Source organism: Cavia porcellus, unplaced genomic scaffold (assembly GCF_034190915.1).
Source record: "Cavia porcellus strain 051 isolate PalLab524CR breed Dunkin Hartley unplaced genomic scaffold, mCavPor4.1 scaffold_12, whole genome shotgun sequence".
Lineage (NCBI taxonomy): Eukaryota > Metazoa > Chordata > Mammalia > Rodentia > Caviidae > Cavia > Cavia porcellus.
The window spans coordinates 50916753-51057764 of NW_026947495.1; the positions used below are offsets into that span (position 1 = coordinate 50916753).

General features: G+C 34.7%; 2 protein-coding genes across 4 annotated transcripts; both read right to left on the reverse strand.

Annotated features, from left to right (window-relative positions):
- Positions 1-15382: 15382 nt before the first annotated feature.
- Positions 15383-24022, reverse strand: Gcg (glucagon). Of its 2 annotated transcripts, NM_001172952.1 has the most exon segments (6): positions 15383-15852; positions 16359-16502; positions 17817-17954; positions 19638-19799; positions 20882-20982; positions 23912-23945. In NM_001172952.1, coding segments are annotated over 5 exon segments (543 nt in total). In that variant the 5' UTR covers positions 20974-20982; positions 23912-23945; the 3' UTR covers positions 15383-15845.
- A 13718-nt stretch (positions 24023-37740) lies between these two features.
- On the reverse strand, positions 37741-114963 carry Fap (fibroblast activation protein alpha). Of its 2 annotated transcripts, XM_063259166.1 has the most exons (26): positions 114748-114927; positions 114338-114422; positions 91739-91837; positions 90660-90754; positions 89723-89797; positions 88573-88625; positions 85100-85172; positions 84340-84460; positions 83306-83460; positions 79688-79791; positions 77375-77510; positions 74952-74996; positions 68802-68906; positions 68633-68703; positions 66492-66545; positions 65104-65228; positions 61184-61231; positions 56052-56150; positions 55517-55586; positions 54572-54766; positions 49716-49770; positions 41621-41720; positions 40469-40533; positions 39912-39984; positions 39523-39596; positions 37741-38106 (listed from the first exon to the last, which is right to left on the reverse strand). In XM_063259166.1, exons 1-26 carry the CDS (start codon positions 114751-114753, stop codon positions 38005-38007), a joined length of 2283 nt encoding a protein of 760 aa, XP_063115236.1. In that variant the 5' UTR covers positions 114754-114927; the 3' UTR covers positions 37741-38004. The 2 variants fall into 2 exon arrangements, 1 of the variants encoding a protein (XP_063115236.1); XR_010050817.1 differs by lacking the exons at positions 37741-38106; positions 39523-39596; positions 39912-39984 and adding an exon at positions 42933-46175 and having other exon boundaries at positions 114748-114963.
- Between the last annotated feature and the right edge of the window lie 26049 nt (positions 114964-141012).

Consider the following 141012-nt stretch of genomic DNA (forward strand, 5'->3'; position numbering starts at 1 on the left):
GAATTCATCTCTGAAGCTATCTGGGTCTGAAGATCTTTTTTGGGATTTTTTTTTTTTTTTTTTTTAAGCGACAGACCCAATTTCTATTATACAGCATAATACATTAGTCAAGTTTTTTCTATTTTTTATTTTAAAGTGAAACAATAAAACAAAAACAGTTAAAACTACATTGAATTTTAAAAACAAGACAGAAGGAAATCCTCCAGAACTGCTATATCGTGTATTGTCATCCTCCAAATAAATGTTCAGACTACCTACTGGCTTTATGTCTGCAAAGTCAAACAATTCAAACATTAACTTTTTAAAAAACTCATTTACTATCATCTCAGCCTCTGTTCCTCCAAATCAGCTTATTGTTTACTGTGTGGGGGTCTTCTTGTCTCCTGGCCCATGTGCTGGATGGCCCATGGAAGGGTGCAGCTTGATTTCTTGGTTCCCTGCCAGCCAGCATAGCTGCTGCTGGGTTACAGTGGGGTGCAAATTGGCTTCTGGCTTCTCCTCTTGGTCTTCATGGCTGCTTCTGGCTCACAGGAGGGCATGGCTTGGCTTCTATAGTATATATATATAGCATTTTTATAGGAATTGATTTATCAAACTGACAAATTTATTAAGTATACAATACTATATAGTGTGTGTGTGTGTGTGTGTGTGTGTGTGTGTGTGTGTGGTACTAGGTATTGGACTCAGGGCCTTGCTAGTCGGGACCTTACTAGACAAGTACTCTACCACTGAACTAGACTCCCAGATCAATATTATTCTTGTACTATCTGTAAGATCTTTATAGAGTTGTCCACCTATGTTTCTCTAGTCTCTTTTTTATCTGCTCACCTAGAACTTACTAAGTTTGTTATTCTATTCAAAGAACCAATTTTGATTCTTAGTACAAAATTTTCCTGATTTTATTATCTTTCAACCCTTATTTTACTTTGGGAGGTTTGCTCTCCCTGTCTCTTTTTTTTTAAGGAGAAAAAGGAAAAAAAAAAAAAAAACAGAAAAGGGTACAAGTAATATAAAATTTAAAAATAAACAGTAAGAAATCACTAGTTAATAGATTACATATTCTCATCTTAGAAATAGTTGTTCAAGTTACAAAATTGAAACATATAAAGTAGACTTTCAAACAGTGAGAGTGCAAACAGTTTTGTTCAATGATCCAAAAAAACACTCAGTAATATGGTTATCTATCTTATACACTTAAATATATATGCAGTTATAACCTTTAGAGAACTTTCTTTTCTTTTTTTTTGTAGAATAACAATTACACATTTTGGGTTTTATTACTCCCACAATTCTTATTACTTTTTTTTGAAGAGAGTAAAACCAAATGCAACATATCAGAACAGAGTCAGTCAAATCAAAAGGATGGGCATAATAGATAATGTAAAAACAAAATATAAGGTGATCAACAATGGTTACCATACTGCCTCTTGCTATATTAAGAAGAATTGGCAGTTATAATAAAATTGAACTAAACAGGAAAGAATAAAACCAAGCATTGGAGACAGTACAGGATTTTAAAAGAAAATAATAGTCAACCGGAATGGGCTTCATAATGATTCTTGTCTTCACAGTTATGCCTATACTTTCGATCTTGGTACTATCAAGCAAAGCAGAATAGAGGAAAATCAGTCAAAACAAGATGGTGAGGGCAATACAGGATTTCAAATCAAGTTAATAGGAAATCATAGTAGGTTACTAAAATGTATCCTGCTATTTTTTATTTATTTTCCCCTTAATTAAAAAAATTAAAAAGTAAATAATTTAAAAAAAGGGGGGGTTGAGATAAAAGAGGGCATAACAACAGAACAGCGCAGGTCAAATCATAACCATTTAAGCAAAATAGTGTTTCACCACACGATATCCTGACATAAAAATAGTTACTATAATGTCTCTTTCCTTGAAATCTTTGAGTATAACTTCTTATACCGTAGCACCAAACATATCAAGACACTATAAAACCATTCAAGAGAATGACAGTATTACAGGGTATTTAAAACCAACTGACAGAAAATGAACAATGGTTTCTATATAAACTCCTTGTGTATAAAAGTTTTTGCTTATATTATCATATACAATAAAATCCAATAAGACAACCTTTTAAGACCAATGGAGACCGAAGAACACACGTTTGATGGGACTTCAAAACAAGATGATACTAAATCAGCCCTAGCTATTATGATGTCTTGTTTTCTCCAAAACAGCTGTTCCTATCTTCCAATCTTCTCTGCCTCATTTCTGTTGAGCTCTTTTTCTGTCATTTGTTGTCAGTTTGTCTTCTTCATTTTGTTTTCTGCTCCATTCATTGTGGCCTCTCTGCCACTATTTCTGGAATCTTGGTATTTTCTTTTTTTAGACTATCCTGCAGTAATCTCTGTAGAGTTGAATTAGTGGTTGCAAATTCCCCTAGTTCCTCTTTATCCTGGAAGCACCTTGTTTTTCCATCAATTCTAGGGACAGTTGTGCAGGATATATCAATCTTGGCTGGAGGTTATTATCTTTCAAAGCTTGAATTATTTCGCCCCACACTCTTCATGATTTGATAGTTTGTGCCGAGAAGTCTACTGTAATTCTGATGGGTGTTCCCTTGTAAGTAATCTGTTTCTTGTCTCTGATGGCTTTTAATATTCTGTTCTTATATTGGATTTCTGGAATTTTGATTATTATATGCCTGGGTGTAGCTCTGTTTGGATTGTAGGTGGCTGGGGTCCTGTATGCCTCATATATCTGAGTATCTTTACCATTTGCCAAATTAGGGAAATTCTCTTGGATTATTTCTGTGAATAGCTTTTGTAGTTCATTTGTTTGTGTCCCCACTTCTTCTCTTATGTTCTTAAATTATAGATCCTCTTCTAGTTTTTGTATTGTTGCTGTTTGGTTTTTTGTTATTTTTAAGAAGTTTTTCATTTCATGCTCCCATATTACAAATCTGCCCTCCAGTTCAGATAATCTGTCCTTAGTTTCTTTCAAGCTGTTATGCCAGTTTTCAATAGAGGTTTTAGTTTCCTGGCAATCTCTTTGAACCTGCTTCATGTATGTTTTCTCTATCTTCTCCATCAAACAATTCTCCCCTTTTTTTCTGTTCTTCCATTCCACCATCTGTTTTTTCTTGGGCGGTGCTTAGCATTTCTCTAACTATTCTGCTTATGTCTTGCTTCAGGTCATTAATAACTTCATTCCTGAACTCGTCTATGAGGCTCTGGAGATAGCGCTTTATATCTATTGGTGCCATGTCTGCTACTGCGTGTTTCTCAGGATTGGGGGCCGAGGACCCTTTCTTGTTGCTCCCTCTTCCCATATTGTTTGTTCCTTATATTTAAGCATGTATAGGAGGCCCAGTTTCCTTCCCTGTCGGTCACAGTCTGTTTGAATTGTGCCAGCTAGGTGTTTCTGCCCACTGCAGTGTACTAGGGACCCACAGACCTGGGCAGCCTATTCTGGGCCTGCCCCTCCAGGTCAACCTACTGAAGGCTTCACCTCTAGGGTGCACCTTCCGGTGCTGGGACCTGAGTTGGGCTGGCCTATTGGGTCTCAGCCAGCAGCGTCTCACAGGCCAGGCACTCCCCACCAATCCTGCTTGAGAGGGGGATATGTGACTGAAGTCACTGCAGCTTCTCATTCTGGGAAGTCTGCCTGGTCTGAGTATGTCCTCCACTGAAGCCTCCTTCTCTATGTAAGGGTCCCGATTTGCTCACTCACCGCAGGTCGATGCAGGGCATCTGGCCAATCCTGCTCCCAACTCCTTTCAATGCTTCCCACTCTCCAAGCTTTCGTTTGTCTCTCCCTGCTGTGACAACCGGGCCGCAACAACGGCTGTAGGTAATTCAAATCGCAGTTTCCAGTGGTGTGGGTCCAGCTTCCGTGCTGAGACCTTATCTGTGCATGCTGTCTCACCAGGATTGTGTTTCCAGATGGTATCTCTTAATTTAGTTCGTTCCTGGGCCAGCAAAGAATATCCCCCCCTTGCCTGGGACTTTCTGTCCAGCACCATTCCTAGATTTCAAGTGCGGTTTCTCCGAGAGCCTCTAGGCTGCTGGTATCTATCCACCATGTTTTTCTGGAATCTCCCTGTCTTTTTCGAGGTGAAATCTTAACCACTGATTTTCGTACTTTCTTTTCTGAGCTATACTTTCTCCTGCTTTAACTGTGTATTACGTTGTATTTATAGTATCCTCATTGTTAGGGAGTTCTAAAACTGGGTACAATGACATGCTCCAGTAATCCCAGCTGTTCTGGAGGCTGAGAAAGGAGTGACATAGGAGTCCACCTTTTTGAAAAAGATTCCAGTCTGCACTGCACAGTGGGCACATGCTCCGTGGCTGCTGCAGGCCAAATCAAGTTGGTGAAACTTCATGGATCCAGGACAGGGTTTGAATGGAAAACTCTGATTCCTCCTTCCCAGCTTCCCTGTGTCTCTCATGTTGTGTTGACAAAACAGGACATAACAAAGCAGATCAGGACAGAACAATGTAAGCAACACAGTATTTCACCAGAAGACAACCCATAATTAACAGTAACTACCATAATGTTTACATTAATGGCTGTAACTGTTATATATTGTTTTATTGTTGACATGTTATCTTTTTGCTGTTGTATCTTTATCTTCCCATTCTGTTTATTTGTCTGCCTTGTTTAGTGTTTTTTTTTTTTTCCTATGTGTCTTTCAGTATTCTTTGCAGGGTTGGCTTGGTGATCATCAAGTTCTTCAGCTGTTCTTTGTCATAGAAGTATCGTATTTCACCATCAATTTTGAATGATAGTTTTGCAGGGTACATCAGTCTAGGTTGGAAATCATTTTGCTTTGGGATCTGGAATACTTCACTCCATGCTCTTCTTGACTGCATTGTTAGTGTTGAGAAGTCTGCTGTGATTCTGATAGGCTTTCCTTTACAGGTGATCTGTCTCTTCTGTCTAACAGCTTTTAATGTTATATTTGTATGTTGGATTTCTGGGATGGTGGTTATTATATGTCTGAGTGTAGTTTTATTTGGTTATGGCTATTTGTAGTTCTATATGTTTCACTAATCCCAATGTCAGTTTCCATTCTCATGTTTGGGAAATTTTCAGCTATTACTTCTGTAAATGGCTTCTTGATATCATTTATATTGTCTCCTTTTTCATTGATCCCTATCAATCTTATATTATTTTTCTTTGAGTCATCTTGCAGCTGTTAAATTGTTGTTTCCTGATTCCTTGTTATTTTTAAGAGATCTTTCCTTTCCTGTTCACTAGCTGCAATCTTGTCTTTGAGATCTGAAATTCCATCTTCACTTTCGTTGAGGTGGTTTTTGACAACTTTCAATGGAATTTTTGATTTCCGATATGCCTCTTTGAATCTGCTTTCTGTACTCTGGTTGTTTCTTATATTATTCATCCAGGGATTCTATTTTTTTGTTTTGTTCCTCTAATTTTTTAACAGTCTTCTTTAGATGTGTTCAGCATCTCTTTCATTATTTTTATCATTTCTTCTTTTACCTGGAAGATTATTTCTAGTTTGAATTCCTTTAAAGCTCCCTGGAGTTGTTTCTTTATTTCACTTACTATGTTTTCAGGTATTTCAGGCCTATGGCATATATTTTCTTCTATGTACATGGCTCCTAGACTTTCTTGGGATGGGCTGGATGTTTGAGATTGCATTTTGGTCTTTCATTTTGTCATTTTCCTATATTTCCCTGTTTTAAGTGTTGTTCCAAGGCTTCCCCTGGGCATGTTGGAAATTGTCACCTATGTCCTGGGCTCCTGGGAATCCTTTGGCAGCCAGCTCCCTCCTTGGGCCGTGAGGCCCCTGGATTAAAAGAAGGTTACCAGGCGCAGCTCAGGCAGGCGTAAAGCCTCCTCGAGCAGCTCAGCTCCCCCACTCCAGCAGTGAAGCTCCCCAGACCAAAAGAAGGCCATCAGGCCTGGCCCAGGAAGGGCCAAAACCCACTGAACCCAAGCTAGTGTGGTCACAAGCCAGGCAGGTCCCCAACCACCCAGTGCAAAGATCTCAAACTCTACTGGGGTTTGGATGGTGTGCAGGCACCCACCTCCTTTGGTGGCAAAGCTCCCCGGGCTGAATGAAGGTTGCCAGCATGGCCTAGGTAGGCCTCCGCAGCATGGCTCCCTCCTCTAGGCAGCGGCGACTGGGCATACTCTTTTAACAAGTGCCTCTAACTTTCTCTTGCACATCACTTATAAAGATGTGGTTATGAATTTTCACTTTGTGTTTTCTTTTTGGAAAATGGTTTTGTAAAAGACAAGGTATTTACCATGCAGAATCTATTACAACTCATTAAAATCAACCCCACACCCAGTCTCTACAAATCACTGATTTCAGATTTGATAAGATAAAAAAAAAAGATTTTTAAACATTTCTTAAAAGAATTGGCAGAATATCATTAAACTAAAGAGAATAGTGATATAGAGACTCAAACAACTGGGACTTTTTTTTCAAGGACTATTTGCTGGGAACTTCTAACTTATCCATGTTCAATTTACTGATGCTTGTCTTATGTCTAAAGCTGGAGTCTATACAAATAAATGAATATTAAAAAAAATAGAACAGCATCATTCAATAGAAATGTGTTAAAAACTGAAGTATTAAGAAATGCTGAAATAACAAAATTTAAAATGAAAGGAAAAGAAAGTATGAGGATTAGTTGAGTTCCCGAACAAATGAATTAACTTTTCAGGCAAAAATTGATTTCCTCATTTTTCAGGGAAAAGATACTCCTGAAAGAATTCAAAAGTATCAAGAAATTGAAATAAAAGAAATGCATACTCAAAAGTACATTCTACTAAAAGATAGTAATTTGTTAATGGAAAAGAATTAGAGGTAAAGCAAATAATTGAAGCTTTTGAGTTGACCTAGAGGATCTAAGATGAAAAAACTTAAACATAATAGAGACATGTCAGAGATCAGAATACAAAATATGGAAGAGATGGCTGAAGGATCAAGTATGAACTTTTATCAACTTAGACTAGAGGACAAGGACCTCACTAGAACTAATAGACTGAGTAAAGACAAATGGATAAAGAAAAAGTTATTTAGTTGCAAGAGCTCATACTGTTAATTCAAAAAAGAAATAATCCAAACAGTCTGCAAAAAATATGAAAGATACATGGGCCCATGAGACTCAGTTTTTGACAATGACAGAACAAACCATATGCTGAATGAAAAGGTTTAAGAGATGAGTAATTATTCATAACTGAAAAATGAGGAAACAAGTGATTCCAGTAAAAAATTAAATTACTTCCACAGTGGAAAGAATGTAGAAAAACTTGCATCTTCTAAACCTCATAGCTAAACCAGCTCCTGAACTGTTGATGTTCCAGAAAGAATTAAAGAGTGCAGAATATATTGCAGTGTTTGAGCCTAACGAGTTTGAAACTCATAGGCAAGTTCTGCAAAAACAGCTGCAAACTGAAACTGAACATACTGCACAACTAAAGGCCAAGATAGTGAATGAAGATGCTTGTTTAAAGAGGTTAATTATGCAGGTTGCTGATTTAAAATTGCAAATGACATGGCTCAAACTGTGCTGGAGAATGAAGTGGCCACAGTTTTAAGCAGTCTCTGAGCCATCACTGTGTGACTGGATTAATAAGTGGCAGGAGGTGCCTCACAGTGACATGAGTAGGGAGGTTCTTGAACAAGAAAAGGTTATGGCAGCTGTTGTTACAGAAACCATCACAAATTATCTAAACATAGAGAAGGAGATTAGTCCCTCAGATTGTGACCTTGAGTTTATAGCAAATAGGTGGGGTAAAAGAGCACGATCAAGAGGCTAAATACCTTCAGAAATTACCACAAAAGTCACTGGAAAGCCTACTGAAAACCACTCTCAGTAAAGATAGTCATCTCTACATATGCCAGTCTCTCAAAAACATCAATTCCAGTTCCCTGGAAAGACATGTTTTTACAGACCAACCTGTCTCTTAGAAATCTCAGGAGGTGCCCCTAAAGAGTGATGCCTCCAAATGCCCTCCAGCAGCCACACAGGAGCACTTCCCCATGTGCCTCTCCTCCTGCGCCTCCCCAAAACTAGAAGTGATGATCAGGAAATTGATCTAGAAGGTCTGGGTAGGTCATGGACCTGACAGTGCCCCAGCAAGCACTTGCTGAATCGAGGCATCCTCTTCTGGCTGTCTCTTATCCAGTGCTTTGCAGGAAAAGGCCATGCCCTACCAGAGACAACTGACGTTGAAGAGAAATGTGAATTTGCAAATTTCGACAAACTAGCTTTTTAGGATAATGAAGAATTTGAATCATCTTTTGCATATGTAGGGAATAGGCCTAGGCAGTTTGAAGCAGATGGGCTCCATCCTGTGGGCATCATGCCTCCCACGGACATTGTCTCACCTGCTGAGCCCGCCAGACCCATCCCATATCACTCCAAGGGCAGAACAGAAATGAACCGGAGAACGAAAGGACGAGGAAAATGTGGAAAAAACATAGGAAAGAACTAAGGCAAAGAGAAAAACAAAAACAAGAGTGACCAGTAAGAAACTCTGGAAAGGGAACAAAGAGAACTGGAAAAAACCAGAACAGGAAATGGCTGGAGAATGAAATGGAAAAGCAATTAGCAATGAGTGTGCAAGCCATGAAAGACAAGTCAGTGTGTGGTGGAAATTCTTCAGAGAAATATGTGAAACTCTTCCAGTGCGTGCTGCAGTCCAAAAGTCTGCAGATAAGAGCACAGAAAGGTCAGAAAATGCTCCCGAGTGGATATGCTGCCATCTAGTGATGAGGATGAGAATTTCCCGGGCCTTTCCCGTGAAGACCCAGGTGACATTTGGTAATCACATTAGCTGGCCGGCTTCTTATACACAAGAACCTCCAAAAGATTTCTAAATAAAGGTTTGCATTCAGACGAAAGCATTATAGATAAGTGAGTGCCAAAACTCAAGTATTTTTAAATCTTAAATTATCTTTTGACATAGATTTCTAGCCTAGCTCCTTTGTGGTCAGAGAAAGTGCTCTAAATCCAGTCTTGGAGGTTTGGTGAAATTTTTCAGCATAGCACACTGCCAATATTGATAGATACTTTATGTGAAACTTGGGAAGAAAATGTTAATTCCCTTGTTTGGCATGACACTTTATGCATGTTAAGTTTAGTTTGTTGATTGTTTTTCTCTGTACACTTGTTAGCCATTCAGTAAGTCATCTACTTTTACTGCACATTAACAAGGACTTTCATTATTTGACATTCGAAACCTCAACTGTTGTTGCAGCTATGTTATTTTCTGTGAAGATTTAGGATTATCATATATTCCTAGACAATTATTTAATAGTTTATCACTTTTAAGTGCACCTCTATGTCTAATTTATTTAGAGCCTATTTTTAAAAATAATTATCTCCACACAATCTTTGTGTTAATGTTTACATGTTATAAATGTAATCTTGACATATGCTCACATGTTTATATATAAAATGTCTTTTATAATAGTTTGTGAATTTTTGTATTCAGTTGAATGGCATTAATCTTCAGTTTGGATGTTTAATTCATTTATATTTAGTGTAAAACTAGTATTCTTAGGATAACATCAGCTTATTATTCTGGTTGCCATATAAAATACAGTGAAGACTCATTATTTCCAGATTCCATGTTTGCAAATTCACTTACTAAGTTTTTATTCCAATCAGTATCCATAGCACTTCCCTGGTTATTCATAGGAAATTTGGTGAAAAATTTGAATTATCCAATGCACACATTCCAACTGAGGTTTCAAAAAAAGTGCTGGTCTACTTTTCAGTTGTAGCTCACATATTGTAAACAAACATCTTTCACATTTTGTATTTTTTGTTGATGATTTCATTGTTTAAAATGGTCACCAAGCATAATGCTGAAATGTTACCTAGTGTTCCTTAGCAAGTGGCTAAGTTTGTGGATTCATTAGATTACTCTTATAATGGACAGCATTGTTATGAAGCTGCATGCTGAAGTACTAATAGTCATGGCATTCAGGGTCAAGAAAATGTCAAACTTTCTCCAGCTAGCAGTGGCTGGTTTGCATATTTCAAGAGGCAACACAACAATACAATTGTTAAACTTGCAGGGAAACCAGGCAGGTTCTATAGATCAAGAGGCTGCAGAAGGCCCATGTGGTGGTACAGCACCTGTTATCCCAGCACTCAGGGAGTCTGGGTGCAGCAGGATCATAAATTCAAGCTCAGCCTGGACAACTTATTAAGATTACATATTAAAATTAAAAAAAAAAAAACTAAAAAGACTCTGAATTTAATCCCCGGCTAAAACAAACAAACTCAAAGCAGAAAAACAGCCTTTTAATACATTAAAGCATAGGTTCCAGAGGAATTTTTAACTACCTCTAAGATTTTTCAGGAAGGAGGAATTTCCAGTGTCTATAAAACTGACTTATTTCACAAAGAAATTGGGAGAAAGCCTCTGTAAGGCTAAAGGGCACTTTTGCTGATGAAAATATTACCTGAAGTGTGCGTGAAACTACATCTGTACTTGAGTATTTACTAATTCAGTGTTTATGGTGATTTTATAGGCTGTAATGACTACAAATAACAATAAGTGTATTTTCCCCTAATTTCTTTTCTTTCTGAAATCTGTTCATTCTGTAGAGTTATTTTATATCCTTCCAACTGACTACATTTTCTTATTATTTTCCATAGGCTACTTTTTCCACTGGTTCTTTTCAGTTCTTCAGATGCACAAATATGTGCTTAGAAAGATACACTTTTACTATACTCTTCCTGATTAGGTATGTGGTCTTATTTGTGTTTTTTAGTAACTCTGAAACAGTGTCAAATAATACAGCCATCCTTCCTTTAATGTCTGAGTTCTGCTCCTGCAACTAGATCACTGACTGAGTTGTTCACTAAATGAGGACTTGTATACAGTATGTACATTGTAATATTCAGAACAAATAAATGATCAGACAAACTCGGACTTGATGATTTGACTTTTCTTGCATGCACTACTGGAGTGCATAACAGAACATAGAACCCCAGCAGTATAATATACAGTACAACCAACAAAAAACACAGCACTGTAGAAGCCACCACAGGGCTGCACTGCTGCTCAAATGCCTGAGTTGTAAATTCGAATGCAGCTTGTAGCTCAAACACCACACCTCCATAGTAAGTTGCAGTCATTGAACAAGTTACAAAAATAGTGAGTATCATTTCTTTGTTTCGGACTCCACTGAGACTTATTTCCTACTAAGTGAACTGGAAACTTTTTAAGCAAAGTGTATGATTTATCATATTAAATTTATTCATCAACCACCATTTCATCATGGATGAGAATTTAACATTTTCTAGGTACTTTGAGTATCTTAAAAGAAGATTTTGTGGCTTTCTAATGGCTATTAATATAATGACTTAGAGGATTTTCTATCAAATTATTTTACATAATACCATAATTCTCCTTGTCATTGCATATTATTTTTAACATATTCTTTTGTTAGAATTTTAAGTTATTACATCTATATTCACAACTGAAATTCACCTGTAAAGTTTGGCATAATTTATTTTCATTAATACAAAACTTATTTGTCTCAGAAAAAGATTTACAAGTTTTTATTTCCAGATTAATTAGTATTTACAAGTTAATCGACTGTGAAAACTTTTGGTTCAGGGACTTCCATGCAAGGAGGGCTTTTAAAACTGCTTTTCTTCAGTGGAAAAGGAACTCTTCAGATTGTTCTTATACGTTAGGGGCAATTTTGGTAGACTATATTTTCTGATATAGTTTCTTAACCTAAGTTTTCAAATGTAACAGTTATTCAAATTAACCTCAAAATTTAAAAACTCCTTTACCTTGATAATTAATTTCTGTTTGTTACTGTTCGTTTTAAAATTTGTGCTTTCCTGTCTTCTTTAAAAAGAAAATTTTTTTCAGTAAATTATTTTGCTGAATTTTCTCTTCAAAAGACCAAAGATTTTATTTAATCATGAATTACACTATTTATATTTTCTATCTACTTGTTTTTTTGCCTTTTTAATTGATTTATCAATTTCATTTTTATTTATAATTACTTTTAGTCTTTCCGTGGCTTTTAGAATTCATGATTTGTCTATTTATTTTTATTGATATTTGTTCATGTTTTCCCAATGTTTTATAGTAAGAATTTCTCTTGCAATCATGCCATAACACTGCAGTTTACATTCATTTTTGATTATCTTATCTATTCTAGAATTTTTCTGTTGTGATTTTGCTTTGAATAAACTCATGTATTTTAATGTCCAGGTAAAAAGAATGCTGTTAAAATATGAGTTTTAAACTCATTTTTAATTACATTGTCATCAGTGAGCACTGTACAGTCTTTGTGTTTTGGTATGTGATTGACTTTGTGCATGTTCTACGTACTTTTGAAAACATGTATCTTACTTCATCAAAATTTTGATATGTATCTATAAAATCAACCTTATTGATTAGGGTAGAGATGGTCTGTATCCTAAATTTTGCTTCACTGGTATCATATTGGACTAAGCGAGGAGTGTTAAGATTTTTCTATTATTAATATATCTCTCTTTCTCCCTGAATTTTATGTAGTTTGTTACAAAAATGATTGATATTTGACTGGATATCAAACATTATATGACCCTTCATTATAATCATAGTATTTAGCATATTAAAGTACTCAATTCTTATTTAACTTTTTTCTTAAGCTCTATCTTTTCTGGTGTGAAGAATAAAAGCCCTGCTTTCTTATCTATCTAACTTTGCCTGGCTGCCTTTTGGTTTCATTTTTAGTTCTTTCTGTATTCCTGGGTGTTTCAGGTGTGCCTCTTCTATACAGTGCATAGTTGATTTTTTTGTTAATGCTTAATTTGATAATATTTTTCTTTTAATGAGTGATTTAAATTCGTTTGTTTTCGTCTTACTTTTACAGTATTGTTTTATGTAAATATGGGTAGTGACCTTGTGTTTTATATCTTAGTACCACCATTAAAGGGACAAGTCGCCTGTGTCGGTCTTCTGCTGAAGTCTCCGATATGATTTTTGTTGGGTGTTTCATCCATAGTATTCATAATGAGTCCAGCATTCTGTAAGCCAGACTGACCTTTAATTATATGAACAGAGCTTCATTCTACAAAGATGATGCTAAAAGGAGCCTTGGGTATTTCAACTCTGATTGTAATTAAATGCCTTTTGATTTTAATAGCCAACATAATCTTGAGTATTCTCTTTTCTTTATTAGTAGAGTTTTGTATAAAATGAAGCATGTCCAGTTGCAAGAAAGCATTTCTCATCCTCCCTTATAATTAACATGGGTCATAACATACATTTCTAGCCAAAACAACATAACTGATAATCTTCTGGGGATTCCTGGTGATGTTTACTTTTCCTAAATTGGTGGATTCCCTTTTCTATTGTCAATTCTCCTTTCTTAGCCCTCTTCTTTTTTGTCTTTCACTTTTTTCTTGTTCCTTTCCTGCTTGTTTTTCATCTTCTGTGGAAAGACGGAAACTGGGAATGGAGTCTTTCAGTCTTTAGGCATCCATGGGAGGATCGCCATTGGTTAATGATGGTAGAGCAAAGAAAGAAAGACCTCGGGTTGTCCTTGACCTGTTTGCCCTTGGTCTTCCTTCCTGAGTGCCTCTTGTTTAAATCTTGTAACCTGAGCAACTACTTCTAAAATAACAATATGCATTATATTAACTGTGTTACAGACCATCTCTACCCTATAATGTTAATTTTCTACCATTTTTTAAATTCTGTATTGTTTTTACTCTTTTTCTGTGTAGCTTTTTAAAAAATGTTAAAAACTCTTATATTTTTTGGGTTCCTGTGGTTGGGTTTGTTTCACACATAGTGGAACATTGTATCTAATAAATTTAACTTAACACGCATATGGCTTCTTCATTCATTTTTCATTGTCATATTTTGTTTGCTCCCAGATTTTAAGGGTTGATTCATCTTCTCTGATTTGACCTTTGGCAGATTTGACCTTTGGCCTGGTTCACACTCACTGTTTTACATTCTCTTTCATACACTCCAGCCAGGTCCAAGATTTCTTATCCATCTACCTCCTTTGTATGGGAATATTCTGTGGTTCAGAAGGCTGCTTATGCAGAGATACTCATGAGATTTTTGACCCTGGCCTCATGAGCAAACACATTCAGATTTCAAATCATATTTTAGTTCTTGTTCACTTGGGGGAACGGCATTATGTAAAATGATTTGCGTGAAAGGAAGCATAGCAAACATTAGTGAATTACCTTGAGCTCCTCAACTACAACTTTGGAAAACACAATTCTTTGATCTTTTTGGTGAATGGATTAACAATCAACACTATCATCTTATACAGGTAAAAGGCGCATAAAGAAAGAGAAACCCTGCTTTGAGAGTAGTTAAGTAGCCTGCGAAGATTCTTCTTTGAGATACTTTGGTAGTAGACATGATGGTTTGGGTTCTGGACAGGCTGGAAGATAAGAGGCTGGAAGAGGCTGGTATATAATCTTGTTATATACCAAGGTAATTTTTGCTCTGAGATGTTCCATGACTATTTTAGGATGAGTACTTCCGGGTCCCATAAATACCGAAACTTCGTTATGAAACAAACACAAGTGTTATAAATACTGATGATTGTAAGACCTGAAGTTGCTTGCATGATTTTAAACTTACTTTTTCACATGAAGAATTTAAGCCCAAAGAATGTAAATGACCTGCTCAAGATCCTTCAGCTAGCACTAATGTTACTTAGGTTCCTCTAGATTTAAATTTTCCATTCAGCTCAGGAAAAGATCATCATTGTGTAAATGAGCGAGAGTGAATTAAGGGTATCAAATTTATTATTGATAAAATACACAAATTTACAAACTTTGTAATACTATTTTAAGGCAAGTCTACTTTATAAAAATGCTTTAATATAGAGAAATAAAGGTGGCAATGCTATACCTAGCAGAGAAAAATCTTGAATATGTTGATAAACATCAGTCTGGCCCATTGGTATTAAGCACCACAGATCAAGGATACCAAGTACTGGGAATTTTTTAAACAAATTTAGATTTCTGCTGGTGCTAGACTGATGAGAGTATAAGTAAACTGGGCTAGAGGTCAGTATCTAGACATGTACATCGGTACATAGGTAGGGTCTGTGGGTATAGACAGCTTGTGTTATAGGCATGCGTATGGGAGTAGGGGACATTATAGGAAGAATCTAACCCTTTTGAAGATGGAAGTTACTGTGTAGCTTGCAAGGAGATTTGCCTTGGTGACTCACTGATCAAAAAATCAGTAGAAAAAAATTCTTTCATAGAAAATACTCTCATTTTTCAATGTTAGCTCAAAATGTTAAAGCACTGTATAGCTACTCAAAACATGGAGACGTATTTGTGCATTAGACTTGAGTAGTGAACTAACAGTTTAGGAAGAATACATGTTTGGATCAGCATGCAAACAGAAAACAGACAATAATAGCAAAGAAGCTTGAAAATTTTATTAATTCAATCTTTGAGACATTGAAAGCTGAGCATTTTTATGAAAAAGGCTTTAAGAAGTTCTCTTTTCAGTTTCACTGCTGTGGCTACAAGGTTTTCATTTTTCCTGATATTGCATGCAGATATTTTCAGATTGGATTAATTTACATCTACAAAGTATATAATAGAAAAATAATTTCACTGCTAAATTTAAACAAGTTGGGGTACTTCAACCAAAATAAGATAAAAACAAGAGACAGGACTTTTATACTGTAAAGTTGATATTTTAGCAATATTCTGGCGATAGTTTATTCCATTTATAATCATTTGGCTATACAATGCTAAAAAATGTTTAATAGCCTGCAAAGAAATACTCAGAGTACAACTCTTAAAATTACAGAACTTAAAATTTCAAACATTCCAAGTGGACGGCAGGTGATGTGAAGATGGTCTTGAAGAGTGACATACTTACTTCCTACAGATAAAAAATAAAAACAATGATTTAAAATGATTATAATAAATAATGTAGTTAACTCATCCAGGAAACATTTCAATGAGTTTTGATACAAATTGTTTACCAATCCTTTTATTTGTAAATCTCTCAGTGTTTTGGATTGCTAATGTATTTTTCATTCAAAAATGATTTATCTAAACTTTGCCCATCAAAAGTTATAAAGATTTATGTATGATTTTTAAAAAGATCAATAGTATTGATTACATTCATGTCTCATTTTTACTACTTTGCTTAGTAAATTGAGTCAATTATTTAACATACGATGGTATTTCAGCTTGTGTTAAAATTGCAGCATATATAGCACTTTTAAAAAAACATTAATATGTGAGTGATTCAATGGATTTAAACATGCTTTTTTATCGTATAGTAACAGAGTACAGACTCTTCATATGGGGAATAACTTGTAGCAGTTGATAAAATTTATGAAAGATTTATTGGTTTTTAGAATTAACTGAAAATGTAATCACCTGTCAGTGATTTTGGTCTGAATAAGCCAGTTGATAAAGTCTCTGGTGGCAAGATTGTCAAGAATAGTGTTCATCTCATCTGAGAATGAGCCATCGGCATGTCTGCGGCCGAGTTCTTCCACAATGGCGACTTCTTCTGGGAAGCTAAGAAAACGAAAGTTAAAGTTACCATTTAGTTAGACAGTCTGAGTAAACACTTATGGATTGTCTACTTTAGCTAATGTGCAAGGGCTGTTGTATATTCAGGACAGGATTCTGTGTGCAGAAAGCTTAAGAGAAAACCCCTCGTAAACACCCATGTGACCTGGGGACTGCTGTAAAGGTATAACGTTGCAGAGCTGGGATCTGAAACCAAGTCTGTTTAGCTTCATGTCATTTGCAATATTCCAGGTTGATTCAAAGACTTAAATATCTTGGGTTATACAGAAGCTAATATGAGACTTAATTCAGCTATATCTCTGTAAAATATATTCTATCAAAAATCCATTATTAATAATGCTTTGCAAAATGTAATATTAAGAGATCAAAACTTAATTTAAGATTTTTCTTTCACTGATTTGCCTTAGCAGAATTTTGGGTATCCTTTATAATCATGGAAAATATCCTTAAGTGGAAAACAATTATTTTCCCATTGAGTCTTTGAGTTTGGTTAATGTTTTAAAAGTCAGCCACAATGCAAATTTCTTTTTGTTTTCTGATCTTTTTAAATTTCAATAAGTATGCTTTAATTCCGATTTAATGATCAGAGTTGAATGCACATTTCTTGCCACTTATTTACCAAATGCTTATTAAAATGGTTATACAAAAATGAGACAATTTGCGGATGTTTGTATTCAAGGAAGTATCTAATCATCTTAGTCTCACTTTGAACTTTGTTAACTTATTTGATATCTATATGACACCACCATAAAAATGAGTATGTAGTTCAATGTATGATTGTTTCTATATGTCTTTAGTTTGAGTGTTACATTTTATGTTAAGTTTTTTTTTGTCTTCATCAGATATCTGCATAAATATTTATTAACACATGACTAAATGTTAATCACACATGTAACTATTTCAAGTCAAACATCAAGTAAAAAAAGTTTTATTTAAATATTGAAATATTTTAAGTTTTCAGCACAATTTATTCTTTCTATGCTATCCAGCTTTCTTGGGTCTGTTGAAATTTGTTGTCCCAGTGTAGTTATCAAAAGGATACTATTTACTTTCAAAGATGCCTCATCTGTATGAGTCAATACCTAATTAAAACAAACCCATAGTGGGAGATGGGAATTACTGTGATAGACTCTGGTAATATCTGCTAGCAAAATTTATCATTTGTGGGAGCTATTTACTTACTTGGTAAAAATATACTAATTGCTTTTATAATCCTGATATATATGTAAATGTCGGACTATAGAGTTACATTTTCTACATCAAGGAGAAGAAAAGTCAGGTAAGAATGTACAGACTTACTCTCGCCTCCCTCGGCCTTTCACCAGCCAAGCAATGAATTCCTTGGCAGCTTGGCCTTCCAAGTAAGAACTTACATCACTAGTAAAGGTCCCTTCAGCATGTCTCTCAAATTCATCATGACGTTTGGCAATGTTGTTCCTGCAAGAAACGTGAGAGTGAAGTTGATGTTCTACATCTTTGGCATTCGGTTCTCACTGCTAATCAATGGCAGCCTGGGATTTAGAATATAATGTAGCAAGGACTTAAAGACTTTGAGAGATGAGGGTATTCAAGAGATTCATTTCCAATTTACATTAATAATCTGGATTAAAGAAGGGCGGGAGAGGACTAATAATGAATGCTCAGGGATTTAATAAAACACTCCTTCCCTTCCCAGCATTCCTATTTTCTCCTCCCTTGCTTATCTGTGTCATTGGTTTCTAAAACTGTATTACTTTTTAATTCATTCTCACTAGATGAAAATGTAAACTCTCAATTTTCCTCTGCTACTCAAAAGTAAGGTAGATGTTCATTGCTAGTGCCTGTAAATATGGGGTCACAGTTAGTTGATGCAAGGGAAAGCAAAGGACAATCTTGAAATGTCATCAGAAATCCCATGTAATAACATATAAATGAAAATGTATGATTTTTCTGGGAGGAAAGCAAAGAAGATCACCACGTCTCAGCTACAAGTGAATGCAGAGTACTGTCAACTGTCAGTCTCCCTGGCAAATGTTACTCTGGAAGGATTCATCTTAAACATACAATAAATACCTAAGGGAAGAATGTTTGTATTATGTTATTAAGTTACAGCATGTCCATGTTAAAAAATGGGAAGAGTTGTTTTTATTTTTACGAATTTGTGATTTCTCACATTTCTCTGAGGGCCTAAGTGTAAACCTTAACAAGAATCTCTACGTATCTCTGATCTGACCATGATGCCATCCGTCTTCCTGGCACTGGGACCCTCGTCTTTCATGTAACTTTGGTTTGCTGTTCTGTTCCTCATATTTTTCCTGCATGTTCCCACTCTCTCTCAGGCTTGCCTTTCCTCTTTCCCATTCTCCATTCTATTCAGACAAATCTATGTCCTTTTCCTGATTTTTAGATTTCTTCAGCTACTTTGTATGCATAGCTCCTTTCCCTTTATGGGCTGTCCTCCAAAGGAATTGTGAATCTCCGCTATCTCTGTGAAACCTTTGTGGATATGGATAATTTTCTCTAGTAGCCGAGCAGCAGTTAAAACCCCAGCACTCTTCAAAGAAAATCCAACATTAAAATGTCTGTCTTATGATAGGTTTGTGTTCTTATTTGATTCCTTCTTTTCATGCTGTTCAGCTAGCTAGGCTGTAATTTTAAATGCATATCTTGGATTTTATTCTGCAAGACATAGAATGCATCTATTTCCATTTCTTACCCTGATGAATTTGACTAAGGGATAATTTTAATATCATCAAAGTTGTGGATTTGAACCCCATAAAGGAATGCTGAATTTGCTGTATGTTTTAGTTAGAAATTTGATTCCTAACCTTGAGGTTCCACAAAACTCAGTTTTCAATTTTAAGGAAGAATGGATGAAATGAAGTATTTCTAACATTATAGTTGGTGATACAGTTTGGAAAATAAAGTCTGTGCCACATTGGATTGTGGGTAAGGTTTGGAGGATTGGAGGGTGAGGTATTCGGAGAGATAGTATGAAAGACTGTGGTCCCTAACCCTGGAAACCATCAAAGACCTTATGGTAATTATTTAAGGAGCATGATAATTGAAGAAAGTCAGGTATATAAAATGTTAAGCACATTTAATACACTTACAATTTTTGGGACATGTTTAAATTCTTACCTGTTCCTCTTGACATTCAACAGCCATTTCAAAAATTGTTGAGCACGCCTGGAATCCAAGTACTTGCTGTAGTCGCTGGTGAATGTGCCCTGTGAATGGCGCTTGTCTTCGTTCATCTGATCTGGATCATCAAGCATGTCTGTTTGGGAGGCTGAGACAGATCTATGGAAAACAATGGTTGGTGCAATGCAAATCTCTTCAAGAGTAGACTTACTAAAGACACTTCACTACAAAATATAGATTCCTGTGAATCTAAGATGGGTAATTCAGTTGCTAGATTAGAAAGACCTTAGCTTTTCATGGAAACCTCCAGTCTTTAGTATAGTTCAATACACTCTTACTTTGAATTCTAGTAATATGTTCCTCAATTGGTTTTATTATTTTCTGAAATAGGATCAAATATTCCTCAATTAACTAATCTACTCAGGAATATGCCAAAAATGATGAAGAGAGCAGTGACTTGGATATTTTAAAAGAGTAATGGATGTCAAACTGTTTGACACAGCAATTCTATTGTTAAAAACCTACAGCCAGGTAATCGAAAAACTCAAGGAGTAGCGTATGCAAAATATTATTTTGTAAATAAAAATTTAAAGTTGTCTTAAATATTCTATAGAAGACAAGTATCTAAATAAGGGTTGTATATTTATAAGATGAAATAGTCCGCAACTGTTAAATATACATTTAGTATATATTCTAATGATATAAGAAAAAGCTAACAGTACAACATTAAGAGAAAAAGCATGATATAAAGCCCTATAATAAGCTGAGAGATTTTATACACAGTAACATAAAATTCAGGAGGGCAATACATCTTTTCTAAAACTTTGAATAGTTTTCTTTGGAGAACAGAAATTTGAATAATTTCTGCCTATTTTTCATATTTTACATCATGAACACATATGAGTTTTACAATTATCAAGGAACAGTGTTGTTTTTAAAATGGAATTAAAAGGAAAAAATAGAACAATTACAATGATCTACAGAGTGTATAAGTTATGAATGGATAGGTAGGATATTCTGCAGAGCTATGGTTTTCCTTATAACGTGTTTTTCAGCATTTCCCACCACCCCTTGATTCTGAAATAAAACATGCTTTGGTTTATACTCTGAAAAAGCTTTACTTTATCACAATGATGCTTTAATAAATTGAAAATTGTGCAGAATATTCACTCCATTTTACTGAGATCCTAATCAGTTCTCATAGATTTTATTCTAATCAGAGTGCTATGTTAAGTCAATACCTGGGTTTCTCTTCTGTGTCTTGAAGGGAACGTTGCCAGCTGCCTTGTGCTAGCATTATGAACAATCCAGCCACAAAGTAAACGCTCTTCATTTTTGCTACCTGTCAGAACACAGTGGGGGGTGGGGGGGGCAAATAACCAGATTTAAGTTTGTCAGGGTGAGTTTGATTTGGGCTAGGTAAATATTATGAAAAGAAAGAAACAATCATCTTTTCACTTCTATCATGATCATATTTTTCAGCTTAATTTCAAATAGTAGATGACATGTTCCCTAGATTTTTGGAGGTAAAAAAGACCACAAAAGATGCCTTGTACCATTAAGCTTTTTCATTAATGTAGGACACTTCTGTTAATGATTAGAAGGCACATTTCCAGACTTGAAATAAAAAAAAATGTCCTCAATAAACATTTAAAATATCCACTGTAGATGATATGCTACATATGGTTAGCCTGAATGGCACCTTATCCATAATGCCACCCCCTTCACTATCAGTCTGGCTTTCAATTAATAGTCCTTCACTTCCAAGCGTTTACATTATACTGCATTTCAACCATCTTAAAGCAGCCTCAGGCTACAACTTGGCATACCAGCTGTCGGTTCAGATGTATTATTCATTTATATTTTAAATAGTGTAACTTGGTCTAGACTTTGTAATTATAAAGCGGCCAACAGATTTGAGGTATTTTAGGGTGCTTTGACCTGTTCTAAATTAAAGGGAAAAATCATTTTAAAGACAAGCAATTTGCAACAAGAACTAATGCTTCTGGCAACTTGAACAATCACCTCTAAAAATTAAGAGATTAATAACATCAAGAAAATTAGTGCTTGCTTCTGAAGTCTCGGAGGTCTTTAGATTTGTGTGTGTGGATTTAGTCCAGGACATGACATTTTCAGTTAGTGATATCATAGACCTGGTTTTAGAATATATCTGATTTCTTGTTTTTGTGTCAGAAGCAAATACCCCTGAAACCATAAAATGCCAAAGATGTGATGGAGCAGTGTGGTTGGGTTGGGGACCACCACAAATGGGGGCAGAATGTCCCCACAGAACTAGCACCTCTATACCGAATGAAAACCACAATTTCAGTCTTTGTCATGGATACCTCTCTGCTAATTTCAAACTCCACCATTCCTGTTTAGCTTTTCTTTTTTCTTTTTTTTCTTGAGAAATTGGGATTTCAACCCAAATTTCCTTATGTTTATCCATAAATAATTTGAACAAGTATTTTTAGCAAAAGACATTTGGTTTGAAATAAGGATTTTACAAATATTATCATTTTAAACTATCAATCTTTTCTATAACATTCTAGTCATATTTACTATCTTCCTCTGGCACCAAAACACAGAAACTTCATACATGGTAATACATAGTAATACCTGCAGTGGTAATTTTACTTTGAAATTTTAAGGGCTTGCAGATTAAGTAGCCAATTAGATCAAAGCAACATAAAGGGAATTATAAATTCACCCTTCTTGTTCATCAACATCCAGTAACTGAGCATTTTGTTATGCTTCTGTTTAGCCAGTTTGTAAGTGGTAGAAGTTGTATATTTGGGTATTATCTTCTGGTTATAATTCCCAATCATAGTATCTTTTAGGAATATTTAGAAATTAAACTAAGCACTCTTTATTTGAATTATACTTTTGAAAAATTTTTGGACTGATCAGTGTAAATCTATTTCTACATAATAATGTAGAAATGTAGACTTTTCACCCAAAGTCTCTAAAACTTTGACAATATCTTAGGTTATATTGAGACAGATGTGGAGCAAGAAGTGTTCCACTGGGAGACGATGGGGAATAAACAGCTATAAAGGAGAGATTATTCAGTCTTCTAGTACAATCAAATGAGGAAAGAACTGAGCTTTTATAAATTTCATATATTCATTTTTTAGTAAATTCATAGTTTGTGTCTCATTGCTAAGGAAATAAATATTTTATGTTCATTTTATGTTAGCTTATATTAATTTAGTATCCCAATTTTATTTAATAAGAATCTCCTATTATTTTTTCCCATCTTTTAGTAGCCTAAAGAAAAGTATGTTGTTTCTTAAGAATTACAAATTTTTGTTCACATTTAAAAGAAAAATACGGCAATGGTAGTAATTGTTGATGTAGGAAGTCTTTTAGAAATATTAATCTTAGATCTAGGAAAGAAGACCTTATATCCCTAAATATATTGATGGTTTAGGCTACATAAATACTTTAAAAATTGGTTAGGGCATTTCCTAATAGGTTTGTTTTATTGAAACATATACCACTTAATCCCTTGTCCTATGGAGGACCTTTGTAAATGTGTTCTTTGTCTTTAGGAACTTAAGTACTTTAGAACATCTACAATTTCATTTCAGAGTATAGTTATTTAGTTATTTATTACTACTGGTCTTCAGTCATAGTAATTACTTATTAGTTTCTGGCATTACTCATTTCTATCTAAAGAAATCTCTGGTATTCAATGATTCTTCTCCTCAACACCAAATATGTGATGGCTTATTTTAAAAAGCTGATTTTGTAGGCTTTGATTTTTGGTTAGACTTATCAGACATTTTAGAATATTTGAAAGGCGGTAACTTAATCTTTTCTTTTAATAATTAGAGGTTTTAACTGAAAGGAAAAATTACTGTTATATATTCTACAATGGACACATTTCTGTTGACTCTAAAAGGCGCCTTCTGTTCAGAGTGGTACACACATAGATCAAATCCAAGAAAAAGTATTCATTGTTCAGAATATTTCTACTTATCTAAAAACACAGTTCTCATAATGGTTAAGTCTTGTAACAAATCTATTGTTATGAATCTTTGTTTTCCTTCTGTTTTAAATCCTTGCTTTGAATTGCTGCTGTGAATTAGTTTGTCACTTCATTATGTTCAAGTAGTATAAATATATTTGATAGTTTTTCATTTCAATTCTGTCCTCATTGGTAAAGAAAAAAATGAAAAAGCAACCCCTTAACTTACAATACTTAGAAACACTTCATGATCCCCCAAACAGGCTTCACAATTCTGATCCCCCAGTGTTAATCTTACCTTCTGCTCGTAGGCTGTGGCTAGAACGGGTGCAGCGCTGGCCGGCCCACCGTGGACCTTCGTATGTGCTCTGTGCCCTGAGCTCTGCACATCTGCACCAACGTGCTCTGCTTTTATAGACCCTCCAGCTCCGTTTAGACTCACAGATATTACGCTGACAATATAAATTTCTCATCTGTAAATAATGGATCTTTGTTACAAATGGTTTCACTCGCCCACTCACTTTGCTCATCTACATTCTATGCTTATGTTAGATGGGACCTCAGGGACTCGGAAACTTTTTATTTACTCTTGTGCCTTTTTTTTTTTTTTTTTTTGGTGTTGTTGGGAACTGAAAGAGCAGCTTAAAAATTTACTGTCTAATCTCTGTCAGGCATGAAAATAACTTACGTTCTCCAAAGCGAGTTTTGACTTGGAAGAACATGGCATCATTTGAAGATCTTTGTTTTGCTCCTTATCCATGATGACTTTACCTGAATTCATTCATTCTTCTAGCCAAATAACAAATCACTTATTAAGTGCATACTTAGTAAGACTCCTCTCAACACTCCTATTTGAAATTGACTTGTGTTATTCTTGTAGGGAATTTTAAAGAAAAATGCAGATCTAATATACGTTGTTTTAATTAATTGAATGTTAGAGGATAAAACTAAATGAGTATGAAACACCCAAGATAGGTGATGCTAACAAGACAAGGTCTAGCTACTCTTTTTCTGTCTACTGGACATTAAAAATCCAATTTCCTGATAAGAGGGTGGGGCACTGGGTTGCAAAGAATAAGATGTGAGGAACTGTGAGGATAAGACGCACAGTCATAGTTCCTACTATTTGTGATTGTATACATAATGATCTGTAGCATTTAGCAGATATGATTCTGTTACTTTGAAAGATTATAAAACTGGAAAAAAATTTGGACCGACAGTGTGAGAGCTCTTGTCAGCCTAATTAGATTTATTCCTGCTGCTCTGTATAAGCTGTGTGACCTTGGTCAAGTCACGTATTCTCCTCAGGCCTCCCTTGCTGACTGTAAAACTAGAGAAGTGGTTCAATGTTCCATTTAATATACAATCTCATTCCATATAACAAACCATCGTAGTATTTTTTATCTAGATTCCAGTATTTGAATGTAGTCAACAGCATGGTTATGACATATGTGGAAGTAGATTACTGAAGTAACTACAGAAATATTCCAAAGGAAGTTAAACTCTTTCATTTGTGAATCACAGCAGCTACTAGATACAGCTTCATAAAGGCTGCAGATATCAGATTGCTGTTAGGCTAGAAGGTCTCACTGAGGTATTTTGTGTTAGTTTATTATTTTGTGTTAGGTTATTATTGATATAAAAGTATTCAAAGTGTGAACAAAAAGTCCAGCATGAGCTGGGAACTTGCTACCATTGAAGAATCTCATGTCACAGCCCCGACTTACTGAAATAGAACCTGGATATTAACAAGATCTCCTGAAGCAAGTTTTCATATTGAAGTTTGAGAATCACAGATTCTTGAAGCATCCACCTCTCTCTTCCCCTCATCACCCATGCTGCTGGTCTTGATCTGAGGGCTGCTTCTTGGCATTACCAGCAGAGGGGGTGACAGAGCAAAGGAAGATGTCAAGCCTGAGGTCTCTCTGGAGTAACACCAAAGTAGTCAAGACTTTGAAGGGTAGATTGGTTTAATATGATCGACCTTTTCTGTTTTTCATAATCATAGTAACTATATCTTATTAAATGTTTTGGCAGATTTAATTCTTGGCTTATCCCTGGATATACTTCAGGTCTGTCAGGGAAACTGCAGTGGACACCAGTCAAGCTTTCCCAATGCATTTATAATTCCTTTTCTAATTATTGGAGGTAATCTGAATATGCTCTGCTCTTTTTAGGTTAGGATACTCTCCTCCAAAATAGGGACTTTCTGAAAATAGTTATAAACCGTCAGAAGATTTTTAAAAATGGAAAAATAAGAACAGCATTTGAGGGAAATGTTTATATCAATTGAGATTTTTATTTAGCTTTAAAGATAAAGAGGTCATCACTTAAACAGCAATCTTTGAAAATTCAAAAATTGCGTACATAAAATATAATAACTGGATGCCTTTCACATCTCTATAAGTGAATTGATGGGCTCAAGGATGCAGGGGTAATAAAAGAAAAACTTCCAGGGGGAAGTTCTGAGTTTGCCAAAGGATGTGAGAAATACCCTTCCTGAGAGATACTAAGGATTAGTTCATGACCCATCCATCTGGAATGATTCTGAGGAAGCCTGCAGGGGGAGGGGAGACTTCATAATAAGATCAATGGACATTCTTCCTGCCCTGAGGCTCTGAGACCCTGCAGACAGCTCGCTTACAAGTCTGTGCAGGGGACCGTGTGGCAACATGGTTTTGCATTCGTTGATTTTATCTTTTGCAAGATCCTTGGTATAATGAGATGTTTAAAATTGTTCTAAGTTTCACTTGTTATTTTTATTCCTAAAGGGAACAAGAAAGAGAAAGAAAACAAAGTTACATTTGTACAAAAGAATCTTATCTCATAATTTATAAGCAGAATATATATTTATATGTATAAATACATATATATCATTGAATACATGTGTTATGCTACTATTTTTCGCATATTGTAGCTATAAAAAACAAACCATATGTCATTGCATTTATCCAACCTCTTGCTCATCTGGAAAGACGTTTTCTTTAGGCTTCTAAGAGTCTTTAATGTGAACCAATTAAATCACTGCAATTTTCAGAGTCTTCTGTTAAAAAGTTTACCTCAGCTATTAGGAAATTTAAAATTTGAAATCTGGATACTAAAAGAAACGTAGAAAATTGAAACATGTGGCGTTATAAACTCACTTTTTCTAATCATTATGCCTTGTAATCAGATTTGACCCTTGCTGAAACTTGTTCAATGTTTCCCAATTCATATTCAATCAGATGTTATAGAGATATGCCCAGTTCTGGGTGATGTTGGAATGGTATCAATATATAGGATGATTTATACAAAGTAGGATAACACCTAATTTTAAACAGGACTTTATTTAATGTTTTAATTCATGGTTTTTATAGTTTTACTCTTTGATACTATTTATTTTGCTATCTCATTTTGTGATGAATTACCCAAATAATTTATGTGCTCAGAATCCTCCAATGGCCAGAAATTTTCCAAGTTGTATTCTAATCCCCTTTCTTGCTGAAATTTAAGTCACTTCTTTCTTGCTATGTTGTGGAGGGCATAAAGTTAGACTTTTTACACCCAGTTTTAAAAGTCTTTTTCTTTTCATGAAGTATAACAGAATATAAAGCACAAACTCTTTCAAAGGCTCTTTCCCCTTCATATGTCTGGTCCATGAGAATCAGCGTCATTTACTGTAAGTTTGATGAGTAAAACTCTAGAAGTCAAAGACCATAGAAATCACACTTTTAAAAAAACACTTCCTTCCCCACAACTACTAGGTACAATGCATAGCAGAAAAAGAACTTGTTGCAATGAATATGTTAAAAATTGGCATGATTTGTTAAGCATCTACTGTTTTTATGGCTTATTTGTCCTAAATGAACATGCCACTTAGAAACACTGACAATGATGCAAAGAATTAAATACAAAGCATATATTTAGAGCTATATTTGGTTAACCACTTTTTTGAAAGTGCAACAATCATTCATTCCATTGGTTGGTTCTTAACATCAACCTGCAGATTAGTTGATTATTATTTTCATTTTTATCTGAATTCATTTAGAGGTTTAATTGTAGGCTACAGATTTTAAATGTAACAATGAATGAAATAGAAAATATTTTTATTATTTAAGGTCAGATTTTTTAATACCAAAGATGAAGAGTAAGCCCTCTGAAAATAGAAATAGCTACCGTTTATTCCTGGCAAAATTTTCTAAGCATCTCAGAATCTGCTCTGACTGCTGTCTAAATCTCCCAGATAGTTTAGATAGCACAACAATTGGCAAATGGCATATTTTTTTAGTTTAGTTTTCTTAGTGGATGAGTCTGCGATTTCTAGTAAATTCAAGCAATATCCCTTGTGCCTGATGTCTTGGACTTTGCATACTGTTTTCCAAGTTCAGCCATGCCACAGCGGGAACAGTGAGTCATGGCTTTTTATGACTGAACAATATTCCATTATATACATGTATCATATTTTGTGTACTCATTAACCATTTGATGGACATTTGGGGTGTTTCCACTTTTCAGCTATTGTGAATAATGCTACTGTGAACATCTATGTATGAATTTGTCTGCTGTATATTTTTAATGCCCTAGGTAAATATCTTGGAACAGAATTCCTGGATTTTATGATAATTTCTATGATTGACTTTCTGAGAAACTGCCAGTTCTTTCCAAAGCGATAATGAAGATTTCTGCTTTTGAGAATCAGAACCATGAGTTTTGACCATGGTGCACAATTTAATTTTCACTCTTTTCAATAGCTACAGATCTCACACAGGTCATTAAAAGAAAATAGGATTGAGAGCCCAATGGCAGGCAAAGCAATTGTTGGCAAAGAGAATTCATCCTTATTGTTTTCTCTGGCCAGATGTGAACACAAACGTGGAGAGACAATTAGGAAGAAAGATAATCCTGGAATGGTTGAGAAAGTCTCTTTGGAGGAGCTTCCCTGCCAAGTTTAGTGGAATAAGAACCTGGATGACCAGAAAGCTGAGGCCAGAGAAGGGAGTTTATTGTCTTTGCAAAATCTAAGCATTTTGAGTGTGCACAGGATGTAAATTACGAATCCAGAGGTACTGAGGTCTTGAATCGAAAGGTCTCCTCTGTGCTTTGTAAACAGAGAGGTGAGGTTGGTGTGAGTGGAAACTGATAAACTAAGTATAATTTAAATTTAAATTTTCACTTTACTTGAGAATGAAAACATATCTTTTATTGGCAATGGGAATGGATCAAAATAGATACTTCTAAAAAATCAGAAAGTTCAATTTCCTGGAATGTACTGTTCTCTTACATCAGAGTCTCAGTGTACAGATTCCAGAAATGATGCAAATAATGACTGTGACTTGATTATACTGAGAATTACTATGGAGGACAAATTTTAAATAAGATTTTAAAAAATTATGGGCTGAACAAAGTCTACCCTTTTAAAGTGGACAGCTCAGCAGCATTTATTACCCTCACAGAATTGTGCAACAAACACCACTGGTACGAAGACTGTTCACCCCAGAATGAAAATCTGTATCCATCGAGTACTTTCTCATTTCCTTGTTCCCATCTTTTGGCCTTTACAAATTTGCATTATATCTTTACTGATTTAAGTGTTTTAGACCTTTTGGATTAAGTGAAATATAAAACGGTTGTTTGTTTTGCATTACTATATATATATATATATATATATATATATATATATATATATTTCTTTCTTTCTTTCTTTCTTTCTTTCTTTTTTTGGTACCATCGATTGAACTCTTGACCTAGCACTTGTCAGGCAGCCACTTGTGCCACTGAAGTAAACCCCCGGCCCTGGTTTAATATATATTAGAGGTTCTTTCTTGTTATAAGCAATATTTCATTCCTTTTTATGGGTGAATAGTACTCTGCTGTGAATATGTCTCATAATTGTACATGTTGTAGACATTTGAGGCATTCGCACTTTTGGCTATTGTGAATGAAGCTGCTGTAGGAATGAGTGATCTCTCATTATAGATTTGATTTGTGCTTTCCCAGTGATGAAGTGTGCTGAACATCTTTTCATGTACTTGTTGGGTATTTGCATATCTTCTTTGGAGAAATGTCCATTTACAATCTTTACCTCAGGTTTTAATTATTTAACTTTTTGGTCAATGCTGCATTATAAAAGTCCTTTATATATTCTGGGTGTTAGACTTCACAAATAATTTTATGCTCATGTACATATATGTAATTATATATGTACACATATCTGTAAAACATATATAATATGTATATAATATACTTTAAAATGTTTTCAAAAACTGTGTACAGTGATAGACTATACATATTAACGGTTAGAATTCCAATTTCATAGCCTCATATTTATGGTCTAGAATATATGACACAAGGCTACGAGAATACTGAGTTCTTTTTATGCTGTTTATTTCAAATTTTAACAGTTTAAGAAATTCCTAATTTTTATTAAGAGGAAATACTATACAAACAGCCCTAAATACATCAAAGCTGACGGTATGAATTTCTGTAACAGGTTTCATCGACATGACTTTTTCACTAAAGAAGATTATGTAAATAATATATTATAGCTCTTGATACTGCTAGTTGAAAAGTAAATAATAAATATACTCCAGATAGTCTGAAAGTGCTTTGTCAACGTGGAGGTGTACATGTGATTTTGTAAAAGATACATTTATAGCCACTAACTAAATAGGGGAAAGACATGTAAAACTTATTTTATATAAAATCTTCTAAATTTTACTTTTTGTCTTTCTAAAAACTTAATCTGGAGGAATTACACTTCAGGTTTGCACATTCATTGTTCTTTATTTCTGGAGCTTTTGCTTTGGCAGTGTGAGTGTTGCTGGCACGATGCACCGATGCCAATTTGGAGACCATTCTTGTGTGATATCTTGAAAGCTTTTCCCCACCCTGCCCCCATCAGTAGTTCCATGGCCGTGGTGTGGGAGCTGGCAGGGGAGCAAGTGTGGGCAGACACAGTACATGGGTAACATCGGAGAGGAGACATTAAGAAGGAACGCTGACGAGTGGAGGAGAGGTGATGGGAAGATTGGAAGGCTAGCAGCATTTTGAGTCCAGTCACGAACTAGATTTACATATTGGATGGCTTGGCTCAACACAGATACAATTTGCTGAGGCCAGAAACAGAGTATAGACCCTGTAGAAGTCACTTAAATTGCAAAGAGGCACAAAACTCCATTTTCAAAACAAACCTGTAAATGTTTACTTAACAGTCACTTAATGGATATTTTTACTGAGTAAGTCAGGGAAAACACTTCAACCCCAGTGTTTCCAAGGGATCTATGACTGCTGTCCATTTCCTGTGTTATCCCTGTAAACAGAATCTCACAAAGACCCACTGGACTTCCATACTGAGAGGGAACAGTGGAACTAACCACTATAATTCAGAAGATGATTAGATGCAGGGAAAAAAGAGACAATTTAAACATGGTATTGACACCTATTAATCATCGGATTCAGATTTTTAAGATGGTTTACTGCTTAGGAACTGTCTTGTGCTCTCGCCTAACCAGACACCAAATTGTCAGGGTTTAAAAAGTATGGTTTGAAAGCTATAGATCTAGCCCATTTCCTTTTGGGACACAAAGGGAATAACTGAATCTGTATAATAAGAAGGAATTTGTTCAGTTTCACAAGAACTGAAACTCAGTTTCCTTGATTTTGCCTGGTTGCTTTCCAGACACACAAGGCTATGCTCAGCTGCATTGGTGGGATCATAGAAAGTTCAATTCACTTATGTTAAATTGTCAACTACAAAGATATGATCTAAGATGTACAACTTTCAGAAAGTGTATTTTATGAACTTACTTTGCATTGACTTCAAGTTTATAATCCAAATTTAAAAGAACAAACCAACCAAAATTTCAGTATCTGAATTTAGGGTTTAATATATAGATAGAGACCATATAAGGAATGGGTCTCTTTTAAAAATTTAAAATAAATCATTAGTATTTACAATATATCTATTAAGTAAAATATACAGTGCTGTGCATCATTTTAAAAAACAAATAAACTATTTACGTGATCTGAAAACACACCAGAATAAAGTATTTTTAAAAATAAAACCTGTTGGAATATTCAACAGCATTTCAGATATTTATTTGACTTCTTCCAGACTGAACATTTGTGCTAAACCTCCTGAGGCTTTATGTAAAGGTCATCTAGGGATTCATTTAGAGGTTGCAAGTATCTAGGTTTGGACAACACAAAAGACTGTGTTTCCATTTCTGAATCCAAATTATTTCTGTTTCAAAAGACCAATTTATTTTACATCTCTGGATAAGACTCCTGTCCTCCTTCATCCTATTGTAATGATTGGGTTACTTGTTTTTTGGGGGGATATTTTTCTTATTCTTTTCTTCTCTTTGAGGGGACAATGGCAACTTACTTAGTAAGTAACTGTTACTTACTAAGTTCCAGAAAGGTAAGACAAGTTCTACCTGGGAGATTGACATGAGAATTAAATTTCCATGGGGTCTACTATCCATGGAATGTGGAGATACATCTAACACATACTTGTTGAACTTCTACCTAATTTCTAATTTCAGGTCCTATCTGGGTCTTATAAGCAGAGCTGAAATGACAGATGAGGTCTAATATTAGAGTGGGAGAAATATAAGACACGTAAGTGTATGTATAAATAAAATTTCTGCTGTTTCTGAGGTTTTTTATTTTTTGGTACTGGGGATCGAACTCAAGACCTCACACTTACCAGGCAGGCACTTGAGCCAATGAGCTAAATCCCTAGCCCATTTCCAAGGTTTTTAAGAAAACAAAATTAGAGAATACGGTTGGAAGTGTCTGCTCATAGTCTGAACCTTAAGGAGGGATACCTAAGCAGAGAGCTAGATACAAAGGATATAATTAGGAAAAAAGTAGAGAAAAAGTGTTCTAGATCATAGTAGAATTCCGGTTGGGGTGCACAAACACTAGTGAGGAACTACAGTGAGGGCTGTAAGAAAGCCATGGAAATAGGGCCCAAGAGGAATCTCTGTGGTGTAGTAGATATTGCACAGGAGACTGAGTGTTGGCTACGTCCCTCACTTACACATTGCCCCAGAGGTTTGTCTTCAAAGGTGATTCTCTAAAGTGTGAAGCTTCTTAAAAGACACTGCGATGCAAGAATAAATTACTCAGGGTTAGTGCCAAGGTAGATGAGCTTTCTTAGACTTTTATAGATTTGGTATTAGTTATTCCTAAAAGCCCACATTGTTTCAGAAATAGACATTTCTTTAAAAGTGATTGAGAAATATGACACATTAAATTTACTGAGATGAGAAAGAAACTTTTGGTTTTAGACTCCATTAATTTTGAGAATAAATATTTTTGAAATAACAACTAAATAGCGGTTTATTTTATATTTCTAACAAACAGCTTCAAAATATTTGCTATATACCAGGCTCACAACTATTTTAAACCTGCAATCACCTCTACAGGACAAAAACTATCATTGTGTCTATTTCACTTATATAGAAACCAAAGCAGAGAGAATATGTGAAAATTGAGCACAGTTATATGATTGGTGCATTACCGAATTGGATTCAAATCAGGTAATCTGACTTTGGTACCCACCCCAGGGCCTGGTACAGTGTTACGCTCTAAAATGTGCTATTTGCATGTCATATTTAAGAAATTGACACTTGAGATATGCTGTAATTTATTTTTTAAATAAAACAATTTTACTAGAAATTATTTCATTAAAAACAATTTTATTAAAATATTAGAAAATACAATTTACAAACTTTTTTGGGGGAAGATATCAGGAATTGAACTCAGGACCTCATGCTTGCCAGGCAGGTCTTGTACCACTGAGCTAAATTTCCAGCCCACAATTTACAAACTTAAGATGTAAGATTCAATAGACCCCAGCACACTGACAGAGTTGGACAACCACAACTATAATTAAACTGAAATCATTTTGTTGTCCCAAATCAAAGCATTCTATCTACTTGACATAATAACCCAATTCCCTTCTATTAAATCCAGGTGACCACTGTGCTACTCTCTACTTTCATAGTTTTTCCCCTATGATAATTTATTTTTTAAAAACCCAAAATTGTAATATTTTAAAATATCATTTCAATCTTTCAGAGAAAATGAGAGAGCAGCACTGTACCCTATAGGTACCCAAAGCACTTACAGATATTAAATCATCATCACTTTTTAATTATCATTTCATTAAATTGGACATTTATCTTAGTGTCAGTGTGAAACTAGCAAATATTATAGCATGTCTAAAATCTTTCTATTATGTCCACTAGTGCCTAAAACAATGTTTCAATAACAACCTAAATAAATAAATCAATGGATAGTATTTTTAACTACCAAATACTTTTCCATTCTATTAAGTGCTTTATTAAGACATGTATTTAAAAATTCATTTTCTATAACACTGAGAAAAATTCTGCTCCCAGTGATGAATGGCTAGCAAAGATGATCCTGGCTCTGTGGTTAATGAACAGTAATTACAAAAGAAAAGAGAGGGGCTGTGAAGCCACTGTGGCATGACCTTGACTTGACTGTGCCCCTCCCACTTACAGCATATAGGTTTTCTGTAACCACAGATCAAAGAATGGTGTGCTATGCTAATGAACAGTTGTTAAAACATATAATGTCAAAGCAAATTTTTAAGTGAGCAGAATTAGCAGTAATGAAGTATTAATTAGAAGCCAATAGAATGAAATCATACTTCTCTAGCTTGCCAGAGACATCACCTGTATGTCAAGAAGTGTTTATGGCCCGCATGTTAGCATTTCATGCCAATAATCTGAGCAGGTGGTCATTAGAGGTTTTTGCTAGAAGCCAGATCATTTTCCCCATGAATAGCTTGGTGAGGTCCAGGCACTTATTTTTCCCTGAATTAGATATCATTCTACTTCAGATTGCCAAGGTACCTGTCCACAATGCCAAGAAAGTGTTTTAGTAGTTCGCTGTTCACAAGCTGAGAATGATTACTGCATTCAGAATTTTTCAATGTGTTTTATTGAATAAACTCAGAATATCTGTTTTATTGAATAAACTCAAAATCTCTGTTAGAAGCTTTCTTTCTTTTTCATAAACACTATAATTGAAAGTATTGTTTTGGTAGAATTATTTCAGAAGACCACATGATCACTATTTAAATTAGCCCTAATTCATTTTACATTTGCTTATTTTACTGCTAACTTTCCCAGAACTATTTTTTTTTTACAATTAGAACATCTGAATTTTAATTACATTACCATCAAGAAGCTCATTAAAGTCACTTAATTGGCAACATTTCCAAAAAAACCTTAGCTGGGTTTAATATATTTTAAAGAGTTACTGTCAAAGTATAATTTCACCATTACAAACAGCTTGGCAACAACATTTGCATAAAGATCTGTCAGTTTCTGAAAAGTGCTCAAATGTTGGGAAAATCAGATTCGTTAAGTCGCTTTTCTTGAAGCAGCCTAGAAGAGGAGGAATTATCACACATACTCATTCTAGTAACCCCTGCAGTACCCAGAGTACCGCCATGCCAGCACAAGTCTTCAATAAATGTTTGTTGAAGGAAATTAATAATACATTTTATAGTTTGGAGTAGATTTTAAAACTATAATGAAAGCCCCCTCATTTGTATTAAGTTTAATCAGATACCCATATGCTTGCTGTCTTTTTAACCTAAGAAATATTACATGATCATTTAGAACTTCAAAATTTTTATACATGGCTCTAGAGCCAGCATTCTGGAACTAAAATTTGCAATTAATTTTAGAATTTGTTTTGTTGTCCCCTCTTACACCTACCAGGATTTTCTTGTCATCCATAGTATTTAAACAGTGACTTGCAAATGTATTTGTTATATGGATGAATAAATGAAAATCTCAAATTTGTGGTAGTCAAAGAATTAATCTACTTTACAGCATTGATTAGGGTATTGGGGCACCATTGTGCAAAAATTATATCCAGATGAAATGGGGTGAAAAATAACTATTATTACACAGGAGCTTTTTAAAAATAGAAAAATCAAGATGTTCTTAAATAATCCCTTTTAGTTCAGTATTTTTTACTGAAAATCTCTTTCCTTTGTACTTTGCACACCTTTTCAAAACCTAAAGAAGAATAGTAATTCCAAAAAATGTATGTAAACCTTTAAAATTTGCTGTCTTATTTTCCACAGAGTGTTGTCCTTGTCCACTGTCAGGTATGCAATCAGGCTCGACAAATGTTTGTTGAATAAATAAATGAACAGATATACTGTGACAGCCTTGAGAAAGATCTGGATGATACTGAGGCTCAAGAGAGACAATGCTGAAAACCTCAATCTTCTGTGATCAAAGAATCATTCATTCACTGAAAAATTGGAGAATTTTCATGATATGGTATATAGATGGGCCATAAATATTTTTTTGCTGTCCAATAGTACTTTCTTTGCTGATGGCACTGTTTTTGCATCTACACTGTTTAACATGATAGTCACTAGCTATATGTAGCCAGTATAACCAGATTGCTGAATTTTATGTCATTTCAACCATTTAAATTGTAATAGCCCTGTGCGGTTAGTGACTACCACAGTGAGCAGTCCCACTAGGATTTTACAATGTGTAGAGCTGTGGAAGAACATGGCACATTTGAAGAAATACAGGACTTTTAGCCACTGATGTCAGAAGTAGGGTTTGGAAAATCTGCATGGGGACAACTTGTCAAAATCTCCAGGTGTCATACAGCTGAGTTTACATGTTATTTTGCAGACAATGTATAATCACTGGAGGTTTCCAGGTGGGCAGTCATATGATTAGATTTGTCTCCTAGAAGTTACTTCTGTGGCCATGGGAGCAGAAGTCTAAGCTGGAGACTAATTATTACACATGGATATTAGCACCCAGTTTTCAAATTCTACAGGGGCAGAAAATAAGTTGGTACAACAAAATTATATTCTGTAACTTACTTGTAATTACCCTGTGGTCTCCCTAGATAGAGTATTAGGAAATGATGGTTGGTTATTTATCTTTGTCAGAGGGAAGGAATAAATGATGAGAAAATTAGGAGTCTGTCTCTTGGACTTGTTCAGAGGTTGTTCTATGGAAAACAGAAAATGTAATAGCTTTCTTCGACCCTCAGGGCCTTAACCATCACAGCAAGATGGAGAAGGGCTACAGGCAATACTGAATCTATGATGGTGTTTTCCAGCATCGTTGAGCAGCACAAGGTACCCCTGCCTCCTGTGTGAGGTGAAGCCATGTGGTCTCCATGGAAAGTACGGTTTCAAAAAGCAGCAGTGGAAAGAGTGCTGGACTGAGAAATATCTAAAAGTTTTAGAGAAGACTGTGGTCTATGATCTTTAAAGCTCTTTCTTGTTGTAACTAATGTACCACGTCTGGATAAGTTCTTCTGGCTATGGGACATTAGAGTAGGCACAAGGGCACTCTGTCTGCACCTGCAAAGAGAATTAATCTAGTGATAGAAGACTTCTCCATTGTGGTCCAGTACTGGGAAACAAATCAACGGAAAGTCCCTTAGACAGTGGCTTGGTGATACTTGCAATGTTCCTTCAAGAACATCTTCATGTTACCTGGTGTGGATCTGTTTAATTCTGTGGCAGTCGTGGAGAGACTGTAATCCATTCCTGGTTTCTAATTAGCTACTGGAATTGTAGTATGATAGCTTTTGTTTTAAATAAATTTTATAATACAGAATGTAAATCTCAGAAAAATGTCATAGGTATGTAATTGCCCTTTCAGTCATGATGTCCACTTATCTATTTATTTAGATTTATAGTCTAGTAATCCGAAGGTAATTACTATTTCTAAAAATCGAGATGTGTTGTGGAAGCATTTCCAAATGTGTAGCATTTCTTAAAAGGAGCCTGAATTCAAAAGTCTGACTTTATCTTAACCAAATATTTTTGGCAATGCTGAAGAAATTTTCTGAGATTAATTTAATAAATGTTTCCTGAAGGGACACATAGAGTGCAAACATCTCAAACTTGATTCATTACATTTTTCAACTATGCTTTTGCATACTCTGAGCTACTTGTTTCAGCATTTGGTGTTATCACAAAAATCTTAAACCACTTCTAGAATTCTCCCCTTCATCATTACTATACTATTATTCGTGTGCTGGACCGGGACAAGCATCCTTTCTATGATATAATCTGAACCTGTAATTAAGGAATGCATGAACACGATAGCACTTGAAGTCTGACTTTATTTTCCCCTCATACAAACAGCTAATAAGGCACTGTTAAAAACGAAGATACTTCCTTCTTTTTCCTTCACATAGTACTTGAAAATGTAAACAATATTGATCTTGAACTTCTGAATCCTTCTACATTTTTATCATCCTTCAGATCAATATTCATTTGTTGGTGTATACCACTAGTTTACAGTATAAAAGCAAACAATCTGAGGGCAGACTTTTCAATTGTGTAGCAGGCTTGTAGTTGCACTTATTTTAGTCTGAAGAAGAAAAACACTGCTTTAGGAAATGGGTCATGTGGGTGTATAAGTGGTTCGTGGAGATCCCCGATATGCCGTGGTTCTGGTCCGAGTACCACTGAAATACAAAAGAAAGAAGCTTGGTATATTCTGCAGACACACAAAATGCACCTAGATTTGACTTTTTGTGTGTGTGTGTGCGCTCTCAGGACATGATTTTTTAAATAGTCTTGGGAAATTCTACCTAAAAACCACTTTAGTAAATTAGTTTGCATGTAAACATTTAAGGGAAGAATATTTAAAGAGCTTTAGTTAACCTTCGTGACTGTCTGATATTCCTTAAACTTGTATTTTAAACCTCTGCTTTCACAGCAGTCACACCCCAGCACCCTAGGGAATCAGGAATCAGGTATGTTGGTTCTGGCACTTTGAATCCCTGGAGCTTGGTTCATCTGAAAAACAAAGGCTGTGGATTTGTTTTTCCCTAAGACTGCTTATAGCTCAAAAATTCTATGAGGCTCTTAGCCTGTGAATCTAGCTCTTCTCTGCTTCAGAAAATTCACAATATAATGTGTCACATGTAACCATAAACACCCTTTATAGGTGTTAAAAATCACATTGTAAAAAGGGGGAATAGTATAACTTAAAATTTTTTTCTTAGGAAATGTCAGAAAGATGATTGTTTGCAGTGAATAAAGGTGGAAATGGTCATGATGTAATGCTATATGTTTACTGAGTTAAGTTTGCTTCTAGGGTGGGGAGGGAGAGGAGAGTTGCAATTTAAATGGTCAGAAAAATCTCACCTCATGATTTGTAAGTTAATAAGAAAAACACCAACTATCAAGAGATGGAGTTCCTTTCCTTTAACACAGTCTCATTTAACACCGGGGACTGAGGCAGAAATTATGTTTGCCAAAGAGCAGACAATGTGATTACCAAGCATTGGCCTTCTTTGCCTCAGCTTTTCTCTTATTTTGTTCTGTTTCTATTTCTTTCTTTGCAAAACCTGAATTTGACTCTAAGCTTATTCATTCATTCATTTACTTTGAAAAAAATTAAGCTTCTTTATTGGGTCAGGCATATGCCAGGTGCTCAGCAAACAGAGACGAAAGATTGTCTCACCCTGAAAGAACTGTTGGAGGCTCTGAGGTTCCTATAACATTTGGCAACTGCTTCTTACTGAGTTAACAGAATTTTTTAGCTGCTTTGGGACTCATAGGCTTCATAGGTACTCTAAGAAAATAACTGCGCTTACATAAATAAGACTGCAGAACCATTAAAGGTTTGAGCTAGATCATTTATTCCATAAGCTCTCTTATTTTATATGACCTAAGTGGAAACCCTCCATGTAACCTGGCTAGTCTAGAGTCCTTCAGAGCATTCATAAAGAAGTCAGTGTTTGTTTGCTAATGTTGTGTTCACTTTACTCACCAGTCTTCTTGTCAGGTTTTACCAAAAACAATAAAGGATAAGACCCTGCTCTTTTTAGCTTGGAGGTATAAGTCCACGAACATGAGTAAAACAAAATAATTACCATTGCCTGGAAATCCACTTGCGCATTAACCAGAGCTTTAGCGATCTGTGCTGAGTTTTGGAAGTGCACATTATCTGCAACAAAGGAGAGAGAGAGGGAGAGAGAGAGAGAGAGACAGAGAGAGAGAGAGAGAGAGAGAGAGAGAGTTAAAGTGTTGTTAAATACCAGAAAGCATAGAGTGACAATGTACTGCCTGGAAATGAACACCAACAATTATCTAGTCATGCATTTGACATTGTCAGCAGTGAGTAATCACACTCAGATATGGAAATGTCCCTGACTCTTAGGTACTGACCCTGATCATAGGCATAGGAGGATGCTTAATGTTTCTTAAACAAAGTGATGCTGGCTCAGTATTTTTATGTGTAAGAGTCTTGCTTAAACCTCACCATCTGCTGTTCCGTGGATGAGAAGATAGTCTACATTTCTGAAATATTCTGCTCTTGCCATCACAGTTGAATTCTGGAAAAGAGGAAAAATTAACATTTTAGTTGCTGTGAGTTCTAATAGAAAACTAGCTAAATCATTGTGCAATGGACTTAGCACCAATACTGAAATTATGTATTGCTTTGGTTGATAAATATTTAAGAGTCAGAGCAACACATTTTCATCATCATTTGCATTACTTCCATCTGATTCTTAGTTTGAAAGACTGAAAGTTTATGTGTCATATGTTACATATGAGTGAGACCTTAGGCATAAATGATGCCCGCTCAAGCTGTGTAGGGGCTGAGGGTGGGGAGGAGGGTTAGGAAAAGGAAGGTTAAGGAAGGGGGCTGGTGAAAGAATACACAGAATTCAAAAGGGGTAATATCCCTTTTAGTGAGGTGGTTTGCAATCAACACAAGACCATCATTTTTGAAAGAGTAAACTCTGAATTACTGCTTTAAATCATTTGACACATTTGAAATGAATTAACCGTCTAAATAAAAAGGAAGATGCTTACTTTATAGTGTGCAAGGTTATCGTCCTTTGTTGGCAGACCCATGAATCGCTCTGTATATATAGATGCTGTAAAATACATATGAATATGTTGTTTGCATGTTGTACACGTCATTTGATTAACCAAAAAGGTGAATTAGTTTAATAATTGTTCCTCAGTTACATTATGGGAGGTCTAGAGGTAAATTCTTGCTCCACTTTGTAAAATGGTTGGCCTCAATGAAAGTATGGCATTTCTGAACTTCGCCTCAGTAGGTGTGATAAATATGTAGGAGGAGATTACAGAAGCAGGAACTCCTGTATGTTTCCTTTCCTTTCCTTCCTCAGCCTTTTTCACTACTACCTTCTAAAGGACAATATTGAAGTGGGGATGACCCATAGAATAACCTAGAGAATGATTTTCAAAGAAATCACAGACAACCACCTCCAGTGCTTTTATTGGTATCAGATTTCATCTGGGATGAATATATGTTCCCAAGTCAAGTCCATCCCCCTCAGCACCACACACACACACACACACACACACACACACACACATACACACACCCCATATGCTTTTTACTTTCTGAGTATTCTCTACAAGTCACAATTGCCTCATTTTTACTGCAACATAGAAAAGAGGACCTCATGGAGGCAAATTTTTGTATAATCCTTAGAGCTACTTTCAAATAATCATTCTGCATTAAGGTTAGTTGCAGAAACAGGCATGTACAGAAGGGTGCCTCCAAGCATAATTTTCATTTCTCTTGATTTCTGGAGCAAATGAGTTGCAACTGAAACCTGCAACACAAAGGTGAATTTCTTGGCCCCTAGCCTGCTTTTGCAAGACATTTGCTTTAGAGCCAGCAGTGCTGTGACTCTGCGTTTAAAAGCACAGAATTAGCAGTGATTTTAAAGACTTCATTCAGGTGGAGACTCAAAATTTCTGAGAGAAAATAACATATATTAGATTTTAGAAGAATCCTACCTTTGAAAGTATCTTTGATTGCTACAATGTGATTACAATGAATCACATGAACAATCTCATTTATAGATACTTTTTCCCAATGACACTGGGGTGATTGTACTGCATAATTTGTTTTCCTAACAACATCAAATATAAGAGTAACTGCATGCTAAATGTTTTCATGACAATATTTATGAAATGTTTCCATACCGTAATATTCCCAGCTGGAGACTGGAGCCACTGCTATTCCACATTTAAAAAGACCAGAGCCAGATGCAAGGGTCAGTGATGAAACATAACCTCCATAGGACTGTGGAGACAGTTACGTGTCAGTACCAGAATTACTTTCAGAAGATCCTCCATATTTTTATAACAGTGCTACTCATAGTCATTACTGAAGGGAGCAGGGCTCATGCACCAAGGTACATTAAATGGCAATCTGACACCTTGGACAGCAAGGCCCCACCAGGAGTTTCATCCATAACAGACCAGAAATAATTGGTGTGCTAATCCGAGTAGACTCTCTGAAACCAGGAGAGTATTAAGAGCCAGGTGTAATTATAAGTCTTCTAAAAAAATAAATGTCTTCTTTTCATCTATACCTTTCCAACAAGGGCCTTGCTAAAACAGAAACAGTATGCTACTTGAAAAAGATGCATTAAACAAAGGAAATTATTCCCAAAATGTAAATGTAAATCACTTTCTACAGTTACAAATGGCCTGTGAGGCAGAACTTATATTGATATGTTTACTTAGTTTTACAACAAAACACAAAAAGAAGGAGCTGAGAACCTTTCAGAGATTTTAAGACACAGTCAGAAATTGTGAATTCTGTAGTTACATATTCTATTTTGAAGACTTCTGAAATAGTAGCTCAAAAGAGAAAAATATCATTGAGATTTTTAAAAATCTTTTATTTCTTCCCATGAATTTAATAGAAAAGCAAAGAAATACAAAAGGAGATGCATAGTGTAGAATCAGCAGTAGGGTTAGCCCTCATAGGGGTCTTTTCCCCAAGGAATCAACAGAAATGGGACCCTTGTAGCAGAATTTCCATATTACTTAGATATTTGAACCTCTGGCTAATTACAGGGACAGGAACAGGAACAGGACATCTCAGTGGGGCTGCCTGTCTTCCTGAAACTCAAATTAGGCCTGTACAGACCTACTGGGTGAGAAGTGTTCCTCTTAAAAGCATGGCTAAGCAGTCTTCTGGAACATTAATCAAGAACAATGTGTGTAGTAAATCATGAAATAATTTTCAGTGTTTTTTTTCTTGCTTTGATACAAGAATATCTGTAGACCTCATAAGGAAAGTGGGTGACATTCCCACTAAAACTACCCCTGAGTTTCAGGTCATACACAACCTTCCTCAGATTGTAATACATTATATCTTTTTTTTTTTTAACCTCAGAAAAGACACTCTTTGAAAAGGAGAACAGTGAAAGCAAGGGAGAAAAAGAAGACAAAGACAGACAGACAGACAGACGGCAATGGCAGCAGGTCAGCGGCCAAGGTCTACCTTTAATCTGTGAAATACAGAGAGTGGAAGAATAAGCTGCAATTGTGTTGAATTCAGCAGTTAAATGAAGAATCCTCTAACTAGTTTACAGTTTCATGTTTCCAACTCTGGTGAATTTATTGAAGGCCGTTGGCTGCAAAATACAGAATAAAAGAGGCGGCTCCAATTATACCACGGCCTCTTTTTATTATACTTGGAGGAGAACTAAGCCATGTTTTAATAGGGGAAAATTATATTTTAAAAACAGAAGGAACATTTGCATTTGAAAGTCATTTTGGTAAGTGAAAATTTTCTATCTCATTCAAACTTTCACTTATAAAAATAATTTGTTTTGATTAGTAGGTTAGCAAGAACTATTCCTAAAATGGAAGGGATTTCCTTCCTTTTTAATTTTAAATTTAAATAAGAGTAAACTTAAGGCCTTTAGAAAATGATTATTGTTCATGATTTTATTGGAAAAGAATATTTACAAAAAATAAAAACACTAGGTCTTGCCTCTTGTCTTCAATGCCCCAGAGCAGAAAATAGCATGAAGTGAGATTGGATACAGAAAGATTTTGCATATAGTAAAAAGTTTCTTGAACATTTCTGCTAAAAATCCTAGGAATTATTAATATGTATAGGCTCAGAGATTAAGTGTTAGTGCTGTATTTAAATATAATCTTCCTGTTTTCATAATGAATACAGTTTTTTTCTCTAGGGATTTATTAGGGCAAAAGCTACTGTATTTGTAGCACAATAGAAGAAGGCTATGCTTTGAATTTCCAGGCAGCTTGGAAAAGCTGTGCCTATTGTAAATGAAGGGGGAGAGAGGCCCATGCTGACTTTTTATGCTCTCCCATGAGTGGGGCTCCCAGCCTGAGTGGGTGACTGCAATAGGCGAAGAACCTACAGAGCAGATTGGCCTTAAGAATTCTAGAACTGTGTCCTTTGCACTTAGATGCCTTGCCATTTTATTTAAATGAAGAATGTCTTTTAAAACATTCTTAGAATGGCGCAGAATTTTGAGAGGTCTTATGGAAGATTTTATATGAGCCATAATGCACATTTTACCTACAGACAGTAATAATAACTAGTTAACATTTTTCTGACCAAGCTTATTGCATTGGTCTTCTGGGGGCCCACACAATCTGTCTCCCTTCTCCCTCCTTACACCTCCTCCACCTGTCTCTTCTGATTGCTCATTGGCTCTCCTCATGTTCCTTGAATTCTCCAAGCATTATCTAGCCTCAGGACGTTTGCAAATGCTATGACCTTCTGCTTGGTGTTTTTTATTCCGAAGACAGTATGACTCACTTCCTTTTTTCTAATTCAAATGTCACCTCTCTTCTCTGATCTTGTAGTTTAAGCTTATTCTCTGCACCCCTCCTTGTTTTGTTTTACATTTCTCCATGGCATTAACACCATTCCACATTCTATAGTTTACTTATTTATATTGCTCGTTGTCTTGGTCCTCAAAGATTCCAAGCTCTGTGAGATTAATTTTGTCTGTCTTGCCAATAAATATAACCTCAGCCTTGAGGATCTGGACTAACACAGAATAGGGATAGAAGTAATATTTGTTGAATATATGACTTTGCTATGAACTCAGGTAATCCTCCCAGTGACCTAGCAAGGAAGTGATTGCTGCGTTTCACAGTGAGGGAAGTGAGATTCAGAATGAACTATGGGCTCGGTAAGCAGGAGAACGGAGGCTTCAACACAGGACACCTAACTCTACAACTCAGGGAATTTCTCCTGTATCCCTACACTAGAGCATCTTCTTCGAAGGGAAATAATAGTCTCATTGCAAGTGCAATTGTCCTACTTTTACGTTGTTGATCAAGCACAGCAATTCAAATTGCTGACAATTAGTCAGTGGAAGAGAAAGGAACTAAGATTAAATAATTAACTAATGCTTATTCAACACCACCTGGCTAGGTCTATATTAACAAAGCAAAGCCCCTAAATGAGTCTGTTCTAATAATTTAGGCAAAATTTCACAGCTCTATAGTTGTCAGAGCAATTGCTTCAATTTTTCATTCCATACAGGGTTTTAACAATTTTGGTATTTTGGGTTAGAGAGCTCTTTATTGTAGGGTCTTTGCTGCATTGATGGAGGTTTAACAGCCTTCCAGGCTCCTATCTCCTAAATGACAATGACCCTCCCTAGGTGTGGCAATCAGAAAGGATTCCAGACATTGCTTAATGTTCTGAGGACAAATCCACCCTACTTTTTAGGCACCATGGCGATCACATAGTAGATATTTAATAGCCGCCTAAAAGCCAGGCTATTCGGTTTTGCTTTATTTGAGCCAGAAAAATGAAAGGGGAAGGTGGAATTACCTCCTTCCCTTTTTGGTCTGGATAATGGAGAAGCATGTAGGATTTGTCTTACTGACCAACTGATTCTGGAAGAAGTTAAGTTAAACATGATGTGTCATGCAGACCACAGAAGTAACAAACATTTCATGACAACTGATAGTTTGTCCCCTAACATGGAATACATTAATAGCAAAATAACCTTGTGATCTTCATCAATGTCTTCCTCTTTTTTGCCTCCAATTTCTAATACATTTGTGGTTATTAGTTTGTAAACAAACGATCAGAGCTGTGGCATTTTTCCAATCTCTAGTTCACTAGCGTACATTAGGTGCTTGGATCCATATCCAATTCTATCCCTTGATCCTTCCTCTTCTACTGTGTTAGCCATCCTCCACTCTCCACCTAAAACGATCTTTCTAAAATACCAATACCACTCCTAATTGACTTTAACATCCCTTTTTCTATAAGTGTCCATGTTGATGTATTTGGGGATGGGTGAGGAATAAAAAATTGTGGAATTACATACTTCTTATAATGTTATGTTACTTGTCCTCTATTATACCTATATACACTATTGTAAAACATTTAATGATTTACTAAATTACTAGACCACTGGTTGTTCCTAAAAAATCTAGTCCTAGTAAGATACATTTTTGGAGAACTCTGACTTATCGGGTTAAATTCAGTTTAAATAGCATCAAAATATTTGACATGGCTATATATTATGCTAAACATTTGAAAAACAAAGTTAAGAAAAGATAGTCCGTTCCATTAATGAATTCTCAGTCCTATAAAGAAAAATATAAAAAGCTATAGGAATGCAAAATCAAACCTGAGTTGAGTCTTAAACAGCAAGTGGAAGTTTTCCATTTTGGAAGGAGAAAGAGGTAGGAAATAGAAGAAGCAAGTGGCATGGATGGACACTGCAGGTGTGAGGAACTGCATGGAAAAGCAATATGGTAAATGTTATTCTTTTAATGACAATTTTACTTATAACATTGGCACTTGTAAGGGCAAAGTACAGGGTTAATTAAGAAACAATTGCATTGGGCTGGGGATTTAGCTCAGTGGTGTAAGTACCTGCCTGGCAAGCAGGAGGTTGTGAGTTCAATACTTGATACCATAAAAATAATTGCAATATTTTGAACAGGTGCTACCTACCCTATAGTCCATCAGTGCAACACAGGATCTTGTTATGTAAAGAATGCAAACTTGGGCCCCACCCCACTACATCAGAGTCTCTGGTAGCAAGGCCCTGGCAGTGATATCTTAACAAACTCTTCACATGATGCTCTTGTATCTGAAGTTTGAGAAGATCTGATCTAAATGATGTATGAAAAAACTCTAAAGCATCATTAATGGGAGTGGAAAGAACTTAGCTGTCTGGAGGTAGAAGGGATAGAATTTACAAACCAACAGCATGCTGGAATTCAAGAGAGAGAAGGATTGGAAAACAACTTTGATCTTTCTAATTTGGGTGAGTAGGAGTGTGGTGGGCCTTTAATAGAGATAAAGACTCGCTTTAAAGTTTAGTTTGGAGTATACTAAACTTCAAATCCATGTAACTTTTGCGACAGATGATCAGGAAACATTTGAAATATGAGCTTAGAAGAAGGTTTGATGTTCATGACAGGGATCTGGTGATCATCATTATCTTTGAAACTATAGAGTCTGCCTAGAAAAATGGGGGATCAAGGTCAGATGCAGAAACAAATTGACATTTAAAGAACTAATGGAGCATAATTATCATAGATATGCAAAACATAAAAAGAAAAAGGTGCCAGAGTCACGCACAGTCTATTTTCTTTTATGTGGCGGAAAAGGTCCTTGTTATCTGGCCACCTGTCTACTATAGAACTCATATTCTACATCCTCCTCATGATTATTTAGGCTTGTGAAATTTCATGTAATCCTGAGCAAGCTACACATGCCTTGCTAACAAAAAGTTAGCTCAGGAACGTGGCAACATGGTCTTTGCTGAGCCTGGAATGCCTCAATATTAATTTATCTCTGCCAATCTCAAGTACTAATTTATTTCTGAATTCTCTCTTAACATCTACAGCAATAATTAATTACACTTCTCTCTGTCTTTCTCCATCTAAGTTATAACTCTCTTAATACTTAAAAAATTGTTGATCCATAGCCTTTCTATGGTGTCCCCCCAAGAAGGGGGTGGATATTTATCCTCTAAATATCTAACTAAAAGACCTACTTGTTAGCCAATGAAAACTCATACAAGTGAAAAAATTAATGTGCAGGGGTAAGACAGATAGATTAGTAAATGTAAACTTGTCTAAAACCTGAACAACTAATAAAAGCAGAATGGTTTTTGAAGTCTTTTCTATCTTCCATTTGCATTGCCAATTTGGGATCTGCTTAGGTATTGAGTCCATTGGCAGTTTACCTACTGCTTTTTCTCCCAAGGATGCTTTCAAAAGCCTACTTTATAGTCATTGCCATGTTGGAAACCAAGCTAAAAGGAGTAAAATAAAACTATGTCTTTCAGGGAACTTGGAAAGTAGATGTGGTAAGAATCTCTTATTGAAGAATGTCAGTTGATGCAGATATACTTTGGGGTGATAAGTGGGTTCCTTAAATCATCCCACATAGATGGTTATCTACCAAACTAATATGTAGGATATTCTATAAATGAAATAAAAAATCTTACATTATGCTTACTTCAGTCTGTAGTAAAAGCAACTACTAAAGATTCTATATATAAAGGCTAATAAAAATACAGTATGTGCTCAAATTAAAAAATACTGTCAAAGGCATACTGTCGTTAATGCCTCTCACTTTGAACACATTTATCCCATTATTCTTTTGTTGTTGTTGTTTTAAGGCAAGGTATGGCTTTGTATTGCAGGTTGGTCTTGAACTCACTATGTAGCCTGTTGGTTTTAAACTCATGGTGATTTGACTGCCTCAGCCTCTCCAGTGATGGGGTTACAGGTACCTCAATAACACTTGGCTCTTATCCCATTCTTCTTGCCATTTTCTTAAGCATTTCTGAAAGTCTTTACTAGATGTGATCAAAAATAAAGTGAGTGCTGCTTCTGACTGCCATCCAACACAAAAGCAGGCTGATAAAGTTATAAAATGTGTCCTCATCCGCCGCATTCATGGATCTGGTACCTCCGGACTTCTAACTCTTCTCCAAAGTCAAACTGGCCATGAAAAGTGGGCGTTTTTTTCAGCTGGCTCAGGACACTGAGCCAATCGGGACAGGGCACCTAGATTTGAAAGAGGTCTTTCAGAATTGCTTCAGAAAGTGGCAAGAGTGATAGAGTAAATGTGCTTGGAGCAAAGTGAAATATTTTGAGAAGGATTAATGGCAATGTGTCTTGCTGTAATAAGCAACTGCCTTCACTGTTGTTTTTGATAACAACTTTTATGTGCTCAGTTTGAAATGAGAATCTTTCAATGATTTACTTTAGGAAATTTCATTAAAATGGATAATAGAAAAGGTCTTATCTGAAATATTTCGCTATAAAAATATTTTGTTTATTTCAACCCATTTGATTTTCATTCTGTTTAGATATTTAACATTCAATAGTTTTAAGAAGGACCAAATGGCTCGAAATAACAACTTACTCCAAATTTGTAACAGTCCTCATCTGGTCACTGGGCTGAGAATTGAGCCGAATTCTGCAAATTCCCTTCAATACTGGTTTTCATTCCCTCTGTCTTGTGCAGGCCGCTTTCAGAGAAAACAGCCAAGAAAAACAACCCAAGCACAACCGGCTGCAAATTGACTTGCAAATGTACAAATTCAGACCAAAAAGTGAAGCAGGAAATCTTCTTGAAGGGTAATTATCATAATTTATAATGGGCAAACCTAAACTCTTTCCAATATTTCTCCAAACTTTCCAGTGACTTCATTGGCTATGACTGACAAGTGTTGCCACTTTTCTGTGCCTCCATAGGTCCTTAAACTTGGGAAAACATGCTAAATAACTAGAAAAACAAATAGTATTTCTCTTTGGTTAGCACAAGTTAGTAGGCCTATTAAAATGATTTGCTTGCCATGGAGAGACTTGTGTGACACGGAGAAAGAACTCTGATAGGTTGGATATGACCTCACTAGAATAAGTAACAAAGAATGTATATTCTAAAAGTTTCTGTAGTGCGGCTTTGCATAAAAATGAAACATAGAAGATATGTTTAAGTTTAAAATGACAAAGGTTATTATACTTCTGATGAGTGCTGTTTAAGTGTGTGATAATTTGATATCAAAAATTAAAGTTTTGCCTATTATGAGTTAATTGGCTGTACAAGGGAGAAACTGAATAATGGGGGTGGGAAAAAAGTACTTAAAACCACCACTTTGAAGCCCAAATTATCCAAACTGACTGTTTCCATTGACAGATTAAATTATGTTTCAACATTAACATTTCATGAGAAACTTTATAAGCGAACACTTAGAAAATGATGATTGCTGAACTGAATAACAGGCTTAAAACATATAAAACAACTCACCCAGCCCCATATGGCTATTCTTTTTTCATCAATGAAACCCATTTCTATGAATTTTCTAAAGGAAAAGAAACAAATTTTTAGAATTTTAAGTGTGTACACATGACATTTACTTCATTACACAAGCATATTTAATCCAAAAACTTAATAGAAATGCTACATTTTCTTTGTTTAAACACATGCATAATTAGGCTGCATTTACAAATAATTAAAATAATATTGCAATATTTTCTGCAAAGGATAAAGAGATCCCCTTGTACATTTATTGAGTAGCGATCTTAGCATTGCAAGCCCAGTGTCTTAACCTTGCTGGGTGAGTTACCAGAGACAGGCATGCAGACTAGCTCATAATAACCTAAGATGTAACAGCCCACGCGGGTACCACTACACTCCTAAATTCTTAACTTTTGGGAAGAATTTTAGTTTTGTTGGTGTTTTCAATATTAATTCGTTATCATCTTTTTTGCTTAGTTGGTGATAATCATCATTTCAGTTTTAGACACGTTTCATATTTAGATACCTTTAGTTCATAGTGTGGACAGTTGCACGCATCTTTTAAAATACAGAAATGATTCATTTTTGCTCTATCACAGAAAAGCCTCTATTTGAAAACTACTTTGAAAATAAATGTTCTCTTAGAACAAATGTTCATGAGAAAAATAACCTTTAAAAAGTTATGGGTAACCTTCCAAGTCGATATAAAACAAATATTTTAGGCTAGCTTATAACATGTCCCCTGTTGGCAGGTGATGTAAAGAAAATGTGGTTTATTTGGGGAATGATTTGGTAACTACTCTAGGATGCTTCAGAGAAATCGAAGCAGCACTATGAAGAAGCAGCTGATGTGCTGGATGAACAACTGTAAGGGATGGATAGGAGGAGACCAGTGAACAACACCAGCCTAGAAAAAATGCCAGGGTTTTGTTTCCTAACTCAGGTGCTACCAGTGCCCTTCCTGGTCCGTTCTTCTCCAGCAGCAGAACTGAGTGATTTTCATTAGTTGCTTCTTAAAAGGATTTTACAGCAATCATTTCATTTCACTCATTGCATTGATTCAACTTGCACGTTTCTGATGCACGGAAGAGTTGGGCAAGTGCCCGGGACAAACAGATGGGCAGAGGCCCCGTTAGTCACAGCTTTCCCGACACTGATTCTGAAGGACACTGAAGAGTGTACATGGAAGAAATGCAGTAGCAAATGGAGAGTTGCTACCTGTGATGCAGCTCAGGGTAAAGCAAGCAAATGAGAAGCACACTGTGGCCCTTCAGCTAGTCCTCCAAAAACTCCAAAACCCCAGGGAAACGAGAGAAGGTTCAGGTTCACGTTAAAAATGTCTTGCTGCTACAGATTGAAGATAGTTCTGAACCATAAAACCAGCCGAGATTTTATGATCCCCCAGAAGCTAGCAATCATACTGCTTGCATCTGGGATAAAAAGCAAATAACAGGTGATACATGAGAACAGGAAATTCTTTACGGCTCCCTTCCTAGGTTTATTCTAAAAGGATGACATTTACAGGAAATGATAGTACAATAGTTAACATGGAAATGAAACATTAACACTTAATGTGGCAGAACTGGGTTAAAGGTTAGCTAGATAATCTCAGCACTTTGTGACCAGCAAGGCCCTATAAAGTTCACCTCCAAATTCTGAAAATCTTCCAGGAAGTTTATCAAAAATACAATTGATATTATAGTTAAAGCAACATAATATAAGTAACAAACGAATTGGATGCTTTCTTAACCTCAGAAGTGAACTGAACCTTTTAATTTTCTCCCATAAAAATGATTGTAGGCAAAAGTGAACTCAGAATCCTACTCACCAATTACTGTCCTATTTTAGGAGTGTTTGGATAGATACTATCTGTAATACTATGATCAGCTCTTCCTTCTCATATAATTCTTCACCATTAATTCTCAAGTTGCAAAAAATTAAAAGCTGTAGGAATGTCAATAATGTCAAATATACCACTAATGAAAGGACTTGATCCTACAACCACTGAAATTTTATGGTTTCCTTATATTTGCGAATTTTAGAAACACTTGAAGAAAACCTTTTTCCGTTTCACATATGTTTGTGAGTTTGTAGGCATCCTCTTAGAAGCATTCTGTTTTGCATACATAAAAGTTATGAGGATGGATTGCCTCTTTTCTCCCCTTATCTGTTTAAATCTATTTGTTGGACTTGATTGGTGCTTACTGTTGTTTCCAAATACATATGTATGATTTTCTCTTGGTCTAAAACAAATTTAGTTAGATTATATTTCATAAAATAATCAAAGGGACATAGTTGATCCTCTGGCAAAAATTTGAGGGTTATAATGTAATGAAATCCCAATTCTTCAGGTCAGGTATTCAGCAGCCAACTCCTGAAACACTTCTTTGGGGGATCCATGGTTGAATCATTCTCAGGATCAGTGTTATAATGGTAGCCACTTTAGTTTTCTCAAAATATTAGGTTCTTAGGCAGTAGTGATTTCAAGCAAAGCCAAGGCCAGCCCTGAAGATACGTATACTGCTAAATATATTTTATGTTTAGGCCACGCAGCCATCTCATCTTCTTGGGTATCCACCATAAGTTCTGTGTAACAGCAGGGCTGTTACTTCAGAGTGCAGATGGTTCATCCCCTTTTACCAGACTGTAAGTGCTTTGAAAGAACTGATTGCAAATTGTGCAGTTTCATCGTGAGTGTGGATATGTATTAATATTTGATTGAATATTAATTGTGGTTGAATTAGTTATATTTAAGTTAGGGAACAGATGAGTGAATATACATATATCCTACTACTTCAAAACTTCTTCAGGTACTACCCTAAAATGTATCAGAGAAAGTAGTTACCACCACTGGTGCATCTTCAGTGCAGTTTTGTACTACTGTGATAATCAGTGGAAAGTAGAATTTGTGGCCTGGTGTCCTATATATTAAACATCAGAAATAATTTTTTATTAAGGTCTACACATGCTGTTCAGGGTTGAAATTTCACTAAACCCAAAGAAGACATTATAAAGGCATTTTTTTCTTATGCTCGAGTGGTGATTTTATGGTGGTAAATCATGGCACAAAAATATGATGTATTTTGTTGTTTTTGGTAGGCTGATGATGATGTTGATCATTATGATGATTAGGACAGGAAGATAATTATTTTTTTAACTAACTCCAAAACAAACCATTTTTAGCTCTACCAATTTTGGAAAAGATCTAACTGAATTACAAATAAGGAGTAGTTTGTATTTTGTGCTGTCTTGGAGTACTGTATTACATATCCTTAGTAATTATTGCATAGTTTGAATATAAATAAACATGACCCAAGGTGAAAACATACCCGATGGAATTGAGGCTAGAATCCTGATAATGGTGTTAGCATTCCTGTTAAGGAATATGCAATCTTTATATAAGAAACTGGATATTTTTGCTTTTAAATTAACTTTTCATTGCAAAAATTACCTCCAAAGAAATTAACAACTCAAAGCTCAAAAATCTGAATCATTGAGTATTATGGAGTCTCTCAGAATTAAATAATTAATGATGGTTATAGATTTTGGTATTGTTTAATTAAACTATCAATGTGCCATGTTTTGTTCAAATACACTGTTTTTAATTGATTTTTTTTTGTTTTATATAACTATTCACAAAAGAGAATAAATATTTTTAAATGTATGTGTTATGACTACTTTCTTACTTGTAAAAATAATTTTTAATCTAAACTCTTGTGGTTTGATTTGATACAAAAATACAAAGAACGTCTGGGCCTAATCTGTGTCATATATGTTACATTGAAGTTATTAGCTTTTAATGACATTAAGGTTGTAAAAGAAATATACAAATGAATCTTTTAAACTGATCCTTTTTTATGAATTGGTGTTTAACATACAGCTGTCACACACAGAATTATCCATCATCAAAATACAATAAACCTATAACTTTAGATTTATAAACAAGTATTCCCTACCTTCATCTGCTCACACTATTATAAAGAAACTCGACAACTAGAGAAAAAGCAGAGGAATTCTGCCATGTCCCCAAAGCAGCAGTAATTCTGGTGACAGTTCTCTTATTGTTTGAGGAAGAGATGGCTGAACTTTAATTGTGATTGATGATATAATCTGGCAGAATCAGATTATGAAATTGTATTTTCTCTAAATGTTTTCATAGTATTATTTCTATCATGGAAATTAAATATATTTTCTCAAATGAAAACTGTCATTTTCATGTTAGCATAAGTGAACTTGACAGCTAGGTTAATTACAAATGAACACCCAACAGCTGAATGTATGGGGTATGCATGGAGTCTTGAGCCATTTCCAAACTTAAAACGTAGAATTCACAATGCATAAGCAAATTCAGGTATTTTGCTTTCTGAAGATCATTGCTAGAGCCACTCAGAATTTCCCACTAATTATGAGCCTTGGTAATAATGAATGGGTATTGAAATGACTGACATATTGAACGGTCTATTCTTCACAGTGCTATAAGTCACTTTTTTACACATTTAGCACATCTCTTCCATAAATATTTTTTCCATTTGACAAAAATAGCCCTGTAAGAATAATGATAACTTTGGATTAAATGAGGAAAATAGATAAAAAGAATTAAGTCATTCAGGATAGGGAAACAGGCCTGGGGGTTTAACTTGGTGGCAGAACACATGCCTAATATGCACAGTGATCTGGAATTCAATCCCTAGCAATAGCAATATAGAAAAAAGAGAAACAGAGAGACAGCGACAGAGACAGAGAGAGAGAGAGAGAGAGAGAGAGAGAGAGAGAGAGAGAGAGAGAGAGAGAGAGAAGAAAAAGCACGCTTGGGTTGCATGGAATTTGTTGTATGTTGACATCAATGTGAATGAGAAGGCGCTCACCTGACAGCTGTAATCTGATCCTCAACTTCATAAACACCCAGCTTTCTATACACTGCATACAATATTTTGTCACCTTGGAAAGCTGTCCCTCGACCATCCACCAAGGCAATGACTATGTCTTCCTTACTTGCAAGATAAGATATCCAGTTAATAGAGAATATAGACTTCACACTCTGGGTACAGGGACCACCATACCTAAAGGAAAGGAAAAAATAAATAAAAATCAAAAAAATTCAGAATGCTCTATAAAACTCAACTTCTAAACTGGTCTCATATTACATATAGTAATTACCAGTACAATAATGGGATAAAATTTCAATGACAATTGCATTAGAGCTGGCTCAAAATCAAGAGAAGATCAGGCTTTGCCCAGAGGTTTGTTACAAGGAAGTTGTTTTGGGACACAGCCTCTCCTATTCCCCAAAACGGATACATCTAGGGTTGGCATTTCAAGGAATATGTGTGGGTTTTTCGTCATTTCTGCCACCTGCCACTTGCTAAAAGCAGACATAAGATATACTAAAAAAATGCATGGTGTTTTAAGCAAATTGTGTGTAGGTCAGCACTGATTTTGGGTGTGATTCCACTAAATGTATTCCATTCCTTTATTTCTTTTCTAACTCAATTACATAAGATGTGAAGATGATTTACAATGTTTTTTTGGCTGCAATTTCTCTATCTCAAAGGTATTCAGACACATTTGGCAATTTGCCACATAAATAAAATTCAACACAGCTATACAAGCAAGTCCATTGAAAATCTCAAAACTTCCTCAATCTATTTTAAATAGCCATATTTTATTTACTCTGATTAGTTGAGGAATACATAAAAACAGCATCAATAGGAACTGTTACCAAGGAGAATGGCTCATTCTATTTTATAATTCTGTATTTCATTCAACATATTTTCAGTAAATAGTTTTAGACCAAGGAAAATATTACATACACTTGAATTAGCAAAGGATACTTCTTTGATCTGTCAAATTGAGGAGGAAGAATCATCTTGTACCATAAAGCTTTGGAAAACAAAACAAAACAGAACAATCTTTATTTCAGAATACGTATGGAATCATTTAAATGCTCTAATAAAATATACATCACAAAAGCAGTGATTAGTAGTTGTAAAATGTTAAGAATAAGAATATATTTTGAAAGGATTTTTAATATATATTTTAGGTTCAATTTACAAATGACTAGAAATGTTGAATTCCTGCTTGTTTCAGAAACACAAGCTGTAAAATTAAAATTAAGCAAGTTCTTTTTAAAAAAAGGTCAATGTTGAAAGAAAGCTACGGAAAAATTTAAGATCAACTGTATCCACAATCATATAAAAAATTTAGCGAAACCAAATACTGTTAGCGTAAAACTGCTTTTAAAAAGATCTTGCATCATAGGATTTGCAATATAACATTTACACTGTAATTTTTTAAAACCAGAAAAGTGTTTAGTTTTATAAGTGAGAAGTTTTTAAAAGATCTTACTAATTTCATCCACTTCAAGTTTCTTAATTTCTTCTTTAGGCAGCTGGATATGTTTTAAAGCATTTTCCAATTCCTTGTTGTCTTCTAGGATTTTAATTTCTTTAAAAAGTAAAATGTTGATTTTTAATTAATAATATTTCCATAGCATTTTTCTTAAATTCCTTTGTTTTTAACATGGATGAAACTGAAACTGGGTAAGTCTCCTTTAAAGATTTTCATATTGACAAACAGTTTGAATCCAGTTTTCAGGGCTGATATAAATGTAGACAGGACATTATGCTTCAATTGCTATCTCCTACACAGATTTTTATTTCCAAAACACATTTTGAGAATAATTATAGACTCAACAATATTAACTCAAGCATGTTTGTTTCCCCATTTTAAATTTATTCATTTTTTAACCTAAAGCCACAACCTGACCAAGTAGATGACATTTTACTTATTATCTATGAAAATATATAGTAGATGTAAAATCTATACCATCAAGTCTTCAAATTTAAAATAATTATGTAGTTACAGAGTTTTTAAATTTTCAATGAGTGAAGCCATGTGTTACTTCTGACATTTTTATGATTATTTCTTTAACCTTTCACTATTGTTTTTGATGAGTATAACAAATTCTCCTTTTTCCCCCCACTGATTTAATAACTGTGTACAAGATTTCTTTAAGTTTTATCTCCCAAGATTTTCAGATATCTCAGCATAACAACACATTTATGCTGTGGTCTGTTTTGTATCTTTAAAAACATAAAATCTGCAGGTTATACTTGAATTTAGTTTCATTTTAGCTTTTAATCTTTGAAACCGACAAATCCATTGATCCTCTGAATGTGACAGACTGATGATAGATGGAAACTGGCTTTAAGCAATAGCGAGATTTTTGTAAGCTTTATTTTGAACTGGGATTGTTAAGTAAGTATCTGAGGGAAAAGTAAGTCTTCTTATGGTCTGTGGATTTTGTAGCTTCATTTTACAATACAGTGGGCTAGGTGACCTGTGAGATGTAGTAATTATTACAAAAGAAATTCTGAAGAATTCCTGTTTGTATGCCTTTTTGAAAAAGTGGTCCCTGAAAATAGCGAATTGGAGACTTGTAACTACATTAAGTTTGCCAAACCATTTTTCTTGTGACTCTCAGTTTTCATATACTCATGGCATTTTGCTCCAACATGTTATATTTAATCTTAGTACAAGTATAGATGTTTTGGGTAAGATTTGTATAAAATGCATAATAATTTTCACATCATCTTTGGGTAATCTTAAGGAAAGAGATACTTGTGACACCTTAAAAGTTAAAACCAAAAAAAAAAAAAAAATACACAATTCTTGTAGAGCAGACCAACTCTTCACTCTCCTTGTGTGAATACTGTATGAGGAGCTGGGGTGGATAATGGGAATCCTGTGTGGAACAAGCACATTGAATGGTATGGCTTTGACTTCTTTTCTTTCTGAATTATAGTCTTGAACTTTTCTCATATACAGCCTAATGAAATGCCAAATGTAATTAAAAAGCAAATCAATATTTCTATAATCAGAGTTCCATGAGTGAGAAATTTTCCCACATCTTGAACAAATGGAATTCTGTAGGGCCATAGAGAGAGTGAGAGGTGACAACTGGACATTCCTATGGAGCTTTGCATTATAAAAGCTTATTTAATCTGCAAGGGGTGGTACGGTCCAGACTGTGACTTTTACTTTTCTTCACCAATCACTGTATACTTAGCACCAAGTATATTCAGTACCTAGTATATGGCATTCAATAAGTGCCTCTTATGTATTTGTAGACCTTTTATTATGAGACAATTAAGTGGTAAGAAATACTACATTTGATATTTAATTAAATCATGTTAAAATGTTATACTCATCAATTAAATTATGAAAAGAATCTGTTGAAAAACTGATAAATGCGATCATTCAGTCAGATAATTTTAATGGTAACTTGGTGTGTGCAAAGCAACTAATCCTCTGTTGGGTCTTCAGTGTCAAGGGCCAACTCTTCTGGTTAAAGTACTATCTGCTATTTTCAAAGTGCTGTCCTCTTTGCAGGGAAAATGAAGCCTTTGAATTGTCTTCCATAGAGTCTGCAAAATTCTATACATTATGCCAATAGTTTCTTCATTCTATCTTGCCATAACAAAAGAGGTAAAGTCTTCCCCTGTCTCTGAACTCTGCCCTGTTCCAACTTCTTAGGGACCTCATTGCTCTACTTTTTTTTAGATTCCTTTTTGTCTCCTAAATTTCTTCCATTAGCACTTAGTCATATTCAAATATTTATCATCATACAAGAAGAAAATGAAAACTTCATCAATTGCTTTCAGTCATTACCCTCCTGTTGCCTCCTTTGATGCAGTCAGACCCACTGGAAACTGTTAATTCTAGTTTGTCTCCTGGCCAGGTATAACCTTACTCAGTCTGGCCCAGTGAAACCGCTCTAGCAGAGATAGCATGTCCTCTTTGCTAAACCCACTAGTGCAGAGCATGTCTGCCTTCGTTTTCTTGCACCTCTGGTTTCTTCAGCTCTTGTTCTCTTTTTCTCTGCTCTCTAGGACACCAGGTCCTCAAGCTTGCTCCCTTCCTGCTGTTCCCTCTTACTCTCCCTTATAGGCTCATTTTTTTTTTTTTTTTTCATTACTGGAGCGTTGGTGTTCCACACAATTTTGTTCTAGGCCTGTGATGGTGAACCTTTTAGAGACGTGGTACCCAAACTGCAACCCAAAGCCCACTTATTTACAGCAAAGTGCCAACATTGCAATTAAATTTGAACACTGAGGTTTTAGTTTAGAAAAGCAACTCATACACTTGGCTTGTGTGCCGAGAGGAGGCACCTGTGTCATAGGTTCACCACTCTCCACTAACCCCATCCACTCTCATTTTCCCGCCCCAACAACTCTATTTCCAAAGCCTTCATAACAGTGTATTCTCTAACCCTGATTGTCATCTATAGTACAAACTAGTATTTTGACATCCACATCCAAAACACTGTTGCTGCAGGAAAGCTCCTCTTGGACATCCCATCAGTACCTTGAACTTCACATTCAAAACAAAATTCACCGTCTGTTCAAAGGTGTGCTGTACACAGTGAGTCCAGTCTTGCAGTCAGAAAGAATATATTTTAATCCACTTAACCAAGCCACCCATCCAAACCGTTTGGAGTGCTCTTTAGTATTCATGAGTCTCAGGTTAGATGTGGCCATGATTAAGACACATTTTCTTACTACATCAAAAATAAGAACATACGAGGTGCACTGTCTATGTGCTCTCATGTTTCTATCTTTTTCCTGTCTTAGAAATTTATCGTGCTGTCTCATAAATGCCTGTTCACACATTTGCATCTCCCAGGGATCTATAATCTCTTGGAAGATAGGGATATGTCTAACTCAGCTTCTATTATTTTATTGATCTAGTTCTGAACACGGTATCTGGTTTAATTTTGTAAGTACCCAATAAAGATCTATTGACTTTGAAGATTTCTGGCACAAACTGAAATGTCAGCTGGGTAGAAAAGCTACAAATAAGTAGAAGATACAGTAAATCTACAGTAAAACAGCAGCTGGACACTTATGCAAAGTAATGATTCCCATGCACAATCCAAGATTTACTGGATTGGAACCTCTGGGGAAGAGTTGAAGTCCTGTATTTATGATAAACATATCAGAAGAGTTTTATCATTAGGCAAGTTTAGGAAATGGTGCTGTAAAAGTTTGAATTTTGATTCATGAATTATAAAGTATAAAAAAAACACGTGATGGGCATGAGAGTGGCTTCAGCATTCATAAGCATTGGATGAGGTTAGGAAGCTTCAAAAGCCATATAGAGATTAGTATTTGCCAGTAATATAACATGGATATTAAGAAAAATGCTATGATGTGGAAATTCATGCTATAGGAAAAGGGAAGCTGGGTTTTATTTTAGTCAGTATAAAACTGAATTATATATCTATGGTAATTTCAATTAAAACAAAAACATAAGGACTTGAAAGTGAATTGCTTTACAATTTTCTCTCACTGAAGGTTGAAATGAGCCAAATTAAGAAATATAACCTACTATGTTAAAGAATATTTCATCATCAGACACAAAGTTAAAACAACATCAAAATGAAACTAAATTCACTGTTTCATGTTACAATTCCTGCCCTGCACGGGGAGCCTGAAATGACTGTTTCTCCTTATGGCTTTATTTTCACCTATCCTTGAGCCATTGAGCTGACAGCCAAGCTAATCCCAAAGCAGTGTCCTGACTTGTCACCAAAGCTGTTCAGGGACAACTGCAGGGATGAGCGGGGACGGAAGTGTCATCTGCGTGTTCTTCATTGGAGCCTCCTCTCCCCCAACTCCAACCCTATAACGATGTTTAATAGTAAATCGGACAGTAATGGAGAGCCAGCAGGATGTACATCAGAGCCACTGTACACTTGCACAACTCTCCTGAGAGCAAAAATGGTCACTTCTGAGCTGTGAACTATTTTGAAGCAATATCACAAATTCAGGAAGAAGGAAGACCGCCTTGATAGCAGTTGAAAATGGAAAGAGCTTCCGAATTTCAGGGTTTTCATATGTGGTAACAATGTGATGTAGCTGTTAACGAAAAAAGCTAGCATGAAAGTCACCCTCTGCTCTGAACCGAGCTGAACTGGACTGAACTGGAAAAGTTACATCTAGAATTTGTCTCCAGTTTGAGATGCTACAAAACAACGAGAAAAAAAAAAAAAAAAAAAACACTCAAAAAACAAAAGCCTCCCCAAAAAGAAGGAATTCTTTTTTGAGGAGAGTGTACTGAATATGCTAAATTTCTTTCCATTTCTAATCTGTGTTTTTTATGAGGCCAGTTGGAGAAGATAGAATTAATTCCTGTGGTAGAACTCATTTGTGTTACGCCAGTTTCTCACTGCAAATCATCATTAAATTTCATATGATCGGGTTTGACCTGACATGCAAATGTGTGTAATAAGAAGCTGCATACTAACAGGATTTCTTCACCATTCTTTGTGTGTGTGTGTGTGTGTATGTGTGTGTGTGTGTGTGTGTGTGTGTGTGTGTGGCAACAGTCCTGTTCTCTCTTGTGGAATATCACAGAGAATAGATAAGACAGTAGCTTTAGGTAAAATACGACACTGGCTTGAAGGAGAAGAGTACCTTGGTCAGTACGGCCATCATGGAGGGTGGAAATGGGGAGGCCTGGACCTGCAGGCAAGATGAAAAAAAAAAATGGGTTAGTCTCGAAGTAACTGTGTTCAACAAGGACTTCAGGTAGTATTTCAGATTATCGTCAAGCTTAAGTACAGTTTTTAATTCTTCAGTAATTTTTTTTCTCATAGAGTGGAAACACATTATAAGTTACATTTAAATGACACATGCCATCAGAGTTTAGTCAAAGAACAGATTCTAGGGAAGCATTTCCTGTGTATTTTTCCTAAAAGGATCCTGAATAGACACAAAAAGATCCTGAATAGACACAAAATGGCCTCAGAAGCTGCAGCAGCAAATGACATTATAGGAAGATGTCACATTATAACAGTTTTAGCTGTTTTTTTTTTTTTTTTTTTTTTTGTCAAATAACCTTCACCAGTTCCCAGGTTATGTTTTAAATTTGACTTTTTGTTTCAATGGTCAGTTTGCTTTGGTGGATAAAATCCAGCTATTCTTTGTGTAATTAACACATGCAGAAAGCAATTGTTAGGAAACATATTTTCTTTTCAAATAGGCTACGTAAACTCATGTTCCCTGGGAAATACATGAAAGAATGTTTGTGGGCCAGATGTTTATGTCTGGGAGGTAGAGGTGGTATTGAGATGCACCCTAAGCTATGGGGCTAGAAGAGGAAGGACAGGGAAGGAAGGCGAGCTTCTCAGAGAACCAGTCAAGCCTCAAGGAGCTAGATGGCCTTCAGAGTCATCTCAATGCAACAGCAGGGTAGGCTTTTATCTCCCAGCACAAAACATAGTCCCTGGATGGGACTTGGGACTACAGCGATCTCTAGAAGGGAGCTTGGCTATAAACTGTCAGTAACTAACACTCTCAGGAGCTGTAGAAATTAATGATTCAGTCCTAAAGGTGGAAGTTCTAATGGGTAGTGAATCAATGCCTATTACAGATTCCAACCTGGAATTTAGCTTATCTAATACAAAAATTGGCCATTTTATCAAGGTCTGAAAACCATTAAACACTAATTTTCTATCACTCACTTGAATTATAGAATTGAGTAATAGAGAAGCACCTTTAAATGATGTGCTTACTCAGGAAGTCAAGTTAAAACATGATACAAACGAAAGCTGAAGGGAGATGCTCTTGTCACCCTGACATTTTCTGTCACATTTCAGGGAACACCTTTCAAGTAATGCTTTTGGCTCTACCCAGTCCTGAGGAGGGATGTTTTTCTGATCAGGTCTGGAAGGTCTGTGTATGAACACTTGCTTCTGTCTTGCCCTTGGCATAGTTATGCACTCACAGACATGCTTTTTGTCCAGCCCTCAGAAGCTCTAAGTACAATTAAGCCCCATGTGGAAACATGCAGCCATTTTACCTGCAATTGTGCAATTGTAATTCTGAGGTGCAGTATTATAAAGCTACATATTTTGGCTTTACAGATAATAAAGCTAACATCTTTAAATCCTGTCTGACCATTCAGCTGAATTTGGGAATGGAAAAAAGGGGTATTACTAGATTATCTAAAAACTCAACAGCTCTTGTGTGATATCTCAAAGGTTCATAGAATGTAGTCGCAGAGATTTTCATTTGTGTAAGCTTCTCTTCAAGGTTATCCAAAAAGACAAACAGGAATATTACACTTTTGTCCCAAAGAATAAGAAATGAGACATAAATCTAAATTGCTAGACTTTAATTGATCTGTATCTTTCCAATGGGATGTTCATGGGTGTTCAGTTTCAGTAAAGAAAAATTCCTTTAGTTTTTGTCTAAAATACGAGGCAAACTAATGATCAACTGTCCTTGACACAGTAGACCAAGAATATAATCCTAGAAACCCAAGCATCAATGATCTAGAATTATTACTTTGCATTGCTTTTTCTCTATCAACATTGTCAGTGTGCTTCATCGGCTTTAATCCTGTCATCTGGGACTTATCATCTCTTTGGAGAGTTTAAAGTTACATAATGAGGCTTTACTCCTGGTCTTAAAGGGAAAAATTTCAAGGTTTTTCCTATGATGGCGCAGTGACTCATTTTACTGGAGCTTCAAAAACACCAGACGATGTGATGCTTCCCACACAGTATATTTTTTGCTAAATGGGAAATTACCATACTGCCAAGGAAGAGTGAGTGGTGGAAAAGTCAGGCGATTCAAGTTCTAGAAAGGACTCTTCCACCAACTTTTGATGAAAGCTTAATCTAGATTCTATATTTCTTCTTCAGGGAGTACTTATGCTAAAATAGAGATTAGAAAGGCAAAGTGGTACAAACCATGGTAGACTGCTTTATCTAAATGTTAAAATTATTATTTAATAACAATAGAAATGCATATATATCAGTATAGTGTCACTGTGTCATTGATACTTCTATCAACAAATCAGCACATTGCAAGTTTCTTGGTAGACTTTTCAAAGGGTAGCAATGCTGTAATATTTCTTAACATTTATTTCTTTAAGCATCAAAAGTCTATTATATATTAGATATTCTCCTAGATTTTATGACTATAAAGATTAAATAAATCAAACTCTGTCTATCAGGAGAGAAGAATAGATCAACAGATGACTCGGCATGGTCAGTTCAATCGTGCTATGTGCCTGGTGTGTAAGCTTTCAATGCATGTTGCATAAATACAGAGTTTGGGTTGGAAATGTTGCATATAACTTGAGAGGGACATTTAATGTATACCTTTAAATGCCATACCCACAATCAGCACATATGGTCATGAACAACAATCTCTTGACATTTCAAAGATGCCACTGACCAAACATTTAGTGGAAGTGTTATTTTAAACTGACATCATGTGCCATCTTGAAGGGAGCTTTTGGGTTACAAAAGCTATATGCATATAGTCAAAAGAGCTGTGGCTCAGATTCTAGGGTCAGGTTGCAGGGTGTCCTTCATTCTGGTTCTCTTTATGGGAAACACACACAGGGCTTCAGCAGCTGACCAGGAATCTCAAACAGTCAGGCTCTGTTTGTTCTCTAAGCTGATCACCCCGGTTAAGGAGTTGATACCAGAAACAGGAAGGTGACATGCATTTTAGACCCCCACTTGCCAATTGCCCCATCCCCAACCCTAACTGGGAATTCACTAAGAGGAAGAGATCGAGATAGATAATTAGACATAGGCTATTTCAGTTTCTCAAACCTCCCTGATGACTAAGAGCCCAATAAATTTCACTGGTGTATAGTGTTTACCTTGTTTGATTGCTTGCCACTCATTCAAGATAAAATTTTGTGAACAAAGTCAAAATTATTTGGAAAGAAATTATTCACAAAACATACAAATGGTCTAAACAACTGGGAAACGTTTCAATGATTTTATTACCTATAACTTTTGTCATAGGTAATTTTCCAGATTTTGAAAGGATATACTGAGGGACAGAAGTTCATTTTCTATCCCAACTGAAACTGCAGTTCAAATAAAGATAGGCCTCCCGGAGAAGGTATAAGCCCTGAAGGCCATGTCTTTTTCCACTGGCTGTAGGAGTTTGGTACTTCTTCAGCAGATGAGGCCAAAGTCCAGCAATATTTTATCAAAGAACACTTCTTTTTATGGTATTGCTCCTGTTGTAGATAGCTGGCAGATTGCGTAAGCACACAACGTCATAATGCTACAGAACATGCTAGTTATAAGCATGTGATTTAGTAGCAACAGACTCTAACCCCAATCCTGGCTGATGCTTATCAGCAGTATACACCTTTGGCAAGTTACTTTGTTTTCTCAAATGTAAAAAAGTGACGATAATACCTTCCTGCTTTCCTTTCAATTTTCCCTTAGGTGTTAGAGGAAGCCTTACAAATAAAAAGTGCTCAGTAACAAATAGCTAAAGACTGTTCCCAGTGGTGGTGACAGGCTGATTACAATGATAGTGGGGATGGGAGTGCTTATGTTAGGTCCATCACCTACCATAGCAGATGAGTGCATAGTACTTGGCATAGTAACTGAAACTTGCTGTGTAATATTGGCACCTTTCTTTCCTTAGATGGCAAGTAACACACTTCTTGCTTGGAGGATAGCTTCCAATGCTAATTCTAGAGGGAAATGAAAATAAAACTAAGCTGAAATTTTGAGATTGTATTTATCAAAATGTACTACTCCATGTAAAGTGACTAATTTACATATTGACATCAAACCCACTCTATTTTTCTGTTGCCAATATCATTTAAAGTAAAGGGGAATCACAGTGTTTTGATATAGCTTGATTTTTGATTCATTTTTGCCTGAAAAGGCACAAAATTTGAGGGAGAAATGCTCTGTGGTTTTCCTGAAGTAGGAGAAATAACTAACATTTGCAGTAGGAATGAAGTTAAGCCCTACAACCATTAACCTATTACACTTTGCAAAGTGGTTATACACCCATAATGCTTCGTTTTGCCATCTCTTTTTCTACCCCACAGCAAAACATCCACGGAAGATCTGTCAGCATTGCCAAGAAGGGGTCCTTGGCTTTATTCAACATATGGAAGAGGCAATTAATAATAAGCAAACAGGACTGAGGATGTAGCTCAGTGGTAAAGTTCTTCCGTTGCATACACAAGGCTCTGGGTTAGAGCCCAGCATCACACACACAGACACCCACCCACCCACCCACACACACATACACACACACATAAACAAGTGGGGAACAAGAAGTTACAGTTTGTGTGCCTCCTGTGGCTTTGTTCTTGCAGAAATTTTGACTCATAGACACCCACTTTGGGAATGAGCCTTTTTCACATCCTTGCCCAAGACAGTTGCACCTTCCACGGTGGTCCCAGCCTCACCCCAGTGGTTACAAAAATAAAAACAGTGACTGGCACGCAGTAGATATTCAATAAATAAGTATATAAAATAAATAGATTTCCTCAATGTTAAATAAATCTTCTCAATAATTACTAGATTGGGTTGAAATATTAATATTATTTATATCAACATTAGAATTCCCTGCTTTATTTCCTTTTGCTAACAAATACTGAGTTGCCGAACATTTAAGAGCTTATGCTTTATGCTGATATGATAGTATATCTTCTTCTCTGAAAGTTTTATTTTGATTGATAAATAATATCAGCATGAAAGGAGTCTGAGGCAATAGGATCACAAGATCAAGTGACCCATGGACAGGTTGGCAGAACCTCTTTTCCAGATAAAATAAAATAAAATAAATTAGACTGAAAATGTAGTTCAATAGTAGAGATCTCTAGTAACACACACAAAATAAGATTGTCATCACATTTCACAGTTTAAAGCTTTTCCACACCTCTTGCAGACTATGACGTTTTCTTTTAAATATTTGTATATGTCAATACCAAAGTTACCTGTAGATATTTTTCCTTCCAGGGTAACCTTCAAATTCATTGCTGGAATAAAACCTGAAAATATATTCAGAAATTATTTAGCATTGATGATTCAATAAATACAGTTCTGTTACAAATGGTACATAGTAAACAATACAGGCAAACATTAATCTAATGAAACTATTAATTGACACTTATATACACAAACCACTGCTGCTCATAACTGAATTTTGGGTTTTTAATGTGATCTCTAAATCATCTGAGAAAGGTTAAACTGTGTATTCTTTTTATCACAGATATGTTCTGTTTCGTTATGAGTCATATAAGATAAAATGTGATTTCTAATTAATATTACATATTTTTCCCATGAGTAGTAGCAGTTTACTAGCTTCACTGTTTTTTTATTATTTTTGTCTGTGATTGAAAACACATTTTAAGTTTATTTTATAGAAGCCCTATTAGTAGATAAGTTTATCATAAATCAGAGACATACATCCAAACTGGGATTCCACACACTTTAGGGCCTGCTAATGCAACCAGATGCAAGACAAATCCCAAGAGAATACACTTGCTATGTAAGTATTTAGGTAGCTTTTTAACCTGCCTGAATATAGATATAAAGTGGGAAATTCACTTTAGTGAAATGATTTTCATTCCTCTGTAAGTTTATACAACAAAATAACTGTCACATTTTTTTTCAGTTTTTGCTAGTCTCAAGAAGAATGAACAGAATTCAGCTCATTCCTAGTACCAAATTTACATTCTAAACATGCATATTTCTGGCTTATAGCTTTACTAAAGTCACATGACTCCAATCATCTTTTGCTTGCCTTTCCCACATAATTTCCAAAAACCTGTAAATAAGTTGCTTAGTGCCGTTCCCAAACGACTTCCTGCAGCTTTCCTGTGATGCCGCTTTCCCTGATTGCTTTCATCTCTGACAGTGTAGCACAGTCTGTTCTCCATCTCTCCCCATCACCAATCCTGATCTGCCTCCACCTGACTTAACCATCTCATTCATTTATCAAATGTGTATTGAGCTTCTCTGTGTCAGGTATGGTGCTAAATGCTATAGATTCATAGAAAAGAAGGCAGCATAGTTTTGTCCTCTAATTCTATATTCCATTGCTGTGATTCTAGTTTGAGGCTCTATTGCCTAATACCAACATTGTGACCATAGCTGGCTTTTCTTGCCTTCAGTTTTCTCTACCTCCTAAATGCATTATGCCTAAAGTTAATCTCCCACTTCCTTTGCTTTAATGATTTTCATAGTTGTTTCATATAATGTCCAAATTCCTTTGCCAACCATTAAATAATTTCACAGATTGACAACAGAGTTCTCATAGAGTCTCTGCAGTGAGCTCAGACTAATGATCCTGTTCTTTTGCTTCTCAAATTTTAACTAACGACATACAGAACATGAGCACTAAGAGGCAATCCCTGGATTTAGACTACATAAAAGTGACACATAGGAAGTGTTATCTTCCTGATTAACTTAACATTCAACGACTGTTGCAAAATGGTTAATTCAGATACTATGTAGGATAAATTGAAAAGGAAAGAACTGAAAGAAAGGAGACTTCTATTCATATTAAAAACAAAAGTCTTAGATTTAATGTGGTTTAGATCTGAATCCTTGTCTGCCACTATCTGACTGGCCATTGGCCAAGTTAATTAAAATTTCAGAGTATCAGTTTTCTCACCTGTAAAATGAGATAATCATTTCTACTTTCCAGTATTTGGTACACAATAGTTTTTCAATAACTGACAGATCTTACAGTTAAAAATATTAAACAATAGTGAATCATTTCAAAAATCTGCTATATCACATGCCCTCCATTGAATTTTGAAGCTTGCTTATTTTGCTAACGAAGAAAATCTGCCTTTAAATCATTATTTGAAATTTGTGTACTTTTTATATAATTACTTATTAAACACCAGAAGAGAAACAAGTACCTATTAAAGAGCACAAAAGGAATTCACATTAACTAATCATTAAGAATGTACAATCTTAATGGAAACACAGCTGTCTGAACTAAACTAGGGAGTAACGAAAATGCTCCTTTTGTAAACTAAGAGAGATGCAGCAAAATCGTTTGTACATCCATCAGTCAGTGCTAATTAAAACCTGAATGATGTATCTTGCTTCATGGAATACTTACAGTGAATCCTGTGTTACTCTGAGTATATTTATGGCCTCCCACTTGCCACTTGTAATTTGAATAGCATTTTCCTATAAAAAGACAAACATTATGTTGTGTGAAGCTAAGCGTTATTTGAGCAACCTCAAGTGAATGATCTTTGAGGAGATAAATTTTAGAAGGAACATACCACAGTGTCTTTGATGTAGTGAATATGTTTGTAGCCATCCTTGTCGCTAAATATTTTGTAGTATGAAATGCTATCATAGCTAAAAGTTGGTGCTGAAACAAAGAACTGAAAGAAATTAACAGAGGCTATGTTAAAAAAATAAATAAAAAACAGACCAAACTAAAACCATTTTTATGTGGTGTGTGGTCCTGTTTATAGGAATCAGACTACCTTGCCCTCCCTATTATCCATCATTGGCATCTGAAGTTCCAGACTTTCAAGAGACAATTATTTCAGTGATTCTAATGGGTACTTATATTCTCCAATGGTGCTTGGTTGTTACTGCTTACATGTGAGTTTGTGATGGTAAAATTGATTAATTTTCTATGTTTTATAGTTATGTTCTTTGAAAGACATAAAAGAATTACAAACAAATGCTGATATTTTAACCAACTCAAACTTTAAAGTGAGATATTTGAGCAAAGTGTGGCTTTTATTAAAGCTTATGGTACTTTTAATTTTTGATTTGTCTAATGCCAAGTACCTAAGGTCAATGATATAATGAAGATATTTTAAAGATTAAAATGTCTTGAAGGAAATTTACTCCTTGAGACAGAAAACCTGCCTACCTTACTTAGTATGTGATGGGAATCACATAATTACATAAGGCAGGGTTCCCAAACCCTAAGCTATGAACTGATACTGATCCATGGGCTATTAGGAACTGAACCACACAGTAGAAGAAGTCATGGGAGAGAAAGCAAACTTCATCTATATTTATAGTTGCTCCTATCATTTGCATTACACTTGAGCACAGCCTCCTGTCAGATAAGCACAGCATTTGATATTCACATGAGTTGGAACGCTTTTGTAAACTGTGCATGTAAGGGATCTAGGGTTTGTACTTCTTATGAGAATATAATGCTTGATAATCTGAGGTGGAGCTGAGGCAGTGATGCTAGCACTGAGGAATGTAATTATTATACATAACAAACATTTATTAATAACAAATAAAGAAACAAAAACCCCATTAATTTTGGTCAGTGGAAAAATTATCTCCAATGAAACTGAACCTTGGTGCCAAAACAGTTGGGAGCTAGACATTCCTGTGTGGCTTGGAACAGAACAAGACATACCTCAACATCCTAAACAGTGCAGATAATTGAAATTCTGCAAATGTCCTCATACCAAATTTCTACAAATAGTATGTTTCTCCCATTGATTTGTCTTATACTTTATAATGCTTTTGGAATTTGTAACATAATTAAATGAAGAGAGAGCTACCATACATCATGCAGATTAGATATTTCTGTACATAATTGGAACCATGCTTCTTTAGTTGGTATCCCTCTGCAAGACTATAGACCATGTTCTGAGTCAGGCAACAAAAACAACAATCAAAACCTACTAATCACCCAAACATACAAAAAAGTATCTTTCAGCTACAAATCTGAATATCCTGAGACCTAGTCTGAAGTCCATTTTTGATTGAGATTAGAGGAAGTTATAATAGGCTTTTTAGTGGTGGTACCATATGTGATTTGATACTTCTTGTCTATTAATGAATTAATAATGTTTTCCTTAAAAAGATGATAAATATTTAATACTAAAATACACCTTATTTTATGTATCTGTAGTGATGTATCTGAATATTACCTCCAAATTTATTTCCACCAGGAACATCAGATTTTGTCTGAAAATAGGGTCTTTATATATGTAATCAAGGTAAGAATTGATCATACTAGATTAGTGGAGATCTCACATCACTAAAAGATGTGGAAGGATGCTATAGGAAAGCAGAAGCAGAATTAGAATGATAGAGCTATAAACTTAGGCAAAACATCAAAGGTGAACAGAAACTATCTGGAGCTAAAAAGACAAGGAAAAGTCAATCCCCAGAGACTTCGGAGGAAATATGGCTGTGTTACAGCCTTGATTTCAGGCATCTATCTCCAATGAGATGAAAGAATTTTTGTGGCTTTGAGCCAACACATTTGTGTAATTTATTATATTACCCCTAAGGAACTAATACAGTTAGTTAAGTCTGGGCACATTGGCTGTGGACACCATTAACCTAAGGTTGTCTCCACACTTTGTGTTCTGTATAATGGACTGCAACCTAACAGCAAAATCTAATTCAAGAGTATCATAAATAGTTGGGTTTCAGCCAAATGCAGATAGAAAACACATCACAGTATGCCCAGAAAAGGCAAAACCCTAGAAAAAATAAGGTGATTTTTTCTACTTTGCTCTGAGTTCATCTTAGTGTTTGCATTCCTAGGTGGAATTCTCTGGAACACTTCCAGTTCTGAGGGCTGCATGATTTATGAATTATCTTTTGCTCAAATAAACTCAACTAAATTTGTCTAAAGGTTTTATTTTAATAAATCTTTAACATAAATAGAATAATTAGGAACTGGTGTCTCCTTATATTATTCTTCCATTAGTTTCATGAATAAGATCAGCTTTGGTAGGATTTTTCATAATGAGACCAAAGAATTTAGGTGAAGTTAAGAGACAAGAGGGTGAGTAATAGGAAACTTATTTGTATTTTGTGGATGGATTTTTTTTAACATATGACAAAATCATACTTTTATTTCAGAAGAAAGTTTTCCAAAATGGTGATATAATTACATACTAGTAGCATCTTTACAGTGTCTACCTCTTAGTCTTTAATATGAAAGACAAAAATTGGTTCTGCATTGTTTTAGTCTTTAAAACGTAAATGAGTCACAAATCACTTTAAGGTAATGCATTAAAAAAAGCAAAAACAAAAATAAAAACAGAAACAAATTATTCACAGTATTTGCAGTGAGTTAGTGAAGGAACTTTTAAAAAAGTTTTATTCTGAATTAAAACTTAAAATTTTACTTTTATTGAGAATAAAAAAAATTTAAAAGGAAGAGTACTATGTTTTAAAATATTAGAATCAGGCAAACAGGAAGGATCCTTTTGCTAAGCAATGACTGTTATCTTTCATTACGCACATTGAAGACAGCTGCTTTTGATGAGCAGGTAACTTGGGCGAGGTAAAGAGAGTGTGAAATATTTCCGCTCTCACCTTGCCAGAGCTGGGCACATAATGCACCCTGAGTTAAGTGCTTCTTGCAGTGTCACACCTGGACCTTAGATAAGCACGTGCAGTGAGGCTGTCCTCAATTTTAACAAGTCTCCTATACTGGTCCTTGGATTTTCTGATGTTGCGCATTTCCAGGTAAAATGCAAAACCTTTAAAAATATTTTCCTTGGGAAGTAAATTATTTACCACCCTGTTCTATTTTGTTGTTAAATGGCATAAGGCTGATGCCTAAACTGAGTTCACATTTAGTCAAAGCTTAGACTTCCCATTATTAATTAGAAAATTCAGTTGTTTAACCAAGAGCTTTTATCAACAGTCCAGAGGAAGTATAGGGTTTTTTAAAAGTTATTTTAAAATAGCTTGAGTGTGGCTTTACTGTTTATGAATTAGGTTTTCAGTGTTTGTTTTCCAAACTGAAAGGATTAAATACTAAATTCTTTCATTAAAACTTCCTCTTTGGGGGCTTGTATGAGAAGAAATTTAGCTAAAACAAATTTGTTATCTTTCTGACCAAGTATCGAAAGAAAATCTTAGGTTGTTTATCCCAGTTAAGAGAAAGAATGTGCCATTAATGGAGGAAATACACTGAAGGAAAGTCACTGGCTAGCTCAGAGCCTGTAAGTCAGTTAATTTTGGTAAGTCACTTAATCTCATTTAAAAATCTTACCAAGTATTTATTAATTCACTAATTTTGGTGGGAATTAGACCCCAAGTCCTCATGCAAGTTAGGTAGCTGCTCTCCAACCCCTATTATAAGTCATAGATGATTTCCAAAATTCTCTTTCAGTTTAAAGCTCTGATAAATTCTACAGGAACCACTTGTCTAAAATTGTTCTTTACATTTATACCAATATCACTAGCCTATGTATTTTTTCTGAGGATTCAATAAATATTTAAACGAGGGCTGGGAATGTAGCTTAATTGTAGATTGCTTGCCTGGTTTAAGCCCCACCATCACAAATGCATGCAAACACTATCTGAACAAACACGTAAATAACAGACATTTCTAGTTGTTTTCCAGCTTATTTCATATAGTCATTTGTTTATAAGTTATATGTTATGACTATGTTTGTGCCCTCTTTCAATGGGAACAGAAGAGTTGACAAGGCAGGAGGCTTGAAAGGATGTGAAAGCTATTACATAGTTTGACAGTTCTTTTAGAATTTAGAAGGTTCACTGACAGGTAAATTTTAAGAGATTGAAAGGAGTACATAAGAAAAATCAATTGTTCCCAATATAATTCTAAGGCTACAGGAACATGTGATTTGTCACAAAAACTACATGTCCCAGACAAAGAGCTGATTTTTTTCCTAGATTTAACCGGGCTTGACTTTAGACTTAATAAAGGGACCTCATCTCTCAATAATGCTCTTCCACTGTATTTTTTAAAAATTCTACAATTTTACAAGGCATTAGTGCATTCATTCATTTTTCCAACTCATGTTTAATAAAGTAAGGTCGATGCAATATGAATTGTAAAAGTTTTAAGAGACAATTGATCTCAAGAGTCCTTTCAATGGACAGATTCTAAAATGTATCAGAGTGTGGCTCTATACATTTTCAGAATAAATGTACATGAATGTCCAAGATAATATCTTTGAGAAAGTTGTTGGCACCAATGTTGATCTATTTGTAAAATCATACCATTCAATAGTACTTTATAGAAAATCTAGTTGTATTTTAATCATGAAGAACACAAATGTTTTTAAGCACTTCCTTCTCACTTTTCCCTAGAAATCTTCAAAATGAGATACGAATGAGTAGATTAACTGTCCTCTTTCTTCAAATTTTTAAATACTGATTTAGGAATAATCCAGTTAACCAAACATGTAGAAAAATTTATAGAATATCTTTCCTTCATTGAATACTGATAACTTTTCCAGTAATAATATAATACAGAGGCAAGTAAATTTGGATAGGACTTACTTTTTTAAAAAAAATTATTTACCTATGCTTGTTACTTTAGGATAGAGTTGCATTTAAAAATAACAACTGCTCCCTAGTTAATGAAAATGAGCATTTTTCAATGAAGACTTAGTATGCAAACAATGGCGTACAGGCCCCAAAACTATTGGAACAGAAAATATACAGCAAAGAGATGTTAGTATCAGAAGACTTTTACTTCGTATTTATTTTTCCTTAGTCATTTTATTCAAATTTTATGAGACTTAACATATTGGAATTGATTTTCAGATTTTTTATGTCATGGATTAATGTATGAAACCAAGTTCTGAGAGTTTCTTTCTGGCATATTTTGTCCAAATTTCACAAAGCAACTTTCTCCTATTCATATGCTAGTTGAATTCAGTTATGTGCTTGTGATAAGAGGCAACATCTACTTCACATTCAAATGTTCTGTGTCTTATGTTCATATAAGATAAAAATACAATTGATAATTTTATACTAAAATCACCATATAAATCTATACAACACTTCCAGATAAAAATAATAACAAACCACAACTCTCTACATATTTTTCATATTTGATACCAAATTGTGACTTAAAAAGTGACACGAATATGCATGTATGGAATTCAGCTCAGTTTTTAAAATTTAATGAGATAGTTTGTCTTTAAGTTAGAAAGATTCATAATATGCTCACTTTTCTTGAATCAAAATGATTTTCCCTGGTCAGGCTGAGACTGTGTCACTTATCGAAAATTGGCTTTTGTTTTGTGGATTTAAGAAGTAATATCTTATAGATGTAAGAGAATAAGTTGGAAAAACTTAAATTTGGGACGTAAAAAATATGATTTGTGCCCATAGATTTAGCTTAGCAGTGTAAGCTCCTGCCTGGCAAGCGTGAGGTGGAATTCAATCCCCATTACAATATATATATATATATATATATATATATATATATATATATTGTATATATATATGATTTGTTCTCAAAAGCACTGTAAAACTATAGACATTGAAATAATCTGGCACAAAATCACTTTGTAGATTGCTTTGTGCTTTTTACCTTGTATTTTTTTCTACAAAAACAAGTAATGCCAACTTAGATATCTTGCAAATTAACCTTTAATAGCTAAGAATCTGTCAAGTGTTAGTCATTAAAATACAAGGAAAATATAGCAAAATCATACTCCACCAGCCCAGCCACTTCTGCTTTCTTCTACATGCTCCTGGGCCTAAAAGACAAAAGATCACATCAAAGATGATATCAGTAGATTATTTTTTTTTCTTAAGTTTAATCTGTTAATTTGGAACCAGTTAAACTGCCTAATCAGAGTCTAGTAACCTAAGGTTAACCTCTAGTTTAAGATTACAACAGTTTCTGTGTATATGGATTATGTAGGTGTTGATTCTTGTTTGCTATTTACAGCAGTTAGTCTATTTGCAAATAGATTAACTTGAAGAACGAGATTTCTAAAGATGTGAAAGGAAAAGCTAGAAGGGTAAAGAACAGTCAATAAGGCAGAAGGAGAACCAAGAGAAGATATATTGTCATAAAACTGTGAGCACAAAATATTTTTAAGAATCCAGTTTGAATTTTTTTCCTGTAGGAATAGGCCAGTATCTCAAAAACAGTAAGATAGGACTTGAAAAAAATAGCAAAATTTCTTATACTTATTTTTAGCCATAAAATTTGAATATCCTCTTTAGCAGAAAAATATGGATGTTTCACAGACTACAAAGTTTTAATGAAACCTCACCAATATAATTTCCACATAAGTATTATTGCTGGTTCCTTTTACCTTTTTATTTTGAGAATGACTTTCAGCATGAATAAAATATTGATATGTCATTTAATCTTAAATAGGATTGGTTTCCCGAACAGGAACACAAGTCAGGGTGGAAAATTTAGCATTGCTATTCTCGTCTGAAAATGCATCCCAAGTATTTATCAGATTATTTGAAATAGAAAAATCCTATGTTTATTCAGATTTCTGGTGAAAGTTTCTATTGCAAAGATTTTCATTGAAGGTGCATTTTAAGTGCTCTATCAGTTTAAGTTAAAGATCACTCAAAGTTTGATAAGTAGAATTTCAGATTCCAAAACAATCAACTTTTAAATGCTGAAATTTAGTAGCTAATACTTGTGTCTGAATTATAAGTCTTACAGTTTTCAAATGAATAAAATTAAAGCAGTAGTTTCTGATAACTAGATTTAGTCAAAGTATCAAAGGTACATTCAGCAAAGACTCACTAATTAGATCAAAAATTTCTAACTAAGTATAATTAAGATCACTATTCTCTAGTCCTCTCCCTCCTTTTGGGGGGCTATGATACTACATTAAAGACAAATGTTTCTGTTTTGTATATCGAAGTATAAATAAGATAGAAATCAGCCTCTAACTTATTTTTCTAAATATCAGCTTCTAACATTCCCTCAGAATTAGTCAAATAACTTTCATAGTAGTGACTTAAAAACTATTTTTGTTTAAGAAATGTTGGCTATTATAGTTCTAATTTCTTAAAACAGCCATCTGACATTTTCCTTGTAAAACACAATGTCCTAATTTTAAGATGAATTTAGTGATATACTTTGATTGTTCTCTGTTTTTTTTCTTACTTTATCAAATAGGTTATTATATGTTTGGTTTAATGAAACATTTCTTCATAATTTGGAGTCTCATAAAGTGTAACCATCAAATTTCCTGTGTTAAGAAGATATCTTGGATTTCTCAGTGTTTAAGATAAGTACTTAAAAGCAGTCATATTTGAGAGTTTTTAGGTTTTTGATGCATTAATTTGAATTTAAATTTTTATTGAGTTGTTGTTTTAGTACTAGATTTGTCTCTAGCTTTTAAAGACATCCCGCCCGCAAAGAGAAAGAACTGTCCTAAGATAACTGGGTAATAGGACAATCTGATGTAATATTTGAAATGGAAATATTTGGCTTCCTTTCAGTAATATCCTTTGAAATTTTTATTTTTCAATTTTGACATTGAATAGAGCACGCTTCATTCACTTATCTTCTGTGGTACTCTCGCCCTGCCCATGTGGGGGTTCAACACAAGACTTTTGCCCTTTTAATTAATTAATTTAGACCAGATCTTGCTAAGTTATGAAGTTGCTCAGGTTGAACTCAGACCTGAGATTATCCTGTCTCAGTCTCCCAGAGTGTTAGGATTATAGGCATGAGCCATCATGCCCTGCATTTTTCTTTAATTACATTATATAAAACATATTTATTTCTCTAGTAGACATATTTTACATTTTTGTCATTATTTGCTTTTTTAACTGTTATTTTACAGTCCCAAAAGACAAATGTGTATCCTAGCTGAGAACCAGATATCCAATTTTTCCCAAGTCAGACTGTCTCATTTTTGTTTACTCAGTTTCAAGTTAAAGTCATATAAGAAAGTAGCATGTGTCCTACTTATTTAATAGTAATGCTGGCTCTATGAATATAGAATATGAATATAGAATGCATTTTCAAAATCAGTCTCAAGTGGGATGCAATAATTCTAGCTTTAAAATATACAATGTTAGTAATAAATGAGTCTGCAGTATTGTGCTTTAGTCTTAAAAAACACGTATCAGTGGTATTAGTATGTCTTACCTTTGGACAATCCCATGTATTCCAGTCTTCCCTAAAATCACATATAGACAAGACGGAAACATTCTGAACTCTTTTTAGCCACTGCACACATACTCTGTCATCAGTAACCCACGTGAGCCAGGTGAAATAGTAATCACTGCAAATGAATCAAAACATGTTGTCATCACCATGAACCCATACCACATTTAAATAATTTCATTATCTACATTTTCTAAAGTTTTATTACTATTATTATAGAATACTTACTCATTAAATAAGGAATAAAACATTTTTGAATATTAACTATGCCTGCTGATTTGTTTTGTTATGTTTTGGTGGTACCGGGGATCGAACTCACGGTTGTGCCGCTAGCAAGGCAGGCGCTTATGCTGCCGAGCTAAATCCCCAGCCCCTGGTGTATGCCTCTTATTTCTGAAACTACGAGTTTTAAACAAAAAAGATGGTTTGAAGATTACTGAGGGATAATTACAAAAGTGACTGTTTAGACCTTTGCTTGAAGAAGAGTTCCCCGTTTTTTTTTTTTTTTTTTTGTTTGTTTGTTTTGTTTTTTTTAGGTTTTCTAGACTGGGTATCTCTGTAGTTCAGGCTGGCCCTGAAATCATTATGCAGCCCAGGTTAGCCTTGAACTCACAGGGATTCTGCCTGAGTCAGCCTCCCGAGTACTGAGATTACAAGTGTGCGCCACTGCATCCAGCTGAAGATTCCTTTCTCCACTCAGAGACTCAAAGGCTTCAGCCTCAGAAACTGCAATCTGAGAGAAAGCAGGTGCCCACTCTAGACAAACCTGGTGCAGCTGCGACAGAAAGGTCTGTCTGCTGATTTTTTTTTTTTAAAGTGCGAGTTCTTAGATACAATATTTCATACTTTAATTGTTTCACCATTTTTGGTGCTTTTTCTCTCAGTCCATTTTCCACCTATGGAGAATGGTGACTTTTTAAATGATATATTCAATCATTTACATCTTAGAAAATAATTTAAGGCATGAGGCAAAAGCTATTGGTCCATATAAAAAGGGAACAAAACATTAAATTTGCTATTTTACACAGGGATTGGCAAGTAAAATGAAAACATCAACTCTGTCTCCAGACAAATTTGCACTGGAAATTTACTTTTGGCTGTGATCATGGTCAGGTATTGAATTTGAATTAGTATGATCATTAGATAATATATAGGAAACAATTCAAATAGTATTAGTACATAGTTTCAATGAAAGACAGCAATGATTGCTTGACTCTGATGATATATAAAAAAGATCAATGTAAAATGAACCACAGGAATTTGACGTTGTCTATGTGACTGGAAGGAGTCTCAGGCCCAAAACCTAATACTGTGTTGGTAGTTATACAGTTTTGGGAAAAACCACTTAACCATTCTGTATTTATTTCAATATAAAATGGAAATGATATCATTATAATCAATTGCAATCTCTAAAGACTAGCTGAAAGGACTGAAGAATCATGTTTGCTGTATAATAAATGTTCAAAATACATAACCTATTGTTAATATATGCTTAATATTTTACATGTTAAAAACAATATGTTGACTCCTTGTATGGTGCTCTTTCATTCAGTCCATTTACCACCTAAGGAGAATCATGATGTTTTATTGATCATGTTTCCATCAACATGACTTGATAGGGAGATAGAAGATAATTTGAAAAAGTAGTCATTTTTAATTACTCGAAAGTACCCAGAAGAATCCTCTAACAGGGTTCTTTTCCCTATGAGATTCAATCAGCTTTTCAGAACTGTCCGATTCTTCTACATGGGGCAGAAGGAGAAGACCAAACTATGATCTGGAAATTTGGAAGTGAGACTCCTTTCCATCTTCCATTTCAACCAGAAAAACCATGATAGGGGTTGGAAAGTTGCTGTAATTCACGTTAATCAGTAATATCTAAACAAACCATTGTGCTGGTGAGGTAAGAATATATCTCCCTGTTTGCCTATACGCAGTCTCTAAGTATAATTTTACCAGGTAATTGAAAAGAACAACTTTCTGCTAAAACAAGCTGATATTTAGAGAGTGTTGGTTTTTCATTTCTTGTTTACCATGAGCATATGATGCACAGACATCTATAAGCCTTGGTTTAAGGAAAGTACATCAGGCGTGAAGGAGCCGTGCAGAAGGCATGTGTCATATATGAATGTATTATCTCCCTGGTGAGAAAAGTTTCACTTAGATTGTTCCCTGTGGCCACTTTTATTTCTGTAAAAGGCTCTTTTTAAAGAAATGATTTGTGAGAATAAACCTTGATTAATAAAGTCTAAAGTACTATAATTCAGTTAAAAAGGTGGAGGAATGTGAGATTACCTCGAGGCTATCATTGCAGGAACTGGCACTTGTCTGGGCCCGGCATGCTGAGGGTAGATGGTATCAATAATAAATATCCGAACAGTAGGGTTCTTAGCTCCTGCCTGCAAAGAAATGGAGATATATAAGCTCATATGATTCCCCTTATTATCATCTCATAGACACTTTAGGAATTTAAGCATATTTTTCTTTTTTTTTTTTTTTTTAATTTTATTTAAGGAGAAAAGGAAAAAAAAAGCAGAGAAAGGGTACAAGTTATACAGATTTGCAGAAAAAAAAATGAACAGTAGGAAATCACTAGTTAATGGATTACATATTGTCATCTTAGAAATAATTGTTCAAGTCACAAAATTAAAGCTTGTAAAGTGGACATTCCATCAATGATACTGCAAACAGTTCTGTTCAATGATCCAATAAAACTCTGTGATATCATTTTCTATCTTATACACTTAAATATACATGCAGTTATATAGTTTACAGCACTTTCTTTTCCTCTCTTTTGTACAATGACTATTACACATTTTGGGTTTCATTGCTCCCACGGTTCTTATTACTTTTTTGGAAGAGAGTAAAACCAAATGTGACATAACAGAACAGAATCGGTCAAGTCAAAAGGGTGGACATAATAGATAATGTGAAAACATAATACAAGGTGATCAACAATGGTTACCATAATGCCTCCCGCTGTCTCTAATAGAATTGCCTATATCGTTAGTTATAATACAATTGAACAAAACAGTAAAGAATAAAACCGACAAAACCAAAACATTGGAGACATTGTAGGTCTTCAAAAGTAGATAAAAGTCAACGAGAATGGGCGTTATAATGAATCTCATTATCTTCACAGCTGATGCCTAAATTTTCGAACCTGATACTATCCAGCAAAACAGAATAGGGGAACATCAGTTAAAAACCAGATGGTGAGAGTAATACAGGGCTTTAAATCGAGGTAATGGAAAGTCAAAGTGGGTTACTATAATATATCCTGCTATTTTTTTTCCTTTAATTAAAAGGATAAAAATAAAAAAGTAAATAATGGAGTGGAGATTGAGATAAAAGAGGGCATAACAATGAAACAGCACAGATCAAAACATAACCATTTAAGCAGAATAGTGTTTCACCACCAGATAATCCTGACCTAAAAGTAGTTACCATATTGTCTCTTTCCTTGAAATCCTTGAGTACAACTTCGTATACTGTAGCATTAAGTATATCAAAACAATGTAAAACCATTTAAGAGAATGACAGCATTACAGAGTATTTAGAATCGACTAACAGAAAATGAACAATGGTTTCTGTATAATCTCCTTGTCTTTAAAAGGTTTTTGCTTATACTATCATACATAATAAAATCCAGTAAGATACAACCTATTTAGACCATTGGAGACAGAAGGACAAAAGCTAGATGAGACTTCAAAACAAGATGATACTAAATCAGTATTACCTATTAAGATGTCATTTTCTCCAAAATAGCTGTTCCTATCATCCAATCTTCTCTTCTCTGCCTCATATATTTTTCATAACCACATAAGGTTAAGCATGTTACCTTTGATACTCAGTATGCGATCAGGAACTTAATTTTATTTTTACTTTCAGGGCAATTATAAATACTGTATTGATCAGAAAAATTTAGATATTTTAATTACTTGATGAGAGCTCTGATTTATAAGGAAAATTCTTGGGACATAAAACTGCGATATAACGGATATTATTTTCTGCTTCTAAAGACAGTTCTCTCATCATTAGAATAATAGTAATCTCATTGTGTGCTGAGAAGTGTAGAGAAGGAGGCAGACTGTTCGGAGAAGAGAGTGCAAAAAAAGAAATAAATGAAACATGCTTTTTGCTATTCTCATATAATTTGGATTAGGACAATTACCAAGTGCTCAGTAAGCTGCTGCATCACTACTGTACAATCCCAAAAGATGAGGAAGATTTCACTTCCACAGAAAGTGTCCATAGGATTTACACTTTTCTTGTTTTGTGCTTTCTGTGCTACTGTGTGCCTAAGATTTACATGACAGTATCGTTCATGCCTAGAAAGCTTCTTAGGGTTCCTGTTATTTTAATGCAGAAAGATAGTCTTACAGTTATAATAAAATTTAAATCCACAAAGTTTAGATACAGAATGTTCAATGATTCGATGTTGTTTGAATCATCTGAAGAAATTTTCAGTCTCTTTTCAACTCTGTTGGTTTAGCTAGGAAATCCTTGTTTTCCTAGCTAGAATTTTCCCATTTTCTTACCCGGCACCAGATGTTTCAGAAACTCTAGTCTTTAAAGAAGCATGAAAATGTGGGTCTCAACTCTCCAGTCAGTGTGGATACTCTGATTCTGAGTTTCCTCATCTCTTCTTGCTCCAATGTACTTTCTCAAAGATTCAAGTTCTTTTTACATGTTATTTCTTTGGTCTCAATAATCAGTCCTATGATCACCAAACATCTTGAATTTTCAGACTTTCTACACAGTCCCTAAACAGGGCTCCTCTCTAAACACTCATCCTTTACGTATATCATCCATAAATTAATTTATTAATTTATTTATTGTGGTACTTGGGACTGAACCCAAGGCCGTGCAGTGAGTGATATCCTGAGGTTCTTCCCAGCCCACTTCTTAGATAAGTTCTCATTAAGTCTCTGAATTGTCCAGGTGAGGCTTGAACTTGTGATTCTTCTGTCTCTGTTGTTTAGTGTTCAGATTTTAGGTGTATACCACCATCCCTGGGTAAAACATGTTTTTAACATAAATATTAGGCTGTGTGCAATCAGAGTTTTATCTTTGTGATCTATTTGGCTTACTTCAGAATTTCTTTGTGCAAATGCCACATCTATCCATGTTGTGACATATGGAGACCTTCTGGATCCACCTGTAACAGTGTTCGGTTGACGAGTAAAAATATGGGGCCAAGGCCCAATAGCCATGTTCGAAATTCACATCCAATTCCTTGTACAAAAGGTGAATTAACTTATGCCTCAGTTTCCTCTGTTAGTCTGTGATTTAAATTAAAATTGGGCTAGCTTCTTTACTCTGACTTGCTTATTCTACTGCACACTCAGGTCTCTTCTCTGGACACATAGACTGAATAAAAAGAATGTAGAACAGTAACCCCAGAATGATCAGTAAGCAGGAACTGTAAGCTCACACCAGCTTACTTTCTTTAACTACCTGAAGGAAGTAACTGATGTTCACAAATGTGACTTTTGTACCCACAAGAGATTATAACTCATGCCTGCTTCACCCTGACAGAACATCAGACCTCACATTTTTATTTCCCATTCTAGTTTTCATTTACATGAGAATTCATAGAACTGCAAAAAAAGAATTTTACCCTGAATTTGGAACATGAAATATAAAAAAAATTAAAAATAAGCTTGTTTTTCTTCCATGATTTAGACCATATGTTTTTCAAAGATTCTGCAAAGACTATTTCATCCAGCACAACCAGATGCCCAAAGCAACAGATGTCCATATCAACAATAGAGCACAGTATACTGTTTGCCTTACAATGCACAAGGACAAGTAGCTCTCCAAACTTGTTGATTCCACCTCTATTCATGGTAATGATTGCTCACTTTGAACCAAAGAAATGAAGCCATCTGCTAAGAGTATTCTGCGTACCTTTGGGTATGGAATATTTATGATTCGAGGATACTGTTCATCACCGTAATAAGAATAGGCAATAACTGGTATATCTGTATCATTAAATTCTGCATATGCCAAAAAATTTCCATTGGGAGACCACCAGAGAGCATATTTTGTACCAAGCATTTCCTCTGAAAAATAAATATGTATGTATTAATTACATTTTACTGATAATACTTCTAAATAATTATTTACTGACTATTTAACAGAGATGGAACATATTTCATACATTTGTTATTAGAAAAGAAAGTAGTTTGAATAAAGAGAACAGCTTAACCTTACTTCTCAATCAAATATCAAATAGTCTTGTTAACAATTGACATTAATCAAAAATGTACTTCTAAAAACAAATAATAAACACATCAACAATAATTAATTTTCCCTCAGGGAAGCTTTTAGTTTTTGTAGTAAACAAAAGTAGCTGAGACAGGGAGAACTGGAGTTTACTAAAAAGTGAAATAACTATTGAAGGTTGATTTTCTGTCCTCGGAATATATGTCTATCTGTCTAGCCTTCTACCTACCTAGTTAGTTGAGATATATTTTATGTACTCATATATCTTTAAGAAGACAGATTACAGATTAGAAGATCTTGTAAAGTACAGTGAAATCCTAGAACTTACATGGCTTAGAATGAGAGCAAAATTCAAGATAGTATCAAAAACTAAGAACATTTTCCCTCAAAATGGCATGAATAATTATGTAAGTAATTAGGGAAAAAAGATTATGTTCTCAAAAAAAAAAAAAAAGATATAGCACCAAAGGACCAAATATTTATTGGAATATAAATCATTACTACCACTTGATAGTAATGTTTATGCAAATAAATTCTATTAATCATGTGATATCAAGATTGTTTTAAAGTCTGCCCATCCTACTTATAATCTAACAGCAGCTTGTAGAAATGCAACCACTTATCAAAATAAGAACTACTCTTCTAAATCTTACTGAATATATAAAACGACTTTCAATTAAAAACCTTAAATAGCAGCAATTGTAAAAACAATTCACCTTCATAAACCCAGTCTGGGATACCATTAAATATTTTATTTTCTTTTCCATTATAAGTTACTTGAAAAGGTGGATCTTCTGGTCTTTGTTTCAAATAGATGTTGTTTTGATAGACATATGCCTGGAAGTGGTAGAAGCTAGTTAATCAAATATAATGAAAACAGTGTATTTGTTTCTATTATTATACTTAAGATCTTTGTAAATCAGTTCCAAAAAAGACCCACAACTAAAATATTTTAATTGGTTAAAAAAATCCATATTAACATCAAGTAGAATTTAAAATTCTGTAGCAAAAGGATAAAGTCTATAAGCATTTTAGTTTTATTATCCAAATAAATAATTATGCATATTGACAGAATGTCAAATAAGTCTCTGAATATTAATAGCTAGCCAGATCTAAACTTTATTTAGAGCCCTTAAATAAGAGCTTGGACAAAATTTCATGTTGTCTGAAGCTAGTCTGGGAAACTTGTGAAAACCATATTTTTCCTGAGTTTTCTGGCACAACACATTCTGGCTGAGTATAAGGATAAAGTTTTTGACTGCGATATTTAAAGAAGTCTATCCATGAGCTTGAAATTTTGCGGAATTCTCAGATGGGTTTCAATTTATCCAAACTCTTCCCGTTTTTAACCACGAAAATAGTCATGAATGTATCTTTATTTTTTTCCTTTCAGGCAGGGAAATTTAACAAAGGCCAAAATCAAATGGCTCCTTTTTTATTTAAATGATTAAACAGTTCCATAAATTAAACACGTACTAGTTTACTCCCAACAGGCGACCAGGATAAATACTGAATTGGACGAGGAAGCTCATATCCTTTTAGAAATTCTCTAGAAGGAAAAGAAAAAAGAATAAAAAAGAAAGAGAAGAAAGAAAACAAATCACTCTGTTCAGTGCAAATAGATACTGTATAAACAGAAAAATTAAATTATAAAAAATAATGACAGCTATGAGAAATACCTTTGTTTCCACACATCTAATAGAAAGCTGTTAGATAGACTGTAAGATAGTCGAACAGGAAACGTGAGTGATGGTTGCCATTTTTTCATTTCTTGCCTATAAGAGTCGCTTAACTTTTTTGAGTCTCAGTTTTCAGCCCTTTTTAGTGAGGCAAATGAATATATACTGTGGAAACATTTTTGGAGGCTAATGAAATCCTTTCATTTTATAAAAAATAAAAATTGTGATTTTAGAGAGATGACATAACTTTTTAAGATTACATTGCTAGTTTTTGGCAGACTCCCAATTAAACTCAAGTTTTAACCCCTGAGACTATAAAATGTGTACACACCAGATTAAGACGCTTGCTGAATTGTCTTCCAACTCTGAAATTCTATAATTGTGCTGAAGTTTAATGTGTGCTCTTCCACATTCTCATTCACAACCCCCATCTCTGTGAATGCATATGCATTTCAAATTTTGAAAATACGATGCCATTTGACAATCTCCCCAGGGATCTGACTTGAAATCAGAAAAGGAAAGGAACATCTGATCTCAAGCTAAACTGAAAAACAGATCTTATACTGGGCAGTATGCCTTAAGCTTGCAAAGTTCTCCACCCATGGGCAAATTTCAAATAGTCTAGAGGCCAAAAATTTCACTCTGATGTTTAGAATTACTGTGCAACTCTGCAAATACTCAAATGAGGAACTTGTATTGTGGAATCTCTATAGTTCTTTAGCAAGAATTCACTCGGATTTTTACGTGTTAAAAATCATAGGATATCGTGTACATGTTTTGCCTTAGCCTCTTAACGTTTGTATTAATAGTTTCCTCAAAATGGTTTCTGTGGGACAACGTGGAAAGGTCTACCTCCAAAGTCTAATTTGAGGAGCCTCTAGAAAGACTCTGCACTCCAAAGCACACTCTCCAAACTGGACCTAACATGTGCCTGCCATTTACATCTTTCTTACACTTTTCTGAACATCTAGATGTCAAAGAAGACTTACAATACAAATTACCTTGATTTAATTTATTAGGTCATGCAGCGTGATACCTAGCAATCAGTGAGGGAAGAAAGGAGGGGGATGTGCTTGGAGAAAGGTGACCATGGTTGTTGTACTGAAAACCGACAATCAGAGAGCAGTATGTGAATATCACACCCCTGGAGGTCAGTACCAAATACAAAAGATCTGAAGATACAGTGAATATTATGACGCACAGGAAGGTATTCTTCCATTCTGCAGTAGGTTTACAATTTTGTCTTAAGGCAGTGTTCATGTAACCTTTGACATTTAACGTAGCTTTAGTTTTCTATGGAGTGACTCATGGTATGCAATTTTGTAGACAATGCCAAGCTGAAAATCTCAGTAAACATCTCTTATGCCTGGCAAGCCAACACATCTACCATTTTCTGTTTTTCTCAGTCATCAATGATAGGAGATATGGAAGAGGAAAATGTTTTACTAGGCAGCTATCTCCTAAGTGTTCTTTACCTCACTTGAAACCAGAATAATCTCCATTTTCTATCTGTTAGATTGTTATAATCTTCAGGACATAAAAAAAGATTTAAAATTAGTGGCATTCAGTCATGCCTTGAATCTCAACCAATTTTATCATAACTTTGATTATATCATATTCCAATTTTTTTTCAAAAAAAAAACCCTGTAAAATTAAATAGCTATGTGGAAATCAGGAAAATAAAACAGTAGTTTAATTAAATTTACTGCAGAGGAGTTAAATATCTAATATGGTTTAGGTTCCAAAGTTTATATAAACAATGATTAAATGTTCATGTTGCCATTTTATTGTAGAATGCTTTTCAGTTTAATGAAGCTCAACAGAGAATTTCAAAATGATTAGATGAAAAATAAAAATATAATTAAAGTTTGGGGAAATTATACTGAAAGATTTCCTTCTCACTCATCCAACATTTTTCTGAAAGTACAGTTGGCACCTTAAATTCATTTGGAACTCCCTTTTATGTGCTTTTTGATTAACAGGTGCTTGATAAGTAACTCTTAGATTTGATGAAGATGATGATACTACAGAAAAGAGAAAGATTTAGACCCCATTAGGTGGATTTAGGTTCTACGTTAAGCAGTAGCTCCTATTTCTTACTTTAACAGTTTAAAGAGATCAGTTATTCTTGTCTGAATATTTGCAAGTAGATAATTTAAAAAAAAATTGCACCCTTGCTAGACAAAAGGAGAAACAGACCAGAAGATCTTTTCAAACCATATAATTATTTTTACCTTTTATGTAACAGCAAAGAAGGTATCATATTATGATGAGTAATTAAACCAATTCATTGCCCATACTTAGCCAGCGTGGTTTTTTCTAAAGTGCAAATCTGATCATGTCATTTCCCATTTAAAACCCTTCAGTGATTTCCTATTGTCATCAAAAAGAAATTCAAACTCTTTTTAATGGTTTCCTTATTATTATTCAGCCAGTGCTTCCCAACCTCCACTCTTTCCCCAACCTTAGCCAGACTCCCTCTGGTAAGTAGGCCCCTCCTCCAGTTGCAGTTACACTGATGTATTAGGGTTTTCAGAACACCCCACATCCTCCCTCCTCTTTGGGCCTTTTATACTCTTTCTTGTGTCTGGGATTGTCCCTCAGTTCTGACCTGCACGTACATTCCTTTAAATTATTTCTTGTAAATGGTAACAGTTTTAAGTAGTTAAAAACCTACAGAAAAATAAAATAATATAATAAATTACAAACATATTATGTAAATTTAGAAGTATATTTAACATTTTAAATGTTAAATTAAACATTTTGTCATTTTTGAAAGAATTAACTTTAACATTTGGCTAGTTTAAATAATCAATGTAAAACCAGTTAATGAAGTATGTGTTCAGACATAGCTAATGTTGTATGTATCTTCTTTCCTTCTGCCTCTCTCCAATGAAGTAGCCACTCTCCTGAAAATAGTATCTCATCCCCATGCATGTTTTTATCCTTTTACTACATATGTTTATTTCCATAAATAGCACAACTATAATTTTCTTTTTGAAAGTCGGAAAGCCAAAACTATATGGTGTATAAAATGCAAACTGGTATTAGTTAAATAAGGAGAGGTGAACATGCCCTAGAGATATTTCCTTTAATTTCTTAAGCTTTATATATTAATATATATATGTATATATATATATATATATATAATAAAACAGCAAGAAATTAAAATCTATAACAAGGAATTATAGTCTTAACTTCAATTCCAAGATTGAATGGAAAAGCCTAAGTATCTGTTGCAAGTGTCAATAAATAGTGGTGATGCTTTACCCATTCCTGAGATCATAGATGTGATATGTTGCTGTGTAAGAATATCTCCAAAGCTGTCAGAAAGAAGAGAAGCAGACATATTACCATATTTTAAAAAGCTCATATTAATAATGTACACTCATAGATCATCCCACTCAAAGTTCAGAATTATAAGAGACCTATTTTCACACCATTTCAAATTCAAACGGAGTCTTCTTTTCAGTTTTACTGTAGACTTTTGTGCTGTTTGTCTAACCTCCAGACCCAATCTCAGTAGTGATTCAACTTTCACTGCTTTATAAAAAGCATATCCAAAGTCATTTCTGAATACAGAAACTTCATCTTTGATACATTCTATCCTAGGAATTTTTTCTTTATATTTAACTTAGATTGAACTAAAGGCACTGTGATTGTCTTTTTTTTTTTTTTTTCCTGGTACTGGATATCAAACTCATGATCTCACACTTGCCAGGCAGGCACTGTGCCACTGAGTTCTATCCCTAGCTACTGTAATTTTTATGGCCCATAGAGATTACCCTGTATCTTGGCAAAGGTGATTTCCTTTAAAATTTGATAAACAGAATTTCATTAGGCACATAATTTTACTTCAATATGCTTCTACAGCTTCATTCACAAAGGGGAAATTAAGTAATAGTAAATAGTCTAGTGTGGTAGGAATACTCCCAAACTAGGATTTCAAAGACAGATTTACACCTTTGTCTGCCACTCAGTATATAGTACTGGGTTTGAACATTAAAGTAATTCTACACTGTCAAATTTTCACTTTAAATTTTATTAAACATTTAAGGTTAAACTAATAACCTTTCATGAAGTTAAATTTTAAGAATTATTAATGGTTTCTGATTTGCAATAGCTTTAGAAATTCAAGGATATTTCTTACTCTTCCGATAGATAGTGGTGTCTTGCCAGGAAGATTTTCTTCTCCACAGGAAGTAGTTTCCACTACTTACTAGTGAAATGCAAGTAATGAGTGCACAAGAATGCAAAATGCAGAATTATTTGTACAGGTCTCAGTTATACTTTTTGGGGTTTATTTACTTCTTGAATATTAAGGAATGAAAACAGATTGTTACTTTCTGCTTACTTTTATAAAGCAATCTTTAGATTTCTGGAGATAGAATCACATATAACCAAATTAAATAGTGGATACCTTTGAGTAATCACTTTCAAGATATGCAAATTGGCGATCAGGTGATAAACCATAATTTGAAGCATTCACACTTTTCTGAAATTGTAAAGAAGCTGATCAGAATACAGAAAACAAAGGACCATATAAATTTGTAGTACTAAAGCTATAAACCATCAATAAGCTCCTAATTACAATTTCAATGGAATTAAAAGATCTTTATGTAGTACCTATGTTTATAAAGCAACTACACACTGTGAGGGAGATGCAATTTGAGGTTATAATGGTAGGCTTGTCAATAAGTAAGATAACAAATTAAAAATTTATATCAAACACAATGATTTTACCATTGTAAATACATTAAGGAAAGAAGTGACAGAATCCAAATGAAAGGAAAATTGGTTACACAGAAGAAGAGAAGGTAATCTGAACTTTGACAAGACAAACTGGCCTTTAAAGGCAGATGAAATAGGAGCATTGAAAGCCCAAATGGAAAGTGTAACATGTGCCCCTGTATCAAGGTCTCCATATATTGAACATTTCTATGTCAGAGACTGTCTTAAACACTTTGAAATGTTATTTCATTTAATTCTTATATTAAACGGAAGAGCTGTTCTTATTCTCACTTTACAGAGGAGGAAACCGAGGCATAGAAAAGCTGTGTAGCATAGAACCTTGTCCAAATTTTCACAGCTAGTAACTGACAGAGCTAATAGTTGAACTTCAAATTCCTAACTCTCATCTTACGCCATACTATTCCTCAAAGGTGCGAACATGCTTAATTAAAAGCTAGAACAAAGTAGTCTAGTGCAGTCGTAAGCCAAAACTGGAGTACCATTGCGGTAGATGGACGGGGAAGACAAGTTGGATCCAGATCCAGTGCTAAGATTTCGAACTTTTTCCTGTGTCAGTGAAGACCTGGAAAAGGTTTCTGAGGAGGAAGATGAGGCTGGATACATACCATGGTGCTGTTGCTCAAAATTGTATATGATTCTCCTGTTTCAATATTATATAATATTACATTATCATCTGTAGATTGATGAAGATATTCTTCTCCTTTATGTAAGAAAGAAAGCAAAATTTGACATAATCTCTCTTAACAGGAAATGAATTGATAGTAAATAAAAGCACAACTTATTTCACATACTTAGTTTAAAGTAAACATTTTTTTTTTAAACCAGGGATCGAATTCATGACCTCACACCTGCCAGGCAGGCAGGTGCTGTACCACTGAGCTGTATCCCTGACCCAATAATTCTTCATAGATTTAAAATAATAAGTTGGAGATGGAAGAGAAGAAAGCATATTGTTTTTTCTATTTCACACAAAAATGCCACGTTTGTCTCCTATCCTAATTGATTCTGTGCTTCACTATAAAATTTGTTTCCTGTGTGTTGCAGAAAGGATGTACTGGTTTAAAATGGCATTTTTCTTTCACAATAAAGATGAATTACATTTGGGGTTTGTTTAGTACAAAGCCCAATTTAAATGAATTTTATTTTCTAAAGAGATAATTTAATATATTCAGTTTTTTAGTGGCACTGTATATATGCAACTATAAATGCCAAAAACTATTGAACTGACTATGTATTTTTTTTAGACTTTGATAACATTCTATTTTGAGGAAGTAAATACCAATTTTATGACCCTCAAGATGTATTGTTCGAGTGGGATTTTGTCTCCTTTACAATATCTATATTAATGGTAAAATTTCTTTTTGGGTAAAATTCTTATGATCTTTCCTATTATGGTTTCATGTCTGCCATGCTTAAAACTGTACCAGAAATCATGATTATTTCAAAGGTGCATTTTCAAACTTAACTTTTCTGCTAAAACTCCCATTGGCCTTTTAACCATTAAACAAACCCAAATCAAAAGATCTTACTGAAAGACTTTGTTGCAAGTGCTTCCCAAGTGTGTCCTATTTTTGCTCATTTCAACTGATACAATTTTAGTTACCATAAATATATACTGGTACTAAAAATGAAGCAATGCACATTTTAAAAAATCCCACAGAAGATAAATGAATAGTTCACTTACCTGAAATCCAGTTTGGAAAATATGTCTTATAAGAAAATGTCCCATTTAAAATATCATTCAGTGTGAGGGCTCTTGCTGTACTTCCTTTAGAGTGATAAACTTTGGGAAAAAAAGAAACACTATTAACAAAAACAAGGCTGACAACTCAAATAGTTTCTAAGCCTTGTCTTCATTCATTCATTCTTATATAATGATATGATATGCCATTTGCTAGATGCTTGTTTACCTCCTATTTTTTTTTTTTCTTTTTATCGGTACCAGGGATCAAACTCACGACTGCCTGCTTGCAAGGCAGGTGCTTTATGCTGCTGAGCTAAATCCCCAGCCCCTTACCTCCTATCTTAAAAGTAGTATTTCTAGAGAGGGTAACTAAGGTTGAGAGAGGCAGTTAACTAGAAGGGACAGTTGTTGGAAACATACAAAGAAATGAAGATTGCAGATCAGAACCACATAGAATAACTGAGATATTATTCTTCAAGTGGTGAAGAGCCACTAGGGGTTTCTGAGGAGGAAGGTGAAATGAAAGTCTACTGAATTTAGGCCTAGTACAGCCAAGATCACAGACCATGTGATTTGATGTGACAACTCACTTTGTCTTTTGGTCCTCTTCCTTTTTGCAAAAGTTCTATCTCCTTGTTTCATATTCTGTATCTTTTATTTTGCTCTTTGATTTATTTATACTTTGGGCTTCTCATATAATAGAAACTTTTATATTTAAACTTGTGTCTGATTTATTTTACTTAACATCATGATCTCGAGGTATCTGTTTTCTTATAAACAACTCAAATTTTGGAGAAGTGAAAAAAGAGGAGGGATGTAGATAAAAAAATTAAGATGGGTTATATACAGTTACCAGTGTCCCATAATAAATCTAATCATATGTACTGCAAACATGTACTAATAAAAATAATATAAGATATAAAAATAAAGGTCAGCACATTTGCAATTCACTATGCTGTCTCCTATAGTTTAGGCTTGGATTTCTACTGATTTTTATCAGTGATGTATTCTAGCATTTCTTAACTGAATGAGGTCAGGAAGAATACTTACTTTTTGAAATATCAAGAAAGACATTAATGATTCTAAGTATTTTTATAAAGAAAAATTAGACCAGAAATAAGGAAAATCATATAATTTTTACAAAGAATCCTTGAAATCCTAAGAGTAATTTGCTATAGAAATGTTAACCTAATGTAGCTCACAAACCCCAAGTAAATTTCAGTTATACTTCTAAACAGCTGTGTTTTTTCAAACTTAACCTTACTTTCAGAAAAACTCATTAGTTCCCTAACACATTAACTATATCAGAGAGATAAAAAGTCAAGAAACTCCCAAGACATCATCATACCCATACCGGGACTCTCTGTTCCTTCTAGATCTTCTTCAAGTCACTACTTACAACTAAAACTGATGGAAATGTCTTATCTCCTAACCAGAATTAAGAATCTGGCATTTTCCCAAGTGAAAAGAAAACAGTTAAACATGAGTTATCACTATATTCTTTTACTAAGTCTTCCCTAGCTTTCCATGCCTCTGAAATAAACACGAAAAATGATAACCTGTACTATAGACCTTGATCAGCATGGGAAGATATAATCAGCCAGCCCCTTACAGCCCTAGCATGCTTCTCTTAAATTTCAAATGTGCTAGGCCTTGTGTTCCTTGGATGTTTTCTCTCTGCACACCTTCTGTATCACATTATTTCTTTCTTTTTTATTTTCAAGAGAATAAAACCAAATGTGACAAAATAAAATAGAGTCAGTCAAAACAGAAGGATGGACATAGTACACGATGTAAAAACAAAATACAAAGTGATCAACAATGGTTACCATGATGCCTCTTGCTGTCTTCAAAAGAGTTGCCCACATCATCAGGTATAATAAAAGTGAATAAAACAGTAAAGAACAGAGGCTTCCCTTGAAATATGGCAGAGAGATAAGAGCAGAATACAGAGGTTTCATGAGACAAACAACTCAGTTGCAGAAATAACATATTGTGGGGATCCCGGACAGACAGAGATGGATCCTCACAGCCCAGAAAGAAACTAAAGTGAAAAGAACCAGTCAAACATGCAATCCCAGGCCTACTTTGAGGCAGCTAAGATTCTGTGCTCTCGCGCACCCGAATTCCCACCACTTCAACTTGCTGGAACCACAGTTGCACTGAAGTGCAGTTGCACTGAAGTCAGAGGTCAGCCAGCCCAACGGAGAACAGAGCCAGCAAGAGACCTGCACTGACCTGTGGTGAGTGCTGAGAATTCCTTCCACAGGAAAGGGGCACCAATGGGATGACATTTTGGAATTGGGCAGGACTGGCAAGAACAAGGAACAGCAGTGACTTCAGTCAGTTGTTCCCTTCCAGACGAGATTGGTGGGGTATGCTTGGCCTGGGTCACACCCCAGGATGAGACCCAATAAGTAGTCCAAAATTAATTCCTTATGTGCAGTACTAACACAGTGAAGGCTTCAGCAGGTTGACTGACACGGAGGGGAGGAGCCAGCATACACCACCTCTGTTTGCACCTGAATAATACACTAGAATGGGCAGGGTTACCTAGCCAGTGAGCTTCAGAAGAACCATAACCAACCAGGAAAGGAACTGGGACCTCCTCTATATGCTTGTATGGAAGAAACTAAAAACATGAGAAGAGGAAGCAACAAAAAAAGTCCCCAGCCCCCAACCCTGAGAACACTGACTCAGGAGAGATAAATACAAAAGAGATTGAGGACAGCAAACATGCAATATCAGATACAGCATCAGTGGACATAAAGAGATATCTTCCAGAACTCATAACCAAGTTCAAAAGTGAAATATTTAACCAAGTAAAGCAAGATATAAGTAGGTTAATAAAAGAAATGTTAAGCACCTCTCAAGAAGACACAGATGGAAGAATGGAGGATCACAAAAAAAAGAGAGAAATGTTTGATGAAGAATGTAAAGAAAACATAGAATACATGAAACAGGTTCAAAGAGATTACCAGGAAATTAAAAACTCCATTGAAAGCTGGCGAAATTGCTTGAAAGAAGCTAAGGATAGATTATCCAAACTGGAAGACAGGTTTGAAATGTGGGATTATGAAAGGAAAAATTTCTTAAAAATAACAAGGAAACAGGAAGTAACAATACAAAAGCTAGAAGATGACAAGAGGATCTATAACTTAAGAATAAAGAATGTGGATGAAGCAGGGGTAAAAACAGAGGAACTACAAAGGCTATTCACAGAAACAATTAAGGAAAACTTCCCAAGCACAGGAAAAGGAAATTCACTCAGATGAATGAGGCATACAGAACTTCAGCCACCTACAACCAAAACAGAGCTACACCCAAGCATACAATAATCAAGATTCCAGAAATTCAATATATGAAAGGATATTAAGCTGCCAGAGAAAAGAAACAGATCACCTATAAAGGAAATGCCATCAAAATCATGGCAGACTTCTTGACACAGACCATCCAGTCAAGAAGAGCTTGGAGCAAAGTATTCCAAGCCCTGAAAGAAAATAACCTCCAGCCCAGATTGATGTATGCTGAAAAACTGTCTCTAGAAATTAATGGAGAAACAAGATGCTTCCAAGACAAAGAGGAATAGTGGGAATTCGTGACCACCAATCCAACTCTATAGAGAATACTGCAGGACATTCTAGAGAGACAGAAAAGTACCAGGATTCCAGGAACAGTGGTAGAGAGGCCTCAATGAATGGAGTAGAAACTGTAATGAAGAAGAAAAGCAGACAACTAATGGCAGAAAAAGAGCACAACAGAAATGAGGCAGAAAAGGTTGGCTATAATCTCTAATGTAGATGACCTTGATACACTAAAAAAAAGAGAGAAAGAGAAACACAGGCAGAGTAGATCAGGAGGTAGGGTCCACCAAGATGTTCTTTATAGGAAATATAATTAACCTGAAAAAGGGTTTATGAACTGAAAATCAAATATGACAAAACAATGATCTATGTGACAGGGAACCAGAGAGTAATAGGGGCAACTCGACCAGTATTTGTGGATAGGTTGAAAAGACAGGCTTTAATAGGTGAAGGAATACAACTAGAGATCAAGGCCAAGAGAGAGAAGGCTCAGTACCACTTAGGTAAATAGCAAGTTGGCCCCCCAATTTAAAACTGAGGGTGTTGGTGAGACCCAAAAATGCACAATTCACCCTGGGGGAGTGAAAGGGGAGGAATAGTCTTAAAAAAGACAGCAGAGGATATTGTTATAGTGTATCAGGATTTAAAACCCACATTACTTGCACCACTCTGCTTAGATAGATTTTATTCTGTTCCAGTTTATCTACTTGCATTAGATCTGAGGGCACAGATAGCTATCCCAAAAATATCAGGATATAGAACAGTAATCATCTTTAATTTCCTATTAACTTAATCTGGAGCCCTTTATAACTTATACTGTTTTATCATGACTGATCTTAGTTAAATCTGGTTTGTTTGATGGCTATTTGATATCGACAGATTTTATTCAAAACTGTTATGATTGATAGTATCAAGTCTGAGAGTATAGACAACTACACTGAAGATGACAAGATTCACTACAATATCCATTCAGTTTGAATATTACCTGTTTTTGAAGTTTTACATTATCTACAAAGTTGTGTTTTTATTAATATTGTTATGTGTTGCTATATTCAATTATACTATGTCTGATGATATAGACAATTCTATTGAAGATAACGAGACAACACAGTAATCATTGTAGAACTCCTTGTACAGTGGTTTCATGTCTTTTTCATTTCATGAAAAAGAATATGTTTTGTTTTGTTTTGTTTTGTTTTGTTTCTCCCTGTAATATATAAAGGATAGAAATACATGTTAAGACTCACACATGCATAGAACCCATAAACAGCTTACAAGAACTAATCTTATAATGCATGATGAAATGAATAAATACTTTGAAGAAAAAGAGACACTACAGTACCCGGTGCTGATCCCATAGTGTCATGATGTGAAATCCAGCAATACTGTTATCCTTTCTTCAGAATTATTTTAGCCTGCTATGATTTGTTTAATCTCAACATAAATGAAGATATGGATAACTGCATGTATGTTTAAGTGTACAGGATTGATAACCATATTACTAAGTTGTTGTTGGGTAGTTGAACAGAACTGTTTGTAGTCTCACTGTTTGAATCCCCACTTTGTACGTTTCACTTTTGTATCTTGAACAACTATTTGTAAGAGGACACTATATAATCATCAACTAGTGATTTCTTACTGTTTATTTTTTCTTTGAAGTATGTATTATTTTTACCAGTTTTCTGTTTTATTTAGTCTTTCTTTAAATAAAATTTTAAAAAATCAAAAACAAACAGTACAGAACAAATCCAATAAAAATGAAACATTGGAGACATTACAGGACTTCAAAAGAAAATAATAGTCAAACCAGAATGTGTACCATGGTGAATCTTATTGTCTTCAAAGTAATTGCCTATACCCTTAGACTTGATACTATCAAACAAAGCAGAATAGAATAGATTCTGTCAAAACAAGACAGTGAAAGCAATACAGGGCTTCAAATCAAGTTAATAGGAAAACAAAAATGGTTACCATAATATATCCTGCTATCTTTGGAATAGCTCACCATGCCATCAAATCTAATACAAGTAGATAAACTGGGACAGAATAAAACCAAACTAAACAGAACAATGAAAACAATATGGTTTTCAAATCATGATAAAAGATTAACACTGCCTTCCATTTTAGACAATTCCCCCCTTTCACAGGGTGCATTATACATTTTGCATCCCACTAACTCCTTTAGTTTTGAAGAATCCTAAGTGAGTCTGAAACTTTTTACTCCTGAGCAAGATCTCAAGTTGTATCCTTGTACCTACAAGAGCCTCAAGCTTTTCCTTTTTTTTTTTTTTTTTTTTTGTCTTTTTCATTTTTATCGGTACCGGGTATCAAACTCACGACTGCCTGCTTGCAAGGCAGGCGCTTATGCCTCTGAGCTAAATCCGCAGCCCCCAAGGTTTTCTTTATAGCTGAGTGGTTTTCTATTTTATAAAAGTGTTATGGCTTTCTAGCCAATATGCAACTGAAGGACAAGCTACCCCCACTTTTATCTGGTTCCCTGTCACACAGAGCATTGTCTACTTGTCTTTTGACTTTCAGTCTATAAACCCTCTTTCGGGTTAATTGTATTTCTTATATAGAACATATTGGTAGCCATATCTTCTGATCCACTCTGCCTGTGTTTCTTTTTATTGGTGAATTGAGGCCATCTATGTTAGTGATTATAGCAACCTTCTCTGCCTCATCTCTGCCATCTTATTTTTCTGCTGTTAGTTGTCTACTTTTCTTCTTCATTCCACTGCCTGCCCCAATCAGTGAGCAATCTCTGCCATTGTTCCTGAAACCATGTTCTTTTTTCTCTCTCTCTCTAGAATGTCCTTCAGTACTTTTTGTAGGGTTGGATTGGTGGTCATGAACTCCCCCAGTTCCTCTTTGCCATGAAAGTATCTTGTTTCTCCATTAATTTTGAGAGAGTTTTTCAGGATACATCAATATGGGTTGGAGGCTATTTTCTTTCAGGACTTGGAACACTTCACTCCAAGCTCTTCTTGATTTGATGGTTTGTGTCGAGAAGTTTGCCATGATTCTGATGGTTTTTCCTTTATAGGTGACTTGTTTCTTTTTCTGACAGCTTTTAATATTCTGCTCCTGTGTTCAATTTCTGGGATCTTGATTATTATATGTCTGGGTGTAGATCTATTTTGGTTATAGCCGGCTGGAGTTCTGTATGCCTCATATATCTGAATACCATTTCCTTTTCCTATGCTTGGAAAGTTCTTTTTAATTATTTCTGTAAATAGCCTTTGTATTTCATCTGTGTTTACCCCTCTTCTTCACTCAAAGTTTTTATTCTTATGTTCTAGATCCTTTTATCATTTTCTAGCCTTTTTTGTTACTTCCTGATTCCTTCTTATTTTTAACAGATCTTTCCTTTCATAATTGCAAGCTGCAAACCTTTCTTCAAAGTTTCAGAGTCTATCTTTAGTTTCTTTCAAGCAGTTTGCCAGCTTTCAATGAAGGTTTTAATTTCCTGGTAATCTCTTTGAATCTGTTTCATGTATTCTAAATTTTTTTTTATGTTCTACATGGAAGGTTTCCCTCCTTTTTCTATGCTCGTCTATTCTTTCATCTGTGTCTTCTTTAGAGGTGCTTAGCAATTCTTTTATTATGTTTCTCATATCTTCTTTTACCTGTAATAGTATTTATGTTCTAGATTCTTTTGTAGCTTCAAGGAGTGGTTTCTTTATTTTAGGTGCTGTTGCTTCAAAACTGCAGGTGTGCAAATCCAGATCTCATCTGTGCTTACATCTCCTGGACCAGTACTGCTTTGGTGGGAGGCCAGGGACTTCCTTTGGCTTCTTCCTTTTGTCATGTTCCTGGTTTCTTCCAGACAAGTGGGTAGTGGGGTTTCTGGCACTTCCTGTATTGGTTATAATTACTCTGAAGTATGCTGGCTAAGTATTTTTGCTGTTTGTTGCTTTTCCCAGTCTGCTGGTGGCTACTGAAGTGTAAGCAGGAGTGGGACAGGCTGGTCCCTCCCTTCTGAGCTGGTTAACCACAGGGAATCTTCACCATGTTAGTGTGTTCCAGGCAGGCAGAGTTGTTTGGGAATAGCTGTTGGGAAACCTTGGCTGAGGCTATTGGACTGTGCAGAGAGACAGGACTCAGACCAAGAAATTTCTACCAGTCTTCTCCGAGCTAGGAGTGGCTGAAAGAAGCCCACTGCAGTTCTGTGTCCAGGCTTATCTACCCAATTCCAAAATGGCACCTGGCCAATCTCCCACTCCCGTGGGAGAACTAAGTCCCACGCACTCACGGCCGGCCAGTGCAGTTCTCTGGTCTGCTGCTCCCCTCCACCACTGTGTCTTCCTGCCAAGGCCTTCAGGCTTGCTAGCCACCAGCTTCACTGTGTCCATGCATCTCCGGGTTCTGACAGTGCTTCTGGCACGGTGGTTCCGGCTCTGTTGAAAGCACCACCAGCTACCACCTTCTTCTGTTTAAGTTTTTCTTTTCTTTTCCTTTTTTATTATCTCAGTGGACTGCAATTCTCACTTTAGTTTCTTCCTGAGGGGATCCACTTCTTTTCTTTTTGTCTTCTCCAAAATGCTATATTCTAGCATCTGGACTGCTTTCCCCAGAGAGGCTATTTACTCTGCTGCTTACTGTTCTGCAATCTTCCCAGACCTCCCCATACCACTTTTTCACCTCTCATTTTGCCTCACAATTTCTGTTTCTGCTGTGGAGTCTTTCCTATTCTCCCAACTTAATCAGGTTCCTCTGTGATATAATGGTAATGGTATAATGGTAAGTTTCTTTCAGAACACTTACCTTGGTTGGTAATTATGTATGTATCAGAGTAATTATTTTACAAACATTTAACAATTCTTCCTTAATATAATCAAAATAGTTACCTTCTGGTTAGAGACCATGTCTCATTTTTCTGTCATTCTCCAGTGTCTAACATTTACAGGCAGTGAATATGTACTTGTTGAATAAATGAATGAGTAAAATGAAGTATAGATAAATGAGTGGATAAGATATGGGCTCTCTTCTCAGTTTCCAGTATGGCTTTGCTCACTCTGGCACCCCCCACTTGCTCATCTATGAATAAGAGATTTGGCTAGAAGATGTCAGTCCCTTTCAGCTATGCCGTACTAGATTTGAAATGTAAAATCAACCTGTTTTACTTGTTTTGAAGCCACACAAATGTAAAATGTTCCACCTTGTAATTAGAAGAACTGGACAAAAGCATCTTCTGGTATTTTAAATGATTTCCACTGATGCAAGTGTGCTCTACACACTTGATTAGGATTTTGTTTAATGTCTTAATTTTCTAAAACTTATCCTTATGGTTATGCTATAAAAAACAAGCAGCTGGTGAGCCTCTTTACAACTAGATACTGAATAGCTCATACTTTTAAATTATTCTATTTCTTAATAACCATTTAAATAAAACTTCTATTTAACTGAATGGCTGTTTGCAAAACTCACACCACTGGTTCTCTAATCCCATACAATGACTAAAAGATCATTTACTACAATAACATTATAATAATTGTTGAATGTTTTATTGTTTTTTTCATTCCTAAGAAAAATTGCAATCTGTTTTAATGTCAAAGGAAAATTTTAACACTGTGTGCAGTGGAAGTTATTTTTCATTTGAAATTCATTTATTTTATATCTCCACAATCCTTAATATCCAGATGGAACATTTTAAAATGCAGCACATTTATTAACTGTGAATATTAAAATAACTAGATAGCTGTTTAATTGAAAGAAATTTGATATTAATTCAAAAAACAAATATAACCTTGCAATGCTTTGTTTTTAAGTTCAGCAGAAATTGTACTTTCATTACAGTGAATGAATGTCTTGTATCATAATTTTTCCAATTTAAGAATCTGCATATGACTTTCTTTATAGTCATGTTTAAATGAAATTCATAACTATAGCTATTCCTCATTTTTACAAAAGCTTGAATTAAGTGAGACAACGTAACTAAAAACTTTAGTTCATGGTACATAGTCAACAAATACCACCTTCTAGTATAGCATATCTCATTAGTGGTCTTCAAATAAATATTTAGATACATGTTTTCCAAATAAACTCACTCCTGGGACTTCATTTTTGTTGTTTTTGATAAACATAATATGCAGAATGCAGTTCCAGGTTAGGAAAATAATATATATAGTGAAAATACATGTTTATTCTATTTTAATAAAATTGATTGGTTATATTTAGAATGCTTTGGACATTAAGCAGCTCCCTAACTGAACCATTACAATTATAATCATAAATAAACTAGCAATAATATTCATATAGATAAATTAAATCTATATAAGGACAAGAGTTTCAAATTATTTAAGTACTTATTTTTCTTTACATATTAATAATAATATCCTGATCCTTATCAGATTTCCAAAATTACTTAATGTTTTAAATCTCTAATTTACATTATTCAGAAGGTTATACTTTATCTCACATTTCATGTTACTTCCTAGTTAGTCATTTATTTATGTGGGTGCGCAGTAGTTATAGATGCCAGCAATCTATATAGAGAACTTAGCATATGTCTAATAGTGACTCAAAATATCGATAGATCAATTACAAATATGTATTAATTGTATGACTAATTTCCATAATGAAAATAATCCTCAGCACCATCCAAGAATTAGTGGGTTAATGTACAAAGTGCATGTCCAGATGGTCCAGGTGCAGTTATATGGAAATAGGTTTCATGGCCTAGATTGGGAGGATGACTGTTAACCTCATGTTATCTTTATAAATCATCTAATATCTGATGTAGTTGGGACTTAAAAGGGTCATTATGTTGTTATTAGGATGAGCACAGTTAAATTCAGTCTCAGTCTAATGGGAGGGATTTAAATTTCTCTTAAATTCACAACACAGCTGAATGATGTATTTGCTTCAGGGTGTTGCATCAGGTCACATGTTACAGTGAGAATAAAACAAAGTTTCCTTAGAACTGCTAATATGACTTCTCAGGGTTTTTTTGTAATAGAAAGACAATTAGTATAATAATGTGTCTATAATATGTCAGTACATTCTCAGTGTTGATCACTATGCCAATCAGGAGTACAAGCACTCTTTTAATTGGGCACTTTGAAAATACCATTTTGGTCTGGAGACTTAGCTCAGTGGCCTACGCACCTGCCTGGCAAGCATGAGGTTGTGAGTTCAATCCCTGGTACCAAAAAAAAAAAAAAAAAAAAAAAAAAAAAAAAAAAAAAAAAGAAAAGAAAATGCTACTTGTTTTCTGTTACTGCAACATTTTTTTATTGCATGTAAGTATTTTTACTTCTATGTTAACAAGGCAAAAAATTCTATATGGAATATTTCTCTAACCAGGAAGGTAGAAACTATGTTTTATTGTTACCCTATTGTATTTCCAGCAGCTAGGAAGTAGAAGCACAGTAAATATTTGTTAGATTTAAAAATGACCTGATGAATATTGTGTTAGCTTGGTTTTGATAAATATTCCTTGAAGACACACTTGTCCTAATTTTTTCTACACTTCAGTTCATATTATACATTTCTCACATCTATTCCTCTACCTAGATACGACTTCATTTAAATATTTGTCTAAAGTTGGTATTCAGAGCATATGGAGTTTCTAGGTTTTTTTTCTTTTCAGTCCTTACCAAAGTCTACTGAATTAAAATCTCTGGGTAAGGATCCTTGGTGTTTAATTTTTTTACCAAGCTCCTCAAATGATCCTTTTGTAGAAGTTCAAAATCCTATTTATATGAGTTCACCGAATCCACTCTGTTCAATGCACTCTTGTGCCTATCAATGGGAGTTTTTCTTGACTATAAAACTTCTGGTAGTATATAAGTTGGCCTGAACTACATACTTCATGAGAGTAAATTCCACAACTAAGCATTCATAGTAGCTGTCAAAAAAGGAAGGCTAATGGTTTCTTTTCATATTAGCTCCAATTCAGTGATCCTTGTCATTGTCTCCAATGGCTCCACTTTATACCTATTCACTTCACTGATCTTGGAGAAGTAGAGAAAAGACAAGGGGATTTATTCTGCTCCAAATTAAATTTAACTAACATGAAAAAAGTATTTGCATCATTGCTTTTTAATTTTTAGTGTGTGAATTCATGTATAAATCAGTATACAATGTATCTCTGAAGAATTAAACACACTAAACTAGTTACAGTCATTTGGAAAATATTCCATTCGTAATTTGTATTACTAAATTGATTTTTGTGTCTGTTTCCAAATAACATTTTAACATTGAAATATAAACATTTGATTTTGGAAGGATAGTTTTAGTATCTTTAATTTTTAAACTCTAATAGTTTAAAGGAATTAGAAAGGAAATCTGAAAGCATATCTTTCTTCTATATATAACTGATGCTTATTTGGTAACACTTAATTCTTGACAGTGCCCTTAAATTTGATTTAGCATAGTTATTCATACACTGCTTAAACACTCTAATTAACTATGCTTTAATTAGTTTCATTTTCAACTTATTAAAGCAAGGCTGAAAATTATTTCAATTACATATCCAAGAAATTACGCTTCATGAAATGATTCACAGGCAAGTAGTGATTCACTATTCCAATTCTTTCTTAATATTTTGTTTTTCTTTGTAGGACTATTTCTGCCATTTAATTGCCTAATTCTAAAAATCTTAAAGTAAAATGCTAGCATAGAAACATTTTATATTAGCTCTGATATTTATCATAAACAAAATGAGAAAATATGCTCTATTAAGTGTGCATACAAGTGGCTAGCAGGGCTTTTGTTCTTGATTTCACACTTAATTTGGAACTGATGCTGTGAGGCCACTCTGAGAAAATGACTTGATCCCTGAATGTGGCCTCAAGCCCACTGCACCCATTCTCCTGCTGCCTCTGCATCATCTCCAACCATCACATCAGGTCATGTTTCTTTCTGGATTGACTGTCACAGGCGTAAGTGTAGTAAATATTACAGTGGGAGCAACTGTTGTGATAAGATCATAGTATGGCAAAATGTTAAGAGAAAGTCTTATAAGGTATTTCAACGTGTTGGGTTTCACTCAACATTTCTCTCAAAGATAATGCTGTTTAATGCTATTTGTTTAAATGAAGTAAAGAAGTGTTATAATCTATAACTTCTTCTGTTTTAGTTTTATTAGGAATGGAACCCAAGGCATTCATACTGAGATATATCCTCATTTCCTTGCACATTTTTATTTTTAAATTTTGAGGCAGGATCTGTCTAAGTCCCTAAGTTGTCCAGGTTGGGCTCAAATTTATGGTTCTCTTGCTCAGCCTTCCAGAATGTTGGATTATGAGCATGTACGATGACACCCAGCTCCATAATTTTCTAAATTATTTTAATTAGCAAGCACTCTACAAGTATGGTTCTATTAAATCTTCACAGCATCCCTCTGACATATTATGAACCCTACTATGAACACTATTTTACAAATTTGGAAATGGGAATTAGGGTGATAAACTAACTTGACTGATGTACATAAAGGGAATTTTAAATCCAGTTCAGCCTGATTTTAGAGCCTAGGTACTTTGCCATTATTCTAACTTAAATGAAAGAGCAATTGTAATAAAATAAAACATGAATCAAGTACAAAAAAATATGGACAGGAATCAAGCAACACATAAAGGTGTAGAATAATTTTTCCCAAAGCCCAGGATAAGAGAAAATGGTGTATTTTGAGTTTTATCTAAGTAAAGAGGTTTTTAGTAATAAAGCCTTTGTGGCTAGTTGAAGAATGTACTTATCTCTGATTGTAGTTTTCAACAGACATTGTAAAATAGGGAGAAAATGTCCAAATAGGAAGGGGAACTAAGGATAGGGTAAGAAGAAAAGGAAAGAAGGGAAAAGAAAAAAGAGAGAGCAGAAGGAGAAAATGGAAACAAAACTTTCTTAAATAAAGAGGGGGAGAGGGTTTAAGGGAGAGGAGGAGAATGGGCGGGGGGACAACCAGGAAATATTATGTACTGGTACAAATTCCCTATGATAAATGTTATCATTTAATGTATCTAAAATGTTCCAATAGAATTAATTTTAAAAAGTAGAAGTGGCTTTCAACTGTAATCTCTACAAATAATACTGAACAACACATGAAAGGAATTTCCAGGCTTTAAAAATGCACCACTTGTATGTTATAATGTTGTTGTTATGCTACTTTAATGAGGTTTACTTTATTGTGATAACTGAAGGTTGCAAAGGTCATGGTACAGAATCAACATCATAAGAACATGAATGGCAAAAACCATTTTGGTGACTGAATATAAAAGCCAATCGTCTATTTTTAAAACTGCTCATTTTCCCTTGGCAACTCATTCTCCTCTAACCTGCCTTTAAACTGTGGTATGGCTCTTCGCTCCTGTTACTTGGGAACTGCGCTCTAGAAAGAGCCACTCTCCTAGGTTATTTGATGCTCCTAGGTGTCTATTAGGTACCCTGAGCTGACTCATTCCCTGCTACCACTGTCATTCTTATCCCCCACTGGGTTTCTTCTTGGCACACCGGACCTGTCTGCTATACTTCCTTTCAAAATCTTTACTTACATCTGTCACAGCCACTTCAACGTCACTATGTTAAAAAAAAAAAAAAAAAAAAGCCATACTGCTCCTCCATTTTTCTTCACATAAATGGCACTATCTACTGCCATGCAGTTCTTCAATTCAAATGTTTTGCAGTAATCTTTGATCTCTGATATCTTTCTTCCCTTACTCTCTTTGTCTAAAACCTAAGCCTTGGCAACTCTATCTACTAAATCTCTGTCTACTGTCTGCTTTTCTCTATTTGTACTATATTCCCCAAATCAAGCCATGTCACACATTAGTAGATGCTTCTTTGTTCCCTCTGTAATTTCATTGCTGGTATTTCATTGTGGTTTTTGATTTGTATTTTCCTGATAATTAAACTGAGCATCATTCATGTGCTTATTATTATTATTCATGTGCTTATTATATCATTTGTGTATTTGCTTTGATTAAATGTGCAATCTTCAACTACCATTTTTTTAAACTGTGTTATTTAATTTTCTACTTGGGTTGTAAGATTTCTTTATATATTCTGGACTGAAGTCCCTTATCAGATATATGACTTGCAAATTTTTTTTCTCTTTTTCTGGGTAGTCTTTTCACTTTTTTGATGTTGTCCTTGGCAACATAAAAGTGTTAAATTTTGAGGAAGTCCAATTTATGTATTTTGTCTTTTGTTGCTTGTGCTTTGGTCATAGTTAAGAAATCATTGCCTGATCCAAAGAACTGAAGATTTATCCCTAGGTTTTTAGAGTATTACCTTGTGTTTAACCCTTTGATCTATTTTGAGTTAAATTTATGCATGGTGTTTGAGGAAGATGTCCAGCATTCATTTACCCAAGTATAAGCAGTCATCCTAGCACCACTTGTTAAGATTTTCTCCATGAAATTACTATATAATTTTTATAAAAAATCCATTAATCATTAGTATAAGGTTTATCTCTCGTATCTCAATTCTATTGCATTAATCAATAGACCAGTGCTATGTCTTCCTGATTATGTGGCTTTCCAGTAAGTTAAAAAGTTTTTTCAGGTTTATTTACTTTTTCAAGATTGTTTAGCCATTCTGGATCTCTTGCATTTTATTACTAATTTGAAGATTAGCTTGTAAAAAATTTGAAATTTCATTCGAGGTAAATAAATTCAGGAAATATTGTCATCATTAAAAAATAGGTTTGGAGAATATTTTCCAATTTATTTAGATCTTATTTTAATTATTCATTGCTAATGTAGGAAAATATGATTGCTTTCTATATTAACCTTGTATTCTGTAAGTGTATGTTAATTCATCTATTAGTTCGGATATTTTTTAATGCATTCTTTAGGGTTTTCTATAAACAAGATTTGTTATTTATAAATTGTGAATTTTATTTCTTTCCTTTTTTTTTTTTTTGTCTTTGTTTTTGGTATTGGAGATTGAATATCCGACCCTGTCTTAGCAGGCAGTTGCTTATGCCTCTGAGCTAAATCTCTGGCCCATTTATTTCTTCTTTTTCAATCTGAATATCGTTTTGTTTTGTTTTGTTTTGGTTTGGTTTGGTTTTTGTTTTGTTTTGTTTTGGGGATTGAACTCACGAACTTGCATTTGTTAGGCAGGTGCTTATGCTGCTGAACTAAATCCCTGGCAATCAATCTGAATGTACTTTTTTATTAATGCCTAATTATCTTTTCTGAACACATGAATAATGTACTCAATAGAAGAGGCTAGGGGACACACTGTTCTGTTCCTGATCTTACGGGAAAAATGCTAAATTTTTCACCATTAAATTAGTTGTTACATGTGATTTTTTCTTTTTTTAGATGCTTTTTTTTTATCAGGTTGAAGAACTTTCTATCATTTTTAGTGTGCTGAGCATCTTTATCGTGAAAGGATGCTGAAATTTGTTAAATTTTTTCTGTATCTGTTTTAACAATCAGTACATTTTTAGCCCGTTTTTTGATTGATCAGTTTTATTATAATAATGTTTGAAATGTGGAATCATCCTTATATCTTAGGAAAAACCTCACTTGGTGCTGTCCTGAATTTAGCTTGCAATTACATTGTTTAGGATTCTTTCATTTATATTTATAAAAGATATTGATCTATAGGCTTTTAAAAATTATGTTTCTACCTGGCTTTAGAATCAGAGTAACACTGATCTATAGAAAGAGATAGAAAATGTTCTATCTTTTGAAAAAATTTATGAAAGATTGGTAATAATTCTTTCTCTTTCTTTGGCAACAACTCTTTAAATGTTTGGTAGAGTTTATTTTAAAAAGCCATCTGGACTTACTAATTTCTTTGTGGGAAGTTTTAAAATGATTATCCATCTTTTAAAATGTTATAGTTGTATTGGATTTTCTATTTAAGTAAGTTTTGATAATTAATATTCTCTAGAAATTTATGTTTCATCTAAGATTTTGATTTTTTGACATAACAGATGTTTTGACTTGTTGCTTTAAAGAGTACTAAACATCACTTTTTCCTGAGTATAAAATCATATTGTGTATAAACATTCAATTTAGATACTAAACAGTATTTTTCTTTTTATTCTTAATAGGTATAAAGGATAATAACAATTACATTATTCTACTTTGCTGCATTCAATCAATTCTCAAGGAAATAAGAAATGAAAAAATAACTCTCTTGCTCTGAATATATTGGGAAATATATAAGATGCTGATTAGTATCTGACTAATTGTTCTATAAAAAATTCATCTCGCTCACTTTTCTTTCTTTCTTTCTTTCTTTCTTTTTTTTTTTTTTTGTATTGGGGATCGAACTCACAACCACATACCTGCAAGTCAGGTGTTTATGCTGCCGAGCTAAATCCCTGGCTCAATTTTTGTTTACTATGTTGTTTTATTTTAATGCTCACCTGACTTCTCTATGACTTTTACAAACTTTTAGACTTGATTCTGCATTCCTAATTTGAGCTCTCCAAAAGGCTTCTATGACTAGATGTTTATATAGAAGTTGTAACACCATTTGTTTTGGAAATCTGAGACAAGTAAACACCTCAACATTTTGGGAATTATCCAGACACTGGGATTTGTGAAAAAATAATTCAAATTTGGAAAATCTCAAAAAGAGTTTGCCAAGATCCATCTTCTGTGATGTTAATTTCAGAGTGCCATTTAGAGAAATACAGTGTAGAAACTTGATTTATTTACACTTAAAACTCTTTGCGTCCTTGGACTTTAGGAGATTTTCCCCTCAGATTTTTAAACTTCTCTAAATTCTACCAAGAGAACAGTGAATAAGTAAGCTTAAAACTCTTACTATGATTGAGGGAGTCTGCTTCACGGTTCTGAAGGTTAATACACACTGAGAAAATTTCAGATTTTAAAAGCATATTTATATTTCCTTTTAAAATTGTTGCACTTTATGTGTCTTGTTTTACCAAAAGGGATTGGTTATATTACACCAATAATAGTTAAATAATGATGATTATAATAACAACTATGGATTTTTGCCTAAAATATAGACATCTAAGTATTTTTTCATAGAAAATATTAATCTTTGTTCTATTGAAATAATGTCAGGTATCTTCTGAAATATATCATAAAAGGCATTACTTAACTAAGTGAGAAACCACTACCCATTTCATGTGTACATTGTGTACATGTATACATATATATGTGTACGTAGTTATTAATATATATGTATATATAATTTTGCTAGCTTATTTGTTTCAATAATTTTGACTCCACAGTTCTATCAGTCTCTCTTTGGCTTCTAGAATTTCTTCCTGCTTCAAAGGATTTGTTTCCCTCCAGACCAATGCTTTCTTCCCCAGCTGTTTTATTTTTCTAGTCCTTAAGGTTCATGTTCAATCACCATCCCTTCGTTGAGCATCCTGGTTACAGACTGAATTGCATCCCTCTCACCAACATCGTAGGCTGGAGCCCTAACCCTTCACGTAACTATATTTGGAAGCAAAGTCTTTAAGGAGTTAGTTAAATGAGTTCATAAACCTAGGACCCTAATCCCATAGAACCACTGTCCTTAGAGAAGAGATGACACTAGAGATAAACATAGATGCATAAAGTGTAGCCTGAGGACACAGGTGTGTGCAGCCCAAGGAGAGAAAACTCTGGAATTAAAAATCAGTTGAAATCTTGATTTTGAGTTTCTACCATACAGCACTGACAAAAATATATATTCCTGTCATTCAAGTCACCTATGGTAGAGTACTGTGCCAATAGAAAACTTGGTACGGATGAATAAACCCCTGCTGTAATAAATACCTAAACATTTAAAAAGAAGCCTGAAATCTAACATTTTAGGTGAAATATGAATTTTTAAAACTATAAACCAGTACTAATATGTATACTGAAAAACTCAGGCCAAAGTCAGTCAATCAATCAATCAAAATAAAACAGAAGGAAAGAGTGTAAAAGTAGGCAAGAAGGTTTCAGGGAGGTCTGCACCGGCCTCGCTGGTTTGTAGCGGCTCACTTGTCACTGAGGACACAGAGGCACTCCCAGAACGTGAGATGCCACCAACTCCTTCACTCTGCACAATGCTCCCTCCATCCTCCACTTCCATCCTTCCTTCAACTGTCTCAGGCATCTGTCTTTTTCCTAAGAGCACCACATATCAGTGTCTGCAGTATCTGCTGGATTTGGTCCAAACAGGGAATAGACTCAGGAATAAAGATTTCCTACTCTCAGAATTAGGGAAACATTATCTTTAATTTTAAAGAGAAAAAAATAGCAATAAAATAGAGTTTCAAAATATTAGGAGAGTTACAATAATTAATACATTGCATAGTTATCTTGATAGTGTTCAGAGTACAAGATATAGGCATATCTTGTCCAAACAAATTATCACACTTTTCTTTTCAATTAAGTAAGGGAAACTAGCATTTTAAAAACTGAAATACAGCAAACAGAAGGATTTACTCACCTTCTCTGAATGTACATGCACATGTATATTAGGGTATTGAACACAATAGACGTCTACTACTACTATTCATTAGGTAACTATAACTTGTTAAACAGTTTAGAAGAAGATAGTAGCTAATATTGATTGAATGTTTGCTCATCGCCATCAGATAGTGCCTTCTACAAACTTCCAGAAATTCAGAGACTGTAAATTAAGAACCAAGAAAAAGTATGTGGAATTTACATGAAATATTCTGGAGCTTCTGAAAAATTTCAATTCCAGTTTTTTTATTTGGTCACTGGTGTAAATCTCTTGAAGCAAAAAGGTCTGTGTGTTCTCCTTAGTGTTCAACACACATCAAGAGACTCTGGAGAGATTAATTTTGCTTTTGGCCTGGTTGCATCCTTCCATAGAAAGAGGGGTGATGCTTAGGAAGAAGAACCTCAAAAATAAAATGAAGGGAGGTAAGAGAATAAAGAGAATCAATTGCAAGCAGGGTAGGCTGAAGCCAAGGTGGACGCCTGAGATAAAGGGGTAGAAGCTTATCTGTGTTATCTATTTTGCCAAAAATAAAATGGTACACTTCGGTACTTTTAAAAATTTGTTCCTTATGTGTTTTATTATGTAAATGAGCTAAAAGGATCTTTTTCATTCCATACCACACATTCCCATCTATTCCTGAGGTCCAATCTAATTCCTCCAAAGCTTTTCTAATCCTGATCCTGGTTCTCTGGGGACCCTTCACAGAAAAGCTCTTCTCTCTTTTCTTTCTGTCAGAACTACATAAAATGACAGAAGTCCTAATCTGGTAACCATCGATCTTTGAGTGTACAATGTCCCCCCTCATCGTTAGGGGGGAATCTAGACTGCTGAGCCTTTGAAACCCAGCCGCTGGTACCATAATGGGTACGTGGTTATTGGGACTCAGTGTGTTACTATACTTCAATGAATGGAAGTTTCTTAAATATGCCTTCAAGTTGCTGCAGACTGTCCTTAAATTGGCACACAAGCCCTTAGCTGAGAAAATAAGGGCACCTCAGGCAAATGTGAGGTAATGAAGTGTGAGAAAAGCCTAAATAGGAACTTACTGGCTTCCAGTTCTCTGCTTCTGTTTTTCTTTCCTAACTCATTTTTCTGCCTTGCCATCCAAAATCCTGCATTCACCCTGCACTGGGCAAATGTGAGAGTAAGGACTGAACCTCTCATCCAAGCTAGACTGCTTGAGATGCAGGATGAGTTCAGCAGGGAGGGACCATTATGGCCAACATAAGGTTGGCTGCAGTGCTAAGGCCAGAAAAAAGAGAATTTCCCCCCCCCCCCCAGCTCTGCTCAGGAAGGTAGGGGAGTGGCTAGTCCCATTCACAAGCTATTTAGACATTTAAAGAAGTTCTCCAGAAAATTTGGAATAAAAAGAGAGTGACATCATAGACTAAATACATAGTTCTCAGTTTATTCGTGATTTTTCTATTTTTGAATGAGTACTAAAATTTTGTGTTGCCTAATTTGATTATTTTACCCTGTGAGGAAATGACTTTGAGAATTATCCTGTCAGTTGAAAACAGCAAACTATGTTATAAAAGATATAGGATCTTTATACAATACATGATATGATCAAGATATACAGTGAATGTTTAAATTTTTTAAATATTATAATAAGAAACAGTATCATTATTAATCCTTAAACACCCCAACCTACATTAAATTCATCCCATCATTCTTGACCCTTTCTAAAGCAGTTCTGGGTGTCATTTTCCATGTCTTTATGAAGTGTGATAAAAAGTATAGTGAATACTACTGCTGAGTGCCATCTAATAGAAAGGCAGGCTTATAAAAACATTACGGTTTGTCTGTAATCACAGGATCTGCACTGTGTGACATCTGGCTCTTTAAACTCAAACTGAGCATGAAACATGAATGTTTAGCATCAATCAGGATATTGAGGCCGCCATGACAGGGCAACTAAACAGAACTTTCAGAACTTCAGAAAGTGGCAAAATGATGGGATAAAGGTGCCAGAAGCAAGAGGGGAGCATTTTGAGGGAAAGTAATGGCAATTGTCTTTTACTATAATAAATTTTTGCCATATTTTCAACCCCACATTGTATAGTATATACATATTTATGACATCCTATACACATGTGAGCACTGGAATAGTATCATATGTGAAAGACTGGTATCATATGTGATTACATATGTCTACATGTATGCATACTTATATAGTATTTTAATGGGTAAATTGGTGTACTTAGAAAGCACAGTTCAGATTCTCAAGTGTAGAACAACATTCCATATGGACATGAAGGCAAACTCCCACTAAGATCTACACTTTGCTCTAAGAACACTTATTTCTCAGGGTGCACAGGATAAATTTTTCATCTTGCTACCTTTCATTAAAGTAAGAAGTCAAGATCAGAGACCTCAGAAATCCTGTATAAAAAAAAAGTGAAAACTGGAAGACTGTCATTAAAGCTAGGGGAGTAATTTTTAGTGGATTAATATTTAAAGGGTCAACTGCCAGTACAGAGGAAATGTAGCCCCAAGACTGTTGAGATACAAGACTGGTTAAAAAGAATTTTAAATGAATTTTTTTAAAAACATATGGACACACAATACACATATCTCAGTAGCTTGAGAACAATCTTGTGCTATCAGGGAGTAAGAACTCAGACTGAAAATTAAACTGCAGATACAAGAACAGTGCTTTTGTCTTGCTAATGTATATCCACTTTCTATTTCTATAAAAATCTCATAAGCATTTTGAATTTTTCAAGGTTTTTGTGTTTAATTTTTTTAAAGCAACACATCATGCAGACCTCATACATTCTTTGGTGGAAAGTCTTCTCTTGACCATCTTTATAACAGTTATCTTTTTATCAAAGATATCTTCCACATTGGTTGCCATAAACTTTACTATACATTGGTACATACTTTTCCCTTTTCCTAGACCTTAAGGCACAAGATATTGTTTCAGAAGATTTTCTCTTTATAAACATTTTCATAGAAGGGAACAATTTCCTTAATACTGCAATATTATCTATAGAATGAGTCTTAATTAAGACCAGCCTCAATATCAATCCTTAATGTCTTCCAGTTTTTAGCAAAGTGAGATAAAATTAATGCCTGAATTTTATAAAAAAAAACATTGATCACTTAATCTTCTATTTGCTGAAATGCATCTAGAACAAGGATTTCATTTTTTTTATAAAGGATTCCTGAGATCTCTGATCTTGACTTCTTCCTTAAATTTTAGAAGGATGATTTAGGAGAAAAAGAAAAAGAAAAAGCACTTCTAGCTTATTTAAACTTTTTATTCTTACTCATTTTTACTTTCCAAAGGCACATCTAATAATGAAAAACAATTCTAGTTTAAAATATTGTGTGTAAAACTTTAAATTCTATGTCATACGTTGTATTTATCATATAAGTTTGGATGCAGCATAGTTCCTAGGCTTTTCTACTGTTGAAAAAACACTAAATTCCTTTCCACCCTTCATTTCAATCTTTCAGTTTTTCTGGTCTTGTGCAATAACATATCTGTGGGCTTATATGTCTTTTTACAAATAACTTCCTTCTTTGCAAAGCGCTTAGGAAATGTTCAACAACTTGTGATCACATGTTAGTGCATTTTCCAAGCTATTTCAGGCAGATTGAACAAATTAGATAAATTTCTTACCTCTGGAAGGATTTAAGACAATGCACACCATCAATAAAGCCAGTAGAGCAGAAGTAGTGATTCCAAATACAATCTTTAACCATGTCTATATAAAATAAAGAAAATTAGGCATTTTATAGTTGCTGCTAAACAGTAGAAATGGCAAGTTTTGGTTATTCTTAACTCCTAGTTCTCCTTCCCACAAACCTTTTAATTGTCTTTCACTGATCTGGTAATAATCGCTGGATTTCTTCCAGCCCTGCCAAGATAAATGTTTCTACAGTATATTTAGAACCATTTCTCCATCCTGACCCACTCCAGGAAGTAAGAATTCAGTACAAAGCCTTCGCCTTCTAACAATAGAAAACTTTGTCACGTTCAATCCAGCCAACTTTCATTCTCTGGTAATACCTGAGGCTCTATTTACTAACCTTCATTTTTCCAGATGTTTGGGAAGTTAGCTAATTCTTCCTGCAGAGCGTGGCTCACTGGATCTGCGAAAACCGTTGAAGGAAGTCTGTCTTCATTGGAAGCTGAAGTCAGGACAAGTTTTTTTCTTTTCACGGACTTTTGAATACCGTGCCAAATTTCAAAAGATTTCTGTAAAATTAGAAACAGATTTTGGGGGCGTGCTTGGCCTTGAAATGAACTATGAGTAGTTCAAGGGAAGTTTTATAGCCTTCTCATCCTTGTAAATTCTACACCAACATCTGTTTACATTGACATACAAAGTTGTTTTTTTTTTTTTTTTTACAGTTAGGTTTATGTTTCATTTTCTTCTAGAAATCACTCATGGATCACTTTGGTAAGTCATTAAGTTTTGTATAACCTTTCTGTTTACAACTGACAGATGAATTTAAAATAATAAAACTTCCTGATATACACATTATACATGTATATAAATTTTAGCAGAGATAGAACATTGAACTCACATACAGTTTTGTGAGTACACCATGTAACTGCACTTTTCTTTCTCATGAGAGATTCTGAGGTACTGCAGACAGAAATGTTTTTCTTTCAGCACAATTTCTTTGTCCATATAGCACCATATGCACTTTCAGTAAATACAGAAGTTTAAAAATTCAACTGTCTAAATCCATGGCTGCTTTACTTTAAAAGAAATAAAATGCCATCTGGTGGAATTTAGTATGGGTTAGGTGTGTTTGCACAGGCTAGAAGGATGGAAAGATCAGTAAGAATAATTTACCAGCAGACCTTTGGGAGAATGGAAATGGCTCTGCAACAGTGATATTTCTGCTTTCCTCTCAGAATATCTTCTCAGAAAGATGAACATTTACTGACTACAAAGACTTTTTAAAAATTTTAAAAAGCATCTGAATATGTACAAATTCATTTTTGGTAAAATCTGCTTGATTCCAAAACAATCGGTCAACTTGACAGATCAGTAAAACGGTTGACTGGATTAAAAAAAAAAATGTGTACCAGTTTCTTAGAATACTCTTCTGGTTCAATGTAATTCACTTGGACAGCTTCTCTGATTCCTCGTGAACACAGCTGTTAATTCAGTGTGTCTTTAGTTTTTCTGTTATTTTTTTTTCTTCTTTGGAAGTTTATAATCTCAATGTGACTAAAGCAAACTTTATGGTGAGCTCTCGTGGACTATCCATGAAAGTTAATAAAGAAATCGTGCTGAAATCTCTTGCTAGTTTGCTTTAGTCAATTGGACTGGCTAACATGGGGAGCTTTTTCCAGCACAAATCAGGACAGCGGTTTAAGAATTTCCTTTCCAACATTCTCCAGACATCCCTCCCTAAATCCCAGCCTTATGAAAATTCTGTTGATAAAATGAGTCATTAAACACTTACTGGCAGAGAAATGTATCCACATCCACAGCAGCTCCTGGATAAGCCCCTCTCCTTTGCAGGTGGTGGGGCTCCTTTATAATCTGAAGCAATCATTAAGCTTAATGTACAAAGAAAGTGATACTCTTGTAGAAATCTCCATGTGATTATGAAGATAAAATCAAGATAGAAATGACCAACCAAGTCCCATGTAAACTGCTCCTATGTTTCAGTCTGATTACCTTTTTTGGAATGTTCAATGTTCTCAGAAGTTCTGTCCTAGCTTGCCAGAGCTCCAGTGTCCACAAGTACATTTTAATGAGTGATTTCCAATCTGGAGAGAAACTGACTGCAATATGTGATTCTGGAGAGAAACTGACTGTAATGATTTATTAGGGTATAATTAAAGTGCATGCTATTAGCTTTGGTAATTAAAAATGCATTGACGTGTAACTGGCCTGAATACCATTTAGGATTCTATAGCTGAATGTGGGCGTCCACAAGAGACTGGTTAGACAGGCTTTATGGAGAAACTGGGGTACTTTAAGAATGATGCCTTTAAATCAATACTATTAATAAGGTTGGAAACTACAGGGACAAAACATGTTTATTTATTTATTTTTGGAAGTTTGGGTGACTCAAACTAACTTCTGGAAAACTTCTTGCTGATTTAAACTGTTTTAGGAAAAGCAACACCAAATAGAGAAAGACATCTGGTCATGAGCTCTTCCATCTGATTTCATGGGTTAAGGATGCATTGTTTACAATGGCTCATACTCATACACCCTTTCTTTTGAGATAATGAGTGTGTGTCCTAGATTAGATCCACAAAAGAACACAAAAATTTAGATATTTTCAAATAGCTTCACATCTCTTTTTTATTTTGAAGAGAATACAGACAAATGAAATAAAAAAATAGAGTCAAAACAAAACAGTGAAAGTAGTACAGGACTTCAAAACAAGATAAAAGGAAATCAATAATGGCTACCATAATGCTTCTTGTTATCTTCAAAATATTTTTATGTCTTTATTGATTTTTCTCCTTTTAGAGTCAAAATGAAAATGCTTTTGCTAAGCTTTTTTTCTTCAATGGAAATTGGCTCCTATTCTTTAGTTAACATCCAATAGACATTTTTGTTGGGAAAACAAAAGTAAAACAAACAATTTGTGTCCTCAACTACATACATTCTTGCATAAGCATGGTAGGTAATTTCTAACATATTTCCTTTTATTAGTTTCCTTTTATTAGTTTCCTCCTCTCTGAGAGTGAGCCTGAGGCTAGGTGAGCCTGAGTAGTTGGAAATTTTTGCACGCAATGGAATAAGGGACAGAAAACACATGTAACACACTTGTGTGATAATACAAGGGTAGTCATTGTCATATTCCAACTTTTCTTAAAAGCAACTCCAATCTATTCAAATGCTTTAAAAACCAGAAAGATAACTGTGGCCTGTAAAATTTTAAGGGCAATAATTACTATATGCAGATTTGACAACTGAAGTATTTTCAGAAAGAAAACTTATGAGGCTTAATTGGGAATATGAAGACATTTTGATAAGAAAATTCAGTAAGTTACCTAAAATATTAAATCCTTACATTTTGAAGATAGCTTAGTAGAACAGTTTACTAATAGCCATTGTATGTTGGCCAAAAGTAATTTTGATACATGTTTTCCTATGAAGCACAGTACTAGAATTTATATGTTCCTAGAGTGTAAAGGTAAAACCATGCTGAGCGCATTATTGAAAATATCATTTTTTAATTTTGACATATGTAGTAAACAATGAAGGATATTGTCTTTGCCACTTTCCCATCACTGGGCACAATACCTGACACTCACAGTTTAAAGGAAGGGCGGTTTATTTTGGCTCATGCTTTCAGTCCATGGGTGGCAAGGTCCAAAGGAGAAAGGATGTGGCAGATGAAAAGCTACCCAAGTCATAATGGCGAAGAAGCAGAAAGTGGGTTGGGGCTGAGGAGGGAGATGTGCCATTCTAGGTGATACCATCAGTGACCTGCTTCTTCCATCAACTACCCCATATGATCACATTCAGATTTGAATGCCTCAATGAATTAATTCATTGATGAGTATAGTAATATGACCCAATCACATTCTAAAAATCCCACCTCTGAATACACAAGCATTTGGGGAAACATTCTAGATTTAATCCTTAATAAATACATTTATTAACCAAGAGCTGTAACAAATTTTTATAGAAAAAGGTATCAATAAGGACTATGAAGATACAACTAGAGCAAAGCCTTGATGTATATTCTCTAAAGTTGTACTTTGTTCCAAAACACTCAGACACTCTGGATAGCCTTTGCATTTGTTTCTTCAGATTCAGAAACATTTTTTTTCACTGTTATGTATAAAAATGCTTTATTGCATTATTTCATTTAACTTGTATCTAAATTCATTATACTCACTAGAAAACAGAACCCAAACAAATTAGAAACTGGCCCAAAATTCTAATAGGACCCATGAATAACATTATATTTCTTCTTTGTAATACTTCCTAAAGTTGATTCTATAATAATAAACACTTTTTTAAAAGTTTAAATGACATCTCATTGTTATTTTAATGAGAGACACCTTAAAAGTGTTATGGTTGAGTCATCAGAATTAAAATATGTATAATTCTCACATCCTCATTGTACATTATTTATATATATCTCAAAAGAATACAGTCTTACTCTACAAAAACTGTGTCCAAAATGTTAAATTGGTTGCAGTTTTGTTAGGATGGCGCCTAACAATTAGAGAAATATTTATAAAGTCCCTAGATTTAAGAGGTCTTACTTCAAGAAATTGTTTAAATTAAGAGACTTACCAACATATCTATCATCAGAAGATTTCCAAGATCTAAACTAGAGAAAGTCCTGAGGTTTTTAGAGATCTTAATGATTATCAAATAGTTACAGATCTAGAAGGAGTTTAATAACATGTCACAATGAGAAATGATACAGTTTTAGCTACAAGATATTGAACTTTAGGCCTTTGCACTGAGCTACATCCTCAGCCATTAGAACAAACAAACAAAAAAGCATTTTTTGGAGACATGCTCTTTTTCAGCTAAACTACTTTTTGAGTTTGATCTAATTTCAAAAACCAGCATTGTTATATAGGTTATGAAGTAATGAGCCTCTCTGTTTGTTCTTAGTGCCTAATATCTCAATAAAAACCATAATAGATGTCAGCACTCCATATTCTGTCATAATTAGAACATATTATTCTTGAAACAAAAAGAGTTAACTATCAAAGTTGGATTAAAAAATGAACAGAGAAATAACATATTACTTTGAGCACTGTGACACAGTCTTACATGTAAATCAGAGCTTCAATGTAATTTAAAACTGGAAACATTACATCTAATAATTAGTTAATTAATAGTAAGATTAGTTAAATAGTATACATTGAAGGTATAAATACCCCCCTTACTTTGATATAACTTTTTAAGCTATGCTATTTCACTGTTTTCACTAGCATTTCATATTAAAGAGCATTGCTACTCATCATTAACGTTTATTGAACATTTTCTTTGAGCCTAATGTTTTTCTCATCACTTTTAGAGTACTATCTTATTTCACCCTCAGAACATTTATACTTTTATTTTTCTTGTTGTATAGATGAGAACATAGATGCACAGAAAATGAAGTAACATTCCAAATTCACACAGCTTATTGGAGGAAAAGATGGTGCATCAACTCAGGTAGTATTACTTTATAATGCAATTTTCTTGATTTACATTTAGGGTTGTGACAGAAGGGTATTTATGGGCACAGTGATAAGGACATATAACCATGCTAGAATTAGGAGGAGATGCAGAGAGAAATTTGATGAGCTGATAAACCAGTCTTCCTGATTAATCCAGAATTAGGTAGCCTGCTGTAACTTAGCAATGGAGTGGGACATAAAAGAGACTTGTATCAGAAGACAGCAAGTTTATTAAGATTTCAGTCCTAGGTGCAGACAAAGCCCAAGGTGTGATTACAGAGCTGGCAGCTGAAGGAGAGGGAGGAAATCAAGGTTCTTATCATTAAAGTGCAGTGAGGGTGGGCATCATGCGGGATGAGGATGTGAGAGCACAATGCACCGGAAATTTCGGCAGCACGTAGGGCAAAGGAGAAATATTCTGACTCACATTTCAAATTCTTTACAAAAGTTAGAGATGAGGTTCAAGATAGGAAACTGAACTTGGACACTGGTCTTTTTGTCTTCTGAATCTCCATTAAACTGACACTAAGGGAAGAAAGGAACGTATACAAACAACAAAGAACAAAATGGATAAAAGTGAAGAGTTCCCTGGGGTACTCATAGGGACTAATTTACCTGGCAGAAGGGTGGAGTGGCTTCAGATGTGGTACCATGTTTACCAGTAAAGTTATAAGAAAGAAATGAAGATGAAGAGAACAGATGCCCATCTACTGACTTTTATATCTGGGTGCAGTACAACCTGCAGCTGAGTTTCATCCTCCGTAAAAACAGCCAAATGAAAATAAAAAAGTTAAAAAGCAGATTTAATTTTAAGAGATACTAAGCTGTTACTAAAAAGTCCATGCACTAGTCAGTCTGACCCTCCAGATTAATGACTTCCTCATCTTTTATGCATAAGCCAACCAGACACAAAAGAAGGTATTTTCATTCTTATTTCTAAATATGCCCCCAAAATAAGAATTAGTAGGCAAAATTAATAACTTTTAAAGGAATAAAAACCTAAAATATGAAGCAAAATATTTAAATAAACTAAGATAAACGAATGTTTTAAAAAAACCTACGCACAGAAAACAGAAAAAGTGATCATGAGGTATTTCTATAAAATAGACTTTTAGATTTTTCCCTTGGTTTTTTATGAGTACAGGTGTGCAGTCCATGGCGACTGCATGTGTGAGGGCCGTTTGTATATGTGCATACACACCCTCATTCTTCTTTCCCCTTTCTTACCTCTCTGCTCCCTCCGATTTTTGCTCCTCTTCCCATTTGCAAAAGTTCTATTTCCATTTGTTCTTCAAGCCTTTTTTATCCTTTTTTCCCTGTTTCCATTCCTCTTCCCCCTAACTTCCATTTCCTTTGCTGTTTGCAAAAGATCTTTCTATATCCCATTATCTTTTGCTTTGCTCTATGCTTATATTTTGGGTTTCTCATACAACAGAAACCATAAGATTTTTAAACTCGTGGGTCTGATTTTATTTCACTTAACATTATGGTCTCAAGGCACAGCTATTTACTTTCAAATACCTCAAGTTTGTCACTCTATGTCAGAGTGGTACTACATTGTGTGTAAATAACAAATTTTATCCATTCATTTGTTGAAGTTGAGCATACAGACTCTTCAAAATTTGGCTATTAAAAATTGTGCTACTACAAACAGATATGCCTGTGTCACCCTAATGTGGTGACTTGAACTCTTTTAAGAAGATAATTTGGAAGTGAATAACTGCATCAAAGGGGATTTCTGTTTTTAGGTTTTGAAGGACCTCCATGTTGACTTCCATAGCAATTGGACTAGCTTACCTTCCCACTAACAGTGTAAGAGAATTCTGTTTTGCCCACAGCCTCACCAGCATTTACTTTTATGTGATTTCTTGAAGATAGCCATGCCTGGAGAGTAAGATGGTATCATGGTGCTGTTTTTCTTTGCATTTTTCTAATGGAAGGAGATGTTGAACATTTTTGTGTGTTTATTGGCCATCTCACTATCTTCTTCTGAGAAATGTCTATTCATTTAAATTCCTCTTTTCTTGTGTTGGGTGTTTTTTGAGGGTTTTAATATTTTTGAATCCTTTGTATATTCTAGATGTTAGTTCTCTGTCCAGGTAATAGCTGGGAATTCTTTTCTGTTAGTTGTCTCTTCACTCTGTTGGTTGTTTCCTTTGCTGCAGAGCTTTTTAATTTGCTGTGATATTGCTTTTGATTCTCATGCTATAAGGATTCTGTTCAGAAAGTCCTTTCCTATACCTATGTCTTTAAGATTTCATCCTGTTTCATCTTTCAACATATCAAATGTTTCAGTTTTAACATATTTATATTTTATCTGTTTTGTTTTTAGTTTAATACATGGTGAGATATATGGATCTACGCTCAATCTTCTGCATGTGGCTATTCAATTTTCTCAGCACTATTTATCACAGAGGCTATCTTTCCTTCAATGTATATTTTTGGCCCCTTTGTCAAAGATCAAATAACTGAATGCACGAAGTTGACTTTTTAAAAGAAGTTTGAATTTTTAAATAATTTTTGGAGTCTGCTCAGTGAGATCTAGACAGATGTCATAATATATGGTTGATATCAAGATGATGAAAAATAAACATTAAAAATTATGATATATACTTTTAGTTATCAACTTAACTAGGTTAAGTTAACCAAATAGATGGCAAAATGTTATTTCTCTGTGTATCTGTGAAGGTGTTTTTGGAAGATAATTGTGACTGAATCAGCTCTCACCAATATGGTTGGGCAACTTCCTATCTTTTGGAGGTCTGAATACAACATAAATGCAAAGGAAGTGCAAATTTTCAATTTCTTCCTCACCTGGGACTTGTATTTTCTCCTGCCCTGAGATCCTGGTTCTCAGACCTGTGGACTTGGACGAGCAAGTATTCTGGCTTTTACCTTTCATAATTGCCTGAGTCAGTTTCTGTAAGTCCTTTCCTCCCTTTTTATCTCTCTCTCTCTCCCTCCTTCTTTATTTCCTGCCTCTCTTCATTCCTTTATTGTTCCTCCTCTCCTTTCTTTTCCTTCCTCTGTCCCTTCTTATCTGTCAGTCCATCTAATACACCTAACCTATATATACAGCCAGATAGCTCATCGATTCTGTTTCTTGGGAAGATCTGACATTCTGAACATAGTGAAAATATGATTGCTAAACATTTTTAAGTCAATATAGGTTTTAGGGAATAAAACTGAGGCAGTCTCTCAGGACAGAAAAAGACAGACAATATGATAGAAAAAAATGTGTGACATACAGTGGAAACTTTGGAAATTTGAGGAATAAAGATCAAAGGAAACAGAGAAAGAGGGTTATTACAAAAATAATGCAAGTAAATTTTTCAAAACTGAAAAGGAAAATACATCTTTGGGACCTACAAAATGTTCAACACATTATATCTGAAATTATTTACACCTCAACAAATACTTGTGAAATGTAAAATTTAACTAATCATAGAGAAAGAATCCTGAGCATAAAACAAGTTCTTTATAAGAGGAACACGAAAGAGACTGACAGGAAATCAGGTATTACCAATTAAATTCTGCAAAAATAGTGGGAAATGTTTTCAAAGTTCTTAAATCAAATCTGCCAATCAAACTAGAATGTATTCTAGATACTGTCAAGTATGAAGACAGAATAAAGGCGTTTTCAGTTGGTGATAATTCAGAAAACCTATTTCCCAATGATCCTTTAGTAAGAAGGAACTTAAACGTGTATTTTAGCAAAATGAGGAAATAAAGCACTGGAGTTCATCACTCAGAGAAAATGAAAAAGTCAAATGGTAACAACATTGTGTTACCTCTTTTCTCTATCCCTTCTGAAATTATATTTATTACTTTAAGGAAATTTGGGTATGTATTTAAGTTTGGGTGGATTTCACACCACATGATTAGCTCATCGTACATTGGAAGGGACTTGATGGGCTATAAAGGTAGCACGAGTAGCATGAGAATTGGAATCATTGCAACCCCATCAAACTATTCGCTCAAAAAAAAAAAAAACCTTCAGTAGTCATAAAAAATTATGCTGTCATAGAGCTCACTAAGGACAAATCACCAAAGATTCTGGTTGTCAGAGAAATTGTCAAGTTTAAAAGCATTCAAATAAATGTATGTAAAACAAGTTGGAAAGTACAAGAGAGTGAAGAAAAGCCAACAAGAGCAGAAAAGTTCATGTCCTTATGTCTCAAAGCAGGAGATCTCATCTGTGAAGAACAGAGCAAGAATCAGAGATGCACAACCAGTACCTGCTAGGTCATCTCCAGCTGGTGTCGCATATTACAGGAGGGTAATTATCTGCAGTAGCAGAATATAAAAGCCATATGATTTTTCATGTATTTTTAAGATGTTCAAAAAGCAAGTCTACAAATTCATATAGTAGATATTAGTTTTATTGTTAAGCAGTCTCAGATTCTGGGTAAACTTTATGTTTGCCTTCTTTTCTCTGATCCACAGCACAATAGAAAAATAAGTAAAAGTCAAAAGCCAACAGTTTATCTGGAAAATATACATATTTATACAGATTAAAAATATAAAAATAAATTATTCAATATACCAGAAATTAAAAAATGAAAAAAATGCCAGAATAGAGTATTTTTTACTTGGAAGTGCACAAGAGATTAAACATGCTGATGATCCCAGTCATATCAAGGAGAATCACAATGGGTGAGGAGAAAAACTGAAATATTTTAGGGCCTCAATTTAGTAATAAATATTAATCCATTTATATGGTTTGTCATAACCACTCTAACTCTAGAATTGTACTTTAAAGATAACATTAGATAATTGTATGAAGATGAATGATAAAGAATATTTGTTGAAAAGTATTTAGCAGTATCCAAAAATGAGAATTATTTATAAATACATCCAGAAAGAATTGCATAGATAAATTATGAAACATATGAAAGTGAATGATGTGTGTTTAAATTGTATTGACATGGGAAACATCTAAAACCTCTTGCTTGGTATATATGATAGGAGTCAGTTTTGCTCAAGGGAATAGAGAAATGCTTATGTAGATGTATGCCTCATAGAAACTGTGTAAGAAAATACCTCAGAGCTATGGATTCCAAGTGGATATGGGATATGTAGCCTCTCCTAGAAGCAGATAGAACAGGAGTGCATTGTCTGCAGCTTAGTTACAAACCACAAATTCCATTAAACGCTGACTTGGTTTTTATTACTACCATTCTCAGCAATTAAAATGCTACTTACTCATGAAGTACACCACTCGGTTCCCACCACGTTCTATTCTAGGTATGCTATCCCTTTAAAGGTCAAAGTGGTATCTCAATGAGAAAATAAAATTAGATCAGACCCAGTTTATCACAAAAAATATAGGAAAGCACATTGTGTCATAGAAGTAAAACGTATTCTTATGTGTTTTGTACACACTTGCTTTGATATAGCACTTGCCTCCTACACCATGTCAAGGGTAAGACTTCATAATCATATCTGGGTATCGTCCTGCATACCCTCACTTCAAATGACCTTTAAATTTGCCCTGTGTTCACCAATACAACTCCTGGGTTCTCCATTCACCAACTCATCAATCTATGCTTCAGAGCAATCATTTTTGCTTATGAACATACATGGTTTTATTCTCATTCCCACAGCAAGTCGGAATTTTACAAGAACCACTAAAAAGTGCTGTTTTCTAAAATACTTTACTAGAGCAAAGTAATGACTATCTTAGCAGTAATGCCTTCAAACAGCATGCCTGGATGATGAGGTTACATATCTATTTTAAGGAATAACTTTTAAAATACTAACAGGATTGGAAGAAGAGGAGGCAGAAATTTTATGACATATTATTTGTTCGTCTACCCACTAAGGTCAGGCCTCTTAGATTTTTCCAGAGATAAGTGTACATTACCATCGGTATTACACAATTGGTCCTGATCGGAGGTCTTATAGTCTCAGTCCTATGTGTAAATAATGTTTCTGTGTGTTTGGCAGAAAGATTTAGGGACGATAAAAAGAATGGTAGAAAATCAGAGCTTATTGAAAATAATAACAATGTTACCAAAATAAACTCAAGTCCTGCTCAAATGCCACTTTCTCCATGAAGATTAGTTATGAATTTTAAATTGGGGTTTAGGGATTTAGTTCAGTGATACAGCACTTGCCTCCCATGTGTAAGGCCATGAATTTGATTCATAACACTGCAAAACAAGTAAAATTAAGTTGACTCCTCATGGCTTCCACTCTCGTTAACTTTCCCCCAACCAAACTCAACCTTTTCCAAACAGAATATTTGACATTTATCATTTTTATTATTGCTTCTTGCTACATTTCCTTTCACAGAGCTCCATTAAAGTATGTAGTTTTGTATCATGCCTATGTCCCAAGGGCTCAGAAACAATGTGACATAAGATAGACAGTTAATAAATACTGCTCCCTGAATAAATGAAGAAGGGAAGGAAGGTGTGGAGAGCATGGAGCTCTGCAGCCACTGACTGCAAATTCAATGTAGATAACACTAAAGGCGAACGCTTGCTTCCAGGATTGGCCAGTAAAGGGTGAAGCTCATTTCTGTGAAGCAATAAGATATTAACCATTGTTATCTAACAATGGTCATTTAATCCCTGTGCTAATGCATCAGGGTGCCTTTCAATGTGGATTTCAGGATTTCTTTATTATAACATGAAGAATTAGTAACAGAAGACTTCACTGCAGCTATTCACGTACTTTCCCCTGAGAACTAAGGAAAGATTACCAGCCATTTATGAGAAGTATCTCTTTAGTGGATTAGTAAATTGAGAGTTAGTTGAATTTCATGTCTCCTTCCTAATATTTTAACGAGTGAAATTTTAGCCAGTATATAAGCTAATCAGTACTCTTCCATTGTGATGATTTTTAAAGCAACACATGTAAAATTTAAATGGTATCAGGATATGATGTAACCCCGACTAATCATTTGATTAAACTCCAGAGATGCTAGAAATCTAGACAGACTATGTAATTCATGTGTCAAAACTGTGGGACTTTTTTCACAAAAGTTTTACTGTGCTTTTAGTAAATGACTGGAATAGTGTGAATTTCAGTGACAATGCTAAGCTGATGCAGATGAAGCATTGCAGAGGGGTCTCTGAGCTCTGAAAGTTCATAGGGCCATCTGGGACCTCAGGCCGCTGAGAGAGTGAGCTTTTCCTCCAATTGGCACAAACCCCGATGCAGCAAGCTGTCCATTTCAAGCTGCCTTTTTCTCCAGACCCACCTTGATGGAAGCTTCACAGGAGAAGAAAGACAGAAGCGGCAGTAAACAGGAGGAGTGAGAGGCAGAGGTTGGTGAACTCTGTGGACCACACAACCGCTCAGGCATTGATCTGTTGCTCTGCCAGTATTACCAGATCTTTGTGTGGTATAAAAGCCCAAGCTTTTATACAAAAGAGATCTTGATCTTCCCACTCTCCATTCATTTTATGCTTAAGGGCTGGGCCAGACTATCAATCTAAGGCCTTCAGAAATCTAGTAATAAACAAAGTACCCTGGAAGACGGACCCCATAGATATCCGCATAGAGATTGGAAGTCTGGAAAGATGGATCTGTTTCTGGGGAAGAAGAAAAGAAGTAAAATTTGATGGCTGCATTAGAATATGAAGATGCTAAACTAAGCTTCTAGGTCTACTGCTGACTGAAGACCTACTGTGCATCTCCAAACATGCTGGTAGACACTGGGAAGCCAGGGAAAAAAGGAAAATGACACTCTGTTTATGTCAAAGAGTGTACAGGATTGTACACTCTTGCATGTAAAAAAACCCAGCTAATTTCTTTTTTCAATCGGTGATAATTATTTCATACTCTAATCCAAAGCTCTTGCCATATATCAGTTTTGAACATATCCTTTACCTCATTTTCACATTGACCTTTGGGAAAGATATGATAGAAAAATACAATAAAAATGAGCACATGCAGACAGAGAGGGTTAAAAGGAAGCACTTGCCTTGCCTATGTATGAGGAAGTATAATCATAAGATATGGAAATAATCCAGAGCCTTCTTCCTACATTCCTATTCCCTTGAGCTCTGTTTTAAATCTTACTTTTGAGGAAGAGAGACTACTTTACATTCCCTCTTAAGCTCAGTTTCCAAAATCAGACAAGAAGAGATGTATCAGGTTTGTTTATTTATTTGAACAAGGAGAATTGCTTTCAGAAACTGATGTAAAGATTTAATTCAATCCCTAAAACATACCTACGGCATTCTTCACAGATCTAGAGAAAATAATCCAAAAATTCGTAAGAAACCAGAAGAGGCCTAGAATAGTAAAAGCAATCCTGAGTACAAAGAAAATAGAAAGGGGCATCTCAATCCCAAAACTGAAGCTATATTACAAAGCTAAAGTGATAAAAACAGCATGGTGCTGGGACAAAGACAGACTAGATCAATGAAACAGAGCAATGATGGTAACCTTTTTAGAAACATGCATCCCCAAATCCACTTATTCATAACAGAGTGCCAGCACTGCAATTAAACTGGAATACTGAGGTTTAAATTGAGAAAACAACTCACACTTTAGTATCTTTTGTCTCAAGACAAAAGTGAATAGCATGTATGGCACAGGTTTACTACCAGTAGGATAGAGGATATAGAAAGAAATTTAAACACTTTCAGCTATGTGATCTTTGACAAAGGGGCCAAAAAATACATCAAAAGACAGACAACCTCTTAATAAATGGAACTGAGAAAATTGGATAGCTACATGCAGAAGATTGAGACTAGATCCATATATCTTACCTTGTACTAAAGTAAAATCAAGCTAAATCAACAATCTAAATGTTAAAATTAAAACATTAAATCTGTTGGAAGATGAACTAGGTTAAACTCTAAAAGACATAGATGTAGGAAAGGAATTTCTGAATAGTAACCCAATGACACAAGAAATAATACTGAGAATCAATAAATAATATTATAAAAAGCTGTGCATCAAAGGAATCAATGAGCAGAGGAAGAGACAACCAACAGAATGAGAAAATTTTTTCTCAGCTATTGCTTAGACTGAGGTTTAACATCTTATTAAATATATATTATATATAAACAAAATTACACCCTCCAATAAAACACCCAATGCAAGAAACGAGGGACTGAAATGAATGGACATTTCTCAGAAGAAGAAAGTGAAATGAAGTAGTCTTTTTTTGTAGTGCTGGGTATTAAATTCTGACTTGGCCAGGCCCATTCCACCATGATGTTCCTGCCTGGGATCCTGCAGGGAATGAATATTCTGAATCATGAGCAAAAATAAATGCTTCTTTTTTCAAGCTGTTTGTGTAGAATATTTGGTCCCAGTGATGACAAGCAGACTAATACTGCTATAACACAACACACAAAACTGAGTAATTTATAAACAGTAGAAATATATTTCTTAGAGTTCTGGAGGTTGAAAAGTTAAAGATCAGTGCACTAACCTTTGTGTGTGATAAAGATGTCCTTAATGCATCTTTCATGTTTAAAAGTGCTAAAACCCTTTATAAGTGAACTATATTCATAAATATTTTTTGTCACTATGAAAACATGCCTGATGCAGACAAAAAGAGAAAGTGGTTTATCTGACTCTCAGTCAGTTGAGTCCATGATAGACTGACAATAAAGTAGGTCCATCCTGGCAGAAGAGTATAGCAACAGAGCAAAGTTTACTTCGTGGCAGCTTGGAAGCAGAGCATAAGAAAGAGTGCCCTTAAGAGAGACACCCTCCAAACTCAGCTGGGATCCACCTCCTAAGAGCTAATTCAGCTACAAATATCAGTGAATTCATCCACTGATAATGGCCCTGCTCCCTCCATGGTTCAGTCACTTCTCCACAGGTCTTTTAACTCTAAATCAAGTTGGCAATTAGAATTAACTGCCACACATAATAATTTAATCAATGAAGGAAAATCTCCCACTGTTTTGTCACCATCTAAAGTCCTTTATTTGTTAATACAATCACATTGGTTTTCAACATAAGAACCTGAATCTTGAGGAGAATGTATACCCAAAGTACAGCAGAACCACGCTGGTCATTATATATTATTTTCATCAGCATTTTATATAAGAGAATTTAGAGGTATGTGATGACTTTGAAGAAGAAAATTGAAATTTTATCCTTCAACAGAACAGTATGTCTTTCTTTAAAAGAAATAAAAGGTGTAGAATTGCATTGTCTACTCTTACAGACATTAACCATTTATGAATTTTCAGTGCTTGACGAATGAAGATGGCCTTAGGTAAAAAAAAAAAAAAATATATATATATATGTATCACTTGTTGAAGAATGTCTTGTTGAAGACATACTTAGGTAAAAAAAATATGTATCACTTGTTGAAGACCTGGAAAGTATGAAATATTAATAATTTTTACATTGATATTATTTCTGAATGAGAATTTACTATACTGAGTTAAATACAACTAGTTGTTGAATTTAATTTTGCTTATTTATTATTAACTTTTAAAGTGTGACCATTAGAAAAATTTCAGTTAGCTACCTGCAAGGAACCAGTCTTTCATACTTTATTTTTTTGAGTGCCTACCATTGAACCCACAGCCTTCCAAGTGCAGGGCAGTTGGTCTCATTCTGAGTCATATCCCCATCCTTAGAAGAATTCTAGTCTCACAAATCTGTCATTATCTTGGGCCACAGACAAAGACAGTGGAAAGGTTCCCGATGAAGAGTGCAGATGCCATCTAATTTACACTCACAGAAACAGCCAGGCCTTTCTAGATGGCAACTCCAAACTCACTTTGCTGTTGAGAGACTGCATCAGTAAACTCAGGCTGCTGTAACAAAATACTACATACTGCATATCTTAAATGACAGAAATTTGTTTTAGTCTCACAATTTTGGAGTCTGAAAGTCCAAGATTTATATATCAGTATTTTGGAGTTGTGGTGAGTGCTTTCTGCATGGCTGGCAAATGGTCGACTTTCTGATATGTTCCCATTTGGCAGGGCCCTAGGGTGTGCTCTCTCATAGCTCCTCTTACAAGAACCTAAATGGGTCATAAGGGCTCTAGCCTCAGAATTGCACTCAATCAGAAATTACTTCCCCCAAGGCCACCATCTCCAAACATGATTACAGTGAGGATTAAGACCTCAACATATTAACTTGAGGGAAGGGCATGAGATGTTGTCTATTTATAATAGAGAGTAAGATAGCATCTGAGTCATACATAATTAATTTACCTTCATTGGTAGAGTGGAAATGGACACAAGAGTTACTTTTCTGGGAAACCAGAGGTTCTGGAAAGCCAAAGAATTTCTTTATTTGCTTCATTCACCATTAAAAGAAATTCAGATTCTCTTTCAACCTTTCCTTTCAGACAAGAAAGCTGTATCATCACAATCAGTAATCAACGTGGGTTGATCAGGAAACAGTTGGAGCCCAAGGAGCATGGGTGAAATGACATAGCAATTCCTTCTCAAGGAGTCTAACTACACTAGATGATGTGCGAGCAAAACTGTGAGTCATATTTAGGGCAAAATTAAGATAATCCAAGGGAATTACTTATATCTGTTACTATTACCAACTTTGCAGTACTTTTGTATTTATTTTGTATATTGCCATCAATTTCATACCAGCTGTGTTTTCCCCAGCTCGTGATTTTATTTCAGCATAATCCAAAACCACTCATTCTCTTCCATTCCCACTGCCAGTGACCATGTTCAGATTTTCATTACCTCAGCCAGAATGACTGCATCCAGCTCCTTCCTAAATCTTTTTCCTTCCAATATTTTTTTTTTCTTTTCTATCTATGCTTCTAGCCTGTTAACTCCTTGTAGGTCATCTTTTCCAAAACATGTCATTTCTTTGCTCAAGAGACTAGAATAACAAGAAACATGTCATTTTCTTTTCCTAAAACATGTCATTTCCTTGTTTAGGAAGCTAGAATGACATCATATTGTCCAGACAGTATGGCAAGCCCAGACATAGTATGGCAGCCCACCAAATCCAGACACAGTATGGCATTCCAATAGATGTGTAAAATATGCTAGCCTTTCTTCTTCCGTCTCCTTCATTTAGAACACACTTTCTACCTTTCTCCACTCTTTAAATTATTTTAAATAAATATGAGTTAAACACTTTATATACATTATATACATATTATATGTGCAATTTAAATTCCTCATGCACTCTTCAAATTCCAAATTCTTTCTTCAAATAGCCTAGCTTTTCTGAACTCATCTATAATTTATACACTATGTTTTTCTATGTTCATCTTTTTTTCCAAATACTTTGATGCCTATAATTATTGGACTCCTAACCAAGTTGTTAACTCCCCAAGGTCAGAGATTACATTTTATCCTTCAAGTCAGAAAAGGAAATTAATATTTATTGAATACTTTCTCTGTGCCAGCCACTGTAAATATGTTCAACATTTGTTATTCGGAATTCTCTGTATCACTTTTCCTCGTGTATGCAATTTCTCTTCATCATTTCCACAGTACCCTGCCAGACAGCCCTGACTGCTAATGCCAGATTATACCAACTCCAGTAAGTAGTGGATTTACTGGTGTTTTGAGACAATGAGGGTAGAATTTACAGTAGTCGTCTCTTCTACTTGGGCTGCAGCCTCCCCGCCTTGCTTCTGGGACTCCCTTTTCCTTGATCAACATTTTCTCTCCTCCATTCTAGCTTTTTCTAACTAATCTTGTTCTATGTAAAACAGTTTGTCTATCTCTCTGATTCATTCCCAGTGGAACCATATGAAGGCCTCATTGTACTAGAAAAACTCACGCACAGGGGAGTCTCTAAAATAAAGACGGTTTTCTTTCTCTTTGAAAGGTTTTCTGCAAGTCATTTTTTCCTCTGATATTCACACTTCCTCATTTAATTCTTCAACAATACATTTCACAGCAGCTAGTAGAAAACATTTACTGAACAGCGACTTTGTCAAGGCTGCTGTGCCAAGTGTTTTACCTATATTAGCTCATTAAATCAGCATTATAAAACAGAGGGAGGCATTATTACAACATTTTACAGGTTATATGACCAGCCACAGCCCTCTGTACAAATCTCAGTGTAGCTTGTTCTTACTCACGGCACTTCTCAATTCCTTGAAAGGGCCAAATTTTCCTCACTTGGACCTCAGCCTATGTTGTTGTTTTTGTCTGGGAAGACTCCATCCTCTACGCTTTCAGACAGTTGTCTTCTGGTTTTCTGGGTCATCTCCTAAAATGTCATCTCCATTCAAGGTCCTTCTTCTATCTTTTCTATCATCATGTTTTATTTTTTATTTTATGGAAAAAACATAAAACAAATTTCATAACAAAATAATTGGAGAATAACGTTAATACATGCTACTGTCTACAAAGTTGTTGCTCAAGGTACAAGATATGGGCATAAAATTTTCTCCAATTGATATTAGTACAAATCTTCCTTTCAATGAACTAAGAGACACTGATAGTGTAATTGACCTGCATTTCCCCCCTTTTCTCTCCTGTCTTTCTCCCTTTCATCTATCCTTTCTTCTTTTGAAAGATTTTTTTTTTTTTTTTTTTTTTTTTTTTTTTTTTTTTGTACTGGTGATCAAACTCACAACCTTGTGCTTGCCAGGCAGGCGATTATGCCACTGAACTACATCCCAAGCCTAGTCTTTTGAATAATTTCTTTCCACTTCACAATATTTATTATGCATTTCAGATCTTATTCACTCTTTTAATTTCTCACATAAAGGAGACAATACAATGTTTTCTTTGTTCCTTAGTATTGTCTTTACTATTCTAGGTCTCTTCAGGCTCCAAATGAATTTTAGGAATTTTTCTCTAGTTCTGTGAGGTACACTAATGGTATTTTGCTAGAGATGCCCTTAAATCTGTGTAACAATTTTGGAGTAAGGCCATTTTCACTATATTAGTTCTTCCTGTCAATGAGCAAGGAATATGTTTCCATTTTCTGATATTTTTTCAACCTCCTTTTTCAGGGTACTGTCATTTTCTTTTTTATTTATTTATTTTATTTTATTTTAAAGAGGACAAAACCAAGGAAAATAAAACAGAATAAAATCAATCAAAAATAAACTAGTATAAGTGATACAGGACTTCAAAACCTTATGAAACAAACAATAGTTACCATAATGCCTTTTGTTGTCTTCAAAATATCTGCAGATACTTTTGGACATAATAGAAATTGAACAGAACAGAATAGAATAGAAACAATAAAGCCAAAATGATGAATGCAATAAAGAACTTCAAAACAAGCCACTAGTAAATCCAAAATGACTACTATAATGTCTTGTTATCTTTCAAATAGTTGCTCATGCCATCAGATTTAACACAATCAGACAAAACAAAAATGAATAAAACCAAACCCAATGAAATACTGAAAACTGTATGGTTTCCCAGACTAGAATGCTTTTTGGTGGCCCGTCACCCTGCTCCACAGTCTGGGAATTGTGCAGACTCTCAGAGAGAGACTTGGATCTGGCTGTGCCCGTTTCGGCCATAGCCAGGCAAAGTTCTGTCATTTTTCAATGTATAGCTCTTCTATATCCTTTGTTAGATTGATTCCTAAGTATTTCCTTTTTTTTTTATCCTGTTGAAAAAGGTTTTGTTTCCCTAATTTTCCTCTCAGTGAGTCTGTTGTGGGTACAGGAGAACTATTGATTTCTGAGTGTTGACTTTGTATTCAGATATACTACTGAATTTGGTTACTAAATCTAGAAGTTTTTGGTGGAGTTTTTGGGGTCTTCTATGTAAAGTATTTTGTTATCTGCCAATAATAATAATAATCTGCTCTCTTCATTTCTTATCCTTATTCCTTTTTTGTTTTCTCTTGTCTGATTGCTCTTGCTAGTGTTTCCAGAACCACTTGAATACAAGTGGTGATAGTGGACATCCTTGTCTTGTTCTTGATTTTAGAGTAAAAGGTTTCAGTTTGGGGCCATTTAGTATGATGTTGGCTATTAGTTTCTCATAGATTTATTTTATCAGATTGAAATAAAGACCATGTACACTGATTTTTGGCAGAGTTTTTTTAATCATGAATGAGTGCTGGACTTCGGCAAAAGCTTTGTCTGCATCTCTTAAGATGATCATGTGACTTTTGTCTTTGGCTTTATTGACATGGTATATGACATTTATTGATTTGTGTATGTTGAACTATCTCTGCATTCCTGGAATGCATCCCACGTGGTCATAGTGTATAATCTTCTTGATGATTTGCTGCATTTTGTTTGCTAGTATCTTATTGAATATTTTTGCATTTCTGTTCACTAGGAAGGTTGGCCTGTAGTTCTCATTTTCATTTGGTTCTTTCTTTGGTTTTGGTATCTGGGTAATACTTGCCTCCAGGAGTGAGTTAGGGAGTATTGCTTCCCTTTCAATTTCTTTAAAGAATGTGAGGAGTATTGGTATTAAATATTCTCTAAATTCCTTGTAGAACACAGCAGTGAATCAATCAGGACCTGAGCTTTTATTTGTAGATAAATTTTTAAATATATTTTGAATTTCATTCTGATACTGGATTATTCAGAATGTTCATATGTTCTTGATTCAGCTTTGATAATTTGTACATATCTATCTGTCCATTTTTTCTGTGTTTTCCCTCCTATGAGAGTAAAGATTTTCAAAGTAAGTATTGATGATCTTTTGAATTTACACAGGATCTGTAGTGGTATCACCCTATTCATTCCTCATTTCATGAATTTGGGTCTTTCCTTTGTTCAATAAGATCAGCTGTGGGCCTATCAATTTTATTAATTCTTTCAATGAACCAATTCTTTGATTTATTAATTCTTTGTATTATTTTCTTAGTCTCAGTTGCATTAATTTCCATTTTGATTATTGTAATACTACCCTTCTATGAGCTTTGGGCTTGATGTGCTCTTATTTATTAGAAGCTTGAGGTTCAACGTTAGGTTGTTTATTTGTGCTCATTCTGTTTTCTTGATGTGAGAATTCACTGCTATAAATTTTCCTCTTTGGATTGATTTCACTGTGTCTCACAGGTTCTGGTATACTGTATTTGCATTTTTGTTTAACTGTAGATCTTGTTTAAATTCTCCTTTGATTTAAGCTGTGATCCATTGCTGTTCAGGAAGTTGCTATTTAATTTCCATGTGTTTATTTAGTTTTTGTGCTTTCTTTTGTCATTAATTTCCATCTGCTATGGTCAGATAATATGCAAGGAATAATTTTCATTTCTTTGCATTTATTTAAGCATGTCATACCAGGTTTTATTCCCTGTGTGATATTTAAATGAATAAATGGTGAACCTACCCACTTGGGAATGAATATGTGAAATAGATTAATATTGAGAAGATGAATAGAGGAAATGAATAAATACATTGGAGACACAAAGTGAAAATGCATCAAATGTCTACAAAACAAGTCTAGTATAATATATACCAACTGTTTGCCTATATGTACAGATTAGATATTATATATAAAATCCCAACTAAACAAGAATAGTTTACCATAGAAGGTTAATCACAGATGATTTCTTGGCATAATAAGACCTTACTGTGAAATACTGGTTAGCAGAAATTATTATATATGGTTGCAGGAGTAGTAAAAACTCTAGCATGATAAGAACAAAGTGATTATGTTGGAGAACAAACGTAACAATGTGGTGTTAGACACAAGAAGTGGCATGTTTGTATAATAATTTTAAATACATGTTAGTGATTAATTTGTAAAATAAATGTAGTAGACATTACACTTAGTTTAATATTGCTATCATTGCTCAGAATTTTTGAGTGCTTTTGTGAAATGGTGTGGGAATAGGGTATATAGTTTTTTCTTTAGTACACTATCAAATATTTACTCATTTGGATTAATGTCACTGTTTGCAGATAGATAAAATGTTATCATGCAGTGCATGAAATGGTGATACTACAAATATCCAGAATCAAAGGCAACATCTCACTCTAATGATATTCACATCTAACTCTAGTTTTCCATTTATCTTCATATCAAATCTCTGTCTCTGGCTCTGTCTCTGTCTCTGTATCTGTCTCTCTCTGTTGTGAAAGAAAAAGACTGGAGGAAAACTTCAAGGAGTTATAAAGTAATATAGGGTGATTATAAAGAGATGATTTTGAAAAGTTTTCAGAAAGAGAAAGAGATGGTAAGGTAGTTTTCACGCTATATTGAACTTTGGGTTCTTTGGGAAATACAGCAAAACAAATTTAAAGTATTTCATAATATATATTTCCCCTTGGAATTATTTTACACAACATAAATAAATATCCGATTAGTTGTTCATTAGTTTGGATGTTGATGTTGAGTTTTTTAAAACCCCCTCTCCTACCCCTCATCTGGCTATCTGTAATAAAATGTGCTGTTCTTTAAGAAATGCTTAACTTCAAGGAAATTACAGAAAGTTCTGTAAGGCCCAGATGCTATCTAACTGTGTCAGGGATTACAACATTCCTGTGGTTTTTAGCTTTAAAAGCTTAATCCCTCAGCTGTGAGGCACGCAGTCTCCAAATTGGCTCCTGGGGATTGCTTTGCCAAGCCTGGCCTAAGATAAAGCCTTTGCTCCCCAAATTTAAAAAAAAAAATGTAGATCTGTCCTGAGAAATGTCCAGTCTCACAGGGTTACACTGACCATAGCTTTTTGAATATACAACATAAATTAGTCTAATCTCTGCATAATTTTTTAAATCATTGTTACCATATTTATTATTTCCATTTCAATGGGACTTAATAATACTGCATAGGTTCTTAATAAACATTTGGCAGACATCAAATTCAAAAGTTGTCACAATTTTCTTTGTGTATCATGTCTATACTCAAATCTAAAGTTCAATTGTTAGTAGACATTGGAGTACTTGATGATGGGAGAATAAATTTTATCTTTCTCTTTCTTTTGCATCTTTACCTTAAACTATATCTTCCGTTCATCTTTAATTCTTCCCTGCTACTGAACGGGTGATAGCAGCTGCCTTTCTGCCCAAACTTAATCTATTTCTGTGCTCTTGATTTCATGCTCTTTTACCTTTCCAGGCATCTAATCAATAGTTAACTTCCCCTCTCTTTCTTGTGCCATCCCTCTTTGTTTTCTGACTCTTATTTCTCACTCTACAAATGAGCTTGAAACTTTGGAACGCCTGTCAAGATTTTTGATCTTTCTCCTCCTTATGCAATTATCTTTGAAGATCATCTACATCCATTTCGTTACCTCCCAATTTACTCTGTTCAGTATCATCTACATCTGTTTTATTACCTCCCAATTCACTCTATTCAGTAATACTCACTAGACTCATTAAAAATATGCTCTCCTAGCCCAGTCACACAGTTCGACCAAATTGAGCATTGATTATAAAGCATATTTAAAGTACTGTATTCGAATGGGTTTTACAGAGAACATCATCTCCCATAGGTCTCACCAGCTTATAAGCAGGGATTTCAAGAAGATTAGACAATGAAGGCATTACAGCTGTTAACAGCTGATTTGCTGTTAGGAGGTGGGGTCTGAGCAGAAAAGGCTAATCAGTGGGGGCATGATCTGAAAGGAAATATCCGTCTCCATGTCTCTTCTCTTCTCTCTGCTTTGTGACATGAGTAGCTTTCCTCTGTCAGTTCCTTCCACCTTGTACTTATTGCTTTAGAGCAGGATGACTATGGATTGAAAACGTGAGTCAATAGAAATCTCTGCTCCTCTAAGTTGTGAGCATCAGATAGCATGCCCCAATGAAGAGAGAGTGACTAAAACAGTATTATTGGAAGCTAATCTTTAAACACTGTGAACAAAGATGTACAATGCCCCAACTACCCACTGCTTTATTTTGTCCTGGTTCCAGGACAAAATGATTTCTGAGCATTCTGTTCCTCGGACTATTTATGAGAAATGGCTTTACCTAGGTCAGGAGATGACTCTTCTGGATGTGTTGCTCAGGACTTGGTCTAGATTTTTTGAGGAATAGAATGGTTCTCAGGACATCTGGCTAACAGGATGGGTGTGATCATAATACAGGTATCTCACAGTATTTTTCCTACCTCTATCTCCATTCAGAGAATCTTGGAGTCTCTATAACATCTTCTTTCACTAGTTTATTTCCTTCCTAACCACTGGCAGAAGATTGAATCTTACTAGTTTGACTACCAAATAATTAGTAATATCTTTCACAACAAATATTTTATGTATACATTGCTGATATTGACAAAATTATCTCTAATTATACTTCTTAAACAACAAATAAGACTTTATTCTGAATATAGTCAGAACATTTTTACTCTTCCAAAGCATAACAATATTTGATAACAAATCATCATTTATGGGTTTTCACATGTTTTGCTTTTCTCTTACCTACACAATATCCATCCTTGATTCTTGACACAATATCCTTTCCCAAAGATGATTATACCAAAAAGAACTTTTGGAATCTCTTAGACAATATGCAATACAATGTGATCTTTCTTCAATTTCCATTGAAAATAATCTCTACTTCTCCTCTTGTATTTATCAATATCTTCTATATACTTACAATTAAGACTTTGGTTAATCTCTGGAAACAAATTCATAAAATCATATGGGCAAAATTCTTTACTGCTCTCTGCCTAATATACAATTCCGTAAGTAAAAATTCTTTAACTATATTTAATATTTTAATGTTTGATAAATGGATAAAGGAATAATCCACTAGAAGCATGTATGTCCCTCAGTTAAATTTATTTTCCATTATTGTTTCATTTTTTTCTCCCTTTTAATGTGCATATCCTTTTATTTTATTGCTTATGTTTGGTTTAGTTTCTATTTATTCCTCTTCTGCCTTCATTTCCTTTCTTTTTCCACTTTTATACGAGCCATGATGCCTTACATGGTCATGCAATATTATAAAATGTTTATTATTATTACTTTAGTTTTGTATTTTACTTCAAAATAAATGAGTGATATGAATAAAAACACAGAACTAATTATTTATTACAAAGTCTAGGGAAATTTAACTGATTTTACCTCAGGAGGTTGTGGCTTTCATTAGAAAACTATGTGGTATAATTAAACAAAAAAATGTAAAGTTTAGAGATTCACTTATCAAATTATACCTAGCCTGTGAACACTACATTAAGTTGCAATTATGAACTCACCAGGTTATTTAGGCTAAGGTGTACAAAGAGTCACAAAAATATAAACTGTTGTCAAATTCATATAAAAAAGGCATGTTTACTATTATGAGACTGAACTACTATTAATCTCAGATAAGAAAATGCGTGAATCATTACACTGAATCAATTCTTTGAGTCATTTTAGTATTATGTGAATACTAACAGCTTGATGAATTATGAAATAATTTTCACAGCATGTTAAGGAACTTAAAATTAAAAAACTAGACAACCAGCCATCCATTTATCCTGTTTAAATATTGTAAGATATATAAGCTCATTAGAAACATCATAAAACAGGATTTGAAAGAGACATTTAAGTTTAAAAATTTTTGTCCTTAATTTATTATGCATGCAAGTGAATAATCAGCTAAATTTGTCTTCATAAGTTCCAAAATCATGTATATGAAATTTACTATTACCATTAAGCAATCCCTACATCTGTGGCTACTATAGCTGCTTCTGCTCTTCCCATCAATATCTGCTTTTACTCGAGTTATATTTCATGTAGTATCTACATTGTATGACAGTCATTTAAGCTTTGTGTTAATTCCCTGGATATCAGAGAGATTAAGTAGCTTTTCCAAGTTATAAAGCTAGTGAGGATTCAAACCCGTTTCTGCTGCTGGTCAATCTACATATAGGGACAAAGACATATGGTGTATCTAAAAAGACAAGTTAAAGAGAAATGAAGGACTTATAGTTGTTTCAAGTTAACTTCATAAATCTCAGAAGAAAATAATATCCGTTTCCTGTTTTCTCTATTTCTATGACTCACATATTGTTTACCAGATTCCTGGAAGCAACTATTATGCTCAGAGTGAGTGAGCAATACTCTCCTTACTCGTTGTTCTCTCCAGGTCAGTTCTGAAAATGTGAACTGCAATGGATGCTGTGAAGTCACATGCGTGTGTGTGTGTGTGTGTGTGTGTGTGTGTGTGTGTGTAACCTCTGATTATCATAACGGAATGTAGTCAAAAAGTGGCAGACAATGAACTAACCATGCATGAAGACATGTATTGTGAGGAAGTGTTAGAATGATCAGAAAAAGCAAGAGTATTTTGTCGAAACATTAAAAATGTTCAATAAGAAATTTATTCTGATGCTGGAAAATCCTTATGTTTTTTTTACTTACTGCTCTTTCCCCAAATCACCTAAGAT

Coding starts and splice junctions, on each gene's coding strand:
- Fap (XM_063259166.1), bottom strand. Junction 74,997..77,374: donor ATACATGGGATTGTCCAAAG/GTAAGACATACT, acceptor TTTGTCTTTTAG/GCCCAGGAGCATGTAGAAGA. Junction 56,151..61,183: donor TGATGGCCGTACTGACCAAG/GTACTCTTCTCC, acceptor TACTTTTTAAAG/AAATTAAAATCCTAGAAGAC.
- Gcg (XM_063258709.1), bottom strand. CDS start 20,973: ATGAAGAGCGTTTACTTTGTGGCTGGATTGTTCATAATGCTAGCACAA. Junction 19,800..20,881: donor GACACAGAAGAGAAACCCAG/GTATTGACTTAA, acceptor TGTTTTCCATAG/ATCTGTCTCAGCCTCCCAAA. Junction 16,503..17,816: donor AAAGGCCGAGGGAGGCGAGA/GTAAGTCTGTAC, acceptor TCGTTTTCTTAG/CTTCCCAGAAGAAGTCGCCA.